Source organism: Muntiacus reevesi, chromosome 3, assembly GCF_963930625.1.
Source record: "Muntiacus reevesi chromosome 3, mMunRee1.1, whole genome shotgun sequence".
Taxonomy (NCBI): Eukaryota; Metazoa; Chordata; class Mammalia; order Artiodactyla; family Cervidae; genus Muntiacus; species Muntiacus reevesi.
Window position 1 is genome coordinate 85,871,094 of NC_089251.1, and position 144,179 is coordinate 86,015,272.

Sequence of the window (144,179 nt, forward strand, 5' to 3'; positions counted from 1 at the left end):
AAAATGTTTATACTCCTGTTTCCCTTTTTGTCCTCTGTATTACTTAACACCTCTCAAAGGCATTGTTAGATAGTAAACGGTGATAGGCCTTCTTATCATCTTCCAGTCTTTACTCACAATGCTTACAATGTTTTCTAAGTATCTTCCTGGTTTGGGAGTTGAGATAAATACATTTTAATCACATTCAAAAGTTTTCATCTATTTTTTTTAATTGTTTTTTATTTTCAAGAGTTTTAAATATAAATGGGTATTGAATATTGTCAAATATTTAGCATTTATATTAAGACAATCATATAATTTTCTCTTTAGATTTTAACCTAATCACATATTCATAGATAAATGAATACTGAACCATTCTTAAATTCCTAGTGTTAACCTGTATATTTTGTCAAATATTTAGCATTTATTAAGATGATCATATAATTTTCTCTTTAGATTTTAACCTAACCACATATTCATAGATAAAGGAATACTGACCATTCTTACATTCCTGGTACTAACCTGTATATTTTGCACTGTACTTAAAATATTTCAGACTTGCCTTGATATTCATAAATGAGATTATTCCAGTTTTCTTTTGATGTCAATATTATGTTTGACTTAAAGTTTTTAGAAGTCTTTACTATGTTCTAGAACTATGTAAATTATACAGAATTAATCTATACTTTAAAAGTTTGATAACATTTTTTAGTAGAACTGTCTGAGTCTGATGATAACTTTGGACAGCAACTCTTCAATGACCCCACTATTTTTTTCTTAAGTCAGGTTTTGCAGATTGTATTTTCCTAGAAATTATCCATTTTAACTAGGTTTTCTTTTTTTCCCTTGTTTTAGGTCTAAATTTGAATAGTCATTTATTTTTATTCTTTCTTGTATATTAATATATTCATATATTTAAGACTGACTTTTCCTCTTTTTTTTTTTTCTCTATTTTTATTAGTTGGAGGCTAATTACTTCACAACATTGCAGTGGGTTTTGTCGTACATTGACATGAATCAGCCATGGATTTACATGTATTCCCCATCGAGATCCCCCCTCCCACCTCCCTCTCCACCTGATTCCTCTGGGTCTTCCCAGCGCACCAGGCCCGAGCACTTGTCTCATGCATCCCACCTGGGCTGGTGATCTGTTTCACTATATATAATATACATGCTGTTCTCTCGAAACATCCCACCCTCGCCTTCTCCCTCAGAGTCCAAAGTCTGTTCTGTACATCTGTGTCTCTTTTTCTGTTTTGCATATAGGGTTATCATTACCATCTTTCTAAATTCCATATATATGTGTTAGTATGCTCTATTGGTCTTTATCTTTCTGGCTTACTTCACTCTGTATAATGGGCTCCAGTTTCATCCATCTCATTAGAACTGATTCAAATAAATTCTTTTTAACGGCTAAGTAATATTCCATGGTGTATATGTACCACAGCTTCCTTATCCATTCGTCTGCTGATGGGCATCTAGGTTGCTTCCATGTCCTGGCTATTATAAACAGTGCTGTGATGAACATTGGGGTGCACGTGTCTCTTTCAGATCTGGTTTCCTCAGTGTGTATGCCCAGAAGTGGTATTGCTGGGTCATATGGCAGTTCTATTTCCAGTTTTTTAAGAAATCTCCACACTGTTTTCCATAGTGGCTGTACTAGTTTGCATTCCCACCAACAGTGTAAGAGAGTTCCCTTTTCTCCACACCCTCTCCAGCATTTATTGCTTGTAGACTTTTGGATAGCAGCCATCCTGACTGGCGTGTAATGGTACCTCATTGTGGTTTTGGTTTGCATTTCTCTGATAATGAGTGATGTTGAGCATCTTTTCATGTGTTTGTTAGCCATCTGTATGTCTTCTTTGGAGAAATGTCTGTTTAGTTCTTTGGCCCATTTTTTGATTGGGTCATTTATTTTTCTGGAATTGAGCTTCAGGAGTTGCTTGTATATTTTTGAGATGAATCCTTTGTCTGTTTCTTCATTTGCTATTATTTTCTCCCAATCTGAGGGCTGTCTTTTCACCTTACTTATAGTTTCTTTTGTTGTGCAAAAGCTTTTAAGTTTCATTAGGTCCCATTTGTTTATTTTTACTTTTATTTCCAATATTCTGGGAGGTGGGTCATAGAGGATCCTTCTGTGATTCATGTCGGAGAGTGTTTTGCCTGTGTTCTCCTCTAGGAGTTTTATAGTTTCTGGTCTTACATTTAGATCTTTAATCCATTTTGAGTTTATTTTTGTGTATGGTGTTAGAAAGTGTTCTAGTTTCATTCTTTTACAAGTGGTTGACCAGTTTTCCCAGCACCACTTGTTGAAGAGGTTGTCTTTTTTCCATTGTATATCCTTGCCTCCTTTGTCAAAGATAAGGTGTCCATAGGTTCGTGGATTTATCTCTGGGCTTTCTATTCTGTTCCATTGGTCTATATTTCTGTCTTTGTGCCAGTACCATACTGTCTTGATGACTGTGACTTTGTAGTAGAGTCTGAAGTGTTGCTTATGTGGAACTTGTAGGAAGTATGTATAGTGTTTTCATGATCATTTCTTGTAAATTCTTCAATTTCTTCTTAAAGATTTGGAAGTGGTTTTGTTTTAACTTCTGGATTTTAGGGAATTTATTTTTCTAGTTTTGCCATCAAGTTCTAATTTTATAGTATTATGATAAAGTTTTATCTCTATTATTTCCAAATTTTGGAAATTTACTGATGTTTTCCTTGTGACCTAACATATGGTCCATTTTTGTAATTGTTTCATTGGAGAAGATAGAACTAAAGACAGTCTCTTTTAGAGGACAGGGTTAATATGTATATGCATCAGTTTTTAACATCATGGTTTATAGAGTACAGACTCTAGAGCCAGACTAACAGTATCCAAATCCCAGATTTTTTACTGAAATCTTAGGCAAGTTACTTAATTTCTCTATGTCTCAGTTTCCTCTTTTGTAAAGTGGCTATAATGATAATATCTACTTCTTAGGGTTATACAAGGATTAAATGGATGAACATATGCAAAGCATTTAGGATAGTGTCTAGAATCAAATAAGCACCATATATATATTAGCTGTTTTAGTTATTTAGGTTTACTTCATTAATTTTTAGAATTTTTCTGGAACAGCACTCTCCAAATGAAATATAACACAGTTCACACATGCAATTTAAAATTTTGTGGTAGCTATGTTAAGAAATTTTTTTGAATGGTAAAATTATTCTTAATAATATTTTATTTAACACATTACATCAAAATATTGTCACATATGATCAATATACAAAATTTCTTAGTGAAATTTTACCTTCTTTGTTGTGCACTGCCTTAGAACTCTGACAGATTGTGTACTAGTAGCACATCTCACTTTGGACTTTGCATATTTCAAGTGCTCAACAACCACATGTGGTCAGTGGCTACTGTACTAGATGGCACAGGTCCAGCAATGTATGTTTTGTGTACTCGGTCCTTTATATATCATGTGCTAAGTAAGGTGAAAATGACTCTCTTATGCCATTAATATATTTCTGTGTATTTCTCCTGGAATCACCTTTAGTTCCTATTCTATAAATGCTCATGCTCTGTAATTTGGTGCAAAAATACTCAATCATTAAATTTTCACTGTGAATTGTATCCTTTAGCATTAAAAATCAGCCTGCCTTTGTCTCTTTTTGTGCCTTTTGCTTTGAATTTTGTGTTATATTTATGACCAGCATTTAAAAAAAATTTTCAACCATCTGAATCACTTATAAGAAGACTCCTGAGCACATCACAGAATTGGATTTTTCTTTGTTAAAAGTCTGAGAATCTTTTTAAAAATATAGTTGAGTGTAGCCCATTTATATTTACATGACAGATATATTTGAACTTAGGTCTGTCTTATTTTAGGTTCTGTTTTCTATTTTTACAACTTTTAAAATGTCATAGAGGTTCTCTTGGCTTTGGTTTTTGTATTTATTCTAATATTTAGAAAAATTAGAGTGTTCTGGTGTTTACCTTTATAACTATATAGAATTGTGTTCACCTTCTATGTCTTCAGAAAGAATTACTAAGAAAGCTCACCCCACACCTGGAAATAAAGAGTGGCTGCATTGTCCTCTGGATGTCATTCTAGAGCAGTGTCTTAACAAGCCTGCTTAAGGGTTAGCTGACTTCCTAGAGCAGTGATTCTCAAGTGCAGTACTCAACTAACAGCCATCAGCAAGCATCACCAGGGAGCTCAGAAATACAAGTTCCCAATTTCCACCCTAGACAAAGTAGTTAGCCTCCAATAAAAATAAATAAAAGACTTCCCTGGTGGCTCAGACGGTAAAGCGTCTGCCTATCATGCAGGAGACCTGGGTTCAATTCCTGGGTCGGGAAGATCCTCTGGAGAAAGAAATGGCAACCCACTCCAGTACTTTTGCCTGGAAAATCCCATGGATGGAGGAGTCTAATAGGTTACAGTCCATGGGGTCGTAAAGAGTCGGACACAACAGAACGACTTCACTTTCACTTTTTCACTTAAACTAAATTAATTTAAAAAAAAAAAAAAAGGAAACTCTGTGGATGGAGTCTAGCAATCTGTGCTTGAGCAAGACCTCCACATGATTCTGATGCATGTGCAGTGGTTCTCGGACGTGCAGTTTTGTCCCAAAGAAGACATTTGGAACTGTCTGGAGGCAGTTTTGGGTTGTCACAACTTAAGTGGGGAAGACAGTGCTACAAGCATCTTGTGACACATACTACAATGCACAGGACAGCCTCCACCCCATCCCAACAAAATATTAACTGGACCCAAACATCCACCGTGCAGAGGTTGAGAAGCTCTTCGAAGAGAGTATAACTTTGTTTGATAATACTATTTATTATAGATTAGGGTCCAGGTGTTAACTTGGAGAAGAAAATCATTTGCATCTTATCAAGTTATCTGATAGAAGCACAAATTCTGTACAGTAGAGAAAATAACCCCAAAGTTATGGTCTAATCACCAAGTAGAATATTTTGTGTAACAAAACACCATAAAACTTAGTTGCTTAAAACAATAAGCTTTTATTATTATCATGGTTTCTGGGATCAGGAATTCATTAAGTGGCTCTAGTTCTTAGCTTCTAACAGTGTTGTTTGTTTGATTTTGTAGTGGGAGGTCTCACATTTAACTATCCCTTTTTTTCCCTCTAGTAAGCCCTGGGTTTTTGTTTTGTATCAACTGTTTTAGCTGTGGGTTTGTAATCCAAAATTTGTAGGAAGTTCTCTTTGGGAAGATGCCAGGATAATATCCAGGCCAGGTGAAATGTCTTATGATCCTAGCTTTTGCATGTAACTTCATTTAGCAAAGGTTAATTGGAAGGGATTGGCAATTGTATTTTCTTTTTTTCCATGACAAAGTTCACTATCTTAGAATTCAGTTCAGTTCAGTTGCTCAGTTGCGTTGGACTCTTTGTGACCCCATGGACTATACAGTCCCTGGAATTTTAATTTATATACAATATAATTACATATAACATTTTTATAGTTTATATAATTTATAATATTTATTAACTATATAATATATATGTTACAAATAATATTATATAATATATATTATATAAAGGAAATTTATAATGTATAAATATATATTTATAGTCCCTTTATATAATAGACCAGGTCACTTCTTAAAAATGTTTCCTCTGTGTGCTCCTTCTCTACTGCTGCTCAGAACCAGACCAGATCCAGGAAGCTCCTGCTGGTATCCGTTGCTTCTGTTTTAAAAGGAATCTGCCCCTACAGGCTGAGGGATACTCGTTACTGCCTGCTAGTTGTTCCTTTGTTTATATTTTAGCTGCTGAGTCCCTCTCTACTACAGCAACTTCTCTTCATGTTCTCCTACAAGCCTCTGATCAACCTCTGATGCTTTTGGTTATCTTTCCTCTACTGGGCCTAGGATTTCAGATCTCTTCTAGTTTCTCTACAAATGGAGCTTGCTTTTTTGTTTTTATTCTAACTGTTGCTTTTCTAATGAATTCTGGTAAGAAAAATAGTAAGGATTTCTTTGTTTCACAACTTTTTAAAATTACAAACCTTCAAAAAAGCTTTAAAAATAATACAGTGACTGTATCTGTTTATCATATCAGCATTTACTGATTGATAAACATATGCTTTGGTCTTCCTCTCCTAAGAAGCAAAGGTAGGTAAACTTAGACCTGCCCAGCAATTAATGTTCCACTATTTTATCCTGTTTGAAATGACTCGGATAGTAAATGAATTCTCTTCATTTAATTTAGTTTTTCAAGTTACAAAAATATGGAGAGACTATTTTAGTTCAACATTCCCAAAACATAATATTCCTAAAGATTATTGAAAACTCTTACCTCATTTACCTCTATTTACCTAAAAGCTTTGTCATATCGTTTATTTTTCTTGCTGACAAATTTTGTAGCAGGAATAATAAGGTCTTATTTGATTTCTAGTAAACATATGTACAATAAAAGTATTATACCTAACTCATAACTGTAAAACCATGTCTGTATTAATCAAACCAGGAAGCTTAAGGTAACTTTAATCATTGCATGTGTGCTCAGCCGACTGTTCGCAACCCCACAGACTGTAGCCCTCCAGCGTTCTCTGCCTTTGGGATTTTCCAGGCAAGAATATTGGAATGGGTTTTCATTTCATCCTTCAGAGGATCTTCCTGACCCAGGGATCAAATCCATGTCTTCTGAATTGGCAAGCAGATTCTTTACCACTGAGCCACCTGGGAAGCCCAAGGTAACTTTAATACCAGATATACCAGATATGAATTCAATATTGAGTATTTATGAACTTAAAATGTATTCTGGCCAATGTCTTATATGTTTGAGTATTTATGTAAGTGCTTAATTTCCTTTAAACTAATTAAATAGAGCTCTTTTATAATTAATTTTGGCAGTGCCATACATCTGTTTTACACATACAAACACAGGGACCTCAAAGCTCCCATTCCAAAATTTCAGTCATGAATGAGGTACGGCAATGTAAAGCCCATCACTTAGAAAAGAGATTGGATTCAAATTGGGATTCTGGCAGATGTGCGAAATCAAGCTAACCTGTCTAGATGGGAGTACCCTTTTATAATAACATTTATGGAAAAGACTTCTATTCATAGATTCTGGTCATTTTAGGAGCCTTTCTCTTCTTGGGCATGTCCCACTCTTAGACAAGAATAGACAGGTTTTTTTTTTCCTTTGCTTTTTTTCCTGATCCTTTCCTCCATTTGACAGCAGTAAAAGTTTTAAGTATCACGAAATTTCTTTGGCTGTAAATGGAGAAACAATACCAAACAAAATGAAAAACCCAAAGAAACACAAAATCCTAAATAAACCCTCAAGTTTGGTCTTGGGGTTTTACAAATACCAACAACACAGTAGACCATAAATGACATAATTAATACAAGAAAAGTCACAGTACTTGGGGCACAAGGCCCCAAGATAACCCTGCCTAAACCCCCTTGTGGAGATCCCAACAGGTACTATGGCCACACATTGTTACAATAAAATATCATTATCTTCCCACCCATGCATTTGTCTCATTCAAAATAAGCTTCAGAAGACTTGCTTTAGGTATAGTTGAAACTTGTTGATCGTTTAAAATTCCCCATTTTTTAAAAACAGGAAATTCAAGACAAGCAAAATACATAATATACACAAAAATGCATCCAAAGAAACAAATGAACCAGTTCATAAATCAGGTAAAAGTCCAATCACTCTTGCCTCTCTCCGATAGGGTACCCTACTCAAATACAAAATAAATTAACTCTTCCAGAGAAAAAGCCTTAGAGAGGAAATAAAGGCCCGACTATCACAACAGGATGACTTACCCTACTGTATAGATCCCATTGGCTCCCAAATGTTGATTCCTTGCTCTGACTACCAAACGCTGGGGCAGCCGGTGCTGCATTAGGGAAATTCAAAGGGAAGATCCTCAGGACGAGGGACCCCAGCACCTGCTAGGGCCTTACCTGAAAATTCCCCAACCAGGGCTGGCTAGCCGTGAGCAACAAGGCTCTTGACTGACTACAACAAAATTTGTTACCAAGTCCAAGTTTGTACTGCTTGCTTCATGACAGGCCAATAAATCAAGAGAGAAGTTTTTGGAGCAAGGAGTGGCGACTTCATTCAGAAAGCCAGCAGTCTGAGAAAATGGTAGACTCATGTCCCAAAGAACCATCTTGCCTGAGTTAGAGTTCAGGCTTCTTTTACACTAAAAGGAGGAAAAGTAAGGTCAAACTTTTCCTGGTTCCTGTCATCCTCCTGAGGGGATGTTAATTTCTTACTGCCTGTAGTCATTCACAGGTGGGCCTGGTCAGGTCATTTTCTGTGAGCTAAACAAAGGTATCTTTGCTTAATGCTCATTACCTGGGAGGCAAGTTTCCCAGAGATGCACCATTATATATAATTTAAGCTTATAGGCAACATCCCTTTAGTGATTAGCTTCTAATAGAATACAAAGGTTCTTCCCTATTACATAATGCTCTACCTAATATAACAGATGTTAACATCCTGCCACATTTGCTTTATCACTCTACAGAAAAAGCTTTCCTTTTTTTTAACTGAACCATTTCAAAGTAAATTGCAGATATTGATACTTCAGCCCTAACTACTTCAGTAGGTATCTCCTAAAAACAGACATTCTCGTACATAACTATAAAATCTCAGACTGGAGTGAATTAATAACTTTCATTCTGTATGTCATTTAATATATAATTCATATTTAAATTCCCCAAATTTAAATATTTAAATTTTTAAATATTTAATATATTGCCTTCCAAAAAATGTCTGCTTTATTTATTTTTTGGTCCGGAATCCAATCAAGGTTTAACACACCTCATTTTGTTGCTGGGTTTCAGTTGAGCCATAATTGCTCGGTCCCTCCTTTTACTTTTTGTTTTTTTAAAGCCATTTTATTTTTGAAGCATTAGAGTCCACTGCTTTATCAAATGCCCCCCATTAGGGTCCACTGCTTTATAGAATGCCCCATGTGATGCTTTCCTTATGCTATTTTGTGTAAACTGCAAGTCACTTAGATTCTGAATAGATGTGAATTCCGACATGGTTACCATTAACCTCTTAAGAAGAGAATAAATATTTTTGTTCGAGGTCTGAGTACTCTCTAAACTTCAGCAAGCAAGTTTTGGATGAAGCACGGAGGAAGCAGTTTTGTGATGAACCTTAAATTCAAGTAGTTTCCTATCATTAGCACCTTCAGTAGTTAGAGAATACATTGCAGATGTCAAATAAATGGAGTACTTTTTATGTAAAAAGTTTTATTTTCCTTTTGTATCCCTGTAGTAAAATAAATTCTTTCAAAAGGTCAACCTCTAAAGCACCTTTATACTTTGATCTTTTTCTCTCAGTTTATTTACATTTTACCCATTTAGTTTCTTAATCTCATCTACCTATTTTCAGAGTGAGAATAACCAATGTTAGAAAACAGAACAGAGCTGACCCTATATACACACAGTGCCAGGAATAAAAAATAAAACCCTGTGAATATTTCTTTGTTTAATTATTCTTTGACACAAAATTTAGTTAACTGTTGGATTTAGAGCCGCCAAAGAACAGTCATGTAAGTATGTAGTCTGAAGAGAAGTTTAGAAAAGAACCCTATTTGACTATAAAATAATATTCTTATAAGGTCTTTACAAAGTACTTTTACATGTATTATTAGACTTGATCTTTAAAACTCTGTAAGGTAGAAGGCTCTCCCCGTGGCTTAGGGGTAAAAAATCCACCTGCAATGCAGGAAACAAGGGTTTGATCCCTGGGTCAGGAAGATCCCCTGGAGGAGGAAATGGCAACCCACTCTAGTATTCTTGCCTGGAAAATCCCATGGACAGGGGAGCCTAAAGGGCTACAGTCCATGGGGTCACAGAGTTGGACAGACTGAGCAAATGAACACACACACAGAAGGTAGTTGAAGAAGGTGGTGAAATCTCCTTTTCAAATGTGAAAACTGAGGCTCAAATATATGTACATGACTTGCCCAGGGTCTCATGACTACAACCGGCAGAGATGGGATTTAATCTGGCTGTGGATTGCATGCCAAAGGTGTGCTGTGGGAATCTCATTTGACTGAATTTACCTCCTCAGTCAAAACTCCAGATATTTATCTTCAGGATGCTTAAGCTTCCTGCCATCAGTAACAGTCTGGCACTTCCTTCTGTAGGAGGCCTGCCTTCATTGTCAAATAACAAACTTCTTTGATTTTGGAGAGACTCTGTTACCATGGAAATCTGGGGACATTATTACTTCAGGAAACAGTCTCTCCACATAAAGTGTTCAAAATATCAATTAGGATCACTCTTCAGACAGATCTGGAAAAACATCAATCCAGTTTGCACATCTTTCCATGAAGACTCAGTTGCCGTGTCTAGTATTTCCTTTGTGTCTGTTTGCTCAAGTATGTCCCACTCTGTGACCGTTTGGACTGTAGCCTTCCAGGCTCCTCTGTCCATGGGATTTTTCAGCAAGAATACTGGAGTGAGTTGCCATTTCCTCCTTCAGGGAATCTTCCTGACCCAGGGATCAAATCTGTGTCTCCTATGTCTCCTGCATTGCAGGTAGATTCTTTACCTGTTAAGCCACAGGGGAAACCCATTGGTATCTAATAATACTCATTGGTTTTGTTTTTGTTTTTGCCACATGGCGTGAGTGGTCTCAGTTCCCAACCAGGGATTGAACCTGGGCCATGAAAGCAGTGAAAGCACTGAATCCTAACCACTAGCCATGTATATATATATAAACACACATATACAAAATAATTTATATACATATATACACAAATATGCTTGTTTTATTTTTTTTTTTGGTTTGTTTTTACTCGTTTCATTTAGTATCTTTCTAACAGGAAGGCTGACCATATAAAACTTTCTGTCTATTTGAAATCTCAAAAATAATCCAAACTAAATGGCAAGTGAAATAACTGCTTTGAGACAAAAAATAAGTCTTAACATTCCTTAACAACAACACAAGACATACAAGAGAGTTTTCTTATACTTAAATTACCATTTTCTGTTATTAATTTTGGTAACATGTATTTCATTGCATTTATGAATAGGAATAGAGAGTATATATACATAGAACCAATGCTGAGAATGGCTGTTTGCTTTCTGAGGTGCTTGCAAATGGTGGGTTCTTATATTTTCTAGCTTAATCACAACCGCTCACCTAGTAACTTTATTTAATTTGCATTATCTTTGCAAATTGATCTCTGGATCTGTTTGGCCTGATTAAGTCAGTTCTAGCGAACTTGAAACAGTATTTTAGAGAGTCAACTTGCCTTAACACGCACAGACTCTCATCTCCAAGGGGAGAGATGAAGGATTGCTCCTCTTTGTGCGTCTAACACAGGACCTTCCCAGAGCAGGTACTCAACAAGTGTTTGCTGAACAGAACTGTCTTCATTTACCTAATAGAAAGTGAGAAGAAAGGCATTTCTTTATTGAAGCGACTGCCCCCAAAGAAACTCCGTCTTACGTGGATTGCTCCCAGATGCAGACCAGTGTGCCTCTGTGGATCCAGCCTCTGACTGGTCCTTGGTAGCAGGTCATTCTCCTCACCCCTAGGCTCAAACCCATCTCTATTTTTCAATATCTTGAACCAAGTGCTTTCTGCTAATTCATCATGTAAGAAACAGACCCGTGTCTAGTAATGCTGAGTCAAAGGAAGATACTCAAAATACTGATACTTTAAAAGTTTAAATGAAATGTTAATCAGAGGCAGTTTGTGGTGATTTGCTTTCTATGTCTCTTTTTTTTTTTTTAACCATGGATGGCAATTTCTTAGGAAGAGCATGCCGAAAACTTGAATTGATTTTTTTCATTGCTATTGACACTTCTTAATAGCAGTCTTAGGAAAGATGGCTAAACCTAGTCAGATGGGACAAGTATTTGGTGAATTTTTCCCCATGGCAATTATAAATATTAGGGGAATTTTCATGGATGTATCATGGCTACCTAGTGATGCAGAATTAGTAAGACATATGATTATAAAAGTGTGGCTTGTTGCACATTGTATGGTAAGAACAATGTAAACAGCTTCTCCTTGCAACAAATCATTATTAGAAGAACCACTGCATTCCAAGCCTGGAAGAGCTTCCTTGTCTCTCAAGAAAATGTTAAGTCCTGGTCCCGTCCAAAAAGCACACAAAAACACCATTAAATCGACTTCTTGTTAAACACCCACCTTAGAAGTTTATAAAAACACTGAAGTAACATTCTCACAGAAAAGTAAAGTCTGAGTTTAGAGAATGAATATCAAGTACATGGCCAAAAGCTTCCATTTCATCCGTATATAAATGGCTCTAGAGAAAGGAGCGAAAATCACCAACTACACAACATCTCTCTGTGGCACCTCACTCGGATCAGGGGAGGAGGAAATAAATAGTTCACAGGGTAAATCCTCGGGCCCATAGTTCAGTCATAGATCCCACAGTGTCACAAGCCAGTAAATGTCCAGATATCTTTTCAGATAACTTCCTGAGCGTTTGAGTGTTCTTCAGAGTTTCTTTTCTTGCTCCTTCCAAATGCCAACACAATTGCCTTCAGTGTCCTCAGCTGAAGTCAGCCATCCTGCAATATGAATCAGAACCTGTTGTACCACGAGATCTCTCTTGGTAAAATAAAACTATCCCCAGAAAGCAATTTATCAGATAATTTTGAGGAAACCTCACAAATGACCAGTATTTTGTGCTCTCAAGATTTAGAGAGAATTAAAAGATCATGTAATCCACCCAGCACATGGTGTAAATGTTCTTAAATTAGATTGTAGTGGTAGTTGTGCAACTCTGTGAATATACGAAAACCCACTGAATTATATACTTTAGATGGGGAAATGTTATAGTACACAAATTATATCTCAATAAAGCTGTTTTAAAAGTTATTGTTATAACGGAAACAATGACTCAGCAGGAACTTACAATAAACTTCATATGACTGACGATCATGTGTGGCATCCTTACTGTCTTCAATGAGGAAGGAATTTTGGTTAAAGGTCATTGACATTTTTCTCATCATAGATAACTATGGAGACTGTGCTGAGATCTCCTGATGACAAGTGGAATGTGGAGGTCCAATCACAAGAATAAAGAGCATCGGCTTGATCCAGTAGGATCTCTTCCTAACCTAATATTCTGTTTATGATTCAGGAGGGAGGCAATGGCTGCCTTCCATGACATTGCTTTAAAGTTTAGGAATATGACACCAATTTCCTCAAATCCTTTTCTTAATACACTCTAGACTGTTGACTAATAAATTTATCTAAGTCCATCTTGAATCAGTTTATATTTTCAGCTTGTTGTAACACATTCCATATGCTTCCCAATTTGCTTTGGATGATTTGAGCATCATTTTTGTGTGGAGGCAAAGGCTCTTATAGAATCCTGAAGCCCCCACACCTCTAATATTCACCACCCTCTCCCCCATGATGCTGTCAAAAGGCTTTTCTTTTTTTTAAGTAGGAGCAAGAGTTTCCAACTCTCCTCTGTCTGCAAACTTTTTGCTTCCAATGCCTTCTCTGAGGAAGGGCCCTGATTCTAGTTGGAAAGCTAGTAGCTGGTGGGCATAGTGTACTGATATATTGGATACACACAAGGGTCCCTGGACATCACATCAGTACACAGACAGGAAAATCTTCGCTGAGTTTTAGACCCCATTCAGTTCAGGTGGTTGTTTTTTTAATTTTTTTTTTTTTTTTTTTTTGATGCGGATCATTTTCAAAGCCTATGTTGAATTTGTTACAATATTGTTTCTGTCTTATGTTTGGGTTTTTGGCCATGAGGCATGTGGGATCTTACCTCCCTGACCAAGGATCAAACCCACATTCCCTGCATTGGAAGGTGAAATCCTAACCACTGGACCACCAGGAAGTCCCTTGGTTCAGTTTTATACATGATGAAACTGAGGTCCAAGGAGAAGAGACCATTTGTCCAGAGTCACATAATCAGCCGACAGCAAGACTAAAAGTGATATGTCTTTAAAAAAACAAAAGTGATAAGTCTTGATTTCCAACCATTCTGCTTTCAAAACTACCAGGGTGCCTTGTGGATTCGCAATATAATGCTCATCTCAGTCCCTTTCTGCTTCCCTCTTCTGATTTCATTTGTGGTTTGACCAGCACTGACCTCACCATCCTGTTTGGTCTCATCCATGTCTGCTTCATCCTGGTCAGGTTCGAACGTGGTGCCTCGGTCAACAACATCCACACCAGCCTGCACCCTGGGCTTCTCATTTTCCCACTTGGCAAAGCCTTTGTCCTTTGCTGCTTTGTCGTGGAACTTGGACTTCATTTTGGGGAAGGTGTGGGACCCTGAGTCCCCCCAGCCAGCCTCTGACCACACAGGCTCGGTCTGGGTGGCCTGGCTGGTGGTGGCCCGCTGCAGCCGCACAGAGATCTTGCCAGAGGAGCCTGTGACCAGTGTGATGGCTCTGCTGTCCAGGTCTCGGTGTCCAGCAGTGACACCAGGGAACTCGAACACCTCATCCTGCACTGGAAGCGGAAAGCTTACTGTGATTATTGTGATTATTTGACATCCGACTGCTTCACAGCAAACGGTCAAAGTGGTTGCAGACAACAGGAGTCTGAAGGGCAAGGTCCTAGAGGAGCAGATCAGAGGCGGAGTGAAATTGGCCTCAGGTTATTGAGACCTGAAGGCAGAAAGCAGCGTGTGCGGTTCAAGGGTTTTTAGCCACTGCTGCTCACCCTGAAGAAGACCTTTGTGTTTATAACGTCTCTGACCAGTTTTAGATCCAGAACTCAGCCAAGGTGCAGGATTGGAAGGTGAGCAGAGAGAAATCACAGCAGGAAAGAAAGTAGAGGACATTACCTGGGGGCAACGAGGGACTTCCAGGCAGTGACCCATGACTGCTGCCCAAGGAGGGTGCCCGGGCAAACCTCCTGCAGGCCAGAACCAGGAGGTCTTTGCACTGTTTATGACAGTTGGCTCCACAATCTGAAACAAGCCAAAGCATCACAGGTGATTAGTGTGAACCTTGTGTGTGGGTGCTGACCAGGTTTCCAGGGTGGCCTTTGGGCTGTCAGGACTCCCCTCCCCAACCCTCGTTTCTGTGTTTAATCTCAGATCCACAGGGTGTGTCTAGGGGCAGTAAAAGGGCCAACAGGACTCTCTTCCCTTCCTGGGGTTCCTACAGTTCTCTCATATTTGTTCTGTTGCTTCTTCTTTACAGTTCATTAAAGTGCTGGGGCAGCCTAAGAGGAGTTGCCTTTGTCCCCAAACTAGATGTAAATTACATGGGACTGGGGTTCTTCTCCAGACCAAGATCCACTCCCCACAAATGTACTCCCTGAGCCAGAACAAGGGTGAGAAGCCTCAGCATCTACCCTCTCCCAGGACCTACTGCTGCCTCTCATTACTAATAGCAAAGCATCCCTCCATTCAGGATGTGTCTGCATTTTCTATTCTTCTTCATGTCCCCAAACCTTTTCCAGAGCAAGTGATTTCATCTTTCACTTCCTCTCTTGGCACAGAAACAGAAGACAAGGTGAGCTTGTGCTCAATAAACATGTTTCATTGACTGTGGCTTGGAAATGGCAAGCAGCAGACCCTGTGATCATCCCATGAGATGCTTTAGTTAAGAAAGTAGATATTAATTGCTACTTGGGGTAGAAAATTTTGGCCACTTTGGAAGATAACAGCACAATTATTTCCTACGATGAGAGTTCTACATTCCTCTTAGAATCACTAGACAGATACGATCATTTTAAAGGGTATATTTCTCTCTCACCATCAAAAAGGAGCTTTCTCGTTATTTTCAAAACCATTTCCCTCTAAAGCAGTGATCCCCAAACTTTTCGGCACCAGGGACCAATTTCTTCATGGAAGACAATGTTTCCACAGACCAGGGGTGGGGAAGATGGTTTGGGGATGATTCAAGCACATTTCATTTACCGTGCACTTTATTTATAATCTAATGCTGCCACTGATCTGACAGCAGGTACTGGTCTGCAGCCTGGAGACTGGGGACACCAGTCCTAAGTGGTCTAGTTTCAAATGGTTTTGTAATGACATCATGGAAAGATCAAATTGTAATGATATTTGGTCTGTTTTAATTAGACTTTTCACTCTATGTATCTTTAAGAGAAAATACCATATGAACAGAGATCTTAGGGTTTAATTGGTTTTCATCTTCATAAAATTATATGTGTGTGTGCGTGTCTGTCTGTCTGTCTAGGGCATAAGGGGGAGAAATGAGTATCTTTGCTGCTTGAAAGGAACAATTCAAGTTAGACTAAGACAACTGATTCAGAAAATTAAAGGGAATTTTTTCTTCCTGAGCACTAAAGTGTGACTCCCATAGAGGTTTAAGGAAGCTCCCTACTCTTTGTAAAATGAGAGCCAAATACTGAAAGATAGCTAGAAAAAAAAAGGCATCACAGGGAACATTATTAATCTGAAGGCATTCTGTGATTACAATATTCCTTTTGTGGTTTTATTATACTCTTCAAGAGCATTATCAGATTCTTAAAAGAACCAGTATGAACAGTTTGCATAATACATAATACATATTACATAATTATATGTAATAATCTTTTATCTACAAGTAGCAACAAAAGTATCTAAAATTTGCATTTATTTAATATATATTTATTCAATTGCTATAAATTTCAATTAAATGGGGGGAGTATATGAACAAATTCACTGAAAAGGGCAAAAGTGTCTCCTCTTCTCTCATCATCATCTGTAATCTAGTAGAGACAGGACTAGCTATGTGAGAGCCAACAGAGATGCGTATGTATTACAGAAATGAGCATGGGTTCTCCTTTTTCCCTTGAAGGATGAAGTTCTTTTATACAGTATTTCCATTGTGCTTGCTCTCCTCAGAAGTCCCACCTTGAATGTGTGCTAATGATGAGCAGGACATCTTAGAGATAGGGGTTTGATGTGTGTGGGATGATAAGTGTAGTTTGCTTGGGATAAAATTCCAGCCTGGGCTCTCCGAAATGAAATGTCAGGGAGTCCTTTCCTGGACACGTTAACTCTCCAGTTGCCAGTAGCCCCACAGCCCCAGGTTCTCCAAGAGGCCGGAAAGCTTTAAAGTTTCCATCAGACAATTATGACTTCTGCCCCAAATGTCACATTTAAAATTTTAACAAAATAACCTTTACGTACCTTTGCATTTGTATCCTTGCTTGATTATGCCCCAGAGCTGTAACAAAAAGACAAAGGAATGTCAGGGAATCTGAAGAGAAATCTGGAAAGAAAACAAGGCCACAGAGAAGGAAGTCCTGAGAAGCGTGATGACTGGCAGAGCACAAACAGGATGTGGCTGCTCCTGACACCCTTCCTGTCAGATAGAAGGACCCTCTCCCGGCCCACTCCAGCTGGAGCAATAACAGGAGTTTGGCTTCCGTTTTCTTTCTGGGAGCCAAACGGGAGCTGGGATGGGAAGCTGATACTGGTGAATTTATTGCACTCTGTTGTAATGCGCGCTCAGCAAAATTCACAGAAAGATTTTGCCCCTCTGCCTTTGGAAGCCCTCGATCCCTCTGATTTCCTTTCCTTTTCTTTTTTTTTTTTTTAATTAGGGTATAGTTACTTTACAACTCTAGTTATGCTTGTTTCTGCTGTATAGCAGTGAATCGGCTATATATATGCATATATCCCTCCCTCCCTCTTAAGCCTTCCTCCTATGCCCACTCCTCATGCCATCCAACTAAGTCGCCGCCAAGCACCCACTGAAGTCCCCGCGCTGTACCGTAGGTTCCCACTAGCTGTGTTTCACGCGTGGCAGTGCACACACATCTAGCCCCAACCTTCCAATTCACACTGCTCTGGCGCCCCCTACAGGAAATTAAGGGCTTCCTGTGTAACTCAGCTGGTGAAAAATCCACCTGCAATTCAGTTTGTATCCCGGTTTGTTTCCCGGGAGGGGAAGTTCCCCCGACAAAGGGGTAGGTTACCCACTTCAGTATTCTTGGGATTCCCTTGTGGCTCAGACGGTAAAGAATCCACCTGCAATGGGGAGGCCTGAGTTCGATGCTTGGGGTGGGAAGATCCCCCAGGGCAGAGCATGACAACCCACTCTAGTATTGTTGCCTGGAGAATCCCCATAGACTGAGCAGCCTGGTGGGCTAGAGTCCACAGGGTCACAAAGGGTGGGACACGACTGAGCAGCTTGGCACCGCATAGCACACAGCTCAGGAAAGTAAGCAACCCAGCAAACCATCCTACTAAAGCATTTGAATTTTGCATGGTTATTTTCTGAGAAGCATTTCTGCCTTGATGGAACACAAAAGAGGAAAAAGATCTTGCATCTGTTCATGTCATTATTCTCTCCATGTGCCCGGGGTGTGGTCCGTGCCCGGGCTGTGCCAACCCAGGTAGAAGTGGGATGGAGGAAGTGACAAGGGAGTGTCTGCCCAGGCACTTGAGGATTATTATCAAGGTGACTGTCCTCACAAGCCTCTGCCTCGCTGTAACCTCTATGAAGAAGGGCGCTGCCCACGTTCTTTCTCAGGCCTCCTGCAGCCCTTGCATATGGGAACTAGGGACATCAGGAGCAGGGAGCATGGATGAATTAAATGGGCTTAGCCCTAAAGTTGGAGAAGCTCCATTCCTAACCTCTTTGTGGTTACGCTGAGTGACTGATATCTACCTAATGAAATCATTTTGATAGAAACAGGGCTGGTAGGGGCTATTGACACAGACGGGGGTGTTGTGCACAATGTCTTATAGGAGAACAACGCCCTGAGTGTGGGCATCATGGCCCTAGGAGAAGAGAAAGTAGCTGCTGATTCAAGGCGGTAGGAAGGTTGCTCCTTACTCTCTTTCTGACAAGGAAATCCCACCAGTGGAGAGTGATTCCTTTGGGCCTGAAAAGTAATTTGTTCCTTCAGAAAACATTACAAATGTCTCTTGGAACAAGGTAACATTTTGCCTTGGAGACAGGAAGGATTATTAAGACAGCTAACTGGAAGCAAGGCCTCAGGTGTCTCGGATGACTGGAAGAGGGATGGGGAGGTGTCACTGCAGAAAAGGAAGTGGGTAGGTAGGCCAATCACATCTGTCAGAGCTGTAAGGATCTTTATGATAATCAAGTTTGCTTCCCTTTTATAAAAGGTGAGTGTCATGATGCAGGAAGTCAAATACTTTGCAAGGTTCCACATCTGGGAAACTTTGTGGGTATGAGAAAATGTTTCCTCACAGAGCCCTTGGTCTTTGTAATAACAAAAATAACAGTGATAGCATTGAATGAACTCTTGCTATGTGAAAGGCAGTTTCACAAAGTGAGTAATGAGTAAGCTATGTGTAGCAATTCATTTACTGCTCACAATATCCCTGTGCTTACTCGCTCGTCATGCCTGACTCTGCGACCCCATGGACTGTAGCCTGCCAGGCTCCTCTGTCCCTGGGGGTTCTCCAGGCAAGAATATTGGAGTGGGTTGCCATGCCCTCCTCCAGATCCTTATGAGATAGATAATGATAATTATATCATTTTTACAGATAAGGAGACTGAGCTACAGAGAGGTGAAGTCACTTGACAAGATCTCATAGCTAGTCAGTAAGGAAAGAAGAAGGTGAAGAATGTGTCACTTGAGGAAAGACAGGAAGCCATGGATCCTGGGTGTCTTGCATGAGATCAGAGCAAAAGCCACTGATCTAGGACAAGAGAGGATAAGGTTTAAGAAGCATTTGATTATCTGGCTATAGCATGTTACTAGCACAGCTGCAGAAACTGCTAAACTGCTGAAAAAGATAAAGTCAAGCATGAGACACATGAGGAGAGCAAGTCAGAGCATTGCTTGCTAATGATTACTTAAGAACCAGGAGACAACACGAGGCAGAACGAGGCTCTGGGTCAGCATACAAGCCAAGGACAGGAGAGGATACTTCCCATAGCCCTTTGACTGTGAGGTCTCAGGCTCTTGCAGGGGTGATTGTTTGTGGTGGAAGGAGTGCTGGACTGAGCATCAGGAGACCTGAAATATGAGTCATGATTCTGCTGCTCATGATCCATGTGACCTTAGGGAAGTCACTTAACTTCTCCGGAGTTCAAAGTAAGGGAATTAGCAAAACTCTTTCAGCTTTGGAATTCTAATTCTAAAACCAATGTATTTCAAGCAGTGTCTGTTTGCCTTCCTTACCGTCAAAATGGAATTTATTTCAAAAGTATGTGGTCCAGGCATTAAAAAATATTTCCTTCTATTCCCCCATAAGTCCCTTCAATGCCCATGTAGAACATGATATTTTATAAATCCATTTGAAAACTAATGAGGTGTTTTCTTTTTAAATATGCCTGTGTAAAGATCAACTCAAATTGTAGCAATGCAATTAAGTGTATTTTGGAAAGTACAAAGGGCTATTAAAACTATAAATGAGTTAATTTCAATTAAACTCCAAAAGTATCAAGGCACACTAAAAAACAGAGAGAGAAGGATTTACTTTGAGCTCTGTGGCATGTAACATCTGATATCATTTACTTATCACAACAACATGACAGGTAAGTCTTAACCGTCTCTTACAATTAGGAAAATAGAGACTCAGAGATGATCTGTAACTTGGTCAAGGACACAGAGTTAAGGGCAGAATTGAGAATCAGAGTTCTGGACTCCAAGTCCAGAGCGTTCTACCTGATCACAGCTGCATCTAAAACCTAGTGCAGCAAATGTACTGTGATGAGTTGAGGAGGGGAGTGTGGGAGCTCCAAGAATCCTGCCTTGTTGCTTCTACAGAACCTGTGCCTCCATGGAAGGGAGAGACATCCAGAAGCACTGGGGAGCAGAGATAAGACCTTGAGATTTGATAAGGACCTACCAACTCTCACACCATGCCAGGGTCAAAGTCTCAATTTGACTTTTGGCTGAGCTGGGCCCTGGCCAAAGAAATTCCCTGGGCCTCCCTCTGCAGTAGAGAGTTGCACATGGCTCCATCCTACTCGAGCATTTTTCAGGTCTAGACACAGGCAGAAGTCCCCCTCAGAAGAGAGAAACATGAAAAAGGAGATGTATTTGTTTGATGATCAAGTGGTCAGGTGACGCAGTCCCAATGGCATAACTGGTAAGAGAAACTCTCTTTCCCTGGGGTGGGCAGAGAGAGCTGTTAGGCTGGCCTTGCCCCTTGACCACAGCAGCTGCTATGATCACATCTTTGATGTAACCACTGCCTCTAAATTTATCCATTCTCACAGGGATGCTTGAATAGAAACTCCTGCCCTTCAGCTCCTCAAAGCCAGTTATTCAAGAATGAAAGTGGTAGTCCAGTGGTACTCTGCCTTGCAATGCAGGGGATGCGGTTTCAACCCCTGATCAAGGAACTAAGATCCCACATGACTCAGGGCAACTAAGCCTGCTGACTGCAACTTCTGAACCCATGCAGTACAACTAGAGAGAAGTCCACGTGCGGCATGAAGTACTCGCCTGCTTCAACTAAGATCTGCCACAGACAAAAAGTAAATAAATAAATATTAAACTGTCTTTTTAAAAGAATGAAAGGGGAAAATGTAATTTAGTGGGAGCTTATATGATATCAGCTATGAATTTTGTGTGGGTCCACAGCGGGACATGACTGCTGAATAAAGCTAACAAAACTGAGTTGGCACCTGAACAAATGCCTCTCATCTGGCTGCTGGGCTACCCTCGTGTAGGTACCACATTTTCCATCTTTTATTACTAGGATATCAACTAGAAGATGTTCGGAGCTCAAGGGTCTTTTTTTAATACCAAGGCCAAACCTGATCTTAACTGCCAAAGAATCATCAAATACGGGAAATGATGTGTACAACCTTCCTTTGTTGCAGTGGTGTAGGTACAACCAGAATACCTACATTTGAGTTCCACCTCTTGTCATTATTGGCTGTGAAATCTGGGGAGAATTGGGTTATCCACTCTGGACCTCCCTCCATTCATACACAAATGGGGAAAGTAAAATGCCCACCTCATGGGCTAGTTATGAGGATCAATTACACTAATGTCTCTAAGTAGTTCATTCCTGTCAAATTCCAAGTAAATGTTATTTATTATTATAACCACCTTATCTTTGAAAAGATTTTTTTTCCTTTCTGAGCTTTGAATTATTGAGCCATGTCATGATAGATCTCTAGTGGTGGACACCATATAAAACAAGAACTGGGAGGAGCTGGCTATGAGAAATACCTCACTTAGTGATGATTGCCAGGGCTCGCTGGGCAGGACCTTTCCCTGGCAGGTAAGAACAGTCAAACTACTCTCTTGGGTTAATAGTCCTCACCAACCTTCCCTGTCTCCACCAGCCCTGCATTCCTAGAAAAAGTGTAGTTCAACCTGCTGCTGCTGCTGCTGCTAAGTCACTTCAGTCGTGTCCGACTCTGTGCGACCCCACAGACGGCAGCCCACCAGGCTCCCTTGTCCCTGGGATTCTCCAGGCAAGAACACTGGAGTGGGTTGCCATTTCCTTCTCCAATGCATGAAAGTGAAAAGTGAAACTGAAATCGTTCAGTTGTGTCTGACTCTTCACGACCCCATGGACTGCAGCCTGCCAGGCTCCTCCGTCCATGGGATTTTCCAGGGAAGAGTACTGGAGTGGGCTGCCATTGCCTTCTCCAAGCTCAACCTGCAGCTCTTGCTTTTAATCGAATGTTTCATTTCAGGGAGCCATCGTGGTTTACATGATCTAAGACAGACTGTGGACTCTGTTATTGGACCATTTTCCCACATTCTCAGAATACTGCACAAATCACCACATACAAGTGAAAACACTGAAAAACAGACTTACAAATCCTGCACAGTGTTCACAGAAGGTTGGCTTGAGATAGGTCATCTCCTGAAAATTATGGACAAATCCTGGTCCCATTTTACAGTGTAGTTGGGACTTAGCTCTCAGGAAGTAAGCCATCATCTCATCCTTACTGATCAGGCCATCCCTGTGAAGAGAACCAAGAACAGAGGGCTCTTTAAACACACGCCGCTCAGTCATTGCTACTCTTAAATCACTCGCCTCCCAAACCTCTGTGACCAAAGCAGGTGGGAACGTTTGCTATCCTGTTCACATATTCACATCCGAAAGGAGAGGATCTCAAAGGACAGCTTTCAGTGCCAAAGGCTTTCTTAGTAAGAAGAGTGTGTGCGTGTGGGGTGGGGGGTTGGGGATGGTGACTTGTGCACTGTAGCACAGAAAGTCTTCTTCATTACCAGTAGTAGCTTCCGGAAGGACATCTCCTTTCTAGCCTTTGCCTCAAAATAGGGTTTGCAAGAATCAAGTGGCTGGAGAAAGGCAGAAAACCATGATAACTGGACCCACCATTCTCAAATTTTTCCACCTGATGTCGTCCAGATCACTAGCATTGGTAACCTTTTCATTCATGTCTTCTTGGCACACAGACCATTCACTAGAGTGATTCTCCCAGATCTTCTTCACATAGAACTTCTGGTTCCACTTACCACTGCACATCCTGACTCCTTGTTTACCAAGAGACCCCATCAAATCCACTGACGTAGGTGAACTTCATGATGCCGTCTCGCTACATCAGCTTGTGTTGAAGACCGCATCCGTCTGTGCTGATTCAGAATTCCCTTATCTCTCATCTGTCCTTTCTTGGGGTCATTCTCCCACCTCCACTCCCCCCACCCCCATCTCCAGGACACTGCTCCTTCTAAGTTCTGCTCCATCTTGTCAGCCACTCCTTCTTCTGTTTACAAATACACTCAGGACGTCTCCTCCTTCAAAAGGTCTTTCCTTACTCCTGCCTCCAGTTCCAACACTTGTCTTTTCTCTCTTACTCCTGAAGTTTTTCGGAGGAGTATTCAGTAGACATTTTTTCCATTTCCTTCAGTTACTCTTTTCCTCCAAATAATCGGGTTTCTAATTCACCATTCTACTGAAGCTGTCACAGTAACATCCTCAGGGGCCTTTTCTCATTCCTGAACTTGCTGACCTCCCGGCAGCACGTGACATGGGGACAGGACTCCCCCTTTTTGACATCCCTTCTCCGTGCTCCCCGGTGATTCCATGTAGCCGTGGCTCCCTTCCGCCTCTTCTGCTCCTCCTTCTCCAGCTCTTCTGAAGGATCCATGTCTTTCAGCTTCTGCACGTGGGGAGAGGAGTCCTGAAGCCACATTCCCAGGCCCCATGCTCACGTTCCTCTAAATTTTCCTATCAGAGGGACTTCCCTGATGGTCCAGTGGTTAAGACTCTGTGCTGCCTCTGCAGGGGGTGTGGATTCGATCCCTGGTCTGAGAACTAGATCCCACATGTTGTGCAGTGGGGCCAAGACATAAGAATTTTTTTTAATTAAAATATAAACTTTCCCATCAGAATGTGCTCACACTCCTGGGACTCTAGCTCACACCACTGGACTGAAGACCTGACTGTCTCTGTCTCCTGCCCTGATTGTTCCCTTGAATCTTGGTGCCATATCTTCAACAACCTGCTAGAATCTTCTCCTGGATGGCCCACTTTCCTCTCAAAATCAACATATCTAAGCATGTCTGACAAGAAATCATGTAGGGATGCTTTAAACCTTCATTTTTAGGGAAGATTATTATATTTTTAGGAAAAAATATATGTATTTGCTGGGACAGACTCAGTTCCATCTAAAGAATGGCAGAATAAGAAAATGAAGACTGGAAAGTGATTTTAAGTTCACATTCTACATACATGTTACCGACAGAAACAAACAGGGAAGAAGTGGGTAGTCAGCAGATAATTTAAATTTTATTTTATAAGAGAAGTTTATGTTTCTAATAATTTATTTTAAAAGTATATAAGTATTTTTAAAGTATGTCTCTGATCTAGTTATACAGTGAAGATAGATTAAGGTTTTAAGATGTTTATGATAAATTACCAAGGCTTTCCTTGTGCTGAATCATTTACAGGTTTAACTTTTTAAAAATTTCTCACACCAACGCAAATATTAGAGGATTTTAATATGATATACTTTGGATATATAACCAAAATAAAATCTAGTATTTCATTACAGATAATTTTTAAACTAGGAACCAATCTCACATAATTAAAAATGAAGTGATAAAATTATTAATGTCAGAGTTTCTTGCCAATTTAAAAAAAAATTTAACGATCCAGGTTTTAGCCTCTAAAGTTACTTAATCTCTCACAAATCATTTGAAGCTAAAGAGAAACATATTTTTCCTTTATTTCTCAAGACAGCATTTGAGCTAGCAAAGACAAAAACAAAGCCTGGACACTTTCTGGCTATCTGTACCTGTCACCTGCTCACCTGTAGCTGAACACTGTAAGTAATCTAAAAAAAAAAAATCTTACTTATTTGATGATTTTTAAGATTACTCCCTGGTCCAGTGATGATGAAGACTCTACTGTACTAGACCTAACTATAATTAGCCTCTATTCTTTTTTTGCTGGAGGTTTTGGGGTTGATGATATTTCATCTGCTAAGTAGTAGCAGTAATATGTGAAATGGAGAGCTGGGCTAATTTGCACGTGACCCTCTACTTAACACTAATGATGTGATCTGCCTTGTGATTCTATCCAACCAGTCATGTTCATGGACACCAAGAAAAAAACAGCAAAAAGTTAGACATATCTCATTAAATCACTAGGATCAATGTTTTTAGGATATAAATTAGAGAGAGACTTCTCTGCTCTCCTTTGATAGTAATTTTCTGCTTCAGGACACCTACATTATAATATAACAAAATTAAACTTACTGATCTTTGTCCAGCACACAAAAGGAATCCAAGAAGGGAAAATTGGCAGCTATACTTTCAAAGTCTTCTTGGGAGATATACCCATCATGGTCATGGTCGTAGTTCCTAAACACAGACTGTAAAGGAAAGACAAATATTTACTGAATGACTATTTATGAGGCAGCCTCTGAACTTGTTATTGGGAAAGCATAATTAAGCATACTATTTTTTCTATCAGTGAGCTTGAAATCTAGTGGGAGATAACAAAATTGAGAGGACTTTATGGTATAATGAGATAAGTGCGATGCTGAAGACAAAGACAGAATGCTATGAGGGGAGGTGGAGACAAATTTTAAAATATTTTCTGAAGAAAGCAAGGTCTAAACCTAGACCTCTGGGTTTAGTAGGAGTGAGGCTGGTGAATTTACAAATACCAACACCATGACAATAGAAAGTGAAACTTTAAATGTTAAATTATCTCAAAAATCAAAGTATACACGTAATGCAATTCCAATAAAAATCCCAGTGGGAATTTGTTTTTTTTCAGAAAAACATTTCCAAGCCCTGGGGAATTTGTTTTAAATGAACAAATTAATTCTAAAGTTCCAATAGAAGTAACATGTTGAAAATAGCCTAAAATTGTTAAAGATGAGGAGTAATGACCTCAGGTAAGGGAAACAAAAGCAAAAACAAACAGCTGGAACTATATCAAACTAAAAAGCTTTTGCACAGGGAAGGAAACATCAACAAAATGAAAAGGCCACCTACTGAATAGGTGAAGTTATTTGCAAATGATACATCTTAAAAGGGGATAATATTCAAAATATACAAAGAACTGACCAAAAAAAAAATTTTTTTTAAGGCAGAGGACCTGAATAGACATTTTTCTAAAGAAGATTTACAGATGGTCAACAGACATATGAAAAAATGCTCAATATCACTCATCGCTCATCTCAGGGAAATGCAAATAAAAACCACAGTGAGATACCACCTCACACCTGTCAGAATGGCTATTATCAAAAAGACAACAAACAACAACCATTGTTGAGGATGCAGAGAAAAGGGAACCCTCATGTGCTGTTTTTGGTGGGATTATAAAATGGTGCAGCCACTGTGAAAACAGTAAGGAGGCTCCTCAAAAAATTAAAAATAGAACTATCATACAATCCATCAATTCCTTTTTGTGTATTTCTTCCAAAGAAAACAAAAATATCTGTTTTTGAAAAGACATACACCCCTATGTTCATTCCAGCATTATTTACAATAACCAAGATATGGAAGCAACCTAAGTGTTAAGTGAATAAGGAAGGTGTGATATATGAATAAACTGGAATAGATTCAGCCATAAAAAATTGATGCAAACTTGCCATTGTTTGACAACATGGGAAGACTTTAGAATATTATGCTAAGTGGAATAAGTCAGGCAGAGAAAGTCAAATATCATATGATTTCACTTATATGTAGGATTCAAAAAACAAATGAACAAACAAAATAAAACAGAAACAGACTCATAGATACAGAGAACAAACAGGTGGTTGCCAGAGGTGAGGGGAGTGGGAGGATGAAAGAATAGGCAAGAGAAATTAAGAGGTGAAAACTTCCAGGTACAAATGACATGGGATGGAAAGCACAGCTTGGGGAATACAGCCAATAATATTTTAATATCGTTGTATTGTGACAGTTGGTAACCAGACTTATTATGGTGATCATTTTATAATGTGTAGAAATGTCAAATACCTAGAACACCTAGAAGGTCAATTATACTTCAAATTAAAAAACTGAGGAGTAATGAGAGACAGTGTACCTTATCAGAAATCAAAGCTACATTAGCCAAAACAACATGGCATTACAACTTAGTAGAGACAGTACAGTCTAGAAACATCTATATATATGTAAGAATTCAGAATTCTTAAACAAGTTTGCTCAAAGATATACATGTACATATGCGCACGTGTGTGTGTGTGTATGGAGGGAGTAGAATAAAGTCATACAAGATCATCTACAAGTTTTCAGTGATTATCCCTAGGCAGAAGAAATACCAAGACCTGAAAGGAAAATTTCTACTTTCTATGTTTTATGTAATGCATTATTAATATTCACAATGTTTCTGGCTTTTTTTTTTTTTGCCTCACCGCATGGCTTGTGAGATCTTAATTCCCCAACAAGGGACTGAACCTGGGGCCACTGAGAGTGCTGAGTCCTAACCACTGGACTTCCAATGGAATTCCCCTGGCTTTCTTTATAACCAGAGAAAAATAAAAAAGAATTTTCTATTGCCCTCTTAGGAGTTAAAAAAAATTTGTGAGTTCTCCCTGCAAACACATGTATGCAAATACTTGACTTAGAGTCTAGCTGTAATGAATCTCTCTCTCTTTCCCTGTGGTTTCTATTATATTTTATCTTTATTGCCTTAGGTTGCAGGCTGATTCAGGAGTATTTTGGGACATAGGCAATGAATAAATGAACAAATTACTTCATTAAAATATGACTGTTTGGCATCATTGTAAGTTTATCCATAGATAACTGAACTTTTTTTGTAAGTTTCACTTTCAGTAATTATTCAAATCAAAACTGCTTAAAATTTAACTATTATGGAGTGCTTACAATGTATCATTTAATACCCATATTTATATGGACAGTGTAATATTTTTTGTGGAATAAAACTCATTATGGAAATTCAAGTAAAACCCAGTCATTTATTTGATTAAATTAGTGGTACTCAACCTATCAAAACTGGGTCAACCTTCCCCCATGAAATTGGAATTAGAGAAAAGAGATAAAGTACTGAGGGGCAAAACAGACTCCGCATGTGGAGCAAAGAAGTCCTGTCTGCAGAGAATGGAGTGAGCATTCAGAGAAAAGCAGACATAAGAGTAGGAGAGAGAATACTTCTTTTACTTCTTGATTCTAGACTTTCCTGAGCCACAATTCCATGTCCCTGGATCCTCTGCCCACTTTCCCTGGCTCCAAGTGGGGTCTGTCACTACCCCATCATCATGTGGTCCCCGCTGGACCTTATGGCTTTCTCATCATCTTCCCTCACCCCTTCTTCCCTTTCTGCCTCACATGCTCCATGAAATTTTCTATCAGCACCTCATGGTTTTGTGGATGATCCAAGATATAGAACATTCTTTTTCTGTCAACATTCTTTCCCAGCAAAGAGTACATCTATACCAAAGACTTGTTTCTATTGCACCTGAGAATATACTGATCCTAGAAGGTAGATGTGTAATCAATAATCACAGTTTCTAGCGCCTGAGAAAGGCGCTTTCCATCTTTCCCACACTGGTGCATCTACTCTTTGTTTCCATGGAAAACTCTGACATCATCTTGCCCCTCATTAAGTGATGTTTCTGACGTAAATGGTATTATGTTGCTGTGTCACAGACCTCCAAACATACAAAGCTGAAGAAATGATTTAACTTGCAGGATTTTCCTCCTACCCTCAGGTAACCAATTTATCAAGCATTTCATTATGATCCACATGGGTTGTTTCTTGTTTGTTTTTTGACTGCATTGGGTCTTCATTGTGGCACACGGGCTTAGAAGTTGCAGCTCACAGGCTTAACTGCCCTGTGGCCTGTGGAATATTAGTGCCCCCACCAGGGATCGAACCCACATCCTCTGCATTGGAAGGTGGATTCTTAACCGCTGGACCACCAGGAAAGTCCCCCCATGTGGATTTTTAATGAGTAGATTCTAACCTTCAAACAGTCCTTTGGGTTGCAGGGGCAATGATAAATGCGCCAAATGCCTGGGGAAGACAGGAGTTCTAAGTAGCTGTGAGTATTTGGACAAGTGAGAACCCACAGAAAGAAAGGAGAAAGGGGGCCTTCCTGGGAGAGTCTGCCCCCAGAAACCATGGCCAGGCAGAGCTAAGTGTCTGTTGAATTTCTCCTACCTGCCAGAGGACTGTTTTAATGGACTCCAGGTGATACCTAGGCCGCTACCAGAGAACATTCTGGAAAGAGAAAGGGGCCTCCTAGGGCTCACTTACCTCAACTAATTTCCTTATGTGCTTGTTGATGACTGTAGGATCTGGCTTCGGCATCACTCCTGAGGCCCACTCCAGGGGCACCACAGGCTTGGTGGGCGTCGTAGGGGAGGTAGGCTGCTGACAGAAAACACACACATTAAAAAAAGTTTTCTGATTAATTTTTTAAATTGGAGTATGATTGCTTCACAATGTTGTGTTAGTTTCTGCTGTGTAACAACGTCAGTCAGCTCCATGTGTGCATATATCCCCTCCTTCTTGTGGCTGCCTTCCGCCTTCCACCTTCAGCCCACACCTCTAGGTCATCACAGAGGATCAAGCTAAATTTCCTGTGCTAGACAGCAGCTTCCCACTAGCTAGCTATTTTACACATGGAAAACACACACGTTTTTCAACTTTATCTGGGACTTTGAGAAATCTGGACCAGGGACACTGAGAAAAACATGGGAGTTTTCCATGTTCACATCAATAGAAAATTATGTTTGTGTCGCACTTAAATGTTTTTAAAACAAGCATCAACGAAAACGTTGTTAATGGAATATTTTGTCAGTAGAATCTAATCTGTAACCAAATACATATTTGGATAGTGTGTTTTGTTTAGCAGGAGCCTAGATTGCATTATTTTAGGTGGGGAAAAAACATTGCTCATCCAAAAATCCTATCCAAGTTCCCTAAATAATACTAAAACACTAAAACACTATAACATTCCATACAGTTTTTTTTTTCTTTGTATAATGGAAAGCCTATGAAATGCCAGTTATCTAATTCTTTGATACTCAGGGCTAGTGATAAATTAGGTGTGTGCAGCAAGCAGGCAGCAGTGCATAGCCAAGTTTATGCCATCTTGCCAGCATTTCTCTCAATATGCTTAGTCACTTCTTGATGGTTTGAATAATCACTAGCTCCCTTGAGCCCTCTTCAGTGCAACTTGTTTTCTCCAAAGGTGTTACCGCCTTCTTGCAAGATATTTTCACTTAAGAATGTGAGAAGATGGTGGCAATAATGCATGATACGTTTATACAACACAAGCACAAAACACAGTCCTGTCAGGAGGCCAGCCAAGAGTGCTGTGCACGCTGTGTCCTCTCCCTTGGACTCTCACGCAATGAAATACTTTTTCTGGTGCCTACATACAAACGTGTATTAGCAGATTTTTTTTTTTTTAATTGGACACTGAGTTTGGAACATACATTTTTGCAAGGGGAGCTGAGGTGTAACTATATGGTTTTACGCCTCTACTAATGTTGTGAGGTGGATGTGGGCTACAAATAAAACAAAAAATATCTGCCCTCTGAATATGGTCACCCTTTCACACAGTCTCTCTCTCTCTCTCTCTCTCTCTCACACACACACACACACACACACACACACACACACTCCCACCTTGGCTCTTTCGGTCAAGTCTTTCATCTTGTTGATATGACAAAGGACTAAACCCTTGGTTCCCTTGGTACTTGGTCAAGGAGGGGGGTACCCTCTCCCCAAAGCACTATCATAAACTCAGAGGGATACCAGAAGGTCTTTCAAACTTCCAAGGGAAATATAGCTATACTCAACAGTTGTCGGACTCCACACAAACTACAAAATTCACCCATTAAATCATGCTATGTTTCTACCAATGATGTCATATCTTTGCGAAGCAAAAAATCAATCTGGAACAAGCAATAAGGATAACAGTATCAATATGATTGCAAGATTTAAGAAATTGTACAATGCCTAACATTAGTATTTGTGGTTATTTAAGAATGAAATAAAAATAATATCTTTTTCAGTGTGTGTTTTTCAAGCAGGTACTAAGTCATTAGAATATCAATATTTATACATATTTAGTTGCTTGGACCTAACCATTCTCTAAGTAGAAATATAAGGCATTTCTTTTGACCTAGAGGTAGCATGAAAAAGCTGAGACATGAAGTAAAACAAAAACTAGGGAGGCACAGAGGATGCCATTGTGAACAGGAAAAGGTCAAGAAGCTCTGAGACGAAGCAGGTGAGGTCGGCCAGCTCTAGCTTTAAGCACGCTAAAGCCACAGGCTCTCAGTAATAATCCTGACTGGAAATTGTTCGCTACTTCCCAACGCGCATCAAACACTAAGTACAGAGTAGGATGACATTCCACTTCGAGAAGAGACAGAAAGGGATTGGGAAATGTGTTTTCACAGAATTTCCATTTTAGGGGGCTTCCCTGGTGGAGTGGTAATGCAGGACACACAGGTCCGATCCCTGGGTCGGGAAAATTCCCCTGGAGGAGGAAATGGCAACCCGCTCCAGCATACTTGCCTGGAGAATCCTAAGGACAGAAGAGCCTGGCGGGCCACAGCCCATGGGGTCATAAAAGAGTTGGACATCACTGAGCGACTAAACAACACAGGATCTTAGCACTTGGAAAGGTCTTCAAAAGCTTCTGCTTTGAGAAGAGATAAAAACACTTTTTTGGGACTTCCCTGGTGGTCCCGTGGCTAAGACTCCATGCTTCCAATGTAGGGGGCCCAGGTTCAATTCCTGGTCAGGGAACTATATCCCATGTTTTGCAACTAAAGATCCCATTTGCCACAACTGGGACCTGGTGCAATCAAATTAAAAAATACTTTTTAAAGATTTATATATATCTCCTAAAATTGGAAAAACTTGATACTGAAAATAAAGTAAATCTAAAGGGCACAAATCAGGCATGTATGCTAACATGGTCCTACCCTGTTTCTGAACAAGAGATAGTGGGGAAATGATGATAAGCATCATAGGAAAAAGCACAGGTGACGAAGCCAGACAGTCCCAAGAGGAATCCAAATTCTTCTGCTTACTGGCTATGTAGAAGAAACCTATGCTCACTAGACTCTGTGAGTTATCTCATTGCTTAACAGAGTCAATGAGATAGCATTCATATTATGACCTGCCAGGCATTCAACAACCAACAGGCAGCAATTAAGACGCCTGGTTACAGATAAAGGAAGGTGTCAGGAGGTGGCAATGCTGTGTGTTCACGTACAGGACAGCTTCATCACACCAGAGCTATGGAATGAAAGAGAAGCTTATGAATTCCCTTTTTTAGTAACATTACTTTTCTTTCTTGCTTGTATTTGTGTTCAGTTGTATCCGACTCTTTGTGACCCCATGGACTGTAGCCTGCCAGTCTCCTCTGTCCATGGGATTTCCCAGGCAAGAACACTGGAGTGGGTTGTCACTTCTTATTCTAGGGGATCCGACCTGGGGATCAAACCTTCAGCTCCTGCATTGGCAGGCAGATTCTTTACCACTGCACCACCTGGGAAGTCCACCTTTCTTTCTAGCTCTCTTTATCATGCTAATTTTGAAGAGTCTGGCCCTAATCCGTCCCTTTGTCTGTGCTGTATCTTCCTATAAGGCTGCGTTTCTGCAGTGTCCCCAGAAGATGAGCCTCTTGGGACTGGCAAGGAGGGGAACATAGTGATGGAAACACCACTCATTATTTTAAGAACAGATGCTACTGGGTCAACTGACTCGGACTCAAGTTTATGCTCTCCCACCTGCCCTTCGCTGTGAACAGCATTCACAGCATTCACTGCCTCTTTCAGTTCAATGGTTCAGAATTGTAGTGGGTATTATCAGATGGACAGACTTGGAGCCTAGAGTTGCTGGCAACACACCACAGAACTCAACTGGAATGGAGGTAATGAATGAGACATTTGTAAGAAAACTGATCTCGGATATATATATATATGTATATATATATATATATATAAGAAACAGATAGAAATTTTTTCTTCATCATGCAAACTTCACCCTTATTGTAAATTTCATATTCATCCTGATATTTTTCTTCCCAGCATAAAACATATCTGAGCTACAGTCTATTTGCTAAAAGTAATGAGCAGTGTACACTCAGTAATACAATCTCTTCAACTCATTGTATAATGCTTCTTTACTAAAAGTCAACTATCAATTAAGTGAGGTGCTATCCTAATGAGATATTGAAATTCTGAGTTGGGTCAATCATTAGTAGAGAAATTTGTGATTTATGATTAGGGTATTTAAAATTTATTAAATCTAATTTTATGTTGAATAGGCTTTAAAAAAAGCCTGGACGGGTCAGAATGATCTTTAACATTAAGACGAGTTATTGTTACCACTTCTTCTTTTTTTAGCCCTATATGTAGGTAGTTCTCAGAAGGAACATGGAAGATCAAGAATAAAACAGAGTAATTGGAAATGATGTTTTTCTTTGTTAGCCTGTGAAGTGAAGAAATAATTATCTGTCAGGGCTAAGCTGTTCCACTGGTAAAATGAGAATATAGATTTTTTTAATTCCTCAATCTTTAGACCACATAGCATTGGTCCACATAGCAATTGTAATGGGCAATTATTATAAATGACAAATAATGGTTTTTATCACTAATCCTTAGAGAGAAAGCAATACCTACCGATTTAGAATTTCTAGGCTCCAGAACCAGTGATAGTTTGTAAATATCATCTTCTGTGTGATAGAGGTCCAGAGAAAGCTACAACAAATTAAAAGGGATAAATCAGAATGCTGAATTATTTATTTACTTATTTACATTGCTGAAATTTCTTCAAACCAAATGCTTGGGGCCAATGTCGTGCACTGAACGTAGAACACTAAAAAGATAGCATGCTGAGGTGGAAAATGAAATTTCAAAAAGAAAAATGTTAAACCTAGTATGGTCATCAGCATTTAAGAACCATTGATTCAATTTCTCAATAATTATTGAGCAGCTTCTAAGAACCAAGCTCCTAAGAGCCAGAGATCAGGAATCCTTGATGTTATAGAATAGGACAAGTGCATAAAATAAGACTTGGACACAGAATCAGTGCTGTCTTAGAGGTTTGATTAGAGAACTGTAGAAATAAAGGAGCAATTAAAAGGTTTCTATTATTTTCGAGCATTGTGCTAGGTTCTGGTGATACAAAATGGTATAAAGTCATTTCTGCCCTCAAGGGCCTGACACTTTATTTGAATAAATAGGACCTGAACACAAAAAGATATATTCATATCAACAAAAGGCAACACAAGCTAAATGCAAGGAAGCTGTCCCACGATAAATGCTGCAGGAACTTTTCGTGGAGCAGCTTGTATAAGCATGGCGGAGAGGTTTTGGAGACCTGAGCTCAAATCCTAAGCCTGTCTCTAGTTAACTCTGTGATCTTGAGCCAGTTGTTTTCTCTCTGACCTTCAGTTTCCACTTCTGTAAAATGGAAGCGATCACAAAAATCCCTTATCTAACTGAATTTTTATCAGGATCAAACGAAATACTGCCTGTAGACAACTTCACACAGGGCCTGGTACACAGTGAAGTCTCAGGAAACATAATCTGATGTTGTTGCTGTCATTGTTATTGTTACAGCTACTAAAACTACTCTTATTATTGTGTGGAGGGACCACGGAAGACTGAAAAGATCAGAATGGGTTCACAGAGGAATTTGTAAACTGGGACCTTCCGAGAGAAAAAACAGGATAGGCAAGGATGACAACATACGCCAAGACTGAAGAGTACAGATAAAATCTATAAAACCTTAAAATGCATGGTCTCATTCACCTAAAACAGAATGCATAAGACTTAAATAAGCCTGGATAATTTCCATACATGCCCTTCACTGTTAAGATGAATCATACCACGGCATCACCAGGGAAGAGAACCATGTGCCCTATCCTTTCTCTGACCATTTAAGCATGAAAATTTTCCTTTAATATATTTCGTCTAAAAATAAAAGCTTAGGGACTTCCCTGGGAGTCCAGTTGTTAAGAATCCACATTTCAACCTAGGGGACGCAGGTTCGATCTTTGGTTGGGGAACTAAGGCTACGCGCCACAGCTAAAGATTCCACCGGGCTGAGCCGACGCACACCACCAAGAAACAGCCCGCAAGAGCCACAACTAAGACCCAACGCAGCCAAAAAAGTTAAACCGTTTTCTACCTAGGAAAAAATTCAAACTTTAAAAACTCAATTAAAAAAAGGTTTAGATAAATTAGATAAAGGCTTAATGTGTACGGGTATGGAATGAGAGGGAAGAGAAAGAAGAAGGAAGCAAGAGAAAACTCAGAGGCAAAGGATATCTTTGAAGAATTTATCTTTCTGTTTTATCTCATTTTAAAAAAAGAAGAAGCTGGCATTATAAAACGGCATTCTTGCAGCGTTCATTGGTGAGGACCATTCTAGTCACTATTCTGCCTACTAAACATAACATTTAAGTTAAGAATTTCACTCATCTGATCATGTATTGCTTTACCTAGACTTTGTCATCTAAAGGTGTTTTCTGAGCATAATAAAATTGACAACTGACTTTACTACAAAATTACCCCAGTATCATTTCAGATCAGGAAAATCCTGCTCACAAAGAATGCACATTGTATTCACCTTCCCCTGAAGAGCAGTCACTTCTACCCCCAGGGGCCCTGACTTTTTGCTGGAGAGGAACTAGCCCCATGTCACAAACGAATGCTTTTAGGAGCCAGCCTACTATATAATGGAGTAAAAGAAGATGTGTGAAAGGGAGATTGTGATAGAGACATTGGTACAACAGAGTATTTGGCAAAAGAGTTTTGCAATGTGATTAACTTGGGGATCTTTCCTCTTAGCCCAACAATAAGAAAAATTTGTGCTGATAAGTGGAATCTGACACTGGATCTCTGGGTTAGGGAAGCAAGTGGGAGGATGTGAACTCTGATGAATGGGAGACAGCCACTACTTAGCTAAGGCAAACTGTCATCAGTCTGACAACAATTGCCACATCTTCCAATTTATCAAAAGAAGTCACAGATCTGGACTGTTATATGAAATACTACCATTTTAAGCACTGGCATCTAATAATAAAAAAATTTTTATGTGTCCTCGTGGGTCAAATAAAGCACATCTGCCATGAAAAGTCGCTGACCATTTTGTAAATTCCACAGTAGAAGACTCTGCTGATCTCCAAGCCTCACGAAAGCAAAGAGCATACCTCTCTTTTCTGCCCCCATAATCCCTGTCCTAGTTCGCTACCTTGCATTGTGAATGCTACCTAGAAGACTGAGTGACTTCTTCCTTCTGAATTACTCGATATCAGGAGTTAACCTGGGCTTTAGTGAGTATGCTCCTGTTCTCCTGACTCCTCCTCTAATGACGGCACTGGCATCTGCTGGAGAAGAGAAGATGGCAGTGCAAGACCATCCAACCAAAAACCTAAATATGCCACACACCAAGGAGGGGCGATGCTCTTTCAAAAGATACAGAACATCCTTGGGGATTTTCTTGTGTCAAATGAACAGATAGCTGACTCCATGATGCAACTGTTTTGGTCTTCTTCCAAGGTTTGCTTTTCATTCATTAGTGGCAGTATGAACCTAAGCAAGTCATTAACCTTTAAAAAAAAATTTTTTTTTTTACTGGAATATAGTTGATTAACAAAGTTGTGTTAGTTTTAGCCTTTAGAGTCTGTCTCAATCTGTAAAATGGGAATCAATGATAGTTCCCTCCCAGGATTGTTGGGAAGATTAAATGAGCTAGTATGTGTCCACTGCAGTTTGTTTTAGAGGGTCACACAGAAGGGAACTGCAGGGTTTGGCTTCCAATCAATATAGCAGCCAAAGTGTTCAACCATGAATACAGAGCTGCCATCTCTCTGCTTTCCCAGTCACAATCTTATTTGCTTTCTTGGATCTCCTCGGGGCCTTATGGCCCTGTTCTACTTCATACACACCTTTTTAATAATAGAGGCAGCTTGTCAATGGGATTTTAAAAATGTTTATTTCTGTCTAACATTTTAAGTTTGGTTGTTTCTGAAAAATGTTCTGAGTCACTGTTTCAGGTTGTTGCTTTTACATCCAAGCCTATCAGCAGAGATGGCTGTGGATTTAGTCTGCATCTTAGGACTGACATTGCCTTGACTGGAGAATTGTAAAACAACACACACTTGATCATCAAATTATCTTCATTCACAGTTTTTACAATTCTGCCTCTTCCTCTCCCTCCTCCTCCTCCTCTTCTTCTTCAATTGTAAAAATACAGGGGCTTTCCAGTTATTTGCATATACTCAGAATGGTAAACGTAACTGATAGATCTAAAAATACTATGAAAAAAAATCAGACTATTTCATGTACCGTAAAACAAGAAGCCTCAGTCTGAAAGCTCCTGGTTACATGAATTAGGATCACAATGGAAAGGGTCTTCTCCAGATCTTCCATCAAACAGGGAATAACCTAAATCACAGCAGTTTGGTGGTATGGTCACCTTTTCTTCATGTGCCCAGTGCTGTTTGGGGGGTTAAGGTTATGATCATAAAAATGGCAAACAGAGTCCCTACTCACATAGATTTTGTTTTGTAATTAACTTGTTCTTTACATGCTTCCCTCAAAGCTCAGTTGGTAAAGAATCTGCCTGCAGTGCAGGAGACCCCGGTTCGATTCCTGGGTCAGGAAGATCCCCTGGAGAAGGGATAGGCTATCCACTCCAGTATTCTTGGGCTTCCCTTGTGGCTCAGCTGGTAAAGAATCCACCTGCAATGTGGGAGACCTGGGTTCAATCCCTGGGTTGGGAAGATCCCCTGGAGAAGGGAAAGGCTACCCACTCCAGAATTCTGGGCTGGAGAATTCCATGGACTGTACAGTCCACGGGGTCGCAAAGAGTTGGACACAACTGACACCCATGAAAAGAGAGATTATTTAAGTTTCAAAGATGCAAAATAAAATAAATATCAGCAATATTTCCACATTACTGAGTAAATGTCCATCAGAGTGTAAGAGAGAGAAACATCCAAACTGGGGATTCAGAAGTTGGTTATTTGCAAGCTTTTTTGTCCTTTATGACTCTCAGCTTCTTCATTTCTAAAACAGGAAGGAACAGGGGTGATGTTACACCCTCTGACCGACCCAGGCTACATCACAAGGTGTGTGTGAGAATCTACTGAGGCAATGTATGTGAAAAGTGCTGTGAAAACTGGAATCGATTACTACAGAAAGTTCAAACACTGCTATACATATTTTGGAGCTCTCAATTGATATCAGCTTCCTCACCAGGGGCCGTATTTAGAAGCAATCACTTCAGGCAGAAACTTAACCTAGGGTCTTGGAGCAGAAAGAATCACCCCTTCAAAGGTGTGCCTAAGAATGACCTCACATGCATTTGGGCAGCTGCTGTCAATCACATGGTTCTCATCCCAACGAGTACGTGGTTCATGAAATGTTCACTGGGCTCCAGGGAACACCTCCTGGGAACCTCCTCCACCCTGATTCTGAGGAGATTAATCTGCCTATGGCCAGGAAGAATGACCTTTCTCCTTGGTTGTGGGGAGAGAGTAAGGCTTTTGGCTTCAAGTAGGAGCTGACTTGATGATTGTGCGCATCTCTGGAAATCTGCTATCCTGATGCGTGCTGGCCTGGAACCACGGGATCGGGTTCCTTAGTCCCAAGACTCCACCATTTCTTACATCTAGAACCATAGAAGTTTAGAACTGGGTGAGACCTCACAAATGAGCACAAAACTCTTTAGGAAAAAAAATCCAAAGTCAGTGAGCAAGGAGACAAAGCTAAAAAACTGCAGAGGCAAGGTTAACAGGTATATCTCCCATCAGAGATTCTGGCCAGGATACTACAGTCTACCACCACTGCTCTGACTAAATGTGATGCCTGGTGGCTTCTAAATTTTCCTTCCATTTCTGAGAGAGAGAAAGATAGCTAGAGATTGAGGGTTTTTTCTTTTTTCTTTCCTTCTCAGTAAAACCCAATTATTTCTTAGCTTTTACTTCTGGAGTTCAGATTTTCCATTGGCATCCCCAAATTTCATTCAAAATCCTTCAAGATTTCTCTGTCATGATGTTGCTTGTTGACTTTACAATTAAAAATTATTTCCCCTACTCTATCATTATCTTTTTTCCAGATGAGAAACTGCCCAGATGTAGGCAGCTGCTATGTGAAGTTATCCTCCACCTCAGGGAGACAGTCTGAATAAAGACACCTGAAACCTCGGCTACACCCTGAGACTGGTCTGCAGACATCACCTGTGTGTGTGGGTTTACACAGTCTGATTGGGGCTGCAACTCTGGTCACTTATTCATAGAAACAGATTTACATGGCAAATGATTAATAAATGCAGGTGCCTGGGTGATTGTGAGGTTCCCCAAGCCTCCAGTGAGAATGTCTCAGTGTTTATTATTTGTCACACAATCTGAACCCCAAGAGATTGGTGTTTCTGTGTGTTGGCCACTTCTGCTTTATACGAAGAAGGCAGCTGCCATTATTGCCTACACCTAGGGGGTCAACTCTTTGGTAGACAATTATGTGTTCTAGGAACAGTGGGTGAGAAGGTCTAGGAACCACACTCTTATTCCAATGCAGCAGCCCTAGAGGATTTTTTAGCCCTTCAGAGCTTCAGAGGGATTGTTGTTTTCATTTCCTATGGCCATTGGAAGGAGGTAGTTATTTCAGTATTGCAGCCAAGTTTCAAATGCTCAGTGTCATAAACCCAAACAAGGAAGTTACTCCTCCACTTGTTTCAGCTAGGCTGAGAGAATTTGCTTATGCCTCTTGTCCCCCTGACAAAGAAGCAGCCAATGGGAAATATTCTCTTCTACACACCTGTGTATCTGAAAGTGCGAGGACCTAGAGACCGGCTAACTGTGTGTGCCATTAATGCCCAAAAGGATGAGAAGTGGGTTAATTTCTTCCAACCCACATCATTCCTAAAGATAGCATTCAGTTCATCTGTTGAGCCCCTACATATGCCAGGTACTATGAAAGGTGTTGGGGACATGCCATGCATAAGGCAAGTAGACAGAAAAAAAAATCTAATGTCAAGTGGTACCTCCTATAGATAAGAAAGTACAAAGTGCAAGGGCAACACAGGTGACAGATGCATTACTGCTTCGGAGGGAAACAGAAGGCTCCCGGAGAGCATTTAAATAAAGAGAGAGGCATTTAAATTTAAGCTAGTCATGGGGTGGGGGGTGGGACTGGGATGGAGGGGTAAGGAAAGGATTTTCCAAGAAAATGCAATGGCTAGAAAGTAGAAGGCAGCAATTAATGGTGAAAAGTGTAAGCCCCATACTCCTCAAAGCAGGTGTAATGTGGGATCGGGTGATCAGAAAGGAGGAGAGACCAAGAGTCAGAAAACAAGTCCTGAAGGGCCTCCAGGGCCAGACTGGGAAGTCTTCTGGTGATTTGGGGAGGTTGGGGAGAGTGGGGGCAGGGAGATCCCGGAGGAGGTTCCTGCTTTGCTCCAGGCTTCAGCCACAGCAGTGCAGTGAGGATCCGGAGAAGCCAGTGAGCTGAGGGCACAGGGAAGGGGGTGACGAATTAGATAAGTGTGAGGCAGGATTGTGAGGCACCGAGGACAGAGCAGGAGGGCCTCTCTAAGAACTCCAGAAACCAGAGTTATGGAGGCAGAGACTGGGACCCTCAAAGCAAACTGAATTTTCTTTGCTTGGAGATCATATTTAACAGTATGAATTTACACAAATTACAGGTGTGGCTTCCCCACCCTTCCTCCTTTGAGATTTCTTCCCAACCACTGACCCCGCATCCAACCCCTCCCTTGCCCTCACTGTGAACTGCTGGTGGGGATCTTCCTGCATCCCCTGGGAGGTGAGGTTCAAGCTCCAGTCTATTGGAGCACAAACTCCAGCCCATTGAACTCACCGTGAGCAAGTTGATCAAATCCAGGTTGGGTTCCAAGTGGTGAGAGGCATTCTGCAGGGAGACCAGTTCACTCAGGGTAACGGAGAGCTGGTGCATTTTCACAATATTCACTTTGTTCTCCTCTGTCCAGTCTGGGAAAATGACATGGACTGCTATCAAGTCTTTCAAGTGGACGCCAAGGATTGGAATTTTGAAGCCGTCGCAGTCGGCAAAAGCCTTGCGGTAATTACAGTAATTGCCGTTGGAGGAGACCAGCTCCGTCATTTCATTCCAGTTCTGGGAACAGATGGAAAAGTAGATTTTCAAATGGCCTTCCCTTCTGCCCACCCCCAGGCCCAACAGTGTGTGGCTAGGAAATTCCTCTGCTACCAAGAAAGGATTGATTGCACCAATATTGATGCAGGGAGATACTAAACCGGAAAAAGAAAGTTAGAAAATCTGACTATGAATTGGACAGCCTGTTCCATTCTGCTACAAAACAGAAATAGCCCACACCTCTGCCTACCTACTAGGGATGTTGAGATGTTAAATGGCATCATTATATAAGTATTTAATAATTCATGGAAATATTACAATCCAACAAATAAGCATATATTATATTAAGATATGCAGTATATTAAAATTTCCTAGTTCCAAGAAAGTTGCATTCAAGATATAATTTGAAGGGGACAGGATGGGGGTAGGAACAGTCATATTGATGTGTGAGAGAGCTGTGGTTTTGGACTCTGCCACTAAGTAAGAAGGTGACCTTAAGCAAGTCACTTCACTTTTAGGGACATTAGCTTTCTTTTTCTGTAAGAAAGAGTAGCTTGAATAAATAATTTTTCAATATACACTGGTGGTTCCAAGCCTCTATAAGCCTCCATTGAATTCTCTTTTTTTTTCTAATTTTTCCATTGAGTTCTTATTCTTCACATTTAAAATATGTTTTACTCTCTACTGGAAATTCAGTACTAATCTAAAGAAAAATGAAACACATAATGAGCCCCATTATACTTGAAATGAGTACAGTGTTTGAGGTCAGTCAGCAGTGCTTCTGTGGCTTAAATTCTCCTGTTCATATGAACAAGTTATTGTTGGTTGTCTAACAGCAACCAGACCTTCCTAATAGACCCTAACTTTGACTAGTATACTCTTTCCCATACGTCTCAGATGGAGCAATTTCCATGCCCAAGTCCAAGCATAGGTTCTGATCTACCATCATCATAATTTCATCCCTCTGGTTTATGATTGGCTCAGGAATACAGAGTTAAGCCAATCTACATGTTGTATTCCTCTGGATACTATTATTGGCCCAGGGGTGGGGCATGTGATTTCAGATGGTCCAATCTGCCTAAAAAAGAAGGTCTTTATTCCATGGGGGCAAAGCTAAAGAGGGGTTTTCCCTACTTCCAACTTTCATAAACAAAAGAGCAAAATTTCTCCATTGTTGCAGACAACCCAGTCAGACAAATCAGTCTGATGAATAATAAAAACAAAAACCTCACACTCAGAGGAATTCAGAGCAATTGAGCCAGAGTTCTGATCAGTCCATGAGTGAATTTGGCCTTGCCTCTGAACTTTCCAGGTATGTGACACAATCCATTTCTTTATTATTTAGGCAATTCCAAGATTTTTTTTAACTTATAGCTGAAAATGTCCTTACTGATATAGCAAAGTACACTTTTACAGAGAAATCTTTTCATAAGGATGAAATGTTCTTTTTTGCTCAATAAGGAAAAATTTAATTGTGGTCTGGAAAAAGTTCAGTTTGGGAAACAATGGTGGTTTTAAATTATTTTTGTTCCTGGAAACTCAGCTATAAATCTGGAGGCTTTCTATACAAAAGATTTCTTTCTGTCTCCTCCCTCTTCTTTTGTATCTTCTACCATGGAAGATACAAGATACAATGTTGAATCCAGTGCTATGAAGAGACCAGGTGTTCAATGACTTCATTTGAGGAGAGGATAACAGGAATGATATCTGTCTTATTTGCCTTGTAACCTTCATGTATTTCACAAAACTGATCACATCAGTTCAGTTCAGTCGCTCAGTGGTGTCCGACACTTTGCGATCCCACCGATCACATAGCAAGCGCCAAATACATATTTTTTAAATATTTACAACTACAATATGTTAATGGGGTTTAAAAGCATTTGTATTGGAACACTTGCTGCCACTTCTGTTTTTCCAGGAGGTATGGCTATAACCTCCTATTGTCTAAGAAGAAAAATTGCCCCTTCTGAGTGACATTTGTTAGGATCATCCTACCTCTAAACAATTTCCAAGCAAATTTTTTACTTGAGATTATGATCTGATTCACTGTACCTTTGTAACTTCTGAAGAAAGATGAGAATGGGTCTCTTTGAGCCGGGAAATGGAACTATGACTGAGGCCTCCCACCACTGCCATCAGGGTGTTAAAATTTTTGAGCTGAAGGAGCTTCTGCAATAAAAAAATGTTAACTTCAATACTTTGTAACACTTTTTGAATTATTCTCACCTTTTGGCAGTACAGATGAAGTCATGTACAATTTTAATAACAAGGATGTAGGAAAAACAATATCAATTCAAAATGAAATACAAATGAAACTCACTAGAAAAATATACCAATCCTTTCACAGAACATAGCTACATTAAATACTTTCAAGTGTTGCCAATTAAAAGCAATCTTCTTGCATGAGAGAAGTATATTTGTTCATTAGACATTTATGGGTAGTTTAATTGCCTTCTACATTGTGAATTCCAAATTTCTTCAATACTTTTCTCAACCAAGTGAATGAATATCTGGAACCCTTTAAGAATCCCAGTCTAATTAATAGACATACATACCTTGGCAACATTGATAAACTTTGTGATGACTTCTGCTCTTTGCTGAGGAGTTGGTTTGCTAAGAACCATCAACTGGACCCACTTAGAGATTCCATTAAATAAAGTAATAGATCTCTCCAAGGTTGGGTTATTCTCCAGGCAGCCATGGATGACATAGCTTTGGTAATCAGTGAACTAGTAAAGGAAAATTCAGAGACTCAGTTATAATGGAGTCTTTGAAAAATCATAAATTAGAATGTTGCATGGAAGAGGTGAGACAATGTTTCACGATAACATCACTATTTCTTTCATTTCACACTTACAATGGCATCTTACACATATGAATATACTATGAATAATGACTATATCTGTACCTTTAACATGCTATTTCACTGCATTTCACTCTCCCACACACAGACCCACAATTATTACACACCATAGTGTTGGTGGGGAGAGCAAGGGACAAGACTCAAAGTCACATTCCAGTGAGTCCAAAATTTGCTGGATCTTAAGATCCACATGGGGCATTTGCTAAAACACTGGTTTCAGGAAACTTGTTAGACCAAAAGGATCACTGTTCCAGAGGAATAATCTAAGAATCTCCATTTTTCACCACTACTGGTGATTCCAAGGGTTGGGCAAGTTTGAGATAAAATGGCATGCATTAAAGAAGAGGAAATGAACATAAAAATCATAATTTCAAGTCAGAATAAGCTTGCAAAATTGTTCTCAAGAAAAGAAGAGAAAAAAATAGTAATTGAAGTAAGGCCACTCTTTTACAAAACAGACACATTTTCTTGAAGTCAGCATGGGAGTCATCAGATATTAATACACAAGAGCCTCCTATCATATAAACAGAGCACGAGGTTTCCTCTCATGGCCTGCCTGTGGGGACTCAAAAGGTCCTCTCCAAGCAGGATTACTTAGTGAAAAGAATCAGTCTTTCAGTAATCCATACTTCTGACCTCATGTTCTTTGCAAGTAATAATGCAATTCATTATTTGGCATCTTGGAAAAGGAGTGACATGCCCAAAGCTTGGTGAGACAAAGACAAAAGCTACTTGTGAACAATTGTGCAAATATTATAACAAATGGAAAGTGAGTAAGTGAGTAGGTGGCTAGGAAGAAACCACAGCTGAAAGGAAGAAAGGGGTTGTAGAGAAGGAACTTGACAAGACAACGTAAGAAAGAAAAATTTAATCCAGGATCTCCATCCCTGAGAAAGAAACAGTCTAATGTTAAGATTCTTCAGAAAGCTTACAGTTCCTAATTTCAACCTATACCCATAATTAGGCATTTATACAAATCCCAACATAAATAAATATTTCTTCCCCCCAAATGAAGGGCCCAGCCAAATGCGTTCACTTGGGAGATATCAGTGGAGCTAAATAAACCTTGAATGGTTAAATCTCCACCGAGTATTTAGAAAATCATGCTTTAATCCTATGAAAGGAGACATTGAAAATAGCGACAGAAATATAGCTCCTGTGCCATAAAAGAAAGACAGGATAATATTTATCTTTGGTTAAAAGGGATTGTTCCTGTGAATAAAGGGCACTTTTCCAGAGGAGCACAGTGACAGAGGCTGCCAACACTTCAGAGTATGAAAATGCAGCTCTTGGGAAAGTTGGCATGGAGGTTGTTATCCTTGGAAGAAATGTCCAGTTTCTTACTGAGATCCTTCTAAAAGATTTATGCTCCAGAAAAGTGAGGTGCTCGGCCAATTCAATGGGCTCCAGATGGTCGAACAGCAGACAGGCTTTTCCCTTCTTGGATACTTTTTTTCTCTGTGTGACTCTTCTCATCCAGTCATAGGAAGGACTATGAAAGAAAAGCAAGTCTGGTCAATGTGCTGAAAGCCCATTTCACCCAATGGAAATTATTAACCTACTGACTCTGTAACTCTTGGCCTGCTTCCAGGGGCTTGTGCGAAATACACGCCCTGTCCTTCGTGTTTGAAGAGAAACCCACTGACCCATTGCCAATAGAACATAAACTTCGAGTTGTTTCTCCAGACAGGGTTGGTTTGCATGGATCCATCCAGAATCTCTTACTTGGTCTTTCTTGTGAGCAGTAAGGTCTGAATCATGAGGGATTTTGTCAATATATAGTTGGGATAGAAACCACCAAAATCCATATGGTCAGCAACATATGGATTATCTGAAAAGCTTGTTATAAAAACAGAGGCCTGGACCTCACTACCAGACATTCTGATTTACTAGGAATGAATAATCTGAATAATCTATTTTTTAACATCAACATTTATCAAATGCTTGATGTCCCAGGCACCACTATAACCACAGGTATTAACTCATTAAATCTTCACAACTCTATCAGGTAATACTATTATTACTCCCATTTTATAGATGAGAAAATATAGGCACAAAGAAGTTAAAAATTTATCCAAGCTCACAAAACTAGTAAGTAGAGGAGTTGCGCTGAATAATCTATATTTTTAACAACACCCCTAATAATTGCAGAACCATCACCATGGATCACTCTTGAAGAAGCATTTTAGGAAAGAAAACTAGAGTATGAATGCCTAGGATACACAAAAGTATATATATTCTCAATATGGATAATAATACTTACAACCCTAAAATATCCTTGTCTGTAAAGTTAGCTAGTAATATAAAATGCTAGCCTAATTAGCACCAAGTTCCTAATTACTGAGCTAATCAGTTCACGGCACAGCTATGGTCCACATTTGCACAGCTTCTGGCTGACATGAGAAGCACCGTGGTACAGAGCATCTCGAATTTGAATGAGCATATGAATCACTTGGGAACCTTATTAAAATGCAGTTTCCAATTCTGCAGCTTTAGGGTGGGACATGAGATTCTATGTTTCTATTGAGCTCCCGCCCCCAGGTAATGCCAGAGATGCTGATCCACAGAACACAGTGGCAAAGGCATAGGAGACTAGATTTAGTAACCAAGTACTGAGCATCTCTTAGGTGTCAAATACTTTCACATATTATCTCATGTACTTCTTGGATGCTCATTATAACCCCATGAGAAAGGTACAATTTTTACTTCACAAACACAGAAATTGAAGCTTGGAGAGATAAACTATGTCCAATGGGACTGTGCTCTTTGCAACAAAGCTTTCCTTGAGGAAGCATACCTTGATTCTGAACAGGTATGGATGGAAGTCAAGTGGGATCATCACTACTCCCTCCCCCAAAGAGCAGACTCATCATATTTGAAAGAAGCTTGCACCATTCTTACATGCTGGATATGTCAATGAGGCTGGTGTGTTTCTCATATCCCAGTTGACTAGCTACTTCCCGGAATTCCTCAGTCATACGGATCAAACCAAGGTCCAAATTAAACTCTGCAGGAAATTTCACAATCCAGTACCTGAAAGACATCAAGTATTTTTGACAACCAGAAGATTTCAAGCTAGATCTCTATGGAAACTATGGTGTCATTTTATAGATTACATTTAACAATGCTTTAAGACCATACCTCAAATTAACAATCTCTTATCCCCCATCTACCGCATTGAGTCTTGCTCTTCCCTGCTTCAACCAAGGACCCAAGTCCACCACTCCTACTTTGAGAGTCTCTTTCTCTCTAGAACCACAGCTGAGAAGAAACCCTTCTCCCAACTCATGGCAAGTAGGTGGGAATGTGTACAGTGAGGGAGCAGAAAAAAATGAATACACTCTTTCTCAGAGCTGCTTTCATCCCCTAATCACATTGACCTCTGCTTGATAGTCCAAAAGAAAAATAAATTCTACGCCCCCAGCAACAGAGGAGAGCCAATTTTAATAAAATCAATAAAGGGAGGACTTGAGTCCATTTTATTGTCAGATTAGGTCTGTAGTTTGGGGAAAAGAAAACTGTCAATAATTCCAGAACCAAAACCAAGACAATTAAATTTGTAAGTACCTCATGAAGTAGCAGATCTTTAACCGAAATTCATCACAGCTTTCTCCACTGGCGTTTCGATAGGTACAGTAGTTAAGGAAGAAAATCCTTGCACATTGTTTCCTTTGCACAGATCTGTGACTGTTTAATAAATTTAGATGAATTCCTCAGAAAAGGACTATACTATTAGTGTGACATGGATGTCCAAGTGGGGAGAAAAGTGGGCTCTGATGACATCAGCGCTAAATAACGAGCACCATGTATTATTGCTCTGAGATGTATTTTTTTTGGTGTGGAAGAAAAGCCACATATAAAATGAATTTTACCTTCCTGAGCATTTACCAAATGGTGACTATCAACTGTAATGACAAATAGACTACTAACTATAGATAATTTAAAATGAATAGTACATAGAAACACCATTTTAACCAAGAAGATTTTGTATGTAGGATTAACGGTATATATAAGTACTCTAATTTCTTTAGTATTTGAAAATGTCATTTTGGGGTATATTAATATACACATCTTACAGTTATTTAGTCTCAAGTCTATTTATTCATACCTTTTACCTAATATTTATTGAGTTCATGCTATATGCCAGGTACCATGGATATGCAGTGAACAGGGAATCCAAAGGGAGGAAAACCTAGAGAAATGTGAATTCACAGGTTCACCTTTCATACAATCTGTACTTTCAGATAGTAAGCTATACTGTGTCTAAATATCCCTTTCTATTTGTGTTTCATATGGCAGTGGACATACTGATGATGAGAATACAGTCTGTGGGCACATTTTGTGGACAGTGTTTAGACCCTAAGGAGGGAATGGGGCCAGACTAAAATAGTTCCCTCCATCCTTCTCTACGTACCACCTTTCAATAGCAGGACCCATGGAACCCTTGGACCACAAGGTACTAAGGTATCGCTCATTTCCAGGGACCTCTGTTCAGGGTGAATGTCCCCTACTCGTCTCTAACACCCAATCCCTGCCTGAGGTTGGGTGGATGACTGATGATGGAGTGAGGAAGTAGAAAGTGGAGGACTTGAAGGAAGCAGATGGAAGCTCTGCTAGCCCTGACAACACTCCATGGCCCACTGCCTCTCAGGCTTTCCCTGCCCTGCTCCTCACTCATCTGCAGGACCCCTGGGCTTAAGCAGGCAGAGACTATAGGAACCTATGTTAGCAATTATATAATAAACGTTAGATCTCAGGGACTAAAACCTCCTTATCAGTATGTAACTATTTTGTAGCCATTATCAGTCATTTGTTTTTTAACCACCTTTTAGGATTGTACCATGCACAAAAGTGGTAGATTGCTAAAAGTCCTTATTATAGAATGGGGTTTATAACTATGGTTTTTTCCTTTGCCTTTATATCAGAAGAAAATATAAAATTAATGTCAATCAAACAGATTATAATAAACCTGCTAGAATGTTCCTTCTGTCTCACCAGCAAGGGACGATGTGAAAATTTATTATTCTGACTACCATTTCCATATGTCTAAACTGTATCATCTAGGTCTACCATTCTGCCTTCCTAAAAGGAATAAAGTAACTCTTGAATGAGTGTTAAATATTCTTTCATTATGCTAACAGCAGAAATGTTTAAGACAAGTTAGAAACATTCAGGCTACAGCTTCTGTTTCATTTCATATCAAGTGGTTATTTTCAAGTAGAGCCAAAACATTCAGATGGATAATCAACTATTTGGTCAATCATCCAAATGTTTTGTCTAGACATCTATATATATTCACAAAACAGCTGGATAACTGACTGAAGACTGTTTATTCATCTTAATTTACTGGCTTTGGTTAGACACTTCATCTAAGTACAGAACTTGATTTATGATTGTAAAAATTACACAGTAGTTAGAAAGATATATGCAGAGAAGTTTTTCTGCCAATTCAGTGGAAGACAAATACCATCGGTGCATGAGTAGAACTATTCTTGGCAAATAACTATTATTCAGCTCTCCATTGTCATCTGTTAAAAAATAAAAGAAGATTAAGAGGTGAGGAGACAACAGCACATACTACTTTTCTCTTTTTCTAATATCAGTAGAGAAACATTAGTGTCAAAAAGTTCTTGTAGACCCAATTATCATTTTCCTCCTACTTCTGGTATTTCCTTGCAAATTAAGTGGGTAGGTCTCATCCTTCCTCTGGTGTACAGTTGCCAAGTTTCACATATAAAAATATAGGAGATTTAGTTAAATTTGAATTAAGGTAAACCACAAAGAATTTTTTAGTATAAGTATGTCCCACGCCCTATTTATGACATACTTATACTAAAAATGTGTCTCATCTGCAATTCAGATTTAACTGATCATCCAGTATTTTATCTGGCAACCCTACTCTGTCTGGTTTAACTCTTCCTAAAACAATCAATTCAACAAACAACTTCTTTGTGATTCTATTTGTACAAGGAATAATTTAAAATGCTAGGATAGTTAGACAACATGAAAAGCATATAGCTGTAAAGTCTACAACTTTGGAGGAGATATAAGACTTACAGACAAATATAGAATGTAGGAGATTGTGCTCTTCACACGTGTCTAAGCCAAAGGACCAAGAAAGGATCATAGCAGCATGTACCATGTCCATGAAAAAATCACAAAAGGCTCTGAGTGAGTGAAGGAAGCAGTCAGCATTCCTGACAGGGCACTATAGGAATGATACTATGAAGATTCGAGATGACACCTTGAATAAGGTCTGAAGCAGAATTTCAATGAAGGAGTATGATAAAGGCATAAAGGTAGAAAGATGCAGGGAATGTTCCAGAAACGTTAAGTGAACAGTATGTCTGGGTATTAGCTGTGGACAGTAAAAGGAAGGAAATGCATAGGGCAATGATACTGGGGAGACAGACTGGGGTTAATAAAAAGGGCCTCAAATAACAAGGTGCATGAGTCCATGCTAAGTCACTTCTGCCGTGTCCAACTTTGTGCGACCCCATGGACTGTAGCCCGCCAGGCTCCTCTGTCCATGGGATTCTCCAAGCGAGAATACTGGAGTGGGTTGCCATGTCCTCCTCCAGGGGATCTTCCCAACCCAGAGATTGAACTGGCAACTCTTATGTCTCCGCACTGGCAGGTAGGTTCTTTACAATTAGCGCCACCTGGGAAATCCCAAATACCAACATATGGAAATTGAATTCTGTCCCATGGCAACACTTGCAACTGAACTGGGGAAGGTAAGAGTAGCAAGATGTTCGAAAGGGAGAAAGCCTCTTACCAAACATCTCAATGCAAGTGCTCAGCAGCTCATCTAATGTTGCTGCTTTCCCAAGTCCACTGGACCCCATGTTTATACAGCCGCCGTCAAAAAACTAGGGGCATTTTCAACATCTTGCAGATCATCTCCATAATTATGCAAGTGGGTGATGCTTGTGCTTAGTGGTGGTCTCTGTCCTAAAGTCTCAGGGCTCTAAAAAACAAGAAGAAAAAATATCAGACTAGAGTTCTGCCAGACTAGTTAAAATATCTTTAACTAGGGTTAAAGCATGGCTTTCCTACTTGAAAAGATAATGACTGCTATTTACTCTGTATTTCTGTAAGAAAATTATCAAAGTGATAAGAGATTGTGTGAATCACCATGATGACAAAATGCCTGCTAAACTATTCCTTAGCATGGATGATGCTCTGAGACCATGGGAATGTGTATGTGTGTTAGTCACTCAGTCGTGTCCGACTCTTTGCAACCCCAAGGACTGTAGCCCGCCAGGCTCCCTTGTCCATGAAATTCTCCAGGCAAGAATACTGGATTGGGTTGCCATTTCCTACTCCAGACCATGGGAATGTTCTCTATCAAATAACATCTTGTTTTTCGGTTGAAAGAATTCACAACATTTTGCAATTTCTTTATTTACTTAACTGATAAAGACATTCAGGAGCATATTACTGTAAACATTCAGTTCAGTTCAGTCGCTCAGTCATGTCCGACTCTTTGAGGCTCCATGAACTGCAGCACGCCAGGCCTCCCTGTCCATCACCAACTGCCAGAGTCTACCCAAACCCATGTCCATTGAGTTGGTGATGCCATCCTACCATCTCATCCTCTGTCGTCCCCTTCTCCTGCCTTCGATCTTTCCCAGCATCAGGGTCTTTTCCGGTGAGTCAGCTCTTTGCATCAGGTGGCCAAAGTATTGGAGTTTCAGCTTCAACATCAGTCCTTCCAATGAACACTCAGGACTGATCTCCTTTAGGATGGACTGGTTGGATCTCCTTGCAGTCCAAGCGACTTTCAAGAGTCTTCTCCAACACCACAGTTCAAAAGCATCAATTCTCCTGTGCTCAGCTTTCTTTATAGTCCAACTCTCACATCCATACATGACTACTGGAAAAACCATAGCCTTGACTAGACGGATCTTTGTTGACAAAGTAATGTCTCTGCTTTTTAATATGCTGTCTAGGTTGATCATAACTTTTCTTCCAAGGAGTAAGCATCTTTTATTTTCATGGCTGCAATCACCATCTGCAGTGATTTTGGAGCCCAAAAAAATAAAGTCAGCCACTGTTTCCCCATCTATTTGCCATGAAGTGATGGGACAGGATGCCATGATCTTAGTTTTCTGAATGTTGAGAGCCTTAAGCCAACTTTTTCACTCTCTACTTTGACTTTCACCCAGAGGCTCTTTAGTTCTTCACTTTCTGCCATAAAGGTGGTGTCATCTGCACATCTGAGGTTATTGATATTTCTCCCAGCAATTTTGATTCCAGCTTGTGCTTCCTCCAGCCCAGCGTTTCTTGTGATGTACTCTGTATATTAGTTAAATAAGCACGGCGACAATATACAGTCTTGACATACTCTTTTCCTATTTGGAACCAGTCTGTTGTTCCATGTCCAGTTCTAACTGTTGCTTCCTGACCGGCATACAGGTTTCTCAAGATGCAGGTCAGGTGGTCTGGTATTCCCATCTCCTTCAGAATTTCCCACAGTTTATTGTGATCCACACAGTCAAAGGCTTTGGCATAGTCAATAAAGCAGAAATAGATGCTTTTCTGGAACTCTCTTGCTTTTTCAATGATCCAGTGGATGTTGGCAATTAGATCTCTGGTTCCTCTGCCTTTTCTAAAACCAACTTGAACATCTGGAAGTTCATGATTCATATATTGCTGATTACTTGGATTAATTTTATTACAAGTATATGAAAGTGAAAGTGGCTCAGTCGTGTCTGACGCTTTGTGACCTCATGGACTATAAAGTCCATGTAATTCTCCAGGCCAGAATACTGGAGTGGGTAGCCTTTCCCTTCTCCAGGGAATCTTTCCAACCCAGGGATCGAACCCAGGTCTCCCACATTGCAGGTGGATTCTTTACCAGCTGAGCCACAGGGGAAGCCCCAGAATACTGGAGTGGGAGCCTATCCCTTCTCCAGGGTATCTTCCCAACCCAGGAATCAAACTGGGGTCTCCTGCATTGCAGGTGGATTGTTTACCAACTGAACTATCAGGGAAGCCCCTACAAGTATATATAGAGAGATAAACTTCAAAGTGCAAATATATTAATGAGGATTATCCTCAGTGATCATGTAAATGTTGAAAAACTGGTTAAAAAAATATTATTTGCATAACTTTTCTAATAGTATTATTAATAGTATTAAAATATTAACAATAATCTATTGAACATCCACATTATGTACCAGGTACTATATCAGATGTTTTGCATATATTATCCAACTTGACCTTCACAGCAATACTGTAAGGTAGTATTATTATTTCCAGTATAGACACAAGGTCATGGGATTCACAGAAATTTGGCAGTTGGTCTAAAGCCATAGAATAATTAAGGCCTTGAATCAGAACTCTGTTATAAAATAGTTTTTGGTTTCCCTTTTTCCCTTTTATTGCTCTCCCAAGTGCAGACATCATGAGCTGTCATAATTTTGCCCCCTAATCCAGTGTGAAAAATAGCACTCCACACCATCTCAAAAAGAAGATATAAACCAGGTTATTTGTCACAGAGGTAGAAGGAAAACGTGGGTCTGAGAGCTGTCCATTTTATAGCAACAGCATGGGGAAAGTGGGATTAGAAACAACCTCTCAGAGATGCTTATACCAAAAGTGTTCCTGTAGGAAACACACCATCATTTTATTTTACAGAGCAAGTCCTTGATGCCGCTCCATACAAGGCTTAGAGAAATGGAGACGTTATCATGATGTAAGACAGTTATACACTTTGGACAGTTTAGTAGGTAAATGTGGCCATTTGGACTTCATCTCTCGCACTGTTTAAAGTCAATGTCTATTTCACTCTCAAAGTTTATTTATTCCTAGGTAGTCATGGAGCATCTGACAATTGCTAGGCACTAGGCAAGGCATTGAGGTTGCCAACATGAGATCATCACCACATGCCTGCCTTTAGTGGGCCCGTAGTCAACTTCAGAAGGTAGACACATGAATGAAAAGAAAAGAAAAAAAAAAAAAAGCCTAAGGTCCACATGTGTGGCTGCATTAGTTCAATGATGCCATTGAAGACGGACATCTGAATGAATCTGTTCACCAGCTAAATAAATCCAGTGGAAACACAGTCTTGTACTAAAGGTACCACTCTTAGAGCATCAAAAGAAGAATTATTTCACGTGTCATAAAAATAACAGAAACACTGGATCAATGCTGAGCCACTTTGATAGTCAAAAGTTTTGTGAAATGGGAATGTTAAAGCAGTGCAGAACCAACTCTTAAATCTCTTAACAAAGTACTTATCAGTAAGACACTTCCCGAACACCCTAATTTAACACAACATTCTCTCTCCATGCCCACCTCCCAAATGGCATGCCCTATCTCTCTTCCTGGATTTCTTCATAACATGTATCCCCATTTGAGATGCTATACATTTTACTTGTTCATCTGCATTTAAATCTTTCTAGCACTACATACGTTAGCTCCATGAGTACGGGAATTTTTGTGTTAGTTCTCTAGTGTTTTCCCTAATTCCTAAGATTTTGCCTCTCAAAAAAAGAATTTGCTGAATTAATGAATGAGTGAATGGATGAATAAAAAATGAGTAAAATAAAAATGATAAAAAGCTGGTCTTTAAACATGTATATACTTGGAAGAGTGGATACCATAAAATTTTAAGACGTTGTTTTCTAGTTTGTTTTAGTACTAAAAGCTACTAAACTGTAGCTAGTTTAGTAGCAGCTTTTAGTAAACACTACTGGAAAAGAAGTTTTCTAGATTTTCTGCAGCTTTCTAGATATGATAGGATCTGCCTATACTTCATTGATAATAAGAACTGGGTACCTCTTCCAGGACATTTTGGGGCAGAATTTTTCTGATTTTCTTAGTGTAAATTCTGTCAACCCCACGAAAAGTCAACACTGGACAATTGATAAGTTTGATTACCTTCCTGTATCAGTTCAGTTCAGTCGCTCAGTCATGTCCGACTCTTTGCAACCCCATGAACCGCAGCACCCCAGGCCTTCCTGTCCATCACCAACTGCCGAAGTCTACCCAAACCCATGTTCATTGAGTCAGTGATGCTATCCAACCATCTCATCCTCTGTCGTCCCCTTCTCCTCCTGCCCTCAATAAACAGGCTTTTTTTTTTTTTTAATTTTGTTAATGCTTGCTAATGAAGAGTAAATGTATTACTTAGAACCAAACAACCTAGATTAATTAAACTAATTCTGAGAGCAAAACCAAAATTATTCAGCTAATCTGTCTGGGGAAGGTATTGACTTTTCCCAAAGGGTTAGAAGTAATCTGGCACCAAAGACCTGTCACCATATTTGTAGTTAAATTTGTGATCTGCAAAGAATCAGTCCATGAGAGCCAGATGGACGAGGCTCTCCAGTTACAATCTGTTTCTGCAGTCAGTAGATGTAACTGTGTCCCTGTTTAGAATTCTATCACCTACATATGTACCTGAGATCTTATTTCATTTCTGTGGATATTATTGTGTCTACAACTATTTTTTCAAAAGTACAGTTTCTTTATTGCAAAGGCAATATACATTCATCATTTAAAATAGGACAGTAATTAAAAAGGAAAGAAAAATCATTATCCACAATTCCATCATCCAAAGAATTCTTGTTAATACCATGGTATATTTCTTTTAGTTTTTCTCTCGTAATTATTTTGGCAAGTTTCTTACATAATCTACAATAGTTTAAAGAAATACTTACCTATTGGTCTTACACAGATAGATATCCAGACATGAAAGAATATTAAGGGCAGTTTTCATTACTGGCAAATGTATTGAGGATGCAGTCTGTTGAATTGGTTTACCCAACACAAATAATAAGTACTTTGGAGAACCTGATAAAAGAACAGAAATAAATCCCCAGAGTTAAATAATAGGAGCCCCAAATAATCCGTTGTGTTAAAGCATTTTCAAAATCCTTCAGTTAGAAGTGGTTTTGAGATTTTTGTCTAAACATCACCCACAAAATTAATTAAAAAGACAATACAGTTGAAATAGTTATTTGGTGCCATGATATTTTTAAGATCAAATTGTTTTTTAAAAATAAAATAAAATAAATTCCAGCCAATTAAAAGCTACAAGTCTGGAGGACTTCCCTGGTAGCCCAATGGTTAAGAATCCACCTTCCAATGCAGGGGACATGGGTTCAACCCCTGGTCAAGGAACTAAGATTTCTCATGCCATGAGACAACTAAGCCCGTGAAGGAACTGGAAAGAAGCCCTCACAGCAGCTAAGCCCTCCAGCATGCTGCAACTAAGACCCTATGCAGCCCAAAAAACCTACAAGTGTGACAAATGCAAAATTTATACACAATGTAGAATATTATCTTAGTCCAAATATACGTCTATGGGTAGATCACTCATTAAGAATTTCCAAACATTGACTTTTGAATGTTAGTAAATCTCTGTAAATCTCTAAAACAATTTGTTGTGGTGATCATGAAACTATTCTAAATCACTTCTGACAGTCTCAATGAGAATGTCAATGTTATTTTAGTCCATGTTGTTTAGTCCTCTGATGGCTCTGGACTTGCTTTTGTGTTGATAGGTACTCTCTGGCTTCAGTGAAAATTACTGCTCCCCAGCATAAACATTTTTTACAAGTTTGAAAAGGACACAATAAGTCAAAATTTCCCCAGAGCTTGAATTCTTTCTAAGAGAGAAAGTCTCACTTCAAAAGAACAACAGACTTCTGTTGGGTGTGATTTCCAAAGGCCATGATGTCTTCACGCAGCAAAAGACTTTCATTAATGTGACTTGTGAAGACCCAAAAAATCCTTGTGAGGTGGCTTAGGAAAATAAGAATGATGCTGTCAATGTTAGAGATTGTGCAAAGGAGCCAACTCCATGCAACTATACATGGACAGATCTTAAGAGTCCCAGACTCTTGACTCAGAGCATTTAGTTTTCCAAAATTATGTTTCAATATTAGATAGACAAATGGGGAGAGTTTTACTACTTTGAGTAAAATGTTGTTACCATTCTGAGTGAAATGCCATTGACGCTAATTACTAGACTGTTTGAGTTAGAAGGTAACATAAAAAGCACGCACCGTCAATCTTGCAAAAAACTGGGTGCTTGGGAAGGTGTCTCCCTCTGTACACAGTTCCTCTTCCCTTCCCATATTTAAAAGCATTTAAGTTGAGGACTTAAGGTGAAGTATTATAGGAGATCAATGTTTAGAAGTACAGGAAGAGAGATGTTAATCTAGCGAAAGGAGAAGGAAATAGGAGGAAAAAATACTGTGACACTAGGCGTCCAGTAGTGAGGCAGGCAGCCTCATCAGCAATGGAATCCCAGTCCTGAAAGTGCTGAGGCCAAAGGAAGGTAATGACTGTCATAGACGTTGTAGACTAAACTCCCAGACAGTGTCTAGGAAACATGCCAGAATAACAGCAAAGGTTGGTTGCCTGTAGCTCTAGGATTGCAGAATTTATAAGGTGAAATATTACATCTAGTACGTATTCAAGGAATAGTGTTGAAATTATATTGGCCATATTAGAACTTCCAAAGATAGTCTTTTTTTAAAATTTTTATTAGTTGGAGGCTAATTACTTTACAATATTGCAATGGTTTTGTCATACATTGACATGAATCAGCCATGGATTTACATGTATTCCCCATCCTGATCCCCCCCCACCCCCACCTCCCTCTCCACCCGATCCCTCTGGGTCTTCCCAGTGCACCAGGCCCGAGCACTTGTCTCAAGCATCCAACCTGGGCTTGTCTATAGCACTATCTCTGTTGCAAGAAAAGACAAAAGAAATCTCTTGAAGATTCTTCCCTCCTAATGGCAGATATTGTCTAAACATATAAGTAACCATAAGTACGTTCCCACACTCATACGACCTTCATATGGAGACAAGGGGATTGCTCCAAAAGCCTAAATCCTTTGCTAAAATGAGGGGTAGGTATTACAAACTTTTACACTTTAAGTTTTAACAACTAAGGTGTCACAGCATTTGTAATTCTGGCAACACTCAAGCTTAATCTTCCTTTCTCTACAGAGACATGAAATTTTAAAAGTACTATGATTATATTCACTGAGACTCCACAGTAGAATCAAGATTGAGTTCAATAAGAGAAATGATAAAACTATGAAAGATAGTTAATTTATTTGACAAATATTGTAAGTAAGTGTTAAGTGAAAATGTTAGTCGCTCAGTTGTGTCCAACCCCATGGACTGTAAGCCCACCAGATTTCTCTGTCCATGGAATTCTCCAGGCAAGAATACTGGAGTGGATAGGGGATTCTCCAGGGGATCTTCTTGACCCAGGGTTTGAACCTGGGGCTCTTGCATTGCAGGCAGATTCTTTACCATCTGAGGCACCAAGTAAGTCATGACAAATATCGGGTTGGCTCAAAAGTTCATTTAGGTTTTTGTAAGATCGTATAGAAAAACCCAAATGAATTTTGTGGCTAACCCTATACTTATTGAGTATCTACTAGACACCAGATACCAAGCAAGGTACACTTGAGTGGCTGGTAGAAAAAGTTGGAGACAAGCAAAGAGAAGGATAAACTGATGAACAAGACAAACATAATTCTTGCTCTTATACTCCAGCAAAGAATTAAATAAGAAATTAAAGTATCCTGTGAAGGGCTGAAACACTAAGACAGTCTAGGAGTCAGAGGAGTTTTAGACAGGCCAAGTGTGGGTAGGATGATGGCGATTAAGAAAAGTTAAAAGAACAGTGTGGAGATTTCTTAAAAAACTGGACATAGAACTGCCATATGACCCAGCAATACCACTTCTGGGCATACACACTGAGGAATCCAGATCTGAAAGAGACACGTGCACCCCAATGTTCATCGCAGCACTGTTTATAATAGCCAGGACATGGAAGCAACCTAGATGCCCATCAGCAGACGAACGGATAAGGAAACTGTGGTACATATACACCATGGAATATTACTCAGCCGTTAAAAAGAATTCATTTGAATCAGTTCTAATGAGATGGATGAAACTGGAGCCCATTATACAGAGTGAAGTAAGCCAGAAAGACAAAGACCATTAGAGTATACTAACACATATATATGGAATTTAGAAAGATGGTAATGATAACCCTATATGCAAAACAGAAAAAGAGACACAGAAGTACAGAACAGACTTTTGAACTCTGTGGGAGAAGGTGAGGGTGGGATGTTTCGAAAGAACAGCATGTATATTATCTATGGTGAAACAGATCACCAGCCCAGGTGGGATGCATGAGTCAAGTGCTCGGGCCTGGTGGGCTGGGAAGGCCCAGAGGAATCGGGTGGAGAGGGAGGTGGGAGGGGGGATTGGGATGGGGAATACGTGTAACTCTATGGCTGATTCATATCAATGTATGACAAAACCCACTGAAAAAAAAAATAAATAAAAATAAATAAAATTTTTTAAAAAAAAAGAAAAGAAAAGTTAAAAGATATTTAGAATGACTGATGTATTGAACGGGGCAAGAGATGAGCCTTATTATATTAAGTCTTATATATTAAGGAGTTTGGGCTTTATCTGAAAGGCAATGAGAATCCATTGTTTTAATGGTGAGTAGGAGAATGGTATGATCAAGTTTTGATTTTTTAAAAGATTCTTTCAGCTGCAATATGGAGAAGAAATTAGTAAAAACCTACACTAATGACCAGTGCATAGTCAATTATAACTATCCATGCAAGAGATAATGGTTATCTAAACCAATGTGTGGCAGTGAAAATGGAGAGACATGATTGGTCACAGAGCATATTTTGAAGATAGATCCAACAAGATTTGCTGATCTGTTGGCTATGGGGAATGAGTAGAAAGGAGGAATCAGGGATAATTTCCAGATTTCCAGCTAGACATTTGATTGGGTTATGGACCATTTCCCTGAGACTGAGAAATGAAGGAATGGGGGAAGGAGTAGGAAGTTCATGGAGAGGACAGTAAACAATGAATGCACTTTTGAATGTGTTGAGTTAGAGATGTATGAGACATATTAAGGGGAATGTTGAGTTAGCTTCTGGATATCTGTTACATGTTTAAGTGCTAAGCATCAGTAGAAAGGGAAATTTAAGGGGCAGGAGAAAAAGAACTTATATAACAAGGTCTCTGGGAAGACGAGAGTGATGGACTATGCCCAGGTGGAGGGATTTACCTTGGATAAAACAGAAAGTTGCCTCTTTCAATGTAAAGGCATGGAAAGGAAAAAACAGGTATAGATACAGGCATATTTGTCCTTTTGATAGCAGGAAGTCAAGGAACTTCCTGTCTAGTGACTTCTATTTACTCTAAAAGACGGAGACAAGGTCATCCGCTGGAAGGTCTGATGGAAGCAGATCTGAGGTTTACCCAGAGGAGAAAATAAACAAAAGATACTGTGTAAGATCAGGAGAAATAAATCAGAAGTATTGAGATTATTTTCATCAAGAATAAAAGGCTGATTTTCTCTTCTTCTGGAGTTTGTTTTAAGAGGAAGTTTAGTGTTCCTTGTTCCTTGGGTGACATTACTTACTCATGTCAATACAAGAAGATCAAATATTGATCTTCTTCTGTATGGAGCAGACAGTTCTGAGTTTCTACTGTTATCATCTAGTCACATAAGTTTCTGTAAGTATAAACCTCAGAGCTAAAGCATGGTTGGCATTTTCTGAATGGTTTCCATATGAGGGCATGGGTCTCTGCTCCCATCTCACCTAGCTTTGCTTACAACAGGGAAGAGGGAGACAGATACTATTGGAAAGGAAACTATAATAAAGAAATAATTTACCTACCACACTTTGACTTGCTCCAGGAAATTTCATCTGGCAACTTCAACCTCAGCCTCTCATTCCCATGTTCTCTACCTTCCTAGTCAAGATTTCTGTGTCTCGGACCCACCATGCCCAATCCCCAATGGTTTCATTATCTGTTACTTTTTAAAAGGTCATATGTCACAAGACACATTACTATTGCTGACTATTCAGATTTAGCATTCTTTGATTATTTCTGTGTTGGTCTTCTTTTAATTTTCTTTTTCATTTCTTTCAACGTCAACTCTGAGTTCTAGGAACTTATCTTTCTACTTTATTTCCTTCAATCAGTTACTTTTCCTCAAGTGCTCTGTTAAAGTCTCAATGCCAGTAATGTCAGGGTTGATTCTATCACAAAGCAACTTAGAAAGTATGATAGTATGAACTTAGAAAATGAGCCTAGTGCTACTAGCAAAGTTAAAGCATTTTAAATGGGCCACAATGATGACCCATAGAAGAAAGTATCCCACATTTACAGACAGTGGATCAATATTTCCAAATTCTACTTAAGACTGACCAGAAGCAATAATCATGGATAATATTGAATCTCTCAAATATAAAAGCAATTTTTTTCATTTTTGACTTAGACAGGTTTATTTAGTGTCACAATGAGATTTTTATTTGTTTTGCTTATTTATTTTTTTTCCTACAAAGAGCTTTTACTAAATTAATGGAGCATTAATAATCAATGTTGTCCTGGATTTTAGAAAGCAAAATAATAATAACTTATACAAATACTAAGTTGGGGCATATAATGTGATAGACATAATGTTGGGGAAATTACCTATATTAGGTTTAAATCTTATAACACCCTGAAAGCTAGGTATTATTATAACCATTTCATAGAGGAGGAAATTGAGGCCTAGAGAGGTGAAATTATTTGTCCATATTACTAGTTAAATCGAGAGCTAAGTCCATCTGACTCCAAAATTTATATTCTTTTCACTATCCAGACAAATGTTAGCTGTTGCTAATGCTTGCCTGTTAGATCAATTTTTAGGCATTATCTAGAACAAATGTTTACTGTTCCCTTTGCTTAGCTTCTAAGCATTCTATCACTGGCACCATTGTCTGAAAATGAATAACAATCATTATTACAGCAAGCTCGACAATTTAGGGACTCACTGGTACCAAACACTGAACGGAAGTCAGTAACCATCTCAGAGCTCATCTCACAAGTCCTCATAGCATTTTTTGGTAACAATTAAGTATTGGTTAAAAGGTTAAACTGCATTTTATTTATTCTTTCTTGGTTAACAATATTTAATATTGACAACAAAACTAACATATTTGCAGCCACCTGACATGAGTTGAATGAAAAATTAAAGTCTTGAAGAAGTTATAGCAATAAATGCAGTGGAAGAGAACTCAAGCCAGGGCTCTGTGACCACCTAGAGGGGTGGGATGGGGTGGTAAGTGGGAGGGGATATATGTATACCTATGGCTAATTCATGTTGATGTCTGTCAGAAATCAGTACAGTATTGTAAAGCAATTATCCTTCAATTAAAAAATAAAAATTTTAAAAATGCAGTGAACTCTAAAGTCCAAACCAAGGGGGTATTTTCCTTGCATTTGGCTGTAGATGAACATGGAAGAGTATTAACATATACACATGTTAGGTATTTGCAGTCAGATAGTTTCTAGATGGACACATTCACCCACACAGAAGGGCTATGGCAATCCCAGTATTCAAATTGTAAATATCCCCCAAAAAAGACCCAGAAATAGGAGATGCTTAGCTCAGAAGTTAACACTTTAAACTTTGGGGAAATGGGGTTTTTTCTTTAAGGATCAATACTTTCTTCTCCTGAAGATGCCAAAAACATATTCATATCAATCCTGTCTGTGGCACTAGTACTTTGGAAAGACCTGGTTCCAAATGCCTTTAAATAAAGTCATATTCCCTTACCCTTTGATTGCTTATTCACCTTAGAGTGAGTGTATGATGATGATGATGGAGGAGAAGGAGGAAGAGGAAGTCATCTTTTTGGGTACTACAATCCAGTCACTGTGCTGAGCACTTTAACCCAGTGGATTCTGGAAGGCCAGACCCCACCAAAGAAATCCAGCAATAAATAAAATGCAGCTAAAAAGAACAGTTGACTCTGGGAAGACAGCCTGATGCTGGGAAAGATTGAAGGCAGGAGGAGAAGGGGGCGACAGAAGATGAGATGGTTAGATGGCATTACCGACTCAGTGGACATGAATTTGAGCAAACTCCAGGAGATAGTGGAGCATGGCGTGCTGCAGTCCATGGGGTGGCAAAGAGTCAGGCATGACTTAGTGGCTGAACAACAGCAACAAAATTCTGTTATTTGTTACCAAAAGAAAATGCAAGGAGGCCTTGTGGGATGAGCTCTGAGCTAGTTATTAACTTCTGTTTAGTACTTGTTGCCAACACTAACATCCTCATACCTGTGAACCCACCATGAGCAGGAGGACATTCTCAGTAACTGGCATGGGTTAAGTAAAACTCTGGTGTCCTCCCACTGAGACTCAATTGACAATCTCAGGGAACAGAATTTATAAAAAAGAGACTCCAAAGGAATGAAGACATTACACAGACCACCACTGAGAAGCAAGAGAATGTGAACAGAAGACACAGTCTGGAGAATAAAATCTCTCTCTTACCTATCACCACTTGGAGCTGGGAGTGGAAGCTGCCTGTCTCTGAAGGGACTGGGAGAGGATTTCAAAACCTGAGTTCTAAGTTGTTACAAAGGAATGCAGCAAGAAGATAACACAATGAAATATTGCCTTCAAATTGTCTCCATGCTTTCAGAGACAGGCATTTATTTGATTGAGCAAAAAGGCCAGTGATTACTACTTACCTATTAAATGTTCAGCACTGTGCTATGGGTTGAAGGTATAAAGAGATGCTCATAAAGACCCACATCCCTGTAAGGGAGACCCATTATAAACTGATTATAAAACAGTGTTAAGTCCAGTATCAGAGACATATGCCCAAGACATTATAGGAGCCTAGGAATTGGACCAAATTTAACCAAAGAGATTTAGGTAGTCTTCCTCAAAGAGGAGATACCTGAGAGTACTGAATTTATGGGTCACAAACAAAAACAGAAAACACAAGCAAAATTCACTGGTGTCAGATAGCAAAGTGGCTAGAATTATGAGCATGATTTTAGAATTGGGCAGGAGACGAATATTACCAATCTGCTATCAAAACTTAGCATCATGTGAAAAAAGAATAAGAACACACAGAAGACAGTATTTGGAATAAGAACTGTTAAAAGTAAAATGATTGGGGCTGAGCAGGTTCGAGTTGAATTTTGAAGATTTAAAAAACATATAAGTAATGCTGCTGCTGCTGCTGCTGCTAAGTTGCTTCAGTCGTGTCCGACTCTGTGCGACCCCATAGACGGCAGCCCACCAGGCTCCCCCGTCCCTGGGATTCTCCAGGCAAGAACACTGGAGTGGGTTGCCATTTCCTTCTCCAATGCATGAAAGTGAAAAGTGAAAGGGAAGTCGCTCAGTTGTGTCCAACTCTTAGCGACCCCGTGGACTGCAGCCTACCAGGCTCCTCCGTCCATGGGATTTTCCAGGCAAGAGTACTGGAGTGGGGTGCCATTGCCTTCTCCGTATAAGTAATGAATATACCACAAAAAGATAGGGACTGTACAACGCTTGATCATTATCATTATTTATTTAATTTTATTACTTACACTGATAAGCTTTAAAAACTAGATTTCTTACTCCATTTGGATGCTAATTTTGTTTACTGAGATACAGACCTACTTGAAGATGTAGTATTAATTTCTCCTTTTCAAGTGAACTGTACAATGTTCTCATACAAGTGAAATTTTTTTCTAAAACTTTGGTGGTGGTGGTTTAGTCGCTAAGTTGTGTCCGACTCTTGCGACCCCTTGGACTGAAGCCTGCCAGGCTCCTCTGTCCATGGGATTCTACAGGCAAGAATACTGGAGTGGGTTGCCATTTAGTTTATATTTATTTTTTAATTAAGTTTTATTGGAGTATGGTTGATTTACAATGTTGTGCTAGTTCCTACTATACAGTAAAGTGAACCAGCCATACATATATAAGTGAAAATCTTTTGCACTTGCTCAGAACTCATATGCTTATAGCATTCGTTTTTTTTAGTGTTATGAAAACTTTATTTCCATTTTTTATTTTTTTAATTATCAGAGATTATAATTATACAATATTAAGAAGTATAGAACAAAATACAATTATTAGAAGACAATTGCTTCAGTGTTGGCCTCTGCTGCCCCTCAGTATGAATCAGCCACAGGTATACATATATCCCCTCCTTCCTGAACCCCCTCCCACATCCCTCCCATCCCATCCCTCTAGGTTGTCACAGAACACTGGGTTGAGCTCCTAGTTTTACACAGCAAATTCTCACTTGCTATCTATGTTATGTATGGTAATGTGTACGTTTCTATGCTATTCTCTTAATTTGTCCCACTCTCTCCAAGTGTCAGTTTGAAACTACCCCTGAATCAAGGATTTGAAGGTACACTTTTTATTGGAACAAATTAAAAGTAAACTATTGTAACCTCCCCAAAATGCTTTTTTAAAAATTATTTCTGTATTCTCAATCAAACATACACAGCTTGAAGCCTATAATTAGAAGTCACCACTTAATGATTCTTTTATTTCAGAGTTTTCTCCTACTGCAATGTTTCTTTCTTTCTGTCAAAGAAAAGCAAATCTCAAGAGGTGGTGATATCTCTTTCTCCCATCTAAGACATTAGCTAATTTCACCTTATTCCTGAGAAGAGATTGCAGTACATACCAACAAGAGAAAGCATGAGTGAACAGTAAATTTCAGTCCTATCTTTGGTCCCGCTTAATTTCTCTACAGTTCACTTTTATCATCCCTAACATGGGAGAAATAACATGACTCTGCCTTCCCCATCAGACCAAAAACAGCCTTCATTTGAAGAGATTTTAAGGGCATTAAACACAACAGGAAAAAAACGAAGTCCTAAAATTATGAAATGTTCTAAGCTATATTTGAAAATTTGTTATTCAGAATTTAGAATATATTTCCACATTAGAACAATACTATAAATGGATTACTCGTAGATTTATACATGGAGGACAAGGAGATTGGTGAAGATCTGTCAAAAACACTAAAAAGAACTTCTGGAATTCTCAAGTAAGTTTAGAGGTCGACAGCACTGGTTCCCTATCCAAATCGAACCCAGATCTCTTGCATTGCAGGCAGATTTTTTACTGACTGAGCTACAAGAGAAGCTCCATATGCCAAATAAACCTTCAGAAATTGTGTAGCTTCTGGAAACATGAAAGTGATAGATATATTTAGTTAGAGAGACAAAGGAGGGGAAAGAAAGAGAGAGGGAGAAGAAGATAGCTTTTTACAAAGTCACTGTTAAAGAGTTAGAAGAGGCAAAGAAACGGGAGTAAGGATTTGGTTGGCACAGTTATAAAACAAGGGAGGAACTGATGAATTGGAACTAAATCGTTAGCAGTTTAAGTAAACATGAAATGTTTTTCCCGGCCTCAAAGAACGTAAGCTGTCCATTGGCCATCTCTCCTCTGTCCCCATCCTCCACAGTCAAGTAGAATTTGCTGGCTTGATTTCACCCCCTCTTCAGCCAGTCAAAGTCAATTCTCCCTCCACTCCCAACCTCTACACCTCTCCAAAAACACTCTGGTAGAGAAGTCAGTGCATTCTGTCACAAATTATGTCAAGGCTCAGCTGCCCTGTGTTACCTCGTGACCACACTCACCCTAAAATTCTCCCCTCGGATGATTTTCCTGCCATCTTCTCTCCCCTGATTTGCCTCCTATGCCTCTGGTCACACTTCCCAGTCTGATGTGCAGGATCTTCCACTGCTGGGGGTTTGCAGTCTCCGTGACTTTCCATTTTGCCTCAAGCTCTCCATGTAAACTCATCCACAATCACAATATTCAATCCCCACCTCTGCATCAGTGACTCCAGCTATGTGATATACTGTATAGCAGCAGTCCCCAACCTTTTTCACACGAGGGACCAGTTTCAAGGAAGACAATTATTCCACAGATGTGGTGGTGGGAGGGGTGGTTTGGGGATTATTCAAGCACATTACATTTATTGTGCACTTTATTTCTATTATTATTACATCAATTCCACCTCAGGCCATCAGGTATTAGATCCCAGAGGCTGGGGAGGACAGATTGGACTCTGGAGAGAGGCACGCTTGGGATAACATCTAGGCTCTGCTCCTTAATAATGAGTGACTCTGGGAGAGTTCTACTTAACTTCAGGGTAAGTTTGCATTTCTTACCATCATATATTGCTAGTGGAAATGTAAAATGAAGAAGCCACTTTGGGAAAACAGTTTTGCAGCTCCACAAAAACTTAGAGTTACCATATGGTTGAGAAAATTCACTCCTGGGTATATACCCAAGAGAATTGAAAACGTATGTCTACAAAAAGTTTGTAGAAGTAATAGAAAAAATTCATAGAAGTAATATTGACAATAGCACCAAAGTAAAACAACCCAAATGTCCATGAACTGATGAATGGAAAAACAAAACGAGGTGTATCTATACAATGGAATATTACTTAGTCATAGAAAGAAATGAAGTACTGATACATGTTATAAGGATAAACCTTCTAAATATAATGCTAAGTAAAAGAAGCCAGACAAAAAGGCCATATGCTGTATATATATGGCCATATATTATAAATTATAAAGGCCACTGTAAATATTTAAAGGTCATATATTGTAAATTCCACTTACATGAAATGTCCAGAATAGGTGAATCTAGCAGGTAGAGACAGAAAGTAAACTATTAGTAACAGTTGCCAGGGGCTGAGGGAAGGGAGGAGGAGGGAGCAACTGAGAAGACTTCAGGGTTTCCATTTGGGGGTGATGAAAATGTTCTGGAATACACCAAATTCCTTGTGAATATACTAAGAACACACTTTAAAAAGGTAGGTTCTAGAGAATAGATTCAGCTAGTGGGAAGCTGCTGTCTAGCATAGGTAGCTCAGCTCCGTGCTCTGTGATGACCTAGAGAGGAGGGATGGGGGGCTGAGAGGGAGTCTCAAGAGGGAGGGGATACATGTATACACATAGCTGATTTACTTCCTTATACACCAGAAACTAACACAACATTGTAAAACAATTATACTTCAATTTAAAAAAAGGTAGATTCTAATGGTATGTGAATTACACCAATTAATTTTTAATTACTTCAAAATATGTCCTCATCACTTTCCTAAACTGCTATATTTCCTGTATTTCCTTCCTTGATTTATAGCTCAACCTTTCTTCCAGTATTCCATGCCAGAAACTTGGGATTCACCCTAGATCACCTAGTGCCTTCTTTCATCATCCCTCCATATCCACGTCTGATCATGAACCTCCAGACACTTTCTCATACACCTCCACTTGTTTTCCTGTCCACTGCCACTCCTGGGTTCAAGCTGTCATTACCTTTCCCCTGGTCCATGGAATGCTTACTCCTCAGGCTTCTAGATCAACTTTTATATCCTGTTTCTCTCTTCTTTCTGCTGATGCCAAATCAATCTTTCCGAATTATCAGACTGAGGACATAACTCCTCTATTCAAAATTCTCCCACTATTCCCTATCTGCTTGATAACAAGTCTTTGCCTGGCATGCGAAGCCTTTCATGAATGGCCCTCACGGTCCACCTAATCCCTCACTCTTCTTTCCTCACCTCCATTTTACCTGTTGTTGTACAATGAACTTCTTTTTCCTAATGCCCACATGATAGGGACTGAATGTTTGAATCCCCTAGCAAATTCATATATTGAAATCCTAATCCTCAGCGTGATGGTATTTGGAGATGGGGTTGTTGGGAGGTAATTAACTCATGAGTGTGGTTTGTTATTTAAGCGTCACAGTCTATGATATGGCTTAACAGCAGCTTGAACTACAACATCATGCTTTGCACATACTGTTTTTTCTTAGAATGGCTCTCCTCCTCCAAGTATGTCTGCATGCAATCACGAACTCACTTTTCAAGGGCCTATTTGAATTCTCCTCTTCCCTCCCAACTCTCCCAGGCAGACTATGGCACCCAACATACTGACTTCCTTCAGGTTTTGTATGATTTATGTTACTCAATAGTTCTGTCTCCCCAGTAATTTCGTAAGAAGTAGACCCTGTCTTCTCGTCTTTCTAGCCCCCAACACAGAAATATGTTGATAACTTATATATGGTTACCTTTTTCTGCTATCATAGCCTTCCAACATGGTCTCTAAACTTCAAATTTGTTTCTTCTCCAGTTTTCTTATCTAATCTTACTTTTGTCTCAAGCTTTTTCTTTGGACTGTTGAATGAATTTACTTCTTTTATATTAGCATGCCCATAATGAAATTTCAAGACATGCTTCCAAATTTGTAGTAGTACAGATTTATGTTAGAGAGAATAAAAATACACCAAATACTTCTTCCAGTCACTTTCTCATCTGCATCATAAATACTTACTTCTGTGCCAGGCAGTGTGATTGACACCACGGCAGAGGTACAAGCATATATCAGGTACAGAGACCATAGGGTCTAAAGAGGGGATACACATGGACAGAAATTATGATACAGGGCATTGTGAAAGAGTCATGAGAAAAGTAAAAACAAGTTCTGACTCACAGAATTAAACTCTGCCTTAAAGCATAAGTGAGGTTTCACTGATCAGAGAAAAGAACGCTGCTTGCCGAGAACAGGACATTGAAAAAAGCAGACAGGTGTGGAAAGAGCGGAATGCCAACAGAATGGTGAGGTCTTAAAACTGGAGTTAAAGGGCCTATGTGTTTATTTACTCACTCAACAAACATGGAGAGAGGGAGAGGGAATATCATGTTCTCAGGATCAGAACTAAAAGCCTCTGATGGTCCACGTGAAATAGTCTAACGTAACCTTTTTCTGTATGTCTGTGTAGGCTTCACATGCGTCCATGCATGCTCAGTCATGTCTGACTCTTTGTGACATCACGGACTGTAGCCGCCAGGCTCCTCTGTCTGGGGGGATTCTCCAGATGAAAATATCGGAGTGGATTGCCATACCCTCCTCCAGGGGATCTTCCCAACCCAGGGATCAAATCCATGACTCCTACATCTTCTGAATTGGTTGGTGGGTTTTTCACCACTATTCACCTGGGAATCCCCACAAAGACATATACATGCCCCCAGAGAGTCCAGGAGAGTTTAGTAGACACACTTAGAAATGCCTGCAATGTCTTGTGTGTACCCAAGAGTCATGAATGGGACCCAGGTCTTCACATTGCATTCATTCTTCTGCAGAATGGAAATAAATGTTAGATTACTAATGTCCTCAAAAACAATTCTTGAGAGTGGCTATTACACAAAAACATTTCCACCAAAAGTTTTGCTGATGGATCTACTTGTCACAAGAATGGTGTTGAAGAGCTGAAATAGTAAGTGAAACCAAGCAGGGTGCTAAAATTAGAATGAGAACCTCATCGGCTTCTGTGGTAATTTGTGGGGATTTCACAAGTCCGCATGTTCACATAGTTTTATGCACTTGTTAATCTTTATCTCACCACAATATCTCATGCTCAGTGACTTTTTTCAACACTTGCTTCTTATTACTAGTCCAGGAAACTGGACATGTATTTATTTATTTATCTTAGACACTCTTTAACTATTAATCACATAAAACCTGAAGGTATTCACCAAGAACTTAGGCAAAAAGATACTTCCTCCCTACTAAATGCAATATAAATTATCTATGAAATTTTTAAAACAGAAAAATAACAGAAGAAAATGGTTAAATCTCTCATTAACTTACCACTTCATAATAATGTAGTTAACACTTGGTTTGGGAAATAAAGGCAAAAACCCATCATAAAAACATCAATGACTGGGGGACAATACTGGAATGCCTGAAGCAGTATCTCACTGAAAAATCAAAGAATGCTCAAAACCCAAAATGTAATATTTTCATGCATCTAAAACAATGTGGAGGAAGCCCAGATTTTATAAAAAATTGTCTTTGTTTTTAGTTATCATAGTTTCTTTTCAAATATCTAATTTTGATTTTGGATAAGAACAAGATTTTTTTAATTCAATAATGTGCTGTCTAGAGTGCCAAACATCTGATTTATAAAGATTAAACTATTCCTTTTGTCATCTAGATATATCTAAATCTCCATATTTTGTTGAAGAACCTGAGTCTTTCCAATAAGTTTTTTAGGTTTTTTTGTTTGTTTGTTTTACTGAGAATCATACTAGCATCCAAGTGACTGAGCAAGTGTCATGCATGACATCAGCAATGTCTCATACAGATGTGCCTGCAGGTCCTAAGAGAAAATCATCCTTTCCTTAATAAATCTGGTTCTGATGCCATGACAATTAAATATGAAAGTATAGTGGCCATATACACATTATAAATATTGTTCTCAAATGTCCCTTTTTTTTTTTTTACATTTACTTATTTGGCTGCCAGATCTTAGTTCAGCACATGGGATCTTCCATCTTCATTGTGGCATGTGGGATTTAGTTCCCTGGCCAGGGATTGAACCCAAGCCCCCTGCATTGGGAGAGCAGAGTCTTAGTCACTGGTCCAGCAAAGAAGTCCCTCAAATGCCCTTCTCTTTTGCATTTTTCTCATTATCTGTAAAAATCTACTTGAAGACATGTAAATAATAAACCACAAGTGTTAGGCTTTTTTCCTCCCAAGTGAAGATGGTGTGCGTTAACAAGTTCTTACTCACTCAGCATCAGCAGGTTGCAAAATAGTGACCTCCTACAGAGATCACACTTGAAGATGTATTTTTGTTAGACTTCCTCACACAGGATTGGCTCTCACAAAGTTGCAAATATTTTGAATTAGCTGCAAAAAGGTACAAGTCCAGACTTTCACTTTAAAAAATCCGTTTTTCTCGATTCTTATGGAAAAATCAGATCTGCTGGTTTTAGGACTGCATTCCCACCAGGCAACATGTAGCTGGAGCTGAAGAGTAATCACTTCCGAGTTCCCTAAAGTCCCCACTACCCTCTACCATCTCCCCAAACAGAGGCCAAGTGTCACGGCCATTTATCATCCCACTATATTAAGACATATAAGAGGAAAGTGAAATGCCACTTGTCCCAGACAGAGATAATTCCTTTTATCCCTCATCCACTTCACTCATTCTGGTCCCTTCCTGGCCCTGCACACATTTGCCTTTGCAAGTTCCTATCTCAGGCTCACCAGGCTGCTCACCGACCTCACAGATGCCAAGAAGGACTCTTTAGAATGTTCCTATTGATGGACTGGACAAGGAAGAATCACAAGACAGCTCCTATGCCTTCTGGCCTATTTCCATTCAAAAAGTAGGTTCAGATTGCAAGACAATCCTTGCCTAAACAAGAAAAGTTTAGGGCTTTCCACAGCATTTGTCCAGGCTGGTCAGACTGACAAAATCTTCTTTATTTCCACTTATAATGTGCTTAAAATATCTAGATTACCTCCAACTTTTGCAATTTCTTCAAATTTCTGTGTTTTTATTTCTTTCTTTTGTTCTCGGCCATGCCATGAGGCATGCGTGATCTTTGCTCCCTGACCAGGGACCAAACTTGTGCCCCCTGCATTGGAAATGCAGAGTCCTAACCACTGGAATGCCAGGGAAATCCAGTCAGATTTCTGTGCTTTTCTTTTACAGAAAAGTTCTCATAATCAACAAAATATTGATCAACAAACTATTGATTTCCAAAGAGCATGGGAACTTGGTGCCAATGTCTAACACTTTACTTTGTAGATTCTGGAACGATTACAGGAAAATAGAATGTATACAGGGCTATCTATACAAAAATTATGTATCTACTCATGCTTAGAGGCAAATGCATTTTCAAATTCCATACACTACAGTAAGTATCTAGTTTCACTCTCTCCCACTTCCTCTCTCTGTTGCTTTGGATTTGTTGACTACAACCAGTCACAGCTTATTCCTCCCTGTCAGATCTAAGTCACTCACAGGTACTCGTCACTGTAGACTTTTCAGGATAATTTCCTGTGCATAATTTCCAAGATCATTTCCAGTCCTTAGATAATGAATCACTTGGATAACTAGTCACGGTACAAGTTGAGCTGGTATTCTTTCTTTGCCGTTGTTTATGATTCTAAACAGAGAAACCAGTAACCAGGCGAGGGTTATTTACTAGTCAGTACAGCTGCAAGGATTGACCTCTAAACACCTGATTTCCTCATCTTGCTCATTCAAGTCTTCTGAGAGAGGTTTTTTTTGTCTATTCAGAGAAACTCTCTAGTTCTAATAGAGAAATAGACTGTGGTGCAGGAAAGACATAGGCATATTTTTTCCACTTTTCTAGGGAGCCTCTTATTTATCAGGTTAATGACCTCACTTTATAAAGGAGAAGCCCAGGGTCAAAAAGATACCATAATTCGCCCAAGTTTAAACAGTGAGATAATGAGACAAAGGAAAAGACACCATCATAGTAGAGCTTCCATAAGATCCAGACTCATAGTGAGTCGGGTTCCTGGGACATAAAAAGTGCATGTGTCAGAGGCTGTTTTAAACTAATTCATCTGCTTAAGAAAGTGTGAGTTTTCTGATAAGAAGCAGCTCTTTGCCCTGTCGATATGAAGAAATGAATCAGCATGGATGTTGCTGTGAGTTGTGGAATTTCTGCTCACCAATCTGATTTCATGGTAATTTGACACTCAAACTTTGCAAAAAACTATTCCAACCTAATCATCTCCCTTTGTGGAAGCAGTTTTTGTATTCAGGGGACTAAAATGACGTGGGGGTTTTGGTAGGAAGCTAAAATCCCCAGTTGGTGGTCACTGGACATCAGAAGCAGTTCTGGGTACCTTTGAGATCAGGTGTAAAGATGGGTAGTAAAAGTGAAATTGAGAAGATGGAGTCTTGGAACTCAAAATTCCTCTTGGTACAAACAGCTGGCTCTCTGGCTCTGATGCCTTGATCCTGAACACTGTCCAGTCATTTCCTCTTATCACATGGAACCCCACGTTTTCCTTGGTTACCTTTGGTCACTCAAACTTTGGCTTCTCTCTTTTTTTAATTGTTAGCTATTTATTTTAGTTGTGCTGGGTCCTCACTGCTGTACGCAGGCTTTCTCCAGTTGCAGAGAGTGGGGATTACTCTTCACTGCTGTGCGGGGGCTTCTCATTTCAGTGGCGGCAGCAGTAGCAGCTTGTAACTCTGGAGCCCAGGCTCAGGAGTTGTGGCGCTCCGGCTTAGTTGCTCGGCAGCATGTGGGATCTTCCCAGACCAGGTATTGAACCCATGTCCCCTGCATCAGCAGCTGGATTCTGAACCACGGGACTACCACGGAAGTCCCTGGCTTTTCAACTTCTTCCAGAAAAGAGCTCTAGCTGCTCTACTCCTCCAGTCTAAACTCACTCCTTCAACACCACTACAGGCTTTGAGATTCTGCCTCTGTCCTCCCAGGTTTGGGACCAAATAGTCTACAAATTGCAGCTCTCATTGTCCTTGTCCTCAAATTCCACTCACAGCAGACAGCAGCAGATTCTTCAAGAGGGATGATGACAAGGCAAGTGGATTTTTAAGAAGCAAATGCTTCCCACATTCCCATCAGTTTATTCCTAGCTCAGGAGACCCCAAACTTAACTCTGGGGGAAAAGATTTCTCTACTTTACAAAATGGGATTGTTGTATTCAGGAGGATACCTGCCTCAGGAAATGTTTGAAAGAAATTCAAGGAGGCCGCTGGGCTAAGATGGACAGCACGCCCAGTGAAATGAAGGAGAACCTACAGAAATGGCCCACACGCAGCATGAGCTCGTCATTCTTCGGCATGGCCTTTGGACTTTATTCTGTAGTGTGGACGCATGAAGCCCAGGGCAGAAAGAGAGCCAGGCATGGTGCTGCCAGCTGATCTTGTGCATCCAGGCTTCTGCCACACACCCCACAGGGTGGCTCTTGCACACACAGAAAGTGAGCTCACTCGGGAGTCCCCCTCTCCCAGCCCACTCCTTCATGGATCACTGACTGTAGACATTTTGAGGGGAAAACCAGCTTCTACCATAGAGACTTGTCTTAGTTTGCTTGTACTGCTATGACAGATATCACAGACTAGGTGGCTTGAACAGAAAGGTCTCATAGTTCTAGGAATTCCCTGGTAATTCAGTGGTTAAGACTCCATGCTTCCACTGCCAGGGGCACTGGTTCAATCTCTGGCTGGGGAACTAAGATCCTACAAGCTGCGTGGTATGACCAAAGGAAAAAAAAGGAAATTTCTCATAGTTCTAGAAGCTAGGAAATCCAAGATCAAGATGCTGCCAGTCCAGTTCCTGGTGAGACTCCCTTCCTGACTTGCAACCTTCTGCTATGTCCTCACATGGTAGAGAGTGGACTTTTGTCTTAAAAAGGCAGAGCCCTATTGGATTAGGCCCCCATGCTTATTACCTCATTCAACCTTAATTACCTTCTTCTAGGCTCTATCACCAAATATACTTAAAATGAGAGTTAGAGCTTTAACATATGAATTTGGGGTGGACACATATTCAGTCCATTCCTGGCTCTCAACCAAGAATCAGAGATATATAAAGTCTTCTGGCATCCTATGTAGAATTTTGTGTTTGTGTCCATGAGCTTTTAAAGGGGCTTTTGATCAATAAAAGTTTAAGAACCACTGCTCAAACAGAGACTGGTTGCCCAGAGGATTTCAGAAGACACAGGAAAATCAATACTCCCTGAGGATCTACCATCTGATGCCATTTTTTATATTTTAAAACAGATTAAGTTGTCCAATGCAAAAGGAGAGGAAACACAAAATCATTCCTTGATTCTCACCACCAGCTTTTTAGAGTCACAAAACTTTGAGGTATGTTAATAGAAATTTTCACATTCTCCTAAGAGTCCATGAGCAACCTTAGACTTAGGATCCAATTTAAAAACACAGTTTTCTTCTTGCAGAGGCGTCTATGGCCCCATCAAGGTTTAGAAATACTATCACTACTCCTCTCTGTGAAGCTGCTTCCTTCACCACTTCATTCACTTCTGCTACCCTTCAGTACCCTGGTCAGATGCCATCAGCCAGGGGCGTGTGGGTGGGCTCTGTGCTGGGGGTCCACCTGCTTCATAGGACACACCCCATGGGGCAGCAGAGGAGAGGGCGCTAAGGCTGCATACACTATGGTATAATTCTATCCACTTCACAAAAACACTGTCAAATGGTGTCCTTTCAAATGGGGCGTACAACAATTTAGACCGATGACATTTTGTTGGCTCACAAACCACAAGAGTTCAGACATTAGTGGAGTGCAGTCCTCAGGCTAAAGAAATTGATAGTACAGGTAACCTCTGCACCATCTTAAATGGGGCTGTGTACATGTTTAATGTCTTTCTTCAAAGGAGATTAAAGGGCAATAACCTAAATTTGCCTTATAAAATAACTGTAAAAATAGAGTTAATAGTGCTATTTCTGTATAATAACTAAATGAGAATACAAATAAATTAAGTAAATGTTAATCTACCCATTAATCAACACACATTTATTAAATATCTTCAGTTTTTTTTCTCCCCTCCTCCCCCCACTGATGTTTAAATGTTGTCTTTTAAACTAATTAAAAGTATGGTTCTAACTGCACAAGGACCTGATTCTTGTCAGGAAAAAAGAATGTTTGTTTAGGTTCAGTATCCAAATTCTGAGTTCTTTATTGCCTCAACAAATATCAACTGAGTACACACCTCTGCCTTCCAGACGTTATGCCAGGGCCTGGGCATGCAGTGGTGAATGAAACGGACCAGATCTTTGATGAGTGGAGTGTACTGTTTACCGAGGAAACCAACAACACACAAGGAGAAAGAAAAGTTGACACATCACTCATTGTCAGCTTGTGTTGTGAACCACTCAGCTTGGCTTTTCCTGAACCTTATTCTGAAGGGCTAGTCATTTTGTATCTCATTTTTGCCCTGGTGTTGATACAGTGGTACTTCATTAAGAGTATTAGACTGGCATTATTTTGACCTTTGTTTTATTCCTATGTTAATCATTTTCAGTTTCATTTTATTTTTGCTGCTTATCGTAAACTGTTTTAATTCTTTTTGGAGATATCAGAGAATAAACATCTATGAACAAAGACATTTTTTTTTTCAACACATGAATAAAGAATTCTGTTTTGTGAGAACAGTTTGCTTCCTTTCCCATTTTCCCAATGCTGATTCCCCTTGAATAATCTCAGAATGACTACATAGAATGCACTGCTTATATTACAGTTTTTTTACTTATAAATCATCTACTCTGTTGCCTTGTTACTCTGCAGAGTTGTTTCAGGCAGAGAGTGATGCTCAATGTGAAACTATTAGAAGTGATCTTTTTTTTCCCTCCTACCAGCTCTGTCAGTTACTGGAAAATAGCTTATGCTTCTGGGGGTCTTTTTTTTTTCCCATTCAAATCCAATTAACATTTACTAAGAGGCAGGTGTTCTTGCCAACTCAATACTTGACAGTTCCTCAAAGGCTGTTTTGTGGGAGGGCGTGTCTGCTCCATATGGCAAAAACTTTTGAGGATCAAGAGGTTCTCAAAGAGTTTTCATTTTTATAAATAACCCAAGAACAATCAGCCATGAATTTTGTTAATCCTTCTTGAATCACAGCCTTTCCTTCTGGCAAAACAAGTGTATAAGTTTAATATCTCTTGTGTAAAATACAATTCTGCATAAACGAACACTGAACTCCAATTAGTGATATGTATGATAAAGTGTTGAGGAGTGGAGTGAACTGCTGTCTACAATTATACTGAAAAGGAAAGATGGACCAATGGATGAATAGAGGAATGAATATTTGGGTAGATATGTGAAAAAGCAAACTTAGGAAATTATTAACGGTAAAACTGAATTGGCAGGGGAAGATCCCCTGGAGAAGGGAATGGTAACCCACTCAAGTACTCTTGCCTTGAGAATTCCATGGACAGAGGAGCCTCGCAGGCTACAGTCCATGGGGTTGCAAAGAGTTGGACACGACTGAGCGACTAACACACTCACACAGATGTTCACTATACCAGTCTTTCAACCTTTTTTGTCTGAACATTGTCATTATAAAGTGTGAAAAATTCTCTCCATTATTTTATACTTTATTCTGTGTTTTTTACAGTCAACTAAGTTTTTAATTGAAGTAAAAAAGGAATAATATTATATTGATATATATTATATTAATGTATAATATTATGTTACAAATGTACAATGCAGTAATTCATAATTTTAAAGGTTATACTCCATTGATAGTTTTTAAAAATATTGGCTATATTCTCCATGTTGTACAATATGTCCCTATAGCTTATTTTCTACATGATTGTTTGTACCTCTTAATCCTGTGTCCCTGTATTGTCCCTCCCCTGTTCCCTTTCCCCATTGGTAACAACTAGGTTGTTTTCTATATCTCTGAGCCTGCTCCTTTTTTTAATATTCACTAGTTTGTTATATTTTTTAGATTCCACATATAAGTGATATCAAGCAGTATTTGTCTTTATCTGTCTGACTTATTGCACTTAGCATAAGGCCTTCCACGTTCATCCGTGTTGCTGCAAAATTTTTTTCTCCTTAAGGCTGAGTAATATTCCATTTACAAATATGTATGTGTATATACATACCACATTTTCTCTATCCTTCATCTGTTGATGGACACTTAAGTTGCTTCCATATCTTCTTGGTGATTGTAAATAAAGCTGCTGTGAACATTGAGGTGCATTTATCTTTTTGATTTAGTGTTTTCGCTTTTGTTTGGATATATACCCAGGAGTAGAATTACTGGATCATATGTCGTTCTATTTTTAATTTGTTCAGAAATTTCCATACTGCTTTACACAGTGTCTGGACCAATTTACATTTCCACTAAAAGTCTTTTGTGTTTCCATACAAATTTTTATATTATTTGTTCTAGTTCTATAAAAAATGTCATTGGTATTTTGATAGGGATTGAACTGAATCTGTATATTGCCATAGGTAATATGGTCATTTCAATAATATTCATGACTCTAATTCAGGAACACTGTACATCTTTCCATCTTCAATTTCCTTCATCGGTGTCTTAGAGTTTTCCAAACACAGGTCTTTTACCTCCTTAGGTAGGTTTTTTCCTAGGTATTTTATTATTTTGATGTGATGGTAAATGGAATTGTTTCTTTAATTTATTTCACTTTCTGATAGCTTGTGCTTATTGTATAGAAATGCAACAGATTTCTGTATATTAATTTTGTATTCTGCAACTTAACCAAATTCATTGATGAGCTCTAGTAGCTTTCTGGCGCCATCTTTAAATTTTATACATATGATATCATGTCATCTGCAAACAGTGACAGTTTTACTTCTTCCTATCCAATTTGGATGCCTTTTATTTCTTTTTCTTGTCTGAATGCTATATATGTCTAAGATTTCCAACACTATGTTGAATAAAAGTGGTTAGAGTGGACATCCTTGTCTTGTTCCTGACCTTAGAGGAAATGATTTTAGCTTTTCAATGTTGAGTATGATGTTAGCCGTGGGTGTGTTACATATGTTTGTTTAGATGGCCTTTCTTGAGGTGTGTTTCTTCTATGCCCACTTTCCAGAGAGTTTCTATCACAAATGAATGTTGACTTTTGCCAAAAGCGTTTTCTGCATCTATTGAGATGATCATATGCTTTTCATTCTTCAGTTTGTTAATGTGGTATATCATATTGATTGATTTGCAGATATTGAAAACCTTTGCATCCCTGTGATAATCCCACTTGTTTGTTGAATATTTTGCTAAGGATTTTTGCACCTGTGATCATCTGTTACATTGGACTCTAATTTTCTCTTTTTGTGATAGTTTTGTCTAGTTTTTGTATCACAGTGATGCTGGCCTCATAGAATGGGTTTGAAATATCATTTCCTCAGCAAACTTTTGGAAATGTTTGAGAGGGATAGATGTTAACTCCTCTCTAAATGTTTGGTAGAATTCACCTGTGAAGTTGTCTGGTCCTAAACTTTTGTTTTTTGGGTACTTCCATTATTTTAAGTTGACATCTTTCAAACTTTTAGTGTTTGGGGATTTGGTGAATAAGTCACATACATTAGCCTTTATGATTTTATAACTATTAATCATAGATACACTGAAGAAATGTCATTTGTCAGTCTATCTAAGTGAATCCTTTCTCCCCTGGAGCATTTTAGATGCTATTCTCTTGTTTTCTAATTTTTGCTAATGACTGTCTTAAGGTGAAGCAATCAAAATTACTCCAAATATTCCAAGTCTCAAAGCTTTGTTTTAGAGTAATAGGAAAACATTTTTGTATTTGTTTCCAATAGTCTCTGGTGAATGAAGAATCAGTCTAAACTGCTTTTCATGGAATGCCTAAACTGTATCAGTTATTGGCATATTCATATGCTGATCATTGTTATTTAGTCAGTAAGTCATGTCCTATGCTTTGTGGCCTCATGAACTGTAGCATGCCAGGTTTCTCTGTCCTCCACTATCTCCCGGAGTTTACTCAAACTCATGTCCATTGAGTTGGGGATGCAACCAAATCATCCCATCCTCTGCCACCCACTTCTTTTGCTTTCAATCTATCCCAGCATCAGGGGCTTTTCCAATGACTTGGCTCTTTGCATCAGTTGGCTAAAGTATTGGAGCTTCAGTGACGGTCCTTCCAGTGAATATTCAGGGCTGATGTCCTTTAGGAAATATATCCGGCACTACAAGTTGAAGTTATCAGTTCTTGGGCTCTCAGCCTTTTCTATGGACCAACTCTCACGTCTCTCATATGCCAATTGTGTGTGCGCGTGTGCTCCGTCATGTCTGACTCTTTGCGACCCCATGGACTGTAGCCTGCCACGGGACTTTCTCAGCAAGAGTACTGGAGTGCATTGCCATTTCCTCCTCCAGGGGATCTTCCTGACCTAGGGATCAATCCATTGTCTCCGGAGTCTCTTGCACTAAGTTTAAAATCTCCAGGTTCGCACAAGTTTAACACAAGTTTACGTTTTCTCAGGGATTTTCCTGGCAGTCAGGTGGTTAAGATATGATTCCTGGTCTGGGAACCAGGATGCTGTGTGGCCAAAAAAATTTTTCTTTCTCAATTCCCTCCCCTCCTTCACCCCCATATCCAATTGCTCTCAGGAACTATCAACTTTACTTTTTAAACATTCTGAAAATTCTTCCATCCTCACCATTAGTTTAATTCACACTTATCTCTGGAGTCTTCTATTGGTCTTTGGCCTTTTTCTTCTCTTTAACCTGTCTTCCTCATTGCCTCTCCAATTTTCTTTCTAAAATGCAAACATATTTGTATTGCTCCTTTATTGACAAGCTTCAATCTTATCAATTACTTTAGATGTATTAATGATACTGTGGATTTTTCAAATGAGAACTTATCTATTATAAATATAAACTAAAATATTTACAGGTAAAATGATGAGATGTCTGGTATTTGCTTCAAAACTGAGGAGTGAACATGAGTAGGGATATATATCAAACAAGATTGGCCATTGAAAATTGTTAAAGTCAAATAATGAACACATGGAGGTTCACGGTATAATTTTACCTACTTTTGTATATGTTGGAAATTTTCTATAACAAAAATACCTTTTAACTTTAAATTCTCCTCAAAACTATCTAAATGCTTCAGAAGGGCAAACATTACCCTTGATCATCTGGAACTACCTTATCTTTGAGCCTTGAATCCAGTTCCTCCTCCAACACATACCCTATGATTCAGCTATACCAAGTTACATGTTATTCCTGGAAATATTGGAAATTAACTGGAAATTGGAAATATAACTGAAAAATTGGAAATATGACTCCTAAAAGGAGTCTTTCAAAAAGGCTTTTTTTTCCTTTTCGAACAATGACTACTTATCCTTTTATATCCTCTTCAAAAGTCATCAACCCTAAGGAAACTTCCATGACTTAATCTGATAAAGTCATCTCCTTTTCCCAGATTTCTATTGAACTCTGTGAAAACCTCTTTTCTAGAACAAATATTTGTGTGTTGTAAGATGTTTGGTGTAATAATTCTTTAAAAATATTAGTCTGCTTTACTAGGTGGTAATATAATGTAGGGTAAATTATTTATGTTTGTGCAATATGCAGTGCAAAGCTTATGTGTAAAAATACTTCCCGAATGAATCATAGGAAAACATACTTTGATTTTTCTTTTACTTTTGTTACCCAAATGTGGATTCTGACTTTCACATAAGAGGTCCCATAAACTAGAATATACTTAGTCATATTTTGATAACTTCTAGTTGAGTAAAATTTCCAAAAGTGAGGATGACAACTCTACACAATCTTTCAAATGTCTTAGCCTCTCTTCCACAAGCTTGATGTGCAAGAATATTCCAAATAGTTGCAGGATTTTATGCATGACACATTTCTCGGTCATCCTTATAGCTAAAAAGATAGCAACTCAATTCTTACACAATAACTCCGTCAGTGGCTTACGTCTATCAAAGTTCTTTCAGCCTCCAAAGAGAATTTGAAGGTAGTATTTCTTCTAAAGCTTAGAGGATTACAATAGAGTGAGATATTATGTGTTCCACAGGCTCTGCTTCAAGTTCTGCTTGGCCCTTCTCTCTGTAATCATGGCCCCAAAAAACAATTTATAGAGTGAATATAAATGCCCCTCTTGGTGCCAATATTATGTCATTTCTTGTAAAAGCCAAATACCATGTAAAGCAGACTCTCACTGCTGGTTAATTAGCTAGGTCCTACGGTCATGATCCATTTTATACCTGTCATCGTCTGAGATTATACAATGATTTTTTGAGTGTTACCAGAGGCTTCGCTCTGCAGGGGCACCCTGCCCAAGGTACACAGCACCACACCTGAGGAAACACCTCAACAATGGAAACAGGATGAGACTGCAGAACGCAGTCTTGAATCCAGATTACTAGGATGTTTCTTTGTCCTGCGGCATGCTTCTAATGGAAATAGTTAGGCATTGGGCACGACCAAAACTGCAGAAACTGGACCCTCCAGAACGGATGCCTTTTCCACAGTGAGCATCAGTTTTTAACATAAACATAGTGATACAGACAGTATGATAGATTAGAAAAAGGCATGCACTTTGCTTCTACGAAGATCGGGACCTCCAGCTTTACTACTCACCGCCTTGTGAACTTGCACAAGGTCCTCAACCTCCCTGAAATTTAGTTTTCTCTTCTGTAAGTGTCAGCAGTACTATCTACCTCTGGGTGTTGTGAAAATAAACACCAGGTTCTTTCTTCTTGCAGTAGCAGATTCAGTTTAAATGCCTACTACAGAGGAAAATAGGAAGAGACAGATTCATCTTAGAATCAGAGTGACGTGACTGGAAAGAGACTACAGAGAAATCTCGAGCAGCACCATTCACATTGAGCCCTATCCTTGCCATAAGAAAATAATGATCTCTAAAATATTCTGTCGGCTCACAGGATTTTGAATCACAGTGGTTCAATGCATAAATCAAATTCTTTCTACTTCTAAAAAGCAGAACTGTAAGTGAGGCAGAATCCAAAGTTTAGTCAAATTGAACTCATGGTATGAGTTTTCCAGAGCCAAAAAAGGAAATAATACTCAGTTCTTCTATTTTAAAGCTGCTTTAAACTGTTGTGTAGTCTGTGAGCTTCAGACATCTACAGTAACTCGAGATTTGAGAACATTCATTCCTCCAAGTCACAGGTAAGTTTTTAGAGTGTAGCTGGAAAATAACATTCATTTTCCCTAGCTCCTTGATCCTAGGTCTAAAGAGTTCTAAAAAACCAGGACAGTTTTACGGTACATCAGTTCCTAAAAAGGAATCTTTTAAGTGGAATCTGCCGAAAGTGAAGTTAAGTAAAAGACTCCACAGAATCTTGGTGCAGCCCGTTTTGAATTGCTGGATGAAAGTAAAAATATTACTTTCTCAAAGCAAATCAGAGGTATAACTAAACAGTCCCTTTTTCTTTTTTATTTAAAAAAATATGGAGTCTGATCCCATGGCCGACTGATGGACCCTTTGCCTGAGTTCTTCTCCTTCCTTTTAGCCTGCTCATTAACAGCTAAAGTCTCTACCACAAATACCTCAAGAGGGGGGAAGAGAACCAATTAAAATCATTTAGACACATTCAAATGCAGTTATTTGTCTGTGACTTTGGCAGCAATTAAGCATCAGTAAATTGGTGATTAAAATGAAATTTTGTAATGTAACTGTGAACTTAATTTTTTCCATGTTATCTTCCCCCTTACTAGTGCTCGATCAAAGATTGTACGTGCAAAATTATACAAAATTCTGTAAAGTGATTATTCTTCAACTAAAAAAAATAAAGATTATACGTGGAACACATTCAAAGACGAAACTCTGAGTATACTTATGATACTAAAGAAAACCAACGGACTGATGATCTAAGCAAGGGTCTTGGAACATTTTGTGAGGTAAGGACAGGTTCACCCAAACCAACACTAAGTGCAGCAAAGATAGGGCAGCAGTTGGCACATAGAGAAGTCTTTAGAAAATAAAATGACCAATTTGATCACGTAGAAACATAAAATATGTTGGGAATAACTGCAGCTACATACATCATTTATATATTGAGCTGAATATTTTAAGTTCACCACTTACAATAGGAGCATTAAGGTTTATTTATATATATATAAGGTTTATTAATATCAATATATTATTTCAGAGTCCACAGACTGTAACCCAAGAATGTAAGCCTTTAAATCAACTTTTTCATCTTTTTCTTTTCTTTAAAACAAAATTTCCCCTTTGTTCCTCTTGAAAGATGCAGAAAATTCTGAGTATTACACCATAGTTACCAAGGAAAAATAGCCTTGAATCAGTTATGAATTAAATGTTTTTCGGGATGTTTTAATTTGAGGAAGGCTATTTTTCACACCCATAATTTTGAAAAGCTACTATGGAAAGAAACGACATAATAGCTGTTATTGTCAAAAAGCTGTTCACTTCTTTTCCCCATTCTCTGCCTCTAAGCTCAAGTCATCAAAATGCAGAGCTGGGCTGTAAAGTCATCACACACCATACACTGTCATTTTTAGGACCTTGCAAACATATTGATTATACAATGAACTGGATTGCTCTCACAGAAAATTAACTAACAGTAAGGATTCTCAGTGAGTCTAACAAGCTAAGACTCTCTCAGTTGTGGGCAGAGGGAAATGACCACAGGGACACTGTGCCTAGTGGTCAGAGTACATCTTTTTCTCATGAGAATAAAGGTATTATATAACCAGGTAGAACTTCCAAGAAAGCCGATGTTTTGTTGGGTAAGGGGAGTGCCTAGCGGACATCAGACTATGCTTTTTAATCTCAAAAAACAAGAGCCCTCCTAAAAGCTGAATAAAACATCATGCCATAGTTGATACAACTCCACCTTAACCACATTGGGTCTGCAGGGTAGAAAAATGACCATCAAGTTTCTTTAAAAAATATGACCAAAACAAACACTATTGTGTCTGTAACTAAGCTGACCCTGTTGCCGGAGCCAAATATCCAAAGGCTTTGGAAACATCATCATTGACATGTGTTAAATGGCACATCAGGAAGCAGTCATCCATTTACCTTCCACCCATGAGAATACAACACAAACTACAGTCCTATGATCATAAAGAACAATGGATATTATTCAGTCAGAAGACTGGGGACTTGGTTGAGCGTGGTCACTTACTGGTACTGTGACCATGGACAAGTCACTCGCTTTCTCTCATTCTTGGTTTCCTCACTGTAATCAGTGGTGATGGTGCCCCCTGCCCCCTTCATAGGATTGTGGCCAAGTGCAAGAAAAGTGTCTAATTCTGGAAGATTTCCATAAAAATGCAGCAGTCTGCCTTCTCAGTACAGCAGAGCCGCTCAAAGAAGATGCAAACACAGGGAATCTACATAACACCAGCCTCCAGAGGTACATACACTACTGTTTAAAGCAGCAAAAATCCCAGACTTTCAAATCCGTAAAACAATGTGAATGTAACACACGAACAGCTAAACAACTCCAGGGAGGGCAAATGAGCAACCAGTACAAACAGAAATGGCACCCAAGGGAGTTTAGTCTTTGGGAAGAGTTTCCTTGGAACACAAGGTGGCAAAAAGAGAGAGACAGAAAGAGAAAAAAATGAAACAAGCACTGCCTCACCAAATTGGTTTCCTTATAAAAGATCCCAGGAAATTAATCACTTTATTTTGCTTCAGAGCAGGTCTCTGGAGTGTGACTTGCAGATTCTGCTGCAGCTCTAAGTTCATCTCAGGAGTCCCCATGTGGCACCCACCAGACCACACCGATTATTAAGAACTAGAGGTGATTTCCAGTGGCTCTGGGTGAGCAGACTGTATTGCTGACTGCTCTTGAATTGGCCCTAGGTTTAGAAGGATCAGGTAGGTGAGAAGTAGGTGAAAAATTTCCTCTTCTTGTTACAAATAGCTTGGTCTTCAAAAGATATAATCTTGTTAGAACCACCTTGAAAAAACATTGATGACTTTCTCAAAGACACGCCTGAGTGGTCTGCTTACTTTACTTTCCTCCTGCTTAATCAAAAGGCCCTTCTGCTCCTCACTCGGTGCTCTTTCTCATCACCAGCCCTCACTTTGACATTGAACCACATGGAAGGATACGGAGAGTTAAATTTTCAGAAACGTTTGAGAAGTAGGGTTTTCTCAGGGCTCCGTCTCTGGGTGATGACCCAGGAAAGCCACAGGCTCATGGGCCACAAGTGAGAAGGTCAGTCTTCAGAACTGGGGCAGGTGGGGGGAGGAGTGTGCCCTCGGGCAAATGGTGGTGCCCGGGAGCACTCAGTCAGCAGAGACAAGCACCTCTGTCCTCTCCCCCACCCTCCAAATGGAGCAAAGAGGGGGAAGAACTGCACTGCTTCGAGTCCTGAACTCTCTGAACAACCCGCCTTCCAGGTTGAGCCGCACGATGAGCAGGACCGACAGTAGAGTTATCACCACTACGCTGGCTGTCTGGGGTGGGGCACGGGTGCAGGGGCTGTCCTCCAAAGGAAAGGAGTGACAGGAAAAACTGAGGACAAGGCCAGCAAGGGCAGCGGGAGCGGTGCATTCCTGGGTAACAATAAAGCCCTCGATGGCCGATCTGACCAACGCGCGGGCCATCAAGGGACCGCTCTCATGGAGAAAAACTCACTGCCCGTCGATGCTGCTACACGGCCTGTGCTTGGATTGTCACAAAGGGAAGCCTCACCCTTCCTGCCATGGAGAGTTCACAAAGGCCATAGCGCACATTGTGTGTCTAATCGTGTTGTGCTGAAATAGCCTCATTTGCATTTCATGAGCTTTTAAGCTTCAGTGTGTGAGATTAGCAAATGAGCTGCCCTTTTTTTTTGTTATTTGTTTAACGTGTGCAGGTTCTGGAGTCAGATCCTGGTATCACTTCTGCCTGCATCATGTATCTCCAAGTAACTACAGCCTCTGAACTTCAGTTTCTCTATCTATAAAGCTGGAATAATTACATAAAGCACATAGACTTACTGTGAGGATTCTATGAACATAAACACAGTTGCTCACCACAATATTTGGCACAGCAAGTGCACAATAAATTTATGTTATAAGTTTTGTGCTGTGTGTGCTAAGTGGCTCAGTTGGGTTCGACTGTTTGCGACCCCATGTACCATAGCCCACCAGGCTCCTCTGTGCATGGGATTCTCCAGGCAAGAATACTGGACTGGGTTGCCATGCCCTCCTCCAGGAGATCTTCCTAACCCAGGAATCTAACCCACATCTCTCACATCTCCTGCATTGATAGGCGGGGTCTTTACCACTAGTGCCACCAGAGAAGCCCTATAATTATTAGTGCTAATATGAGGATGGTAGTGATAGCAGAAGCCTTGAGATCTTTTCAAGTTCTGCCCCTGACTAGTTCTGGAACCTAGATAAATGAGCTACAATTTCTTCATCTTTGAAATGAAGGGATTAAATTGCACATTCTGTCATTCCTATCCTAGAATTAAAAGCTTTGGTTCTGAGAGAGCAGAACTGACATATATTCACTACCATATATAAAACAGTGAGCTAGTGGGAAGCTGCTGTCTACCATAAAGAATTCAGCTTGGTGCTCTGTGATGACCTAGAGAGGTGGGGTGCGGAGGTGGGAGGGGAAATATGTATACATGTAACTGATTCACATTGTTGTAGCAGAAACTATCACACCACTGTAAAGGAATTATACTCCAATTAAAAACTAACTAGATAAATACACACAAAGACACACAAAACTTTGGTTCTATGGACAAACTATCTTCATGAAAAATAATTATTTCTATTATTCTGATATTACTATTTTGAAAATCAAGACATCATTGATTTTTAAAATAATCTGTGGGCTTTCAAAAATTCAGTACTCATAACTCAAAGAACAATCAGCCTGCCATTTAGACACCCCCCACTGTTAAGGTGGGCGGCTCTATAACTCTGACTTCACCTGGGTGTTGTTTTCTCCTGTCAGTCTTCAGAAAAAGGGAACTACACCAGAAACAAACTCGCTACATAAAGGCTCCTTGGACAGCCAGAGCCCCACAGTCAGACAGAACCCGCTGGGCCGTGTGGCCACATGCTGACCCAGGGACCTCACACAACTGGCAGACAGAGGAAGAAAGGAGTCGGAAGCATTGTTTCCTTACTGGACACTCTAGGTGTTGTGAATCCTTCTACATTTTGAAAGAAATAAAGGGGGAAATAAATCTCCCAGTGCCAGACGAGCCAGGCATCTGAATCTGCTTCCACCCCAGGTCTTTGGCTGATGTGGTAACTCAAGGCCAAACGCACGGAGGGAAACTTGGGCAGAATCAGCGTGTCATTTTCAATCCATTCTCCATGTACGAGGAGGGCGGGGTGGTGGAGGGAGAACTTGCGCCTCTAGGACATTCTGCCAGTTAATTGGGGGAAAAGCACACCTCAGAGTGCCCTGGGCTTCTCCCCAGCAAGCCTGACGATCTGCTCAGAATTCAAATCAAAACACCACTGTGTACACCCACCCCAGCCCCCTTCATGTCCGGGCAACCCAGAAAAAGGAACTTGTTTGGTTACCTGCCCCCAAGGGTCTGATTCAGAGACCTGTCGCTTCCAGAGCTGTTTCTGCCTTCTCCCTTTCCCCTTCCCCTTCCTCACACATTCTGTCCGCGGGTCAACAGCGCAGGGACCAGTCCCGACACGGAAGCTTGGTTTCAGACTGTGCCTGCGCTGCTGCCCTCCCGAAACCAAGCCCCATTACTGCCAAACGAACCAAGGAAAGAATAGTTCTCTCAGTGTTGGGTGCCAGGCCCCCTGGAGTTGATAATTAGCTTCAGAAAACACTTTTATAATCTGGGTCGTAAACAAGGAAGAACGGCTGTTGACATCAAAAACACAGGAATTTTCCCTTATCTGAAACAAGGAAGACCAGGGACGCCTAAACATTTTAGCTGTAAAGTGATAGAAGCGAGTTTAGAAAAGCTGTAAAGTAATGAAGATGAAAAGAGTTCTATCCTTCCATGAATTAGAAAGCAAGTCTGAAATCTAAATATGATTTCTAATCTAAGTCTTATTTTGCTAGCTTCCTGTATTGCAGATTTTTATACACAGTTACATGAGACAGTCTCCAAACTAAGAATGGTCCAGCCGCACATACAATTGATTCACAAGCTATTTCTCAGACAATATTTTCAATGGTAAGACTCAAGCATCAGTGGTAAAAACTGATGAAAATCAAATCTAGTCATCAGCTCACTTCACTTTCTACTTCAGAAACTGAATCTTGGCTTTGAAACTAAACGTCATGTACCATTAAAATTCCAAATACCAGGAAATAAACTCACTATTTCCTAGATAGGAATCAAGCTATATGCCTCACTAATCCTTAAAGTTAGAAAACAATGCTGCTGAAAAGAATAATTTCTTTAAAAAGAAAAAATACTAGTAAAAACACAAATGGCTAATGGCTATTAGCAACAGGTAGAAATAAAATATCTCCTTTAGTGCCAGAGGGAAGCCAAAATTAAAAACTGCTGGTGACTTGCAAAACATGTGTGCACCTGCACACACACACACACACGCGCGTGCGTGTGCGCACACACACACACACACACACACACACACAGAAGAAAGTTCTCCAGTTACTTACTAGGATGGCTGGTCGCGTATTCTTCACATCAGCGCCCTGTCTGCTCAGCTGCCAAGTGCCAGAGCACTCGGCGAGCAGCTGTTTCCTTCAAGCTGCGGCTGTGTCTTAACCAGTCACATGCAGCTCCTGATAAATACCGCTACGTGCCAGGAGGTCAGAAACTGAAGATCATTATTCTCCTAATTCGCAAACCGTCTCATAACCCGTGCACTGGCTCAGCCAGTGCATTAGCATGCAGAGCAGTACATTCCATCATTTGTTTTCTTTTGTGACAAAACCCGAACAGCTGATAACTCACCCTGGACAGCAGGTCACTGCAAGTGGAAAGTTGATGTGTTTGTGTTGGGAAGAGGGTGGCGGGGGTAGGCTGACAATCCGTCTGCTCTCTTCCCTTCCCCAGGTTTTCAATGGGACACTTGGCTAGCAAGAGGAAGGGACCCCAGCGGTACAGCTGGTGGCAGCTGCTGTTCTTCCCAGGTGTCCCTAGTCTACATCCATCTGCTGCTCCATCTTGGTTTCATTTTCTCAGCATCCCAGGCTCCAGTTTGTTGGAAAAGTCACAAACTGAGTGGCCTCTTCTGAGGAGGGCAGACTAGCAGTCTAAGAATGCTTAGGCTTAATTTCAAAGGACAGGGCTGCTATGCCCCATGATGCTGAGGGGCAGATGTGTGGAGGTTTAATGAGGAATAGCAAATGCAGCTTTATCTAAAGAGTGAATGGAAATGATTTCAGGCACTTGAGACCAAACTTCCGCATAGTTATCTATTGGATTGTGTCAACATTTGGTGGCACTGTTGAGATTATCAGCGAGGGAATGAGCGTGGAAACAGAACTAATCATAGAAATTCACAAAGCACTTTGCAGATGTGCCGCTGCCCTCTTTGGTATGCCAGGAAATGGGACCAGCCTGCTATCCCATTTGCTCACAAAAGTGGCAAACCGTCCTGAGTGCTTTATTGAATTTATATTTCTCACCTGGGCTGATTTTCCCACCACCACACTCCCCTTCTTCTTTGCCCATCTCTGCAAAGAAAGCCTTTAAGCTATCTGACTTCAGACAGTGTCTGACCTTAGGCATCTGATCCAAGGTTTTCTAAGAGTGACACTTACCCAAATCTGTGACCGATTTGGGTAGAGGGGAGAGGGGAGATATGACAGAGATTCAGCCCTTTTGGCAAACTGAACATGCAAAAAAGATTTTTAAAAGGTTAAAATGCCCCAGGGGATTTCTGAACCATAATGAGCCTGTTAAACTATCAACCTTGATTTTTAATAAATAAGATCTTACTCAATAGAGGAGCCTGTGTAGGCCATTTTTCAAATCTGGATTTTTGTCTCAGAATTATTTACAATGTTAATCAAACCAGAAATTTCCCTCTGTACAGAAGATAAAATGTTTTTCCAGAAAATCAGAAAAGGATGAAAAAAACCACCAGTCTTGCCCTTCTTTCAGAGGATTCATTTGTTAGCAACATGTGAGAGCCCAGAATACAAATGAAATTTTTTTAAAGCTTCAAAATGTATCTTTTCTTAAGGGTTCAAAGTTAGTAACAGAAGTAAGACATCCGAATACAATGTGCTAAAATACATGTTAGCTTCATAAGCAATTTTTCTTCATGTGTTCATACGACCATCATCAACCAAAAACAGAAAAGGAGGCCTATTGAAGATGTGAAATATTCTTCGATTTATTTTTACTTTATAATTAAAGAAACTTTTGTGACCTGATGGCATCAGTTACTTTACTTATAACTGACTTGTTAATTGTTCTGATGATCTATTGCATATCACATGGTCAATGAAAGAGAGAAACCCTTCAATAACCAATAGAAAAAACAGCCTCAGGAAAGGTAAACACAAACAACATTGTAAAGCAGCTATACTCCAGAAAAATAAAAGAAGGAAATACTTTTCTCCATCTGTTGGCAGAGAGGAACAAAATGGATGGACCCTGAATCACAGCCTTGAAGCAAACTGTCAATGCAGACCATGACCAGGAACTCGCCTTCCCAATAGGGTCCAGGAGTGTGATGGAAGGTTCTACAATGACACCTTTCAGCCTCTCAAAGAAATGGGGAGATCACACCTCCATGCCCATACTGTCTACAGGTAACCAATCATTTACTTCAACTCAAAGAGAGGTGCCCTCCTGCTATCAGAGGCCATACTGGATTTGGGTCTCACTGGGCAACTCCCACCTGTTTAGGATGCTTTCACCAACAACTTTACCTTCTCACCCTCCTCATTATCTAAATATGCTCATGGTTTTCTGTATCCTAAAAACAATCCTTTTTGATCCTTTGCTTCTTTAACTCCTACCCTAACCCATTCATTCCCTTCATGCCTAAACTTCTGGAGAAATACTTGTATGGTCTTGCATCCAATTGTAAGTCTCAACCTGCTTACAGTCTGGCTTCTCCCATCAATTTCACTGAAATGATTTTTTTTTTAGGGAAAGCAGGCTAGATTTATTCAAAAACTATAAAAGCTTATAATATAAATCAAACAAAATTAGTTGTTAAAAGTGACTAATATGTATCAAAATTCTGACCAAATCACGACAATCCAAAGCACAGAAAGATTATATAGCTCAAGGGAAAAAAGCTATAAACAGGAATGTTGATACAGAAACTACATAAATATACAAATCTACAGTTTTAATGTAACAACAACAAATCGCTAAGTACATGTGTCAGCTATCTTTCTCCAACATTAAAATAGCATATGTTTCACTTTTAGCAAAAACATACATAGCACATAAAACCTTCCCCCAAGTCACCAAAGACCAAAGTTATTGGCTTCACTTGTATTTTACTCAACTTCTCAGTTGTACTTGACCCAACTCACCAAACACTCCTTAAAATTTTCTCCTGTGACTTCTATAAAATTTTACTTCTACCTCCTTCAGCCTCCTATGTGGACTTTTCTTCTACTTGCCCCTTAAATGTGAAAATCCCCTCTTTTCTTCCTGTTTTCTTACATCTTGCATGTGTCTTCATTGATTACTGGTTTCCTAATTAGTTGCATTGCCTTCAAAACCCTGTCTCTGCCTTCAATCTATTTATTTTTTTTTACACTAAAAGCTTCTCAGGGGCCATGGCACTGGCTTTGGTACCTTTATATTACCAGAACCTGTGACTGGGCTTGAATCTTTCCCTTGCATTTTCCACTGCTGTTGGATTTCTTACTCTATGTTATAGTTAGGTCTTCATGCGTCTATGTTGCATCCAAACTTCAACTACCTTAGAGAAAACATATAACTTACTCATTTTATATCCTGCAATGCCTAGTACAATGTCTGATATATAGGAGATATGTGACTGTAACCATGCTGAATAAATAAATGAATGACTGAAGAGAAGGGTTATCTGCCTATTCCTTTAAGAAAAGATAATTTTTCCAGTTTGCAAAAATGGCTTTTATATTAGTTTATCAAACCATCCTAAGCAATTCCCTCCCAAAAGAAATTATTTTCTCCACATTCTTTGACAACACTGTAGTAAAACTATAAAACAATTACAAAAGCCAGAAAAGAGCCAACTCTTGGAAAGATTTATAATTTGTCTTTAAAAAAGATCATTGATTGGAAAAGAAGAAAAAACAATTACAGAATGCTTAGAAATTTCAGTAATGAGAACACCACATATCAAACAGTATGCGCAAAGCAAGAGAGTTAATCAGAGACAAATTGACTTAAAAAGTTAAAAACAATAGATCAATAATCATGGGAAAATGCAAAAGCTATTAAAAAATTGTTCCAAGAAAACTTTTTGGTCCAAATTACTCATACAATCAAGTTCTCTTATGACTTGAAACCATAGATAATTCCCAGGCTTTACAAAATGTTCAAGTGGACAAAAGTAACAGAAAGCTAACATAATACCCTTGATTTAAAAACAAACAAACAAACTGATAGAACATAATAAAGGAAGCCACAGACTAAATTCCTGTATAAACATAGTTAACCCTTGAGATGAAAAAAAAAAATCTCAATATTAAGGAACCCACTAGCATAGTAACATAAATAAGTCAACAGAAAAAAACTTTTGATTTAGCACAACAGATAACCTTAACAAGTCTTTTGATAAAACTAAATATCAATTTTTTAAATTAACAGAATAGGAGAATTTTTCTTAGCACAGTAAGGATTGTGTATCCCAAACCAAACACAGGCATCATACCTCAAGGTGTAATACTAGAAGTATAAACAATAAAATCAGAAACAAACAAGAAAAGAATGCTCATTATCACCACCATCATTTATTTTAGCATACTATTCTGGACCAGATAAGAGAAAGAATTATGAAAGAGAAGGAGAAAAAATTATCTAACCTGCACATGTTGTAATCATTTACTCAATAGAATCAGCTTTTGAAAAAGTTTTTAAATAATTGGAAATGTCAGTGAGGTGAACAGTTAAAAAACAAATTCACAAAAAAAGAATTTTCCATATAACAGTCAAAAACTGTTGGGAAACATAATGGAGAAAAAAAGCTTAATAGTAGCAACAAAGTTTCTAGAAATGACAAAAAAAGTGAATAACTTATATTTAAAAATTTTAAAAACTATATTGAGAAAATAGTTCAATAAATAAAGTTATATAATTTTCTTGGAACAGAAGATTCAACATTGTCAAGATGTCAATTTTTCCCTATTTAATTTGTAAATATAATTAATTTTTGGTTAAAATCTCAAAGAGATTTTTCAAACAGCTTAAAAAAGAAATTCTGAAGTTTATTTGAAAGAATGAAATACAGAATGGTAAAGAAAGTTTTAGAAAACAACAAAGGGGCGTGTCCTAGATATTAAAATAGGCTAAAGAGAAAAAATCAAGAATTTAACAGTTTGATACTGATGCCAAAGGGGGCAGAGCAATGGAACAGAGCAGAAAGCCCAGAACTATAAATACAAGGACTATAATAAAAGGTTTATTTGTTAAATATGGTGTTTAAACTCAGTGGGGAAAAATTATTCTGGTTGAATTAACTGGTTGAATAGTTAATTATTAGGAAAAATAAAGATGTAATTATTACCTCACATCATACACAAAGTAAATGCCTAGTGGACCAAAGAGTGAAACATGAGAAAAAAACCACACACTTGGAGAAAATGATGTAATTGTTTTTATAATCTTAAAAATCATTTAAATCATGGTTAGATATGTTTATCAAGAAAATTATTCTATGATCAGAAAAGCAGAAATGATAAAAAATTGTACTACTTAAATGAATAAAATGTAAAATTTGCATATGTCAGAAATAACCCCACCATAACCAAAATTAAATCAGAAATGACAAAATGAGATTAAAAAGTGAAACCTGTACATTAAAGGGCTAAGAGCCTTAACATATGAATAGCATTTATAGTTAACTACGAGGCAAAGGATATTACAAATGGTCCACAAGACAAGAAATATATATGACCAACACACATCTGAAAAATACTGTTTCCTAAAAATGAATATAAGCTAAACAATAATACGATACCATTTATTTTCTAAAAACTTGACAAAGATGGATTATTGATACTTTCCAATGTTGGCAGGAAGTTTGGAAAATGGCACCTTCATACTCTACTGGCAAGAATATAAATTGCTACAACATTTGAGGAAGATAATTTTGTGATATGTAGCAAAAGTTTTTTAAAATATGTATACTTTATAATTCTTCAGTTTATACTTTATAATTCTTTCAGTTAGAGATATATCCCCAAAATATAATATAGATATTCATATATAAGGGTTTTTCACAACATTGTTCCTACTAGTGAAAAATTTGAAACAATCTATGTGTCAAAAGTAGTGGAATAAATTACAACACATTCATAAGATGTAGCACTATGGAGTCATTATGAAATAATGTTGAAATATGTTAATGTGGAAAACTATTTGGTATAGATTAAGTGAAAAACACAAATTACAAAACAATTTATTCAGTGTGATTTCATTTTTCTAAGAAAATATGTGAGCATGTAGAAAACTGAAACTTTTGACACCAAATTTTTAAAAGCAGTTATCTTTGGGAGTTGAGGTCACATCCAGTTTTTCCCCCTTCTTTATGCTTATCAGCTCTTTTCTAGTGTTTCCATGATAAATATGTAGCAGTTGTTCATTTTCAAATGAGATCTTTCTTATATAAGAAAAAGTATACTAGGCTTATAAACATACTGAAGTATTTTAATCATCTACATGAAGAAGAGAAAGGCTTTGATGAGAAACATGATTAAGCAGAAAGGACCCAGAGCAGGAAAGCCTCACCACCCATTAACAAAGCCAGCCACTTCCTCCCAACTAAGCCTTGATTCTCCAAACTGGTGGTCCTGGATGCAATAACTGCCAGCAAGTGATGGAAGTGGTGGAACTACCAGGTTCAAAGGATGAAGGAAGAGGAGAGAAACATGGCCTGGCTTGAGCACCTTGGGTTCAGTTTCTCAGAGACATCCTGATGGGCCTTTGTGCCTAGGAGAGGCATTCCCACAAGCAGAAATTCCCAAATGGTATCCATCCCGTGCACACATGACCAGAGAGCAGGAACCACCAGCACCACGCCCCTTACTCCCCTCAGCCCTGCCAGCGCTCCCTCCTGAAGCTGCCCAACCATCCATCTGCTTGTGCCAGACTCCATACCAGCTGCTCCAAGCTGGTGGCACACCACCTGCTGGTCAACTTGAGGTACCAATGCTAGCTGCATCCTCACCCCCACCTTGTTTTCAGGGAACCTCATATGCAGTGCTGCTCTTCTATTTCTTGAGTTCAGTAAATTCTACCTGGTCACTGCTTTCTCAGATACATATCAGATACATATACTTTGGGGGCCCTTTCTCTCCTTTTTTTTCTTCCACCATTTGTCTAAGAATCATAGGGGATCTTCATCTCCTTGTTCTTCCCTTTTTTCCCCATGTGTGAGCCAAATACATAATCACAATCAGTTGTAAGAACCATGCAAGCTACACACCAGTTACAGAAAGAAAAAAAATTGTGAAGAATCAGAGTAGAGTTTTTAACCTCCAAAGCCCTTGTACTAAGTAAACCATTGTCAATAAATGAGAAAATAAAATGTCTTGTGTTCAATGTACATTGCATTTAGGGATTTATCAAAGTATGTGACAAAAATCTCTACCTTCAAGGTTTATAACACCTCCAGGAGAAAACTGGAACATGTAGAAAGCCATATGTAAGGAATAACAATTATTTATCATAACAATCAGCAACTATTAATATTATAATGTATTATATTAATATATTGTTAATAGTTTATAACAAATTATCATCTGCTTAAAATGTTCCTTTAATTCTCACAACAATGCTCTATGGAGATGCTATTATCCCCAAAGGACTTTTAACAAGATTATCTAGCCTGCCCACAGCTAGGAAGCTGCAAAGAAAGAGACATCTTGAATGCGACTGTCTGACTCCAAACCCTGCACATTTACCCCACAAAATGTTTTGGCAGTCAGAGAACTTTTCAGAGACTTGCTTGTCCTTTTCTAGCTTACCCTGCTTATCCTCAAGCGTAATAGCCAAGTAAACTGCATGGCACTTCAAGATCTAATTGTTGGCATCACAACAGTAGTCTGCTACTCTTGTCCATTGCAAACGTGTTCTATTTCAGCCAGTGATAGTGGTTCAGTGCTCATGAGGTGGTCTGATAGATCGAAAGGCATTTATAACATTGCTTCAGACTTCCCAGTGGCTAAAATTCCATGCTGCCAGCACAGGGGGCCCAGGTTCAACCCCTGGTCAGGGAACTAGATCCCACATGTTGCAGTGAAGTCCCAGAGTGTCACAACTAAGACCTAGCACATCCAAATAAGTAAAAGAAATATTTTTTAAAAAAACCATCGCTTCTGTGCATAATAATTCTATGGGTTAAAAATATCTTGAGTTCCCTATAACTGATTCACAAGTGAGCCTTTGGAACCCAGCCATTCATAAACTGGAGACAGGCTGTAGAAAAATGAAGGGGAGAATGAATAAGGACAGTCTCTAGCAGAGGAGGCCTCAGCAGAAGGTGCCCTCAAACCCCATCCTCTGCACCCCCCCTTTTACGCACCATCCCAGGAGGAACTCCCAAATTTCTGTACAACTCAGTCCAGATTAAAAATAGTCTTCCACTTTCAACATCTCTTTTTCCTGCCAAACTCTTCTTTTTTCCCCTCTTTTTAATAAAATTTCATTTACTTTTTAAAAACACATTACATATTAGTAGAGTTGCATTTACTCAATCTAATTCATTTAAATTTATCTTATTGGCAACATTTTCCCCTCCATCTAAGCTTCTCAGACCTCTCAGTGCAGCTTCTTAGAGCATGCTGGCTAAGCTATATTCAATTAAAAAAAAAAAAAAAACAGGAAGGAAAATTAAGTATTCATGGCACAAAACACCTTACTGAGCATAACTGCTTATATAATAACTTCCCCCACTAACAGTCTTCTTTCAAAACCCTGACTTGACAGCAAATTTCATCAATCTTTGAAGATCTCATTACCATATACCACAGATTAATGATAAAATTAACTTTAAATCTTCTAAAATGCCACTGCAGTTTCCAGAATTCTTTTAGTTCTTGAAAAAAGTTGCTTAGAGTAAAAAATAAGTAAATAAATAAATATAAATAAAAAAATCCCCAAGCCTGTCTCTATGCATTTTCCTGAGAATCATTTGGTGTGTAGAAAATAATAGAAGGGCAGTTTTTTTTCAGATTTATGGTTTCCTTCTTGTTTGTGTCAGCATCATTGTTTTATCAAAGTATAAAACACAAAGCTGATTCAGGGATTAATGAGGCAAAGAAAATATTCAAAAATTTTTTTTTTTTCTTGTTATGTGATAGCCAAATGCACGAAGTGGAGCACAATTTGATCTTTCTAGGAATCACAGGAAAAGCATAGTTAGAAACTCCAAATCCTCTTATTCTTACATGCAAACTATAGGACCCCTCGGACCCACTTCTCCCTATTCTCTCATTGTTGTTTTGCTCTTGCTGGACTTCTCTAAGTCTGCTAAGCTGTCCTGGGTTCACACCACAGCCCACTGGCCTGGGCTGGAAGATGATGGTCAGTGGACACTTTCTGAATGAATGAATGAATTCATTTTTACACCATGGTTATACTATACATTAGCCATACTATTTTGATACCAAATCCATTTGCTCAAAATTATACATAATTCTAACCAGTGTCAATGTTCTACTTAAATCACTTCTGCTCTTTACCATATTACCCAAACCCAGCTGGCTGACTACAAGTCCTATTTTCCAGTCTTTAGTGCCAAACTGTTTGCTCAAGCTTTAATCCAACCATCACCACCTGTAGGTTCTAAATCTGTGAGGCCTGAGCTTCTAACCTCATTTCCATTTATCATACACTTGATCAAATATCGCCATGGTTTACTTGCACTCTCTTTGCTGAAACTTTCAACTGCATCTCAGGCTTACTTATACCCTTTGTGTGTAGAATGCCTTTGGATAAGATATTCCTTTCTCTGACTTCCTGAAAAAACAAAAAGGCAACCACAAGAGTGGGAACCTGCTGCGGAATGAGGATCTAACATTCTTGCTATAGGATTTTCTTATTTGCAGATCACAGGGGGTCAACTAAGAAAGCATACAAAAAAGTGCTGGGAATGGTTCCAGTTTTCCTTCATATTTTAATTAAATAAGGAGTGTTTGTTCTCGGGGCTTTTCTTGGTGATTGCCATTCTTATTAGTAAAAGGCAATAGATCCATTTATATTGTGGTAAACTCTCAAACTGAGAGGCAAGTACAGGCGAAGGGTCAGAGTTGAGAGGCGGGTGCTGTTTCCTAAACACAACCATAGGAAGTAAGAAAGTCAGCCAAAGCGTCTTGGCTTGTGGAAATAAACACATGGTAGTGAGCAATCATTGCAGGACAGCATAGGTTAAAATAGCTGAAAGTAGCATCCTAAGTGGTGAGGCTTCAATAGGTATTTGAATGCTTATAAACCCTTTTTAAAAAATACATTCTAATGGTCAGGAAAACTACCTTATCACTTGGAAGAATGCTCTTGTTTCCTTTTACATTGTAAGAGAAACAGATGCCTGTGTGAATTTGTTAATTTATAAAATATTTAATCTTAAAAAGCAATAATGCTCATCATAGATAAACACAGAGATATATGTAGGGTAAATACTACAAAAAATAAATTAAATATGTTATTGTAGAACTCCTCTCTCTCACTGAGATGACACACACCTATGAGAAATGCATCTCATGCATACATACACACATAGGGCTCTATTTTTTCATTAAAAAATAATCTGTAATTTGATTTTCCCCCATCACAGTGTATCATGGCTACATACACTGGTTTCACTATCAGTAACATAGATTTATTTTCTTAATAGTTTTGTACTCCTTCATATTGTAGTTATATAGTTTATTTACCTTATTGCTGAAGACTAAAGATGCTCCTAGTGTTTTGTGCTACACTAAACATTCTAGCACATACGTCTTAGTTTCTGGTGCTTTTATTTCCAAAGTATAGATCTCCAAAACTGGAATTATTGGGATTTCAAAGTTATTCATTTTACTCTGAACTCGCATTTATTTTCCCAAGACTAAACGGAAAGCAATGCAAGGGTCAAGGCCTTTAAAAGACTGATAAATGTAAACTTAGTGGATCAAGATCATTCATTTGCAGAATCCTGCCCTACCAGGCATATTAACTAAATCATTTGTATTGAATGTTTTGCTTGATTTTCATGTAGAATAATAACATTTTTAAAAAAACAAAGCATATTAAGCCAAATCACTAAAATTGACCAAAGTTAAGAGTTAGAATCTATTTCTCTTGCTTCCCTGGATAGCTTAGCTGGTAAAGAATCTGCGCAACGCAGTTCAGTTCAGTTCAGTCATTCAGCCTTGTTCAACTCTTTGAGAACCCGTGGACTGCAGCACGCCATGCTTCCCTGTCCATCACCAACTCTCGGAGTTCGCTCAAACTCATGTCCATTGTGTAGGTGATGCCATCCTACCATCTCATCCTCTGTCGGCCCCTTCTCCTCCTGCCTTCAATCTTTCCCAGCATCAGGGTCTTTCCCAATGAGTCAGTTCTTTGTGTCAGGTGGTCAAAGTATTGGAGTGCAATGCAGAAGACCCCAGTTTGATCCCTGGGTTGGGAAGATCCCCTAGAGAAGGGAATGGCTACCCACTCCAGTGTTCTTGCCTGGAGAATTCCACAGACAGAGGACGCTGGCAGGCTACAGTCCAAGGGGTCACAGAGTCAGACACGACTGAATGACTTTCACCTCACTTCAATTCTTATTATCTGCATACACCAAAAATTCCATGAACTCTAATGCCCATTTCAGTTGCAGAATCTCTTGCTGATTGATTTTTTTAAATTTATGTGCAAAAATGAACTGATACGTTAGGAAGAACAAAAATGCTAATGTTGGACTAGAAATTAGTGCTGGGTGGAAAAGCGTCAGGAGCACCCTCACTTATTTCTATCTTATTTTCTGAACTGTGGCCTTAGTAACTGAAGAGCCAACTCTTCCACATGGCATCTCAGTTAGGGAAGGATGGGGCCCACAACCCAAATATAACAGTAGGAGCACCCCAGGTCTACAACTACACTCTTTCTGGCATTAGATGTTTATCACAAACCACCTCTTCTAAATTATATAGTTTCACCATGGCATTTGGTTTGGGATTTTGGAGTGAAAGTTGGGACTATGTTAGTTTGTATTTTAATAGCATATATATTGCACATGATCATTAACTAATATGGCTATACCAGCCAACACAATTTTTAAGATACCAGCAACTGAGCATAGAGTTCCTTGTCCAAAGGAAAGAAAAAAAAAAAGTTCTATTCAACATGAATTAAAGGAAAATTGTTCACATTACCAAAGCATTCTTTGTTTTAGAAAGCCACTCATTGCAGGATTACAAGAAATGTGTGTGCCCTGGTTCATTAAAAATGGCATTCGACCAACCAAAATTCAACTCATATTATTCAAGAACACATTTATTAAGCAAAATAAACATGAGTCCAATTTTGGACCCAACTTACTGGCCTAGATGGTCTGTGTGCTTTCCTTCAGAACAAAAATGTAGGCAAGCAATTCCTAACTGCCTGTGAAAGACAGGTTATTTCACAACCCCCCCAAGGGTGTTTAAAAGTAACCTACTAAAAATAGCCCCTCACCTCTGACACTAGTGTCCTCAGCAGAGGAGCCAAGTGAAACTCTAAGTTGCCTGAAATATGTCCCCTGCAATCTATTTCCATAGGACTACTATTAGCTGAAAATCCCCAGTTTTCCTCCTGACAATTCCAACATTAATAACTTTTTTTTTTAGCCATTTTCCAAACTAGGAGGAGAGGCAGTACAGTGAGTGGTGAGGATTTTGGCATGTTGGAGAACTGGAAAATCAGGATTCTCATTCCCTAATCAGTCACTCACTAGATGAATAAGTCACCTAACCCTTCAAGTACAAGCGCCCCCTGATTTATGATAGCTTGACTTGCAAATTTTTGACTTTATGGTGTTGTGAACGCTATATACATTCAGTAGAAATCATACTTTGAATTCTGAGTTTTGACCTTATGGCAGAAAGTGAAGAGGAACTAAACAGCCTATTGATGGAGGTGAAAAAGGAGAGTGAAAAAGCTGGCTTAAAACTCAACATTCAAAACACTAAGATCATGGCATCTGGTTCCATCACTTCTTGGCAAGTAGATGGGGAAAAAGTAGAAACAGTGTCAGATTTCATTTTCTTGAGCTCCAAAATTACTGTGGATGGTGACTGCAGCCATGAAATTAAAAGACACTTCCTCCTTGGAAGAAAAGCTATGACCAACCTAGACAGCACATTAAAAAGCAGAGACATTTCTTTGCTGACAAAGGTCCACATAGTCAAAGCTATAGTTTTCCCAGTAGTTATCTTTGGATGTGAGAGTTGCACCATAAAGAATGCTGAGTGCTGAAGAACTGATGCTTTTGAACTGTGGTGTTGGAAAAGACTCTTGAGAGTCCCTTGGACTGCAAGGAGATCAAACCACTCAATCCTAAAGGAAAGCAACCTTGAATATTCATTGGAAGGACTGATGCTGAAGCTGAAACTCCAATACTTTGGCCACGTGATGCAAAGAGCCGACTCATTGGAAAAGGCTCTGATGCTGGGAAAGACTGAGGGCAGGAGAAGGGGGTAACAAAGGATGAGATAGTTGGATGGCATCATCGACTCAATGGACATGAGTTTGAGCCAACTCTGGGAGATAATGAAGGGCAGGGAAGCATGGTGTGCTGCAGTTCATGGGGTCTCAAAGAGTTGGATACAACTTGGAGACTGAACAGGCTAGCAGTATGCACTCTGATAGTCTCTAGTGATGCTGAGCTGCTGGGGCGAGCTGCAACTCCCAGTCAGCTGAGAGGTCACAAGAGGAAATAACCCATACTCTTAACACCATTCTGAACTTCTACAACCATTAATTTTTCACTTTCTGTACACTATTCAACCAACTACATGAAACACTCAACACCTGGGTATAAAATAGTCTTTGTGTTAAATGATTTTGCCTAACTATAGGTTAATGCAAGTGGTCTCAGCTCGTTTAAGTTAGGCTAGGCTAAACTATGATGTTCAGTAGGTGCAGTGTATTAAATCCATTTTCCACTTGTGATATTCTCAGTTTATATTGGGCTCACTGGGACATAACACCATTGTAGGCAGAGGAAGACCTGTGTAAGATTACTCAATTGTAAAAGGGAAATGATAATACCCAACTCAAGGGGTGGCTATGTGGGTTGGAAATAATGCATTGCACTTCAGAGTTTTATCCTATAAAAATATTCGATAAATGCACAAGGATAGACATACTGTGTTAGTCACTCAGTCATGTCGGACTCTTTGCGACCCCATGAACTATAATAGCCTGCCAGGCTTCTCTGTCCATAGAATTCTCCAGGCAAGAATACTGGAGTGGATTGCCGTTCCTTCCTCCAGAGGAACTTCCCAACCCAGGGATCGAACCCTGGTCTCCCGCCTTGCAGGCAGATTCTTTACCGTTTGAGCTACAGGGAAGTCTCCTGCTCTCTCTAGACATAAGACAAGTTCAACACAACACTTGTAATAACAACAATAAAATAGGAGGCTGTTGTTGTTTAGTCGCTCAGTCCTGTCTGACTCTTTGCGACCCCATTGACCGTAGCATGCCTGGCCTCCCTGTCCATCACCAACTCCCGGAACTTACTCAAACTCATGTCCATTGAGTCGGTGATGCCATCCAACCATCTCATCCTCTATCGTCCCCTTCTCCTCCTGCCTTCAATCTTTCCCAGCATCAGGGTCTTTTCCAATGTCAGTTCTTCGCATGAGGTGGCCAAAGTATTGGAGTTTCAGCTTCAGCATCAGTCCTTCCAATGAATATTCAGGACTGAGTTTATACACAGAGATAAGAGGATCAGACAATGCTCCCCAGCTCAGCTTCTTTTAACTATCTTTCTGAAGTCTTAAAAGTCACTGGATGAAGGTTCTTTATACTAAAAATAACAAAGGGAACTGAAAAAACTAGATCAGGAGGAAACAGCGTGAGTGAAGTGGAAGGGAGACAAGAACTGGCAAAGAGAAATACACCTCCCTGCTCTTACCTCATCAAAATGGTAAATGAAATGCATGTGAGGTTGTCTGGTACCCAGCTGGTCTGCAGCAAAAGCGCCACCATTCCTACTTAAACCAAGGTGCTCAGTGCAGGGTGGGGCTCACATCTGGGACCTCCACTCCTTTTTTCCTTAGGAGGTCTGATGGTAAAGAAGTGGCCTTCGTTGTGTGGTGGAGCTGGAACTCTGCAGAGGAGTGTGAACTAAACTTAACCAGGCCAGAAGGGATAGCTCATCCATCCTTTCATGGAATCTGTGAAACTGGGTTTTAATCAATCTTATCTGGAAAACAGATGGAAAATTCTCCCCAGAAGTTAATTCTTTAGTCTTGTTCCAAAAGGAGGCCATGTGGCTCCTTCAAGCTGTGTGCGTTTGGCTGTACTCTCCCAGACTCTGTTGATTTTACACGTGTTGGGGTTGATGTGCAGGGGAATCGTGGGTCAGACGATAGGAGACTGTGGACAGTCTTGCAGTTTATTGCCTGTACACAGCACCTCCAAATGTCCTTCCCTGCTCAGTCATCTAGGAGTTTGTGATGTTGGACTGATCGCTGCGGTGCTAAAAAATAAATTGCTCAAGAATCAAAAGACAGGATTTCTCACACCAGCTCTGCCTTCATCTAGTTATAGTGAGTGAGTCCACCACATTTACCATGATGAGTCCCCCTTAATTATCAAGAAAGTGGGAATAGCAATATCTGTCTCACAGATTTTTCTGGAAAGCAAAGAAAATAAATACAGGAAAGCAAAGGAAATAAATATAGGGAAAAAGTACTTTGAAAACCCATAATGTATGGCAGAAATGTAAAGCGTACTCATTTTTCACTTAAGAATTTTAAGTTGTTTTCCTTTGCTTATATGACATCACCTCCTACAAAGGAGGCTGAGAAGTTTTAGTTGTCATCTAGGACACTGTCTCTCTAATATGCCCATTCTCTATCACCCTCTTCAACAATAAGCCCATCTGGCCCTCTGACCTTCCGAACTTCCTTGATCTTTTGAGCAAGGTTCACTGGTGCAGGGAAGGGTATGTGATCCTAACTGGGCCAGTCATAGCACCTCCCTCACTTTGGCCAAATTGGAGTGTGTCAGGGGTAAGCACCTGATTCAGGCAGATGATTCCCTAACCTAATGGGTCCCTTCCCCATATTTTTCAGACATGGAGCCAGAACATTCTTTTTCTTTGGCCAAGTCTTAAGATATAAAACCCAGAACCTATTAGCAATCATATTTTCTGCTTTGCCAACTGTGTTCTGGGAGTCAAGTGGGAGAAGAGGGCTGGGTTTCAACTTTTAAATAATTCTCTGGTTTTAACTAGAATGTGTCTACCTGCAGCTGGACCTCATCCAAAGACCAGGGTCCCACAATCTAAACACCTATGCTTTATCCTCTTGAGAGGCTAAACCTCCAGTATCACGGTACCGTGTAAAGCAGGGGAGAGGACCTGGGAATCTAACTGCTTTCTAGGAAGATTTTCAACCAGGCTCCCTCCCTTTGGTCTCACCTTCACTGACAGTTTTAATAGTACTCGGTGCCACTAATTCTCAAGTCTTTGAAGAGTTCTCCAGTACAAATTCCTCGGAAAAGGAAATGGGAACCCACTCCAGTATTGTTGCCTGGGAAATCCCATGGCAGAGGAGCCTGGTGGGTTACAGCCCCCGGGGCTGTAAGAGTTGGCCATAACTTAGCAACTAAAACCGCCACCACCACCAGGGCAAATTGGGTTGATTTTCTGGTTTCCACTATTGAATTAGTCACCATCTGCTTTCTAGCTTCCAAAAGACTGTCATAATGTATTTGTGACTTTAAAAAACCCAAATCCTTTTGATCTTGCCTTAACAGGCTCTCAGAAGGAAGCAGAGGTAAGTAAAAGTGTATGTTAAACCCACCTTTACCTGAAAGCTCAAGGTTTTTTCAACACACTTGTCACCCTTTATAATATTCTTAACCCTCTTTGACGTCTCTCTGATTCTGGGGCCCCTACACTGCTATGCTTACCCCAGGCTCTCTACTTTGGCCACATCTTCCCAGTTGTGTGCCCCATATTTCAAAACTACTCCTCTTTCCATATAGATGTCCCTTTCCTTAGTTACAGGATTATGTCAGAGAAAGAAAAGCATAGATAATCCAACTTTATACCAAGGTGTCAGGGATGAGCTTGTCTTCACTGGAATAGTTATGGTTTTGAAAAATTAACATGTTGATTTGGATGTGTGTGATTCCAAAACTCATGTATGTTCACCATAAAATTTTTTTAAAGTAAAGCTCCCCCAAAAAATAAGATCCATTCTAACCATTCTTAAAACTTTTATTTCAGTGTGTATTTGCAGTCACCTGCCGATGATCCCCAGTGATCTTCACATGCCGTCTGTGACCCCGACTCAGGGCTGGCCCTGCATAACTACTAGGATACAAGAGCCATAGTGGTGTGTCATTGTGGCCCCAAGGCAAGGTCATAAAAAGCATTTCAGCTTTCACCTTAGTCAAGGATTTATCACTCAGAAGTCAGATGCCATATCACGAAGATATTCAAGCAGTCCACAGAGAAACCCCACAGGAGAGGACCTGGGGGTCCCAGCCAACAGTAAATACCAACTTTTCAGCCATGAGCATGACCTGCCTCAAAAGTAGGTCTTCAAGTTCCCATCAAGTCTTTGGATGACTGGAGCCCCACCGGATGCCTGATTGCAACCCACCCTTTAGGCACTTGGTTAAGGAGTGACTTGTTACATAGAGACAGGCAACTAATAAATACCTTTCCTGTGTTTTATAAAATTTACAACAGGAAAAGTAATGCTCAAAACTCTTCAAGCCAAGCTTCAACAGTACGTGAACCGTGAACTTCCAAATGTTCAAGCTGGATTTAGAAAACACAGAGGAACCAAAGATCAAATTGCCAACATCTGCTAGAGCATGGAAAAGGCAAGAGAGTTCCAGAAAAACGTCTACTTCTGCTTTATTGACTACACCAAAGCCTTTGACTATGTGGATCACAATAAACTGTGGAAAATTCTGAAAGAGATGGGAATACCAGACCACCTGACCTGACTTCTGAGAAATCTGTATGCAGGTCAGGAAGCAACAGTTAGAACTGGACATAGAAAAACAGACTGGTTCCAAATCAGGAAAAGAGTACATCAAGGCTGTATATTGTCACCCTGCTTATTTAACTTATATGCCGAGTACATCATGAAAAATGCTGGGCTGGATGAAGCACAAGCTGAAATCAAGATTGCTGGGAGAAATATCAATAACCTCAGATATGCAGATGAAACCACACTTATGGCAGAAAGCAAAGAACTAAAGACCCTCTTAGTGAAAGTGAAAGAGGAGAGTGAAAAAGTTGGCTTAAAACTCAATATTCAGAAAACTAAGATCATGGCATTCAGTCCCATCACTTCATGGCAAACAGATGAGGAAACAATGGAAATAGTGAGACTTTATTTGGGGGGGGAGGGCTTCAAAATCACTGCAGATGGTGACTGCAGCCATGAAATTAAAAGATGTTTGCTCCTTGGAAGAAAAGTTATGACCAACCTAGACAGCATATTAAAAAGCAGAGACATTATTTGCCAACAAAAGTCCATCTAGTCAAAGCTACGGTTTTTTCAGTAGTCATATATGGATGTGAGAGTTGGACCACAAAGAAAGCCAAGTGCCGAAGAATGGATGCTTTTGAACTGTGGTGTTGGAGAAGACTCTTGAGAGTCCCTTGGACTGCAAGGACATCCAACCAGTCCATCCTAAAGGAAATCAGTCCTGAATATTCATTGGAAGGACTGATGCTGAAGCTGAAACTCCAATACTCTGACCATCTGATGTGAAGACGTGACTCATTTGAAAAGACCCTGAAGCTGGGAAAGATTGAAGGCAGAAGGAGAAGGGGACAACAGAGGATGAGATGATTGGATGCATCACTGACTCAATGCACATGAGTTTGAGTAAGTTCTGAGAGTTGGTGATGGACAGGAAAGCCTGGCATGCTGCAGTCCATGGGGTTGTAAAGAGTCAGATACAACTAAGCAACTGAACTGAACTGATAGTTTTTTAGTCTGCCTCTTTAAGTATCATAAGTATTTCCAACATCATTCAATATTCTTAGATTCCAATGTCATCAAACATTCCTCTACAACAAGATTTTTCCCATGGCTGCACAATGTTTCATCTTGCCAACAATGGTCTAATATGTCTTTTTTTTCTTTTTGAGACTGAAACCACACAAGCTTTATTAAATGACCAGAGAATGGAGAAGCAGGAACCTAGTTCACAAATCAACTTCTTCTATAACATATTGTATCTTAAAAGCAGATATTTGGAGAACAATGTCTCAGCCCTAAAGAATGAATCCCTAGAGATGGTAAAATATATATATATTTGGTTGGTGGCAGAAAAAACATATGAGTGGAAATTCCATTACTATATACTTTGTTAAGATTTTTATTCTTTCTGTCACCAAACAAAAAATTCATATATTGGTGTGTAATCCCTTATAGCAGGTACTCCATAAAAGGTAAAAATGATTGACAGAATTTAGGATCTCAAATCATACCTGGACAGCACTTGACATGTGTCTGAACACCTACCTTAGCACCAAGTACAGAGCAATCGTGTTATATCTGGTGTATATATAAGTGAGGAAATACACCTGCTCTCTATCACATGTAAATTTGTGTCTTAATGAATCTCATTACAAACGACAATGTCATGTTAACTCACAACAAATGATACAAGTATTACTTAAGCTCTCACTTATTATACAAAGTATCAGGCTCCCGGAGGGTATTATTAAAAAATAGCTTTATTGAGACATAATTCACATACCATACAACTCTTTGATTTCAGTATATTGTTATTATTTTTAAATAGTGGTAAGATATATGGAACAAAAAGTTGCTACTCTGACCCTAACCACTTTTACCGTTTACAGTTCAGTAGGATTTGTCACACAACGTTGTGCAACCACCACCATTATTTCCACAAATATTTTACCACCCTAATTAGAAACTCTACAACCATTAAGGAATAATTCTCCACTCATTCCTGTCTCCAGCCTCCAACAACCTCTTTCTGTCTCTAAGATTTGCCTATTCAAGATATTTAACCTAAGTGAAATTATATTTCTCCTTTTGTGTCTGGATTATTTCACTTAGCATAATTTTTTTCAACATACATCCACATTGCAGTATATACCAGAACTTGATTCCTTCCTATGGCTGAAGAATAGTTCCATCAAATGTCTATACCATTATATGTTTATCCATTCATCTATTGGTGGACTCTTGGGTTCCACTCGTTGGCTATTGTGAATAATGCTTCTGAGAACACTGACCTACTCCAGAGGGAGTTTTTGAAAAGCAGAAAAACATGGCTTATACCTCAAGGAATTCATAAATAGGTTGAAGAGAGAAGAAATTCTTGGAAAGTTAATTATAGAGTCAAATAACAGCTGACTAAGTGAAAGAAATACCACCAAACATCATGTGATTAAATACATTAGACAATAGACAGTGTGTTACAGTATTTTGAAAGTGGGCGAAGTCATAGAAGGCTGGTGATGGGTTTATCAAGGAGAGCGGTTCTGTGCAGCAACTGGAAACAGACAGAGGCTTTGAATTGAGAGAAAGGAGAGGGGTGGCAGAACCCTAACTGGCCAGGTCAGCATAGCAAAGTCTACAGAGAGGGAAGATACATGGCAATTTCATGGAAAATTAGGAGACACACTGATCAGGGCCTGAGAGAGAGAGGTCAAAAAAAATCAAGAGCCCCCACACCTCAACGCCAAGTGTGTAACAGCTTTGGGGCATCCCAGCGCAAGCCCCTTTCTACTGAAAACTGCCCCCATCCGCAGGATTAGCCTAGTGACCTCCACTCCCAAGGCCATAAATGACCAGACAACATATTGACACCTGAGGCAAGTATAGGCCAGTCGGATAATCAGATTTTTTACAAGAGAGTCTGGAATTTAGAACTACCAGCGCTTGAACATTGAAAGGACATTCGCACAGATGGACATCCTCTTTCTCCCTGTGAATGGTGAGACAGGGAAAACTGGAAAGAGACAGAGAGAGGGGGAGAGGGAGACAGAGAGAGAGGCAGAGAGAAGCAGAACCTCCCAGGGGTACTGGAGGTTCGGAACCATCAAGCTCTCCTGTCGGGTCACAGGCCCCTGGCCAGCTGGTTTCTGGGTGGAGGCCCCCCGGCAGCCTCAGCTTCATTTCTTGTGCTTCTGTGGGGTACACTTTTTTCTTATAACCAATACGGCTTATTTTGAATGTATTTCTATTCATTGTAACTTGGCTCAGATCCCAGACAGTGCGTTGTCCTCTGCCAAGTGCTCACCTAAGCTGCTCCATGGTATTGCTGCCTTGACATCCATTTTGTTTGGCTACAGAGGCCTGCAGGGTGCCTTAAATTCACACTAGCGCCTCACGCAAGGGTGTGCCCTAGAAAACAGCTAAAAGAGCCACCGGGAAATATAACTTCCTGGTAAGTGTGAAAGTCGCTCAGTCGTGTCTGACTCTTTGTGACCCCATGGACTATGCCGTCTTTGGAATTCTCCAGGCCAGAATACTGGAGTGGGTAGCCTTTCCCTTCTCCAGGGAATCTTCCCAACCCAGGGATCAAACCCAGGTCTCCTGCATTGCAGGTGGATTCTTTACCAGCTGAGCCACAAGGGAAGCCCAAGAACACTGGAGTGGATAGCCTATCCCTTCTCCAGCAGATCTTCCCGACCCAGGAATTGAACCAGGGTCTCCTGCATTGCAGGAAGATTCTTTACCAACTGAACTATCAGGGAAGCCCATATGACTTCCCCAATAACCCCCATGATCAACAGTCTCCCCAAACTCCAAGAGCCTTCCCCGTATCACTTAGTTAAGACCCACCGTGGAACTTACCGAAATCCTGCCTTTGGGCTTTGGATTGAGCTTAGCTCAGGAGCCTCAAAGCACTCCACCCACACACTCCACCCTAATAAAGGCTTGTGACCCAGGTCCTGAGCCTGCCCCCTTTCTTGACCTCTCCCTTCAGGCCTGCCATGTACATCTTCAGGATAAACCTATTTCAGTTTCTCTTATGGTCTTGAGTTTTGCTTACCATCCTACACCTGGGGTTCTACTTAACAAATGTCAATTCAATAAAGTCACAACAACCCCCAAGACAGATTATATTCGGTCAGTTACGCTGTATCTGTGGGTTCAAAAAAACTTTTTCAGAAGGTTCCAAAAAGCAAAACTTGAATTTGCCACAAACCAACAACTACTTCCACAGCACTTCCACTGTATTAGGTATTACAAGATCTAGAGGTGTTGATTTAAAGTATGGGATGTTTACATCAAATGCAAACTCTATGCCATTTTACATAAAGGACTTGAGGTACCTCAGAGGGGTCTTGCAACCAATCCCCTGTGGATAGGAGACTCTGAGGAAAGGAAATCAGCTCAAGTGAGTCCCCCTCCCCTTTTTTAAAGACTTTTTATGTGGACCATTTTAAAAGTCTTTATTGAATTAGTTACAATATTGCTCTGTTGTTTATGTTTCGGTTTCTTGGCCCCTAGGCATGTGAGATCTTAGCTCCCTAACCAGGGATCAAGCCTGCACCCCGTGTCGGAAGGTGAAGTCTTAACTGCTGGACTGCCAGGGAAGTCCGCTGGAGTGAGTCTTTAAATAAGGGGAAAAGGAGCAAACACAGAAGCAGTGGTGGGGAAGGGAGGAACGGGGTAATCTCAGCCCACCTGTACTTCCCTGAATTCTCTTGCTGGTTTGTGAGCTCAGTCAGTAGCCCCACTCATCCCAGACTTCTTGACTTCGCCTAAAGGCCAGTTAATCCCTGACCTTGCACCTGCTTCTCATTTGCTAGTGATGAGCAAAACCAATGGCAGTACCACAGAATCCAACAGTTTATGGCGCTCACCAAGATACAAAACCCTGACTCAGAAAGCACGCTCTACACGCAAAAAAAGGTCAGTTGCACAGGCCTCCACCCCTCCTTTTCCCCTTCTGGAAGCTGCAGAGGAAAATTCACAGAATGATCCAAATCCTGGTTCCCCTGTGCCCTGCCTTCCCCCCGCCCCCACCCCGCAAGGAGAACCGAGCCAGTTGGGCGAACTCTCTTCTTATGTGTCCCCGTGTTCTCTTTCACCACACCCCTTCTCTCACCTTCATCTCTTCTACCTCTCTGCCAAATGTGACTTAGGAAAATCACGCCCTATACGGGAACCAAAAAAGCTCCTAATTGTGGCTACAACCCGAAGAGAGGTACTTGGTCCTAAGGATGGAAAAAAAAAAAAAAAAAAGGCAAATCCAAAGTTAAGAAGTTAAAATTAGACACAGAAATGAAAAGGTCTTCTCCACCTAGGACTAACGCAGATAACAAGGCTGTCTCCGTAGGAAAGAATTCCATCTATTTCCTCATTCTTCTCTAGTGAAGCTGCTGTCCTACTGACAATGACAAACAAAATAAACACAATTTATCTTTTATGCTTGTCCTGGTACCTGATAGGGCACCTGGCACTTCCTAGATTCTCCATCAGTGCTTTAGCTTTGGGTAGATGGAGACTGTAAATTGATTCAATATGCTATTTTTCTGTTTGCATGCTAAGTTGCTTTAGTCATGCCCGACTCTTTGCAACCCTACTGACTATAGCCCAGCAGGTTCCTCTGTCCTTGGGATTCTCCAGGCAAGAACACTGGAGTGGGCTGCCATGTCCTTCTCCTGGGGATCTTCCTGACCGAGGGATCGAACCTACATCTGTTATGTAGGTTCTTTGCATTGACAGGCGGGTTCTTTACCACTAGTGCCACCTGGAAAGCCCTGTTTGGGTTAATTATTAATATATTACTAATGTATTAATATAATTATCAACATAGTGTTGTATGGTATAATGTATTAATGTAGAAACAAAATGTTAATGATTATATTTCATTGTAAATGCATTGGAATAATGCACCCTTATAATAAATCATAATTAGAGCAAAATAATTCAATGTAGTACATTCTAAATACATTGTAATGATTTCACTGTAAGCATATGATATTTTAGGTGCACATACCAATCACTTTATAACTTTGTTTCTTTGGGGAAAATGGAAAGTCAATTCAGGGAACCAAGAACACTCTTAAAAAACACGCTTTTGAAACACTTCTGATTTATATATCATGCAATGAATGGTTACTATTTCTATTTTAAATGTCTTTAACTTTTATTGTGATTTTAGAATTTTCTGATTGCTTTAAATCTAGCTCCATAACCAAACCTTCATGGAATAAGCAATGAACCTAAAATATGATTGTTTCAGTTGACTGTGATTCCTTGCCAGGACTTCAGAAGCCCTTGTTTCCAGGTCTCTGCGGTTGGCCGTTGGTGGGGTCTTAAGAAACTACAATGTCTTTTAGTTTTATCCACTTCCATCAGTTCTATTTTTGCATCTCCATACTTAGCACACAGAGCTATCTTTATCACTCCAGCTGACTGGCATGAGAGTCCCCAGGGCATAGTAGCTATACAAGATTATTTAAGCATACTTCCTCCCCTTCAAATAAGACAATGCAGAATGCAGAAAAGACATCAGAAATGGTCACAATAGTAGAAGTTTGTGTATGTGTGCCTATGAGAACTGCTAAAGATTTCTTTCTTTGCACTGTTGTACACATTATTAAGAGAATATCTATAACGCTTTCCAGAAGTTTATTTTAAGCTGGATAATGTCATCTGTTCACATGCCTAAATTCACTTGGAAACATCATGATAAAATAAAGTTTCTTATAATCACATAATCCAGATTTCAAAGTCTGAGAGTTTTTTTAAAACCTCTTATCCTTATTCTCAACTGAGGAATCCATAGTTAGGCAGCATTCCAGCTGATGCAACAAATAGTTGGATTGTTCTAAGAGGACAAAACTCAGAAACTTTCAATCCTTTGCTTGCTTTTCAGTTATTCAGTTTTAGCTGATACATGTAGGATTGGCCTAATGAGTGCATCAGAATGAAGACCATGAGTCCTGAACAGACTGCGGAATCTCAGTCCAAAATTCACACGCCATTTATGAAGCCGTGGTAGCTCTGCTGTTGAGATCCACACTGCCCACTACAGCCACAAAGGCACCGGAAGCCACTGTGCACATGAAATAAGGCCCATCTGAACGGAGAGGTGTAGCAAGCATAAAATACACCCTGGATTTCAAAGACTTGGTACCAAAGAAGATGAAGGTAAGATTCTTGTTACTAATCTTTTACATTGATTGCAAGTCGAAATGATAATGTTTTAGATATAATGGGTTCAACAAATGAGATTCTTAAAATTTTTACCTGACTCTATTTAAATTCTTAATGTGGCCACTAGAAAATATAAACTGACACATGTGGCCCACACTTGTGGCTCATTTTATATTACTAGTGGACAGTATTTGGTTTAGAGGCTTCCTCATTAAGTCACATGACCAATACTTGGTCTTTCAGACTGGAAGTCAGAGCTGCTGCAGAATTTTACTCCAAATCAGACTAATCAGAGGAGAATATGACCAGGAGTAAAGGTTAAAGCAGCTCCTTCATGTTTAATTTTTTCATCCAAACATTAAATAATACCCAACAGGACAGTTAAGTCATGTCTAGCCACACAAGCCACTGGTTGAGATAAATGTCACTGCAGCATATGTAATACCTGTCTTACTTAAGCTCTTTCCCAGTTGATAATACATCCATTTTCATCTCAGTCACTGTGAATCGTACTCATTTCACAGCATGGAAACAAGAGAGTGAATCATGAATTCATTTGTTTTGACTTTTTGTTGTTTCCCTCACCATTGCTGCTAAAACAAAGACAAGTGATCTTTTCACAGAAAATAGAAACATTAACTTGATTTTTTTAAATTTACTGGAAAATAAAGCTTTTAAGATCCTGTATATGGGCAACAGGGGGCTAGTTGTTGTTATAGGAGTACTACAACTCGACACATGGTGCATATTGAGAAGCTCACACTGATCCTGATATTAACATAGATAAAAAATTCAGTCCCAAGTCCCTGACGTGGGATTACAAATTACTGAATTTAAAACACACTGGGGGTCATTGCTGCCAGCAAAGAGTTGTGTAACTGCTACTAAAAACAATAGTGATTTCAGAAGTAGGTTGAAAACAAAACAATAATATCTTTGTAATGTTCTGAAATTGTTGCACGAACAGAACTAAGACAGGCTCCATTGCATTTCCCAGTCTGATTTGCTGACCGTCTTGTCTGCCCATAATTGTTTTCTGCCATTCATTTCCTCCAATTGTCAATTATTGCTAAAACAATTATGAAAAAAAAAACAAGTGTCTGTCTTTGTTTCCTGTTGCCAATGAATACAGTGAAGTCATAGACCAGACTAGTGCATCATAATCTTTTCCATTACAATGAATTATGCTGTCACAAACAGGATGCAGCTCCTTACTGGGCAGAGAAGCCTAAATGGGGCTGAATTAGCACAAGCCTGATCATCAGTCATGAAAGCAAGAAATTAGAGCATCGGGACTTAGTTCTCCACTGTTTCAAAACACATTGGTTTTCATACCTGATTATAAAAGTAGTACATGCTTATCCCAGAGAGAAAGCAGAAAATAAAAATCACCATTACCCCCACTGGCCAGAGATTCTTATTGCTAACATTTTAGTATATGAATTTTTAGTTCTTAATTCTTTTTCATATATACATTTATAATTTGTAAGAAAATGGGATCATGCCACGAATATAACATTTTTGTCTTTTCTTTTTCATATATACATGTACTACAAACAGTTACCATTACCATTAAATATTTTAATGTAATTTAATGGCTATTTGTAATTCCATATTGTGGACTATTATTTGGCAAATCCCTAACGTTGTATATTTTCCAAAATTTTTTCTGTTTCAAATAGACAAACTTTCTTTTACATACCTTTTTGTCTTAATATATGAATATTTCCTTAGGATACATTCCTAAAACACTATATTTTAATAGAAAATATATGGTGTATTTTTAAATAAACATTTAGAATAAAAGGTCTAGGAAATTTTCTTAACAATCAAGGCACAACTCTGTATTAAAAATTTCATAACCAAACTTCACAGTGGCTCAGCTGGTAAAGAATCTGCCTGCAATGCAGGAGACCCTGGTTGGATCCCTGTGTTGGGAAGATCCTCCGGAAAAGGGATGGCTACCCAGTGCAGTATTCTGACCCGGGGAATGCCATGGACAGAGGAGCCTCACAGGCTACATTCAACGGGGTCTCAAAGAGTCAGACACCGCTGAGAGACTTTCAGCTTTTACCTTCCTAACAGGATAAACAAGTGAAATACCTTTAATGATCACCAAGTTTAATAAATCCAGAACGGGATACCCTTCAAGCCAGCCAGCTGGAACGGTGTAAGTAACTCTATGAAATCCATTTCCAGAATCTCTTAGCACAGCTAGCCTCCAACCCTTTTAGGAGCCCACAGATGCTTCTGCTGACTGACTCGGTTTCCTAAGGAGCTAAGGTTCCCAGACCCAAGCTAAGCGTTGTTAGCTGGTTCTGCCACTAGAGGGCAGCCAGAGACAGGGAGAGGCGTTTAACACCCTTGGGCCTGTTTTCTCGTCATGGTAATTTTTATTTCACCAAATAACCGAGGAAAAATCTAAAAACAAGGCACTGAAGGGAAAAACAATTTGGGTAATAAATATACAAATAAATAAATGGGAAATTTTCTGTGTATAAACTGTTCCCTTTTCCTCAGAGAGATTAACCAAAAGGTGGAGAATTCTGAGGGCTACCACAGTGAGGTAAAAAGACCAGGCGTCTAGTTTATCCGTGTTGATGTGTGGCAGGGGCCACCACAGTGTTGTGAAGTAACTGTCCTGCAATTAAAATAAGTCAATAACTTTTTTAAAAAAAAAGAAGATTTGGGTTACAGCATGAACAATTGTGCCTTTAGGTCTTTGTAGATGGAGGAAGCGAACCCACAGAAGATACTCAACATTCTCCATGGGAATGAGCGGGAACATGGCTTTGAGCATATGGACAGCTGGGTTCCATTTTCTGTCTCTAAGCAGGCGATCGTGGACAAGTCATTGAACCTCTCTGAGCCTCAGTTTTCTCATTTGTACAGTCTGGCTAGCAATGGAATCTGCTTATAGGTAGGTGTGGGCATTAAATAGAGAATGCATATTAAAAAAAAAAAGCTTGGCATAAAGAAAATCCCCATCAGTGTTGGTGTTGTCATTATTTCCAGTCTTTACCTTTCTCCTAAGCTATTTCCCATTTCCAGTGTCCACTTAACTATTTCTACCTGATTATCCCATCATTGCCTCAAATTTAATATGTCTGAGACCAAAATCCTTGCCTCCCTCACCAATTCCCTGACCTGCTGCTATCTTTGACTATTTCTCTGAATAGACTCTAAATTAAACATAATATCCTTTCTAACACTTCCTCTCCTCCCTGACCCATACCCAATTAGTTTACAAGACACGTGGATTTGTTCTCTAACGTGTCTTCATCTGACTGGTTTCTTTCTCTGTTTTGTCACCAGCATCCAGACCTCGGTAAGCTGCCCTCTTTGCCCCAGCAGGCCCTGCCTTGAATGACCAGATCTTGTTGATGTCATTTCCCATTTCAAAACCCTCAGTGTCTCCTCAGTGTCTTCAAATTAGATTCTAAATTCCTTAGTCTAGCATTATGGTCCCACCACAGTCTGACCTCAATCTCCTCCAGACACTTTTCACTTTTTCCATATGTGCATTGCTTCTGTTCCTATCAAGCTGGTTGACACAGAGTTCCCTGGTAGGGTGACCAGATTTAGGAAATAAAAAACACAGGACTCCCAGTTAAATGTGAATCAGATCCACAACAAATATATTTTGTATATCTCATGCAACAGACTTCATGCACATACTCTTACTAGGAAAGGTATATGTTGTTTATCTGAAATTCACATTTCAGTGGGAATCCTATAATTCATTTGGCAACCCAAGTACTTTCCTATCTCTTCCCACGCACACAGTTCCATTCTTATCTTGGAGGCTTTTATCTCTGGCCATATCCATCAGATCTGCCCTTCAAGGCTCAGTTCAACCTCTCCCCTCCAGGAAGCCTGCCAGGATCAGAACTTCCTTACCTGTAATCATTATCCACATCATTCATTTGGTCTCATATATAGGATGCCTTGTGTTCTGTATAATTCCAGCTCTCCAAGTTAATGTTGAGTTTATCAAAGGTAGAGATTATAAGTAGAAGAACTTAATAAATATGCTTTGGTGGTGCTACTGCTCATCTGTAATATAGGATGCGAAGGGATAAGAGTATAGGAGAAAAAGAGCCTCCAGAGGTCACTAATCTGGATTTAAGGTGCTCATAGACCCATGAAAATCAATTTGCAGCTCCCCCTGCTCCCACAGCATCAGGCCAGGTGGGTCTGGCTGCCTGGCAGTGGGACGCTTCTCCCTGCATCCTCCTTCAATACATCCTACAAGTTGTGAATTACAACGTGAAATCTACATTTCTTGAAACTTTATCTCTTCAGCAATCTGATCTCATTTATATTTCAATGAGTGTCAAGTGGTGGCTATACTATGTAACCTGTAAACACATAGTGGTTGTAGGAGTTATGCTGGAAGCCAAGAAATAAATGGCTGTTTAATTAATAGAGAAGCTAAAAAAGTTGGCTTTTGTGTGTTCGTTTCAAAATTAGCTAACTCTAGTAATGTACTATGGGCTTCGCTGGTGGCTCAGTAGTAAAGAATCTGCCTGCAATGCAGGAGATGCAAGTTCAATCCCCTGGTAGGGAAGATCCCCTGGAGAAGGAAATGGCAACCCACTCCAGTGTTCTTGTCCGGGAAATCCCAGAAACAGAGTTTTTAGGCTACAGTCCATGTGGTCACAGTGGGACATGACTTAGTGAGTAAACAAAAGCAACAATAATGTACTATAACCTCAGGAACTTGAGAATACATCAAAAAAACTGTGAAACTATCAAGCAATTCCCAAGAAATCTATTTTAAATAACTGGCACTTCATGGATACATTTATAAGCATCTATGGGCATCCAGAAACTAATGACCCAAAACAAAACTTTTAAAATTGGGAAAGATACATATTCTTAGAATAAAATACATAGCTCATAGTTTTGTTTATTATTTAAGCCTTCAATAGTGTTTATAATAATTTTATTCTCATAAGGTAAACATATGAATATGCCAAATGAGAATGTTGTTTTGAAATTGCAAGGGGAAAAAGTTCAATATACACAGAGAAATCAGAATCACTGTAAGCGGTATTTCTATCACTAGACCCACATGGGATGGCAATTAATAAGGTTACCTTAGATTTTATTTTGTGGAAATAATAAAATGGATTCAGCACTGAATTCAGGACTTTTCAGAATTAGAGTGTCCTGGAAACAAGGGCTAAGACTTTGTTCTGTTTCTTCAGGCTCATCATATTTGTCCAGATTAATTTTATTTCCCTCTATTTTTTACTACCTAGCTTTAAGAAATATTGCTCTTTCTACTCAAGGATATTATACTTTGCTATTTCCATGGAGTGAATTATAATTTTCTAATCAGAAGAAAATAACCCTTAAATTCTTCCAGGAAGGAGAACAGGCAATAAAATCCACATCGAGACAGAACTCTGCCTTGGCCTCCTGCGTTAGTCTCAATCTGGCTGGCTCAGCTTTTCTGGCTTCCAGTTTTGCTATCTTCTTAGGACAGATTCTAAACATACCAATCTCAAACGGGGATAAACCAAAATAACAGCAACACATTTCCTTCTGCTTTTCCTTTTCAATAAACCACCAGAACCTTATTCCTTTGTTTGACATCATAGAAACATTAATCAAGTTTTTCCAGGACACAAATGTGAAGATAATCAGTGGGGGATGCAAATACTGTGGATCATCTAAACAAACGTACTTGTGAGATGGCAAAAAAATGTTAAAAGAGTTGGAATGTCCCTAGGAGCGTTCCAAGTTTTTGTGGGCGGCATCAGCTGCTCTTGGATATAATCCATTCCCTTTTGACCTTTCCACTTCCAAACCCAGGAACAATTTTTCAGGTCAGTCAGAAAATATATGTTGAATGAGTATTTTGAAATAATAATTGAAATGTAAGTAATTATTGTGAACAGTTTCTATCACTGGAGCTGTTAAGTGCTGGGTTTTTTGTTTTTTGATGCTTCTAGAGGGTTTCCCTTAGTCTGAAAATGCATGTTTAGGAAAACCCTTGCATTAAAAAATTCAATCTTCACTGAATGTTATACAAAATTTAAATTTTAGTTAAAATAACTTTTCTAAAATGACCACTTTTGCTTGAGGGCCTCTCTATTCAGTGTATTCTAAACCAGTATAGATTCAAAAATTGGTATGTGGAATATTAATCAGTACTTTGAAAAGGATAAAAAAACAGACAAATATCAAGAAATGATTTTTCGAAAATGATCTTCAATGAAATTATCTATACTATTTAATCCTCTGGTGACAAAGAAACCAAAGAAAGCTTAGTGGAGACAGAACTATTTTAAAGAAACAACTACTTAAAAATATTATTGTTGAAAACTGAAGATGTCAGTCACAGCTAAGGCTGAAGGCAATTTCCCCATTTCTTCAGCGATAAAAGCAAAGCTCATGAGCTCTTCAAAAGACTCTGCCTTCAAATTATACACACCATCCAGGGCTAATCTCCATAGCACATGAGATGCATGAGTCTGCACAACAGCAGACTCTCTTGAAAAGAACACTTACCTTAACTCGCAGGCGCGGAATCATTTCAAGCTCATCCTCTCCTTTCTGCTTCACCAACCCCTCACGGTTCCTCTTCCACGTGTCTAAACACCTAGAGATTCCTGTTCTCTCTTCTAAAATGCTGCCTTCATCGCCATTGCCCAAATCCAATTCAAACGTGGGGAGAGAAAAAAATTCTGATTTGCAAGCTGTTTACGCCTCACGACCACAGCGAAGCCGCTAAGCTTTGAGCTCAATGAATTAAAGGTTGTTTGGCTAAATGGCAGGCACACTTCCTCCTATTCTTTCTGAACTTAGTTTTCCTGCCTCCAGCGGTGCTTTTTCCTTTCCTGGGCTATAAATAGGCTGGTGGTAAGAGTCCAGAGGAAAGAAAAGGCAGGAAATACATTTGATTTCAAAAAGCAGTCTTAGGGGTGTGTGTGTGTGTGTGTGTGTGTGTCTTCCAAGTGAGCACCAATAAACAATTAAGGAAAATTCAGCTTTGGTGTGTTGTACCATAGCAAACATTTTCTTTGATTTCCTATAATCTCCGTTTAGCTGTCAGCTGTCATTTTCCATAAGTAGAGCTTGGATTTGGAGATGTATTATTTTCTAAACAGACCATAAAAACAATCTGCATGTAAGCCTTCATTTTTCAAAAGATTGTCTGAAAAAAAAATTAAATTTACTGGGGGAAAGGAGGAAAAGAGCAGACAAGGAGGGTTACCATAGTTGTTTCTTTTTGTTCAGAAGGAGGTGAAGCAGCACTTTTTGAAGCAAGATTCAACCAAAGGTGAACAAGAAAAGCAGATACTTTTGCTTGGATGAAAGTATGAAGTCGAATTTAAAAACCAGTCAGCCTTTGCACAAAATTAATAGACTGCCTACAGTCTTGCTACTCAAAGTTGTTTAACTTCTGCCATAATTTAATGCAACACAAAGTAAAATAAAGATTAGATGTCATTCTTTTTTTACATGTCAGATTGGCAGATCAAAATTTTGGATATTGTTCGATACCATGGAAGTGTGGAGAAATAAGCATCCATATAATAATAGATGGAAGTAAAAACTGGCATAAACTATTTGATAGAGGACAGTTCCCAGCTTCTTTCAAAATGTTAAGTGCACATATTCTAACAAGATGTTAAACATGCTTGATTCGTCAAAGTGGGTGTGGAGATCTGGAAAGAAGGAACAGTTTAATTTCTGATATATATATATAGTGCTTTTTATTTTTTAACTTTTATCTGTGTATGCCAGGCTTTAAAAACTTATTAAGGGATAGAGTTTTTAAAACTGCTATTATTTAAATAATAAGTAGTAATATAGGATTCATAGCATTCTATTATCTATCATCTGTCAATGATTATACACTTAACACCTCAACAAGCTTATCTTTACGTTGGTTTCCACTGGGTAACACTTTGAGAAGCAGTGGCACTTTGCGATCAAAGTCTCCGCGGCTGGGCCCAGCAATCTGTGTTTTAACTCCAGATAATTCTCATGCTCACTAAAGGATAAGCAGCATCAGTCTACAGAATTATTTTGTTTATTAATATCGCACCCTCTAAAAAGAATCTGAGATTACAGCTTGGTGACTAGAGTTAATAATGTGTGTGCTTAGTCACTTCAGTCATGTCTGACTCTTTGCAACCTCATGGACTGCAGCCCGCCAGGCTCCTCTGTTCATAGAGATTCCCAGGCAAGAACACTGGAGTGGGTTGCCATGCCCTCCGCCAGGGGATCTTCCCAACCCAAGGATAGAATCCAGGTCTTCTGCATTGCAGGCAGATTCTTTAGCATTTGAGCTACCAGGGAAACCTAGAGTTAATACCATATTGCATATTTGAAAGTTGCTAAGAGAGTAAATCATTAAAGTCCTCATCACAAGAGGGAAAATTTTCTGTAATTATGAATGTTGGCAGATTGTTAACTAATCAATTGTGGTGATTATTTCCCAATATATACAAATATCAAACTAGTATGTAGTATACCTGAAACTAATATAATGTTAAATATCAATTATACATCAATTAAAATAAGACATGAATACAAATAAAAAGATTTGAGGCAAATGATTTTGTTTTATGGAAAAATAAGGATAACTTTAAACACAATACCAGTGACTCTGATTAAGAAGACCACAAGAGTTTTTACAAAGGTTAAAAAGTCAAATCGATTTCCCAATCAATTTTGAGGAGCTACCTGAAGCAGGGCAAAAGCAGTGGAAAGAGCAAACTGGTGATATTTAAGGGAGAGAGAAAATCTCTGTCTCATTGTGGGTAGCCATAGTTAGAATGGACGAATTCAAAGCAGACTTTACTCTATGGATGTTAACAAAACAAAGAAAATATGAAAAAAGTAAATGAAAAGCCCTATCCATGAGAAACAGTAGATTGAACAATGAGCTCAGCCAGAACTGATGAGGGAAACGCAAGAGTATCTGCATCCCAGGCAGAGAGAGAGAGAGAGAGAGAGAGAGAGAGAGAGAGAGAGAGAGAGAGAGAGAGAGAGAGAGAGAGAGGGAGAGAGAAAGGAGTGAATGACCTCGTTGAGGCAGCAGAAAGGAAGAAGGAAGTCCATGGTGGTCAGGATATAACAGCTGCAGCATATTGAAGCGGCTGAAAGGTGCATGGGTTGACATTGGCAGGAAAATGACTGGCGAGGGGGGAATAAGATTCTGGGAGCAAACCATCCTCCATGTGAGAATGAACTCTTCTCAGGAGCTCCAAGTACATTCATGAGGCTTTCATTGTTCACTGGAAACCTCCCTTCTCTTTTTGTGGGGAAATATTTTACTTCTCAAGAAGAACAGCTTCACAGAGCTCCCCAAATAGCCTGTCTACGGGAATGAAGCATTAAAACATTTATGGAAACAGAAAAGCTCTGTACTCTTAATCTAAAATTAGCAGTAGACTCTCTTAAAAGGCATTAGGGGAGAAAGTCAAAGACCTCGTGAGGAAAAGTAATGTGCCAATTTCTCCTGGTTTTGCAAGTGGAGGAAAATAAATTTTTTTATTGCAGTCATCTACAAAGAATTTCAATGTATACCATGTAAAGGAAACCCAAACAAAAGTCCTCAGGGAAGATGTGAAAAAAGCCTACATATTATTTCTCAAATGACCCAATGCACTGCATGGATCTGAGTCTCGATGCCTTGTAGGTATTTTTTAAGTATTCTATCTTTGTTCACAAATTGCAGAAGTTCTCGGTGCTATCAAATTGTGGGGAACTGCATTCCTTTGACTGGAATTGTTGTATTAAACTAATAAAAAATATATCAAAGCTGCTGGAATGAATAGTCCGAAGAACATAAGTAAAGGATGAGTTTATACATTTTAGCAGGAACATTGAAAAGATGGTGGAAAGTCAGGAAGAAGTTCTACATTATAAAAATAAAATATAAAAGTTAACAACTCTTTGAAGGAGTTATAAGATTTAGTGGGATAAAGGTGAACCTTTTCCATTAACCTATATAAATTGTGTTCATTAGCTATTTATTTTTACTTAATCTAACAATGTTAAATTTACCTTGCAAAATTACAATAATCCTGGCACAAATGAAACCATTCACAACATTTCCAAACAGAAGCTCAGCTTTGGTTAAAAATTCAGTGGGGAAATCTAAACCAGACTTCCCTCACTGAATTTGACTTTGGACTTGATTGGTCTTCTGTCAGTTTGCCACGTACCTAAGATGAAACAGCACTAGTTTCCAGAGAAAGATGATTTTAAAATAAAGAATCTTGAACCTTTCCAGTAATAAATGCTTAGAGTTTACAGTTTTGTCAAGGCTAAGATCTGATATCATAAAAGCTAAAGGAAATTCTCATTGGTGTTGTGGTAAAAGTTTTTTCTGTTAATTTAAAAATATGGACACTTTCATTGTTTCTGTCAGTTGTGTGTTCTTTGGGGCGGAGGGGGGCAGGAACCTTTGGACTCAACCATAAGGTGGTTTGTGAAGCTAATCCCTGATGGAATCAGGATGAACAAAACCATCACTGGGAGGAAAATATGCAGAAAAGAATACAGATAATTGTAGGCATAGTGCATGGCACATTTCTGAAGACAGAAGGAGGTTATCAGGGGAGCCAAGAGATTTGGTGCCCAAATATCACATTTTTGTGCAACGTTTGGAAAGAAGAAGGGAAGGAAGTAGGAGATAGAACATAGCAGTGAAATTGATCTACCCCTCCAAGGTAAAATTTATTGCTTTGGCAGACACTCTGGTCTAAGGAAGGTCAAGTGGTAGGTTGGTGACTGATTTAATAGTTTATACAGGTTCCTTCCTTACACAATAGATTAGTCTGAATTCATAAAAGAGTCAATGTACTCCATAATCCCCTGAACCATATGATTATGCAATTAATGAAAAACCTGCAGTTATATTGATGTTGTCAAGGTAAACACAGTCACAAGTTTTAGAATCCTAATATAAGGTGCAGGGGCAAATTCACCCCAATTAGATGAAGCAGGTTAAAATAACTGAGTCTTCTGGTTGTATGCAGCATGACCCAAAGACTCTCCCGCACTGGCTTTGAAGAAGCAAGCTGCCATGTTGTGAGTGCCTCTAGAGAGCACCATATGGAGGTAGTCTCCCTCCAACAACCAGCTACAAACAGGGGCCTTCGGGCCAAGAGCATGCGAAGGACTGGAGGCTGCCAACAACCAGAGCAGCCGGAAACAACCCCTTCCCCCAGAATCAAGCCTCAGATGAGACCAAAGCTTCCGCTGATAACTTGATTGGATCCTTGTAAGACTCTGAATCAGTGGACCGGGCTAAACCATATCTGACCAGGCAAGCTATAGGAGGTCTATTATCAAGATGGTTTACACTCATGTGTGAGGTCATCACATACACATAACCATGTATATTGTGTCGTCTTTGCTGCATTCTATTAGTTCTGCCTATACTCAGGGGAAGGGGATAAAAGGGTGTGAATCCCAAAAGGCAGAAGATCATGGGGGCTGTCCTAGTCTGTCTGCCACAAATGATACCCAACCAAGAAAAAAGAAGTTAAGTAGACATAATACCAGGTGGATTTCCAAAAGATACTGTGCTCACTAGCACAGTATCACTCACAGGCAGAATGGACAAAACAATGTCTTTTTCTTTTTTTTTTTTTGGCTTCACTGGGTCTTAGTTGTGACCCACGGGATTTTTCAGTGCACAGGCTGTTCATCGTGGACCACAGGCTGCTCCAGTGGTGGGCTCGGTAGTTGCACCTCATGGGCATCGTTGCCGCAGGGCATGTGGGATCTTAGTTTTTCAGCCAGGGATCAAACCTGCTTCCCCTGCATTGGAAGGTAGATTCGTAACCACTAGACCAGCAGGGAAGTCCCAACAAAATAATTTCTTAATTTTTCCTCCTTCAAAGCAGTGGGAAATACATTGCCTCAAGAGAGAAGCAAGTCATCTCTCCACCATTATACGCTATTCAGCAATTCAGTAACCTAATTAATTTCCTGCTCCATCTCTGCTGTTTGCTGTGTTAGTCTGTCAGCTATATCTGACTTTTTGCAACACCACGGATTGTATCCTCTCTCCATGGAATTCTCCAGGTAAGAATACTGGAGTGGGTTGCCATTCCTTTCTCTGGGGGAGCGTCCCAACCCAAGGATCAAAGCCGGGTCTCCTGCATTGCAGGCATATTCTTTACCATCTGAGCCACCACAGAAGCCGTGCTCCATCTCTGAGGTTCTTTCAGTTCCAAGCTTCCATGACTTTGGACCTGCCCTTTCAAGCCTTGCAAGACATTTTGGAATGCCACAAGTCCTGGTTGTATCCAGACAAAGTGTTTGGTGACCATTGTGTTACTGCTGTTGACTTATGGGGGAGAAAGAGTATACATAATAGATTAGTCCATTAGAAAAGTTAAAAGATGGATCTGTTGGGGTGTTACTATCTGATCTAATTTTTGATTTTCCATTTGGATGTTTATATTTCTAAAGCATGATGTCATTCTAAAAACACATGAAAATAAAACTATCAGGCAATTCTCTTTGGACAGGCAAATTTGGGGCTAAAAGTGTGTTCTCTCTAGGGAACAAACTACATTTCACATTACATCCAAGTAATACTGAGTGTATCAAGATATTACATTGGCAATATAAATTCACAGACTTTAGGGGTTAGATAGATCCTTTACAGACATTTATCTAACCACCCATCTAATGGGTAAAAATCCTCCAGAACATGAAGAAGAAATTGTCTTATTAATTTCTAAGTGAAAAGACTGCCATTGTGCATACTTGTGATATCATAAATTTAAATGGCTATTAAAAATAAAATTATGAATTTAATCTGAATGAGGCAACTCCAAACTGCTTTGCTTACTAGATAAATGAAACTTTTCCTTCAGCAAAACATTAAATTATAAAATATATGGAATTAAAAAGTATCTTCACAGTTATTCTTGTGTGGACAGACTACACAATGAAATGAACATTATAAATGTTCTGTAATACTTCATTGAGAACACATTGAAAGTTATAAGTCAGGTTGAAACTAGGAATGCTTCATTTCCATCTAGAGGCTGAGGAGGGATAAAACGTTCAAAAAAGGAAATGACTTTTTAGAGCTCTATGAAATCAGAGGCTCTGAGAGTCTGGATTTCAAAACACTAAACACTAAAACCACATTTTTGGAGCTAGCATCACATTATAGCTCCTTATTATTATATATGGCTTTCTCAAATACATATTAATGCATAATTAATTCTGAAATAAGCCACATGCTCCAGATTGTATTTTATTTGGACAAGTCCAGCAAAAAAAATTTTTTTTTACTGTATTTTTTCAACCACATGTAAGTCCCTACTGAGTACAAAGCTCTGAGCTTGAACCCACAGAAGAAAAAGTAAAATTAAACATTTAGTCTTTGCCTTAAAAGCAGCGTACCTTCTAAAGCAGAATTTCTCAAACTGTGATTCAGTGACAGCCTATTTCAACATAACATAGAGTTTATTTAACATGCAGATTTCTGGGCCTCAGACTCAGAGGATTTCAAATTCTGTAGGTATAGAGTAAACCATGGAATACACATATATAATAAGTCTGTAAGTTTCAGAACCCATGATCCAGGGATCAAAACGTATATTTTTAACTAAAATGAGAGAGTGACCGAAAGGATCAGGTTATGTAATTACTGTGTGAATTCTGATTACGGTTGTAGCCAACATCAAGGTTGCATATTGGAATACATGCTACAGCAATAAAATTTCCTTAAAACCAGTTCTAATCTGTGCCTGAAGGTGAAAGTGTTAGTCACTCAGTTCTGTCTGACTCTTTGCCACCCTATGGACTGCAGCCTACCAGGCTCCTCGGTACATTGAATTCTCCAGGCAACATATTGGAGTGGGTTGTCGTTTCCTCCTCCGGGGGATCTTCCCAATCCAGGGATAGATCCCTGGTCTCCTGCATTGCAGGCAGGTTCTTTACCATCTGAGCCACCAGGGAAGCCCAATGTGTGCCTAATTATAGCAAATTGAATTTGTATTTCTCAGAAAAAGTAAGGATGGAGAGACCATTTGTTTTTTTCTGGGTGCTAAAAAAAATTTTTTTTCTGCATTTTTTATTGCAGTAAAAAACACCTAATATAAAATTTACAGACTTCACGATTTTTAAGTGTAAAGTTCAGAAGTGTTAAATATATTCACATTGTTGTGAAACAGATCTCCAGAAATTTTTTATCCTGTAAAACTGAAACCCTACACCCTTAAAACAGCAACTCCCCCTTCCACTTTCCTTCAAGCCCTGATAACCACCATGCTACTTTCTAAAATGAAGTCGCCATTTGTAAAACATGATCCCATGACGGTGTCAGGTTTGAGGAAAAGACAGCAAGTAGAGTTGAATTTAAACCCCAAAATCAGGAATGAGATTTTTTAAATGAGATCATAAAACAGAAGGAAGGAGCAAAGCAAAGACAGATGGATGTAGAAGCAGAGGCATTTTCCAGAACTGAGTTGATACACTTTGGCCTTCTGGCTATGGGTGTTGGGTGCCAGAGACACGTGCTATCTGAAGCCAGATATTAACTGGAAGTCACGGTCAGATACCAGATAATCCTCCTACATCTTTGGTGAACAAATGGCTATGACAAAAGTAGCTGAGAAGAAGTTCAGAGGATGAAGACTAGGGATTATAAAGGATATTTGCCACTTCCAATATTTGATGCAGACTTGAGAGATGAGCAGATCTGTGATAAAACTCACTGGGATGGTTTACTAGGATTGGAGTGTTTGAGGTAGGCCTTGGGGCACTGTGGGTCACTGCTTTCTGGGCATAGGTGTCAGTAGAATTAAATATCAAATGCACTAATCTAAATACAGAGCCATTAGCAGTTATAAAGGGCCATGGTTAATGGATTGAACAGACCATGATTATCCAACAGGGTGGGGCTTCCCAGATGGTGCTAGTGGTAAAAATCACACACACACAGAAGTAAGAAATGCTGGTTTGATCCCTGGGGTGGGAAGATTCCCTGGAGAAGGAAACAGCAACCCACTCCAGTATTCTTGCCTCGGAAGTTCCATGGATAGAGGAGCCTGGTGGGCTGCAGTCCTTGGGATCACAAAGAGCTGGACATGGATGAAGCGAATTAGCATGCATGCATTCAAAAGGGTGGGGAGATGCCCTGAGGGAAGTCAAGAACTTATGTGCAGGTGTCCTCAAAGGCATTAAAATAATCAATCTGGAAGACTAGACACCTCTTCTGTTATATATGCTGGGGTGGCTCTGAAGCTCATCTGAGTCCTACTCCGGGAAAGGAAGCATGGAAAAAGCAGAAAGATCCTACGCTTTGAAGCCAGACACACCTGGCCTCAAATTCTACTTCTGCTTACCATCTGGAGGACCTTTAAACCAAATATCAATTTCCCTATCTATACTCAAATTCTAACACTAACTTCCTACTGGGCAAGGACATGAGTCAAATGCTATATAACATGAAGATGCTCTCCTGGTGCAGAGGCGCATTTTTCTCCCCTCAGTGATGAAAGCCTTCTGCTAAAAACTGAGTGTGATAAGGATCTTAAGGCTGAGAAGGAAAAAGAAAGTCTGGGAAGTATATGGAAACCTGAGAGATCTGTGACTTTGGCTAAAGTTACTGGGCTCCCTGAGCTATGACCTGAACTTCGTAGCAGAGTGGTGGTCCAAGTCATGGAAACAAAGGGTGTCTTAAGAGGGCCATTAAGCTCCCACGACATTCATTAGCCTCCACACCTAAAGTCATTCCAAATGAGCATATCATCTAAGTAAAAATAGAATTCTTAGTATACAAAAGCACTTAAATGAGAGACTCCCTAGCTCCCCCTCCCAACTCAATTGCTACTTCCAAATCATATATGAGAAATTTGATGCTATCAGGTGTCTCTGATTTTACTATGGCTTAAACCTGGAGGTGGGCACTGACTGTTCTGGTCTGTGTGGCTGGTGGCTGGCCTGTCTCATTTCCCCAGAAGCAGATGTGCGCTGCTCACACTGGTACCCATATGTAATGTGACATGTTCTTGCACAAAACATGAACAGCTCTGTGCCCACCTGAATATTCACTGGAAGGATTGATGCTGAAACTCCAATACTTTGGCCACCTGATGCAAAGAGCCGACTCATTGGAAAAGACCCTATGCTGGGAAAGATTGAGGGCAAGAGAAGGAGGTGACAGAGGGTGAGATGGTTGGATGGCATCACTGACTCGATGGACATGAATTTGAGCAAACTCAGGGAGATAGTGAAGGACAGGGAAGCCTGGCATGCTGCAGTCCCTGGGGTCGCAGAGTCAGACAGGACTTAGTGACCGGTCAACAATGTGTCCACCAGAAGGTGGCAGCAGAGAGCAGTGACCACAACCAGCTACTGTGGCTCACAGTCGGCTGTTGGAGCTGTGTAGGCTGAATGTGGAAACTAACTCTTCTGGTAGCAATCCCTACTTGTCTACACTTGGGGTTGATGAATTCCAAAGGCAGCATGCAAACCAATTCCTAATGTATGTTGACTATGGTCATAGAGTCAGACACGACTGAAAAAGAGGGCAGTTTTTGTTTTTTTTTTAATATTATTTTATTAGTTGGAGGCCAATCACTTCACAACATTTCAGTGGGTTTTGTCATACATTGACATGAATCAGCCATATAGTTACACGTATTCCCCATCCCGATCCCCCCTCCCACCTCCCTCTCCACCCGACTCCTCAGGGTCCTCCCAGTGCACCAGGCCCGAGCACTTGACTCATGCATCCCACCTGGGCTGGTGGTCTGTTTCACCATAGATAATATACATGCTGTTCTTTCAAAACATCCCACCCTCACGTTCTCCCCCAGAGTTCAAAAGTCTGTTCTGTACTTCTGTGTCTCTTTTTCTGTTTTGCATATAGAGTTATCGCTACCATCTATCTAAATTCCGTATATATGTGTTAGTACACTGTAATGTTCTTTATCTTTCTGCCTTACTTCACTCTGTATAATGAGCTCCAGTTTCATCCATCTCATTAGAACTGATTCAAATGAATTCTTTTTAACAGCTGAGTAATATTCCATGGTGTATATGTACCACAGCTTCCTTATCCATTCATCTGCTGATGGGCATCTAGGTTGCTTCCATGTCCTGGCTATTATAAACAGTGCTGCGATGAACATTGGGGTGCACGTGTCTCTTTCAGATCTGGATTCCTCAGTGTGCCTGAAAAAGAGGGCAGTTTTTGCCTGTGTCTCTTTCTGGACACCATGTCTTCTGCAAGGACCAGAATTGCCTTGAGACCAAAATTGTGAGAGCACATACTCAATGTGTCTTCGGAATTACTATCTGCACATTGCAGAGTTCTAATCCTGGTGGCTATCTTGGCTCCAGACTGCTCCCATTTCATGGAGTCTCAACATCTCCACATGGGTATTCCTGGGCATCTCAAACTCATCATATTAGGATTCCATTTCTTTTCCATTCGTTTTTTTTTTTTTTTTTTTATAGGAAGTAGGTGAGAAGCACTAGCTTCCTTCAAAGCAGCCCCTGAAACCAGAAATCTGGTGTCATCCTAAAATTTTCCCTTTTCCTCGGTCTTACTGGCTTCAAACTACTTAGAGAATCTATGTGGAATATCAGTGAATTAAAGAAGCTTTGTTGCCTAATTGGGAAAAAAAAATCAGTAAAAGGCAAATCTGGGAAAGACTTTTATAATATTCAAATGTCTCTCTTTGAAGGGAATTGTGAGCAAACGGAGGGTGGAGCTGGTGATAAGGAACATGGAGAGAGAATTCTGAAGAACTCTAGCTCCGAACTGCAGAAGGAGTTTGAGAACAAAAATTCGAAGAGTTGTTTGACTCCGGTTGCCTGATTTTGAAATGCAGAAGTCCCCTGACAGGAAGCCCTGTGTAGAGAATACAGACTACACCATCCTGCCATTGTCAGTCCCAGGGGTTGAGCAACTGGAGCAGAAGGAAGTTGCTTTTTTTGGTATTGTTTTATTTTTGTCTTAAAGAAATATCCTTCTTAATATGCATATGAAAATCTTGAATAAAGATGTAGAAAATATGCAAACTTACAAGAGATGGCAACCATACTGGATGATAGAATCAGAATCTCAAAAGATCTTGATAGGCTAAAGTTAAAGGACAAATGACAGAAAGTGAAATGAGTAGGCACAAAGGTAAAATTCTACACTGATGTTAAAAACCCAGTTGCACATGTTCAGAATGGGGAGACATGGCTTAACAGGAGCCCATAGTTTTCAAACTTGCTGTTGATGTTATGTTAGGGTATGCTAATGACTATAATTTTAATTCCCAGGACTCAGTGGTTCTAAGATATCCTAGGGAGGAAAAAGTGCCAAAGGGATGATAGTCCTGGCTCAGTCAACTGATTGCTTCTAGCAGGTTTCCAGACATTCCAATAATATCTGCCCAGTAAGGGGAGTTTCAGCTAATATCTCCTTTTAACTAAGTTAACACTCATATTGGAAAAATGGCTTTAAAAGATTTCTTCAAAAAAGAAACAGGTGATAGAAAGATAACAGCAAAATGAACTTAAAGAAAATGGCAGAGTAAACCTTTCTACTTTGAGTACAAATCAGCTGCATTATGCTATAAAAAAAAAAAGAGTAACATTGTAATTAGAACAGTCCTATGGCTCAGGGGTAAAGAATCAGTGCAGGAGACACAGGTTCGATCCCTGGGTCAGGAAGTTCTCCTGGAGGAGGGTATAGCAACCCACTCCAGTATTCTTGCCTGGAAAATCCCACGGACAGAGGAGCCTGGTGGGCTACAGTTCAAAGGGTAGCAAAGAGTTGGACATGACTGAGTGACTGAGCACATATAAGAAGGAATCCCTCCAAGTCTAAAGTTTCCAAGAAAACCATTTGAAACATGGATTTACACCCACTTACATTAATAGACTTCTCCATTAATGGTAGTTGGTTAGCATATTATGTCCTGAGATATTAACTAGTAATACTATGAATTCCGGTGACTAGCCAGACATCTAGAAGCTAAGCATTCAGAACAGGAAGACAAACTTCAGCAGTTTTTCAGAGATACTTAAAGTTATATGGAACAAACCTAGTTCTTGACAAACCTCATGAAACCTACTAATAGGTTAGTAGCCTTAGAAGCCTTTCTTGAGGTCTTTCAATTTACAATTAAGCAACAAAAGTCACAAACCATCGGGGTCTCTAGTTCTTCTTGCCACAGTAAAAACTGAAATAATTACAAAACAAAAGACCAACAAACTCAAAAGCATTTCTTTGTCAGCACATTTTTAGGGAAATCACATACAAACATTGCTGAACATATGAAGAAACAAATATTAGAACAGACTGGCCATGCATTTGGGTGATAGTACAAATGTTTGTAACATGCCTCCATTTATGGTGCTTGTTAGATTCTATTTCAATAGTTACATCTCCAAAGAACTTTTTTTTTTTGGTGAGGCACTTAAAATATAGTACTGAGAAATCCTATCACTATCCTAGTGATAGATGATTTCATAAATTAAAAAAAAGATTTTATGGGACACCAGTTGAAGTGTAGCCACTGAATTCAGAAGAATGAAAGGTATTCCTGCAGAGGAATAAAATAAGGATTTTAGGAAATCTTGACAAGGATGTTCATCTCTGTGGTGTTCATCCCTTGGGGAGCCAAAGTAGCAAAGAAATTGAGGCTAGAAGTGCCCATGATACTACTTGATGCCACTGATATGATTAGTTTGATTTAAAACATTTAAACAGTAGAACTTTACAAGATCGTAAGGAGATGGAGAGTCTATTGAGATTGAAAATCCATTTTCTTCTCCTGCCTGATAACACTTCCTTCTCTTCCCTTCTACAGGCATGTTTCTCAAGAACATTGCCCAGTTCAACTCCCATGTGATGAGTCTGCCTCCTGGGAAGCTTAACCTGCAGTAGTGGCAGGGGTGGTCCAAGAAAATAGATGCTCATGAGGGATTCTGAAGTTGCCAGCCATCTTGAAGTGAGGACCCTGATCATCAGTAGGAGGAGGGCTGCTCTACATAATGCGACAGAGAAGAAGGTGATGGTACCATTGATCCACAAGGGGTGGATCTTGACATTCCTTTGCTCATCTTGATGATAAATGGATAAGCACAGCAGTCATACATCAGAAAGGTATGGAGATCAGGAGCACAGAGGCCTCAGAAATGAAGATCGGGGTCATGCCAACAGGGAAACCATCTACTCGGTAAAGGCAGTGGCTGAGAAGGAGGAAATCTAGAATGGGTTGTATATGATAAATATTAGCTGTGGTCCCAAGTGCTTGGGCTCCAACTGCTTATAGCCAGGACTATAATTTATCCCTAACTGTCTATTTCCCCCAGGGAAAGAGATCCAACAGAATCTTGAAAGAACTCTTCTCAGAATTTATATGAAGTGGATCTGAGTAGTGCAAATGAGGTTCACTAAGTAGTGAACCTTAGTAAAAGATCTGATCTGCCACTCTGTCCACTAGAAGACTGAGGTACATTCTTCCAGCTACTGACAGCACCATTGGCTGAGAGTCATCAGAAATTATCACAAGCTGGAGAGTTCTGCCTTGCACAAATTTCCCATGCTTCTTTCCTCAGGGCAGCTCAAATCCGATAACTGATCAATGTATAATATGAAGACCCAAATCCCTCATCTTATCTCAGGACAACATTAAAGGGCATCACAGCTTCAGGTCCCTAAAGGGTTGGCCTAGCCTTTGTTGAGATTACATCACAGTGCAAGTTCTTCCCCTGTCCAATTCTGTTTCCTTCTCTTCCTTTCCATGATGTTGATCCTGAGAGTGAAATTCACTCAGTCGTGTCTGACTCTTTGCGACCCGATGGACTATACAGTCCATGGAATTCTCCAGGCCAGAATATTGGCGTGGATAGGCATTCCTTTCTCCAGGGGATCTTCCCAACCCAGGGATTGAACCCAGGTCTCCCACGTTGCAGGCAGATTCTTTACCAGCTGAACCATAAGGGAAGCCCAATCATGAGAGTGCTCCCTATAAAAATTTCTCCACACTAAAAAAAAAAAAAAAAATTCTCCACTCTAATATCCAACCCAGAGTTTGCTTCCTAAGAAACCCACCCTACTGCAAAAACATCATTGGGACAGTTTATAGAATTTGAATATGGACTCTTGATTAGATAATGGGATTGTACCAGTGTTAAATGTCCTGATTTTTAAAAATTGTTTTAATTGTTTTTTAATTGTTGTTCTTCAATATCTAAATCATGTCCAACTCTTTGCGACCCCATGGACTGCAGCAAGCCAGGCTTCCTGGTCCTTCACTATCTCCTGCAGTTTGCTCAAATTCATGTCCATTGAGTCAGGGATGCCATCCAACCATCTCATCCTCTGTCCTCTTGTCCTCAATCTTTCCCAGCATCAGGGTCTTTTCCACTAAGTTGGCTCTTCGCATCAGGTGTCCAAAGTATTAGAGCTTCAGCTTCAGTCCTTCCAATGAATATTCAGGGTTGATTGCCTTTAGGATTGACTGGTTTGATCTCCTTGCTGTCCAAGGGACTCTCAAGAGTTTGATCATAAAATATTGTGCCTATATAAGAGAATGTTTTTGTTCTTAGGAAATACACTAAGAACATGTATACACATGACTGATTCATGTCAATGTATGGCAAAAACCACTAAAATATTGTAAAGTAATCAGCCTCCAATTAAAATAAATAAATTTCTAAAAAAGGAAACACAGTGACAAAAATAGGAATAAAGGCACGTGATGCATGCAAGTTAATCTCAAATGATTTTAAAAAATTGCGCATGGAGAGGTGGAGGATCACAGAAAAAGAAGAAAATAGGACAAAATGGAAATATTTGGAAAACCTGGGGAAAAACTATGGAGTTTAATTATAGACTTCTTGCAATTTTTCTGGAAGTTTGAATTTATATCAAAATTTAAAAATACCAAAGTAAAATGACCAGACATAATACCATTCCAAGAGATTCAGAATCCCTTGGGTACTATTTCCAGTACTCAGCACCAGTCTGTAGGTATTCAACAAATATTTGAGTAAATGAATGAGTTAATAGGTAACCTTGTAAGTTAAGATAATGAATTCAATTTTGGATATGGAGACTTTTGAGTGCCCATGAGTCCGATTTTGAAAGTTCACTCTAGGGACTGTATAACCTTTTGTTCAATTCTGAAGATAACCAGTAAAAAGATAACTCCTGTGTTCTTTTTTGAGGCCATTTTCCTTGATAGCATTTAGAAGTTGGAAGTCCCTATGACACCTCGTATAAACAATATCTCATCACTTTTGAGATAATTTGATATTTTCAATGACATAGAGACTGGATATTGACTTTAAATGATGGAGAAATTGCCTGACTTTTGTTGGGATCCAGATTTCTTTATCCTGTTTTGACCATAATACACATAATTGTCTTTCCTTTTTCTATTTTTAAATTTTTGAACTTTAGCCTAGTAAGTCACAAGCATATCCCATTAAGGTATTCTGGTAAAAGTTGACTCTAAAAGCAAGGCATTTTTAAGTGGACAAGAAGGACCAGCTAAAGAGTAGAAGGGAAAGAAAGAAAAAGGGTGGCAGTGGGGGGCGGGGGGCACCCAAGAATTGTTAGTGCCATCCAGTGGTGATGCTCTCAGACAAAGATTGTCCACCGCTAATCCCTGTTTTCCATTGCAAAGACCCAAATACCATTCATTAAAGCTTAGCGACTAAACTGCAGTGCTAACCTGCCATGAAATTTGTATTATGCTTTCCTGATTTTAAAGTAATAAGTTCAGTTTGTCTTCTTGTGGTCCTTAAGAGTTCATAAGCTTCCATAGCAACCAGTTTACTCTTGAGAGTGTGCTCCATGTGGAGAGAATCTGGCCCATTAGAGACCTTGAGTTGGTAACACCCCAACCCCTGCCCTCTCCTCCCTAGCTCCCTCCATTTACTCACCGCAGAGAGTGAACGTCACGGATTCGCTTTTCAGTCCCTCCTGGACATTTCCAAGTCATCTTCTTATCTGTGCTCTTTTAATTGTGACCTCCTACATTGACTCTTGTTTAAAATGTTTACTTATTTGGCTGTGTTGAGTCTTAGCTTCAGCACGTGGGATCTTTTGTTGGGATGCACAGGCTCTCTAGCTGTGGCATGCAAACTTAGTAGCTGGCATGCTCAGGCTTAGTCGTTCTGGGCTTAATACTTGGCATGTTGAGGCTTAGTTGTTCCGTAGCGTGTGGGATCTTATTTCCCCGACCAGGGATCAAACCCACATCCCCTCCATCGCAAGGCAGATTCTTAACCCCTGGACCACCAAGGAGGACCCTGACTGACTCTTTTGAGCCCATGGAAATAAAACAGGGAGTTGGCCAAAGCCCAACTCATTGATTTTAACCCAGCAGAGCCTTTGCCTACTGGAGGGGAAAAAAAAGAAAACTACTATCACAAGATTTAGAATAAAAGAAAAAAAATTGGCCTAAGCCTATCATGTAAGTTTTATATAAAGCAAACATTTTGGCCTTGACAAACACCATCCAGTTTACACGAAGCTCATAAAAGTGTTAATGTTTCTACTTTTAAACCTTACATATAGTGCTCTCTGTGTGCTAATGATGTGGCCTGTTAACCAAAGTTCGACCTTCCTGTGCTGTAAATCCAAGCCCACACACTGGCTTGTCCAAAGTCATAAGCGCTGGCAGTGATGTCATTCCTTGACTCTAAAAACAAGCACCACCCAGATCTGTTTCCTTTCTCCTGCAGGCTTGTGGTCCATTGCAGCGGTACCAGTGGGTAAGGGCTGAGAAGACCGCGGGCTTTGCTTATATCCACAGGCTTGAGCAGCTGGCTTCCAGGAACCAGCCCAGACCAAAATTAAAAAATGAAAAACAAAAAAAAAAAAGATCAAAAAAATTTTTAAAAATCCCAAACCACCTCCAGAGAATGCTGTGCAAGCTCTACATACATAATTCATGATGGTGTAAAGACCTAAGCAAGAAGTTGGCATCCAATAAAAGGTCAGTATGCATTGTATTTACTGACAGATGACATATGCCAATTTTACAAGAAAATTTGGTGGAGGGGAACGTGGGATAAAAAAATTGAAATCATTTTCATCTCACTTGTTTTAAAAAGATTTTTAAAGGGGTTCTGTAGCCACAGTATTCTATATATATAGAAACAGATGAAAATTATTGGTTTTGATTATGCATGAATATTCTACTAAAACTGACAAAATATACATTCACACAATTAAAAAGAAATATATCAGTGACATTTGGTACTGAGTAGGCTATAAAACAAAAAATTTACTGGTAAATGAAATCCCATATCCCAAATGGAATACTGTATAAAAGGATATCAATACACTCTTCCAACAAATACTGGAAACCAAACGTTAATAACAACATGAAATAAATTTGAATACATTTTTGCACAAACTAATACAAATCAACTAGCAAAACAGAGTACTTAAGAATAATTTCCTTTACAGTAGCCAAAGGAGTCAGTAAGAATTTGGTGCATAACATAAAACAAAAAATAAATGTGAAAGAATGCCCACTTTACACTCATACATACAGTAAAGGAAAATATTTCACTGAATATTGGTACAGTTGTTCCTCTGTATCCGTAGTGAACTGGTTCCAGGACTCTGGCAGAGGCTCAGATGCTTTATATGAAATGACATAGGACCATGGGCCCTCCATATCTGTGGGTCCCATATCCCAGAGGATTAAACTTTTGAATGTTAGGATACAGGACCTGTGGATATGAAGGGTTGACTGTATGCTGTAAATGACAGAAGAAAAATTAACGGATTCTAGTGCAAACACGTGATACTAACATTACAGCAATGCCTCCACTGGCTCTTAGATGGACAGTGTCCACTTCGCTCTGATGTGAGTGTCTCTGTGTTCTTTTCCTAGGAGATCTCGTTACTGCTGTTCTCTTTATGTTTTTTACTCTGCCCTTCCTTCCTTCCTTCTTCTCTATATTGTTGGCTCTTCCACTTTTAATATGGGTACATTGAGGGGTGGTGTTTGGAGGATACATGCTGCCAGAGGAAATGAAGTAACCCTGTGCCTCCGAGGTGCCAGGACGCTACATTTGGTTGTTCTATGCCTCTGAACTGAAGACTTCCTAGACAAGCCCCTCCGGAAATGCAATATAATCATGCTTTTAATTTTGCCCCAAGGTACATACTTGGAGTTGTATACAGTTTGAGAACTCAAGTTATAATTTCCAGTAATTAGCTAACTTAGTTACCTGCTTAAAGGGAGAATAATAAAAGATTTTATTATCTCAATTGATCAATGAACATTTTTAGAATCTTATGGGACCTGGGTTTCTTGGATGACCTACTGAATATTCTTCCCAAACAGAGGCCAGTTCAGACATGTTTCAGACTTAGAGGTTTATTCCTAAGTTGCATGAGGGTTCTGTTGGTAACAAAACCAAAAGGGATATTTTCTTCAGCAGCAAAATAATTCAATAAAATTCAACATGTATATTCATATTAAGCCCCTTGCAAATTAGGAATAGGAAGGAACATTAACCAGCCAAAAGACATACATAAAAACAGTTAAGCACACATCATATTAAATAGGACGACAGTAAAAAGGATTTTCTTTTAAATCAGGATGCCTGCTCCCACCATTCTACAATTCAATATTGTCCTGGACGTCTTAACTAGTTCACTGGACAAGAACCCTATGTCCTTCTCTCAATTTTTCAATAAAAATAAAACTGCTCATAAAGTCTATTAATTTTTTTTAAAAAAAAGCAAAGGCAAACGTACTCCTAGAAAAAAAAATGTGGAAGAATTGACTTTACCAAAAATGAAGGCTTTAAGAAAAAGCTATAGTAATGAAAACACTATGGTAGAGACACAGAGATAAACTGAAAGTGACAGAATTGAATGGAGAAGTCAGAAATAGAGCCACGCATAGTGGGAACTTGATCTGTGTCAGAGCTGTCACAGCAAATCAGTGGGGTGAAGGACGACCATTGAATAAAATGATCATTTCCATCCACAAGAATATAGCCTGAAATCATGCTTCCTAATGTTTTTCACATGATGGCAAAAAGGCCTATTTCACAGATATTTATTTGGCACTCTGGTATAAATGAGGGAGGAAATTTGAGGCCTTTAAGTGGAGCATGATGGAAAAAAGTCATTAAGATTTTTTTATATTATACATGTATTCATTTTAAGAAAGATAAAATATGAAGTAGCAGGTATGATATTAAGTACAGAACAATTTTCCTAACCATTCCTAATAAAATGTTTTTTGAAGTTTCACTGAGGTTTTTGAGCTTGCAGCTGCAAACTTTCATGCTTTATCTTTTAAATTACCACCTGCAATTCTTATCAAGACTTTTACTTTGATCTCGCAGACTTGTAACAGTCACCTTCAGTGAAAAATTTGCACGGATAGCTAAAAATATTTAAATCTTCTAAAAATCATTCAAAAATTTGACACTTTAAGTTGTACTTAAAGAGACTCTGCCTTTCTCACATTGACAAACGCACAGTTGAAACTTTTTGTCATAAAGCTGTGGGTTTAGAATCTAACCAATATTTTTCCTGTCAAGTCTTCCAAGTGTTGAAGCAGGATGCCAGTGTACTGTTAGAACACTCATCACCTGTTCTTATGCATCTATGGAGCATACAAACACCCAGCTTTCCAGCAACTTTTCTTGAGGTTGGTTAAGGTGTCCTAAGCCAAGAGGGAATCTTGTATGTGCTCACACCTTACAAGAGTAAAAACTCAGGCTGGGAAACAGAAGGCATTTTAATAAAAAGAAATCAAAGATGGGGTCCTACGCTATAGTTTGGCGCATTGGTCACTTAAAGGAGCACCCTGGGTGGGGTCCTACTCCTTAGTTCAGCGTGTCAAGCGTTTGACAGGCCAGCCTCTCTCTATTGTTCAGCTGCCAATGCCGGCATATGGGGGGAGAGAGGCTATGGTGATGGCTCCACCCTCTACGCATGACTCAGCAGTACTGCCTTGCTTCCAAGGCTGCCTGGCTTTCCTCCTCAGGCATTTTGCACAACAATCTCCTCCCTCATATCCCCTCGATCCATCTCTCTGCAGTCAACAGCAGCCCTTACCCTGGGATTGCGCCACGATCCCCAATTCCAGCTCCTAGCTACTGCGCCTTCCAGGAGACCTGCATCCCTGTCTGGGGTATGTATGACTGCGGCAAGGACTGTCTGATTCTCATTCATTTAGGCTGCCACAGATCAGCTGTTTCATTCCCAGCCTTAAATGTTTCTCCTCTGACTCAGACAATTGCCCTGATGTGGGGATCAGACCCTCCTTCAGTTTCCCCTCCCCTGCTGAGGGCAGGTTCTGTCCTACTAACAGTCCTGTTTTTCCCCCAGTTCCTTTGTCCTTCAAGTTCTGCGTGGTTCTATATATTATTGTTCTCTGGTCAGGTACTCCTGTCCATTCTCAGCATGTGTTCTGCATGCACTTCCGTGTTTGAAGATGTATTCCTTATGTATCCGTGAAGAAAGATGTCCACCTACTCCTTCACCATCTTGTTTCCGAAATCAAAGAATTAGACAAGTTTTGACATGGTAGGGACCTCAGAGCTCATTTTACTGATGAGATAAACAAAACTACAAGAGGTACAGAGCTTTGTTCAAGGTCTCATGGTTGGCTGTGGAAGAGCCAGAAATCAGGATCAGGAACGCAGTCTAAGATTCCAAGTTCAGAGCTCTAAGGAAGGGCAGGTGAAGTGGCTGCGATGTTGCTTTCTTTTCCCTAGTGAAATTTAAGGCCAGTACAATTCCAATCATCTCATCTTCTGCCTAGAGTTTCTGCCCCATCCCACCCCACCTGCACAGCAGGCTGAATCAGTTGGGTCCTCTTTGTTTCCACAGCACTGTGTTCTAGCTGCCACTGAATTACTTACCTTGTTGTAACATGGTTAATTTGCTCACATCTTCTTCTGAATTAGCTGTGGGGTCAAGCACTACAAATTATTCATGTCTGTCTTCCCAGGGTCAAGCACAGTGCCTGGAAAATAAGCATTGAGCACATGTTTATTGGAGAGATGAAATAATGACAATTTTCTTTGGCCTTTAAAATCTTAGCTGAGGCTAATTAGCGCCCATCCAATTCTATGTGGATAAAATATATAAATCATTTCACCCTTTCAACTGCTTGCCTTCTGCTCCTTGCCCACCTGTGGAGGAGACAGACACAACACCTCAAAGATCCCACCTGGTAGGAACTTCTGGTTCTCAAAGGAAAGGGGCTGAAATGGACCCTGCTGGGCCAGTTTCCCAGGACCCACCCCTTGCAATTGCTCTCTGGGTTTCCAAAGGGTGAGAGGAAAGGGCTGTTTTCTCTTCTAAGAGCGGGACATTCCACCTGGGGCTCAGGAGCAACGTGACATCCTGTTGTGTGTGGCCGCAGGAGGCCCCAGGGTTTTTATAGCTCAGAATAATCTGTAGGGAACTATTAAAGCCACAAGGGAAGGAACCAGCGGGGATCACTCCTTCAGAGAGGAAGAGGAGTTTGCTAACAAATAGCAGCAAAATGACTCATCATTTAAGGACATTTGAGTCTGGGAATGGGATGAAAAGTTGAGATGCCTAAAAATTGAAGGAGAACTTTTAAAAAATCTTAGGAAGTAGGAACACTTTCTTACCCAGGCCTGAAATCCTCACAGGATAAGAGTTCCCTTTGCCTCTCTGAAGCATCCATCACCTACTGCTCCACCCAGTGCTCCTTCCACTGTAGCCACACCGGCCTTCCTGGCCCAAAAGTTCCCCAGATTCCCCCAGAGCACATCCTTTGTACTTCCTCTAAGACAGAGGAGTTCCTTCCCCAAGATATCTGCAGGCTTTTCATGCCCTTACTTCTCTGAGGCCTTTGCTCAAATATAATTCCAGAATATGCCTTCCTTAATGTTATGGGAAATAGCCTCTCTCCATCACTCTCCACCTAACCTTAGAGAGTTTTCACTAACATGACATTATACTTGATATTACTGTCTCCTCACTAGAATGGAAGTTCCAAGAACATAAGAATGTTGTTTATAAGATTGCTGCCGGATCCTAGCACCTCATATGCTGCCTAGTACATACCAGTACTCAGTAAGTATTTATTGAAGGAATGAATGAATAAGATATATATATTTGAGCCTGGCTTTCTGCTTCAGCCTTTGTGACCTGGGACTCACTGATGCTCAGTAACCATGAGTCTCATAGAAGACTTGTCCTAAGGGATTCTGAAGGTCTTCCCTGGTGGCTCAGTGGTAAAGAATCCATCTGCCAATGCAGGAGACACAGGTTCAATCCCTAGGTTGCGAAAATCTCCTGGAGAAGGAAATGGCAATTCACTCCAGTATCCTTGCCTGGGAAATCCCACGGACAGAGGAGCCTGGTGAGCTACAGTCCAT

The 144,179-nt window shown here is 39.6% G+C and overlaps 1 protein-coding gene across 1 annotated transcript; it reads right to left on the reverse strand.

Moving 5' to 3' along the window:
- Positions 1-9,120: 9,120 nt before the first annotated feature.
- Positions 9,121-121,559, reverse strand: RASGRP3 (RAS guanyl releasing protein 3). Its single transcript, XM_065929443.1, has 18 exons — positions 121,341-121,559; positions 55,933-56,065; positions 51,039-51,230; positions 49,686-49,788; positions 47,828-47,890; positions 47,162-47,293; positions 45,605-45,752; positions 43,953-44,126; positions 43,450-43,566; positions 41,143-41,418; positions 33,937-34,014; positions 29,543-29,656; positions 25,567-25,682; positions 22,658-22,805; positions 17,078-17,114; positions 14,774-14,899; positions 14,072-14,436; positions 9,121-12,521 (listed from the first exon to the last, which is right to left on the reverse strand). Exons 3-18 carry the CDS (start codon positions 51,106-51,108, stop codon positions 12,513-12,515), a joined length of 2,076 nt encoding a protein of 691 aa, XP_065785515.1. The 5' UTR covers positions 51,109-51,230; positions 55,933-56,065; positions 121,341-121,559; the 3' UTR covers positions 9,121-12,512.
- Positions 121,560-144,179: the final 22,620 nt, after the last annotated feature.

Excerpts from the sequence above, each read along its gene's own strand:
- RASGRP3 (XM_065929443.1), bottom strand. The coding sequence starts at position 51,108 with ATGGGGTCCAGTGGACTTGGGAAAGCAGCAACATTAGATGAGCTGCTG. Across the intron at positions 47,891-49,685 it reads GCAGAAAAACTTCTCTGCAT|CTATCGAAACGCCAGTGGAG; the intron begins ATATCTTTCTAA and ends TAACTACTGTAC. Across the intron at positions 43,567-43,952 it reads AGTTTATCAATGTTGCCAAG|AAGCTCCTTCAGCTCAAAAA; the intron begins GTATGTATGTCT and ends TTTTTATTGCAG.